The sequence below is a fragment of the Serinus canaria genome, chromosome 4A, assembly GCF_022539315.1.
Source record: "Serinus canaria isolate serCan28SL12 chromosome 4A, serCan2020, whole genome shotgun sequence".
NCBI classification, from domain to species: Eukaryota; Metazoa; Chordata; class Aves; order Passeriformes; family Fringillidae; genus Serinus; species Serinus canaria.
In genome coordinates, this window is record NC_066318.1 from 19304055 (window position 1) to 19426148 (window position 122094).

Sequence of the window (122094 nt, forward strand, 5' to 3'; positions counted from 1 at the left end):
TAGCTGCCCACACCACACTATAGTGTGCCCAGAGGGCCTTTCCCTGGCAAGCACTGTCCCCAATATGGAAAGTGGCTCAAATGGCCCATGCCAGTGGGAGGGTGAGCATCATGCTCACCTCTCAGCTTTGAGCAGGTGCTGGCAGAAAGACCTGGAAACTGGGCAAGGTAGGCAAAGTTGCGGGCATGCTGATGGTGGTGGCAGGATGATGCCTACAGTGGGGTACTGCTAGCTTACCCAGACATACTTAGCACTGCTGGGCTCAGGGTCACTCTGCTCACCCATGTGTCTCAGTGCCAGCTGGATAGAGTGAGGCACTGGGCAGCCTGGCTGTGCTGCAGGGCTGTTGGGGAGCAGAACTCCAGGCTCTGTGCCTGCTTGGGGCAGTGCAGACCAGCATGCAGCAATGGGCACAAAGGTGATGAGCTGCTGATGGAGTGTCAGCACAGAGTGGAGGGAGCTGGAGGGACTCCCATTGCATGAAATCACACTCTCAGGCTCTGTCTGGCCCCACTCCCCTGGGACCCAGGGAGCTCCCGCCTCTTTAAAACCTGATTGAGTCCATGCCTTTAAAATGGGCCTGGGCAAGGACCTCCTACCCTGTAGGAGGAGGCTGAGCCAGGAGCAGGTGGGCTGAGTGAGCAGGTTCTCCTACCCCACTCCACCCCACTCCCCTACCCCAGCACCTTTACAGCTCCCATAGCCAGTCTCTGTTGGGCTAGCTTTGCTCCTGGTCTGGATTTTAGTCCGGAATTTGTATCCCTTTTTGCATACAGATTCCCCCCACCTTTCTGCTCCTGTGTCAAGCTGAAGCAGCTGGTGTGGTTGTCCTGTCTTGATAGGAGCTGGAAGCACCCTGGGATCCTTTTGCTGGTGCCCACAGTCAGCTCTGCCTCTCAAGTGAGGAGAAGCATGACTGCAGGTTCTCCCTAATTCTTCTGCTGGCCAGCCCCCCTTTGTCCCTCTTACCTGCTCCCTCCCGACACTCACCTATCATGGCTATGCCCTACCCTTTCACCAGCCTCCTCCTTCTCCTTGTTGTGCCCCTTTCCCAGGCTTCGAACCAGTCCCCACTGCCCCTTGGCTCCCTGCCTGCTGTCCCCACTCTGCCCCTCCTGCAGGCCCTGCAAACGCGGGCTCCAGGCAGCCCAGGCTGGCAGGCGGGGCTAGCCAGTGGGCAGCCCCTGCGCTACATGTTGAATCTGTACCGCCGCGCTGCTGACCGCGAAGGCCGACCCCGCCGCAGCCGCAGCCTAGGCACCAACACCATCCGCCTGGTGCAGGCCAGTTCTCATGGGGGTCAGCCCTGGGCAGGTAAGGAACCGGTGAGCACCAAGGATGGTATGGGCACTTAGCAGAGCTAGCAGGGTGGGCTTGAACTCTGAAGGCAAGGTCTCATGCCTGCTTCCTTCCCCCTTTCTACGGTGTCCTGGCTGGGGTTGCTCTTGGCCATGGGGTTCCACTTGGCAGGCATCCAAGGCTCACCCCAGGGGTGAGATGGGCAAGTGCATAGCTGGCCCTTGTGTGCCCTTCTCTCATTCCCGCTCTGCCTGATGCTCTGCCAGGCTAATGGTGTTGGTGGAGAGGATGGGAAATGTTGCAGACTCTTTGCCCTTCATGCCACCAGCAAGCCTTGGCTCATGGCTTCTGATTGCTGCAGCTTCTGCCTTGTGCTGGGGCAGATGGCTGTCACAGGCTCTGTTGTGTTGTGTGGGGCTCTGGCAGCACCATGAGAGAAAGGGGTGCTCCACAGTGCCTCCTGCATTATGCTAACAGGGTACTGGTCACTGTTTCCCTGCAGGTCGCTGGTACTTGCAGGCCCTCACCTACCACACGGAGGGCCAGCCAGAGGTCGAGCACCTCCTCAGAGCTACTGTGGTCTACCTGCCCAGTCTGTCACTGGCCCATGGTCGCCTTCTCTGTGCTCTGGAGCTGGTGATGGCTGGTGAGGCACCCAGGGTGCTGCTCAGCCCTACTGCCCGTCCCCGTCATGGCTGGGCCGAAGTTGACGTCACCCCTTACCTGGTGCTGGGGAACAGGAGCGTGGGGAGCCTGGCACTGCGGCATGTCTGTGTGCGTGCTGGCCGAGCAGGAGGTCACGATGCCCCTGTGGCCCCTGGCCACCCTTTCCTCCTTCTCTACCTTAACGATACCCAGGCAGGCTTGGCACCTCTGGCAGCAGAGCCCAACCGACACCGACGTGATACAGGGACATTGGCTCATGACCTGCCCAAGTACCTGCAGGAGCAGGGAGGGGAGAAGAGTGACTGTTCCCTCCGCCCCTTCCCTGTCAGTTTTGCACAGCTGGGCTGGGACCACTGGATCATCGCTCCTCACCGCTACAACCCACGCTACTGCAAGGGCACCTGTCCCCACCTGCTCCGCTATGACTTCCACGCACCCAACCATGCTGTGGTGCAGAGTTTTGTTCATCAGCTTGTGGATGCCAATGTGCCCCGGCCCTCCTGTGTACCCTATCGCTACAGCCCCATCAGTGTCCTCATGATTGAGCGCAATGGAGGCATACTGTACAAGGAGTACGAGAACATGATTGCAGAGTCCTGCACTTGCCGGTAATTTCCACTGCCCCAGCACATCACCTCTGGGCTCTGCCTCTTCCTGCAGATCTGGACTTCAGGGTTTATCTTGCTCTGCCTTGGGCTCACTTGGCTCATCTCCCCTCCCCATGCAGTGCTGCTCAGTGGGGAGGTTTTACAATGACAGTTTTATGTAAATTGTGGGTTTTTAAAGGCAGGAACCTGTGCTGGGGTGGTTACCCCATGGCATCTGTCCTTCCTGCAGCCCCCATGGCTGCTGCCTGGTTTTGGTGGGCAGGGGGGCTTGGCCTGATGTTCTCAGATATGAGCTGTGTCCCTAAACTGGAATACAAAACTCTTAGGAGGTGGCTGGGAGTTTCCTGGGGGAGGGAGGGCAGGGAGGGTAGGAAGTCCAGGTGTCTCTGTGTTTTACATCTAACACATTGGTGGTGTCAGGATCTGATGTGACCCTGCCTGTGGCATCCCTTCCCAACTCACGTGCACCCCATCCCTATCTAGTCTCAGCTGCAGAGGCATCTCACGAGGCTGCAAATTTGGGCTGGAGCGAGGAAGCTTCTCTCCTCCCCTGCAGTTCTGCTCTGGAAGGGCTATGAAAAACTGGGGGGACCTGAGCTGCCATCTCTGCTTCCGGTGTTAGAGACCAAGGCAGCTGCCTGTGCTGGGCTCTGCCTGCTGTTTCCTCTGACACACCTGTTCTTCAGCTCCTTGGCTTGCCCTCTAGCAGGGCTCAGGTCTTGTTCCCAGAGGTCAGATTCCTGTTGCAGATGTCTCTCTACCTTCTTTCACTCTTGCTGTCACACAGGCCTTGGGCTCTGCTGGGCTCCTGGCATGTCCTTGTTCCCAGAAGGGTCAGTCCCACTCTCAGCACCCCTGCTGCCTGACTCTTCTCTATTTATTTCTTGACTGTGAATAAATAAATTGATTGATTTTGCTAAAGACCATCTTGGCCTGTTCTTGCACTGTCCCCAAGGTGCAGCAGGTGCACCCTGGGATAGGTTGCCCTAGGCTGTATCCCTGTGCAACTGCCCTTGTGCTTTCACTGGAGGGGGCAGGTGTAGGGGTAAATCCCAGCTGGTTCAAGCAGGGCCTATGAGAAGTGCCTCCCCTGGAGCACTGACCTGCCCTAGTGCAGAGGGGACCACATGTGGCTGCAGGCACCTGCCTCCATGGGGCTAGGAATGAGAGATGCCCCACATCCCTCTGTATGGGGCAAGTCCTAGGAGACAAGGGAAGAGCAATGAGCCAGGTCTCCTGGGGCTGTCTGTCACCATGGCCAAGGCATTTCTCTGCTGGGGCTATTGTGGGTAGGTATCTGCAAACAAACCTGACTGTGCCCTGTCTGCAGTGCTGGAGCAAAATTTCCATTCTTTGAGCAGCAAAGCATAAGTGGTAGTCATCATCCTTGGCACCAGAGCTGGGGGGCACTGTCACCTGGTGCTGTTTCTCCACAGCTCATGCTTTTGCCAGGGTCTCCTCTTGCTTGGGGTCTAGCCCTATCTGTTATTGCTGGCCCAAGCTCCATGGGGATGTTTCAGCAATTTTATTTTTCCCCTGAGTGTTTCTTGTTGGATGGGGTGCTGTCAACTCCAATCCCTCCTTTTCCTGCCGGTCTCAAAGTTTCTTTCCCATCCTGGAAGAGAAACCACAGAGCCCCAGGTTCTCTCTTGCCCCTTGTCCCCAGCTAGCACATCTTGGTAATGAGTGGGGAACATCTGCTTTTTTGGAAGCTCACAGATCTGAGCCCTATCAATCATTAAGCATGTGCTGTTGATTCATTCAGGCAAGTGATGATAAAAGACATGGAGAGAGGCATGCTCCCAGCCCTGGACACCCCTAGATGCCAGTGCTTTCCCCCCCTCCCCGCACCTGCTGCCAGCTCCCCTTGGACCAACTGGGCACCTGGAGATGGGTGAGCACTGGAGTTTGTCAACCCAGCCCTGTGTCCATTTATGCACTGTGCCAATGGGCTCCTGAGTCTTTTGGGATGGGTCCCTTCCTTGAGTATTCATGGGTGCTTAGGGGCTGCTCAAGCAGCAGGATCACCACTGTGCTGGTTGTGGGAAAGGTGTTACCACAGAGATGGAGGAGCAGTGATTCAGGGAAACAGTCACTCTCCCCAGATGACCCCAGCACTGTGCCTGCATCATTGCTGGGACTGCCAGGTGCAGGGTGCAGTGACCCTAGCCTGTTGTCTGGGTGCACCTTGCAGGGATGATCTTCCTGCAGATCCCACAGCTGTGTGAGCCCCTTGGGCACAGCCTGGCATTCCATTGGGGAGCACCAGGAATCCTGGCTTTGGGAACATGCACCCCAACCCACCCTCAGGAAGGGATCTTGCCTGTGGAGCTGCTGCTGGCCCCATTCTCTCCCCCAGGCCAGCTCGTGCATCCCTGTTCCCTTCTGCCTTGTTCCCAGCTCCTTCCTCTGCCCCAAACCCCCCACTGAGGCTTTGCTTTGTTTCCATAGGGTGCCCATTCACTATCCCTCCTGCTGCCCCTCCTAAGTGGGCATGAACGCCTCACACCCCACATCCTGCAGGCTGGCACTGGGCAGAGAGGGAATGTGTCCCATGTGCCCTTGCAGTGCTGGGGCAAATCTAGGCTGGGCACAGTACAGGGGCACCAGGATGGAGATCACCCAGCTGTGGAGAGCAGGTGTTCCCCAGACACCTTGTCAGGACTGTAGGTGGATGCAAATGGTGATGGCCAGGATCCAGATGCCTTATGGGTGCCCTGCAGAGATGCTGGCAGCCCCCAGCTGGGGCTGTTTCTCTGCCCAGGGCCACTCAAATATTTGTGCAAAGCCATTACCTGAGAGGAGCAGTGCCTAGTGGAGGCACCTGAGTGATGGAGTTTGCTACATGGAAGCCTCAGCACTCAAAATGGCTGACAGGGCCAGTGCAGTCCCCACTACCATCCCCAGGAACCACCATCAGCCTGGCACTACTCTTCTCACTCCTCTTGCTTCTCTACAGCTCCCTCCAGGGGGGGGGTCTTGGCATGAGGGGCAAGTGTCAGGTGACTCAGGAAATTCCTCCCTTCCCCATCTGCCCTTCTGGGTGTTCCAGGAACCCCAGGGTGTGGGGGGCACGTGGACCCCCAGATGGCCCATGCACCACCCTTCTAGAGGATGGAGAGCAGCAGACCCCTGGGTGCCCACTGCTGGCACAGCATTGAGTGTGTCATCAGGGTCTGCAGTAACTGGGGACCCCTGCTCATTCCCTGCATCACCCCCTGCCTAGCCTTGCCTGCATGCCTGGGTCTCTTAATCTCTTGTCATCCCTACAAGCCCTGTGGCCTGCTCCATGTACCCTGATGTCCCCAGCCATGGGGCCTCACAAGTAACCCAACCCCACCAACTTTGGGAGTTCTCAACTCTGGGACCCCCACCCCTACACTATTCCCCACTACCCACATTCCAGGGACCTCCTGTGCCCACCATTGTGGTGTCCTCCAGTACCAGTGTCTCCAGCCTAGGCATCCCCCAAGCAGAGCCCAGCTTTGGCCCCCCCATCCAGCTGCCTCCAGCTCAGGGATGCTCTCCTTCTGGCACAGTGCTTATGGCTGCCCTGCTCCACAGAGCTGGGTATGTGCGCCACCACAGTATGAGTGCTGACAGCCACTAGCATCCCCAGGAATGTCCACTGTGCACTGGGATCCCCAGAGACCAAGGGACAGCGTGCACTCACTGCTGGGACAGGACTCTCCAACAGGCATATGTCCTGTGGGCTGGGCCAGGTGGAGACTGTGCTGCTGAGCTCCCTGGGGCCATGCCGTGTCTGGGCTGCTCCAGATGCTCTGCACAGAAAATAAACCTAACGCACCCTGCCCACATTCAGGTGTATGCAGTGTATGCCTGTATGCATGTGTATGATTATGTATGTGCATGGGAAGTGTGGCTGTGTGCTTATGCGTGTGTGTGCTTATAGGTGAGGGTAACTGTGGGTATCCACAGGTCTCCACACCTGCGAATGTACATAGGTGCACGTGTGCGTGTATTTCTGTGTGCTACGGACACACAGAAAAGCAAAGCATAGCTGTGTACACATGTCTGTGTGTGGAGGTATGTGTGCACATGAGTCTGCCTGTGTATGTGTTCCAGTGCAGGTAGATGTGTGCACATCTGTATGTGTGCATGTGTGTGCATGCCCACGTTTCTATGTGCACGTGCACACCTATGGACGTCTCCATGCCTCTGTCCACATGCGTGTCTTTGTGTCTGTCCATGCACCTAGCGTATGTGTACGTGTCCATACAGACCAACATTGGTATGTATACCTTGTCTGTCTGTGTGTCTGTACAGTCTCATACCCATCCGTGCGTCCCTGCGCCACACCACACACCAGTCCATGTATCTGTTCCACACCGGCACAGGTATCCGTCCGTCCGCGCGTCCGTCCCTGTACCCGAGTATCCGTGTGTGTGGCCGTGTGTCCGTCCTTGCAGCCGAGTATCCATACTCAGCGTTGCTCGGCCTTCGCCCGGCAGGGGGCGCCGAAGGCCCTCGCCCCCCCGCCCTCGGTGCCTCCATGTCCTCCAGGTTCTGCGCACTCGGTACTGAGCGCCCCGTGGACCGAAGCCACCCCCGGCGAGGAGCGCAGGGCAGCGCGGATGGGGCGGCCGCTCAGGGGCTGCAGCGGTGCTCGGGTAGCGCGGTCGGCGGCAGCGAGCAGGCGGTGCCGCGGGGCGGAGCGGGGAGGGGCGGGGCTTTGATAGGACCCGTGCCGTCCCGCCGGTGCCGGTTCTCGTACTGCTGCCGCCGTCATGCGGAGCCGGAGCAACTCGGGTGTGCGTCTGGACGGTTACGGGCGCCTGGTGCAGCAGACCATCCTCCGCCACCAGGTGCGGACCCTGCCCGGGAATGAGGAGCAGACCTGGGGCCCCGGACCGCCCGGCCGGCCGCTGGTCCAGGGAGTTGTGTGTGAACGATGCGTCCCCTCCGCAGGACGCGGTGACGGGGCTGCTCCCCGCCAGCGCCGACCACCAGGACGCCTGGGTCCGGGACAACGTGTACAGCATCTTGGCGGTGTGGGGTCTTGGCCTAGCCTACCGCAAGAATGCCGACCGCGACGAGGACAAGGCCAAGGCCTACGAGCTGGAGCAGGTAGGAGGGAGCAGGAGCCGGGGCCAGGGCTGGTGTCATTCGGGACCGCAGTCACCCCGGTCTGGTCAGCCACAGGTCACAGCTGGGTCAGGGGCAGTGCAGTGGGGACGAGGACGCGGCTGTCCCCCGACACGGGAGGCAATGGGAATGGATGTCAGAGCCTGCTCTTCCCAGACCACACTGGAACCCAACCAGAGGGTCTAGACTGGCTCTGGGGTGATCTGGGACCACAGACCTTTTCTTGAGGGCTGGGGAGCTGTGTCCTGCAGCCATGCCCTCTGTCCTCCTGCACAGCATGGCAACCTGGCCTTGCTGGTGGACCAAGAAATCTTCCTTCTGCTGTCACCCAGGGGCTGTGAAAATGTGAGCAGGGGCTCTGATTACAGACACTGAGCCCCACAAAGGTCAGCGGCCAGCTGGTCCTGAGTCAGGACTTCTCCGGGAGATTAACAAACCTGTTTTCCTTGTTCCCGCAGAGCGTGGTGAAGCTGATGCAGGGGCTGCTCCAGTGCATGATGAGACAGGTAGGGGCTGGGGAGTACCTCTGAGTGTCATGTGGTCTCCTTAAAGCCCAGCTATGCCACAGAGGCTATTGTCCTAACTCTCCCAGCCCTCCCCAGCCTTTCCTGATGAGCAGAGAGAAGGCCCCCTTCCAGCAAGTCTTGAAATAAGTTCTGAGCGAGCATCTGTCATGGGTGTGATTGAAGTTCCTGAGCTGTGGGCTGGCAGCCAGTGGTGCCTTTGCCAGCTGCTCCCTGTCATGAGGCCTGGCAGGATTCTATAGCTTCTCCTCCCTGAGGGCATTTGGGTTAACCCTTTTCTCTCTGCATGGTGCAGTTGTGGCAGTGGGCTGTCCATTGTTGCAGTCCTGTGCTGCAGCAGCATGTGAGCTTGAACTCACTGCCTTGGTGCACAGTGGGGCTCAGCCCAGGGGCTGCAAAATTTCTGCCCTGCCAGGCATGTCTCCATGTGCTCCACTCATTTCATGGGGCAGCCCTTGGCTCAGGAGCTGTCAGATCTCTCTGGAGACAGGCTTCGATGAATGCCGGCATCTCTTTGCCCTTCTCAAGGTGGACAAGGTAGAGGCCTTCAAGTACAGTCAGAGCACCAGGGACTGCCTGCATGCCAAGTACAACACCCACACCTGTGCCACCGTGGTAGGAGACCACGAATGGGGTCACCTACAGATGGATGCTACCTCCCTCTACCTCCTGATGCTTGCACAAATGACGGCCTCAGGTAATGCTGGGGGCTCCCATTGCAGCTTTGAGCATACTACTCTTCAGGTTCTTCAGAGTCTCAGTTTGGGTGCAGCTTCCTGGGTGCCAAGCTGTTGCAATGGCTTCCATGACCCTCACTGTTTCCTTATACTCACAGTACCTGAGGTGGGTTTGGGCCCCTTGATGTTGGACTCTCCAAAAGCCCCTGTTTGTCTGTAGCCCCAGTGCTGCTGTAAGGGGTGGGAGTGGAGATGGAGTCAGCTAGGACATAGCTTCCATTGGGCAGGCATGCAGTGGGGTGGAATCATCCCTGGGTTACTGCAGCCCCATTCTAGGTATGCTTGTGGGCTTGGAGCAGCTAATGTGAATCCTTCCCTCTGCTTTAGGTCTCCACATAATTCACAGCTTGGATGAAGTCAACTTTATCCAGAACCTTGTGTTCTACATCGAAGCTGCCTACAAAACTGCGGTGGGTAGCATGTGCTGGGGAGGAGGGGTGTGCTCCGATGGTGAAGATACTGGACTGGTGTCTAGGAACAGCTGTGGGTTCCACCTGAGCCACAGCAGCACCTTCTGGAAGCACCATGGATGGGTGGGATTCAAAGGCTTTCTGGATGTGTTCTGAAACAGTGCCTGGTTCACAGGACTTTGGCATATGGGAGCGTGGGGACAAGACAAACCAGGGCATCACTGAGTTGAATGCCAGCTCTGTCGGCATGGCCAAGGTGAGCTGGGAAGCAATGCTGGCTGGTGGGATGAGGAGCACCAGTGGCCCTGAGCTGCTTTTTGGCAGGGCAGGCTGGGCTTGTTGAACTGCTGAGGCGCAATGCAATGATAGGTTCCTGAGGAACCTATCTTCTAGTGCGCTGGGATAAAGCTATGCCCTTCTAGCCTGGATTTTGCCTGAGCTGGGCGTGAAAAGTTAATCGGGGGTGTGTGGCAGAAATGTCCCAGGCTCTTTTGATGTCTGGAGTTGCCCCATTTTGACCAGAGATGTTCTGCAGCCACAGCAGGGTTCAAATTCTTTTAAATTTGGGCATTGCTTTACACGCAGGGACTACATGGAATGAGAGCTCTTACAGATGAGCAGCATGGTGAAAGGATGTGTTTCTTTGTGTCTCACCCTTCTTGCAGGCTGCCCTGGAGGCACTGGATGAGCTGGATCTCTTTGGAGCCAAGGGAGGCCCGCAGTCAGTGATATGGGTACTGTCAGATGAAGTGCAGCACTGCCAGGTGAGACCCACTCAGGCATTACACTGTTGCAGGAGAAACTGTGATCTACTGGGTTTGCAAGTGTGAATGATGCCTGGCCTGACAGCCTAACCACCTTTCCTTCCCCTTTGTCCAGTCGATCCTCCACTCTATGCTGCCCAGGGCCTCCACATCCAAGGAGGTGGATGCCAGTGTGCTCTCTGTCATCTCCTACCCAGCATTTGCTGTGGAGGACAGCGAGCTGGTAGAAATCACCAAGCAGGAGATTATCACCAAGCTGCAGGTGAGCATCTCTGCCCTTGTCTCACTGTTCCCAGGAGACAGCTGCAGTCCAGACTGCTGTAGCCCTTTTTTTCCCAAAAACATGTTCCGTGGGGGGGTTGCTGAGGCATGTCCTGTCCCAGTCTCCATGACCTGTGGCAGGGGTGTGCAAAGAAGCAGCCCTGTGTGCTGTGGCCCCCGGCTGTGATTGTGATACCTGAGTGCTGGGTGAGTGAGGGAAGGGATATTTGGCTGAAGGAAACATCCTGCCCCTGCTTCTGCATTGAAAGTGCAAGATATCTCACACTGTGCCTCCAGCTCAGCAAATTTTTCCCTCCCTTCCAGGGCCGCTATGGCTGCTGCCGCTTCCTCCGGGATGGATACAGGACTCCCAAAGAGGTGAGGGTCCTCAGCCCTGCTGACTGGCAGAATTTGACTGCCAAGCAGCAGCCCACCTGGATGCAGCACAAAGGCTGTGTTAGGGAGCACTGGGAAGACAGGAGCCCTGAGTAGCCCCAGGCAGTGTGATGGGTCTGGGCAAGGCTCCCCAAAATGCCAGAGTTCATTGGAGAGGTGGTATGTCCCACACATGCCCATAGCAGATGGCCAGAGACTGGCTCTGCCTGTATCCTGAGACCTAGTGGTGTGTCTTTCTTAGGCTGGTAGAAGGTGGGACTAGTGCCCAGCATGGGAGCCCTGTTGAGGTGGGCTCTTCCAGGGCTGCATCAGCCCTGAGCAAGGGCTGGAGGCCTGGTGAGGTGACTGCAGAGCTGCTACCCAGCATCCTCTTCTATGGTAGCTCTGGAGGTCACAGAGCTACTTCTGTCTCTCTTAAACCAGCAGTCAGCTTGGGTACTGTCAGAATGGCCCTGGGAGCAAGTGGAGAGTTTGCTGCTTTGGGGAGAGAAAACAGGAAAATTTTATAAGCAGCAGTCTCATTTGTTAACCGCTGAACTAGGAAATGATACTCAGAGGCTCTTAAGTCAGCACCAGCTGCTGCGCCTGTAACCTTTGGTCTTGAGTACTTCTAATGCTTCACCTGTGCTACACTTCTGCAGACCTGCCGATAATAGGCATATGTGTAGCTGCCTTTCCTCCTAAGCCAGAGAGAAGCAGCAGCATCTCCAATCCAGTGTTCCCAGTGCTTGTGAACTTTGGCAGCATGCAGATTTGTGGATTACTTACTTCTCGGGAACTGTGAGGCATGGAAAGGGCAGCAGTGTCTGCAGAGGCATGCAGCTAGCTAGAGTCAGATGGGATTTTGGAAGCTTATGTGTGGAGTCCAGGTAGAAGATATCTGCTCCTTCTGTCCTCTCTGCCTGAATAGTCTGCTAAGGCCGACACTCTCCCTTCTCTGCAGCTGACAGAGTTGTTAGCAGGGAGGGTCAAAGAAAGGGCACTACAGCACACAGAACTGTTGTGGGAGGACTCTGTGCTTCATCCTGACAACTTCCCTTGTGTTGGGCTCACAGTGGCACCACATGGCAGGAGGGCCGTGAAGGAACCTCTCTGGCCCTGTGTGACTAGCCCAAGCCCTCTCACCTGGCTGGGCCAGCTTGCTGATGCTGGAGGAGACAGATGTTAAGAGGCTCAGGCAGAGCAGGCAAGGCAAAGGGGACCTAGCATGGCACAGGGGATGTTGTGCTGTTGCTGTACAACAGCACAACATCTGGGGTGTTCTGGGGGCTCTGGGGTGCTCTCCTGGGGACCAGGTAGATCCCAGGAAGGGTAAGTCCATTATCAGTGCAGGGGACTCAGGAGGGGGTAGTTCAATGGAGAAAACAGAGGCTGGAGGTGAAATTGCTTTTCAGCTCTTTCTTGGCCATCTGCAGATGGGCTGGGGGGACATTTGAGGCTAGAGTCTCAGGGGGAGTAGAAGCCCTGTCAGTTTGAGGGGATCCTGTTACGTACCACCTGCCTTGATGTCACTTACAGGACCCCAAACGCCTCTACTACGAACCTGCTGAGCTGAAGCTGTTTGAGAACATTGAGTGTGAGTGGCCTCTCTTCTGGGCATACTTGATGATTGATGGGATTTTCAGTGGAAACATGGAGCAGGTAAGAGAGGTGAGACCTGCTGGGCTAGTGGAAAAAAGTCCCTGGCAGGAGAAGTGTGCGGAGGAAGGATGCAGGTAGCCGTCAGCAGATGTCCTCTCCTCTCTTCTCAGGTGCAGGAGTACCGGGAAGCTCTTGAGGGGGTTCTTATCAAGGGGAAGAATGGGGTACGCCTGCTGCCAGAGCTGTACAGTGTCCCACCAGATAAGGTGAGTGATTGTGAGCTATGGTGGAAAGCACGAGTGTCTTACAGAATCACAGGATATTCTGAGTTGGAAGGGACCCACAAGAATCAAGAAAGTCCAGTGCTGAAACTCCTGGTCTCATTGTCAGATAATTAAGTTTCAAGTGCTTATTAACCCAGATTGTTAGTGAAAGGGGCACATGTAGCGCATGCAAACATCATGTATAAAAAGTATGGCTTGGAGCTGTTATGAAACTGTGATAAAAATTGGGGTTTTTCTACCAAAGCATTTCTTGTTCCCACACACAAGAGTTCTTTGCTGACAGTCTGCTTGCTCAGAGACTGAGTGTTCCAAGAGCTCAGGACAAGTAGACTTGAGCTGAGTAGGTGGTGCTGAGCACCAGTTGAGTGGTGAGGGAATTTGTGTGGGCCTGGGCTAAGAGCAGTGGCCTCCTGATGCTCAGGTCATCCAGGAGAGATGTGCTCCTCACCAGTGTCAGAAAGCATCTCTGGGTGCTCCTGGGGCATGTCAGTTCTAGTGGGATGGCCCAAGCTGAGAAACCAAACATGGTTTGAGCAGCTGCTCTGTTGTCTGACACAGATGCCCAGGGCAGTCATAATAAGAGAGGAAGAATGTAACCTGGCTCTTCTGGACCTTCTGTGACAAATGCTGTTGTCAGGCCTTGTTTTAAGTCTTGAACTGCTGGACTTCAAGATGCAGTGAGGATGCTTCCTTCAGCATCCTGTGTCTATGGATCCCTTCTTGACCTCCTGGCTTGTCTTCCAGGTAGATGAAGAGTGCAGGAATCCGCACACTGTGGACAGGATACCCATGGGCAAGCTGCCACACATGTGGGGACAGTCCCTCTACATTCTGGGTTGTCTGATGGCCGAGGTAGGGTAACCCTGGGTGCTGGGGAGGGCTGTGAGACTAGGCTCTGAGCTGTGAAGGTACAAATGCTGCCACCACCATGGGGAAGTTGTCATCTCCATCCTCCAGGATCTCTTAAAGGTGGATTGTCCGTAGGCATCATCCATTCTACCCTACCCATAAAATGTTAATCTCTTTATACCTTTTTTCCACAGGGGTTTCTAGCTCCTGGTGAAATAGATCCCCTCAACCGCCGTTTCGCCACTGTCCCTAAACCTGATGTGGTGGTCCAAGGTGAGGGAAGGGAACCAGTCCCAAACCCCTGAGCCTGGCAGGTGGGGAGGACTCTGGCTGTGCCGAATTCACAGAGATGCCCCTGGGGTGGCTCTGCTTGATGGGTTGCTGCCAATACAGCCCAGTCTCAGCCCTGGCAAGGTGGGTGGAAGATGGGGTGCAAGTCCTTCCATTTCATCCTGTGTTGACCCACAAAACTATCATCTGCTGCAGCCTTCACTGCAGAGAGTTTGAAAATTGTCTTCCTGCCCCTTGGTGAGGAAGACTTGTGTGTATAGAGTGTTAGGAGGAGCAAAGCAGACTTCTGCAGTGGGAACTGATTCTGAAGGGACCCCAGACAGCTTCTTCTCTGTGGTGTGGTGCCTTGTATGTGTCCCCAAAGGCATGGGGCAGTATTGTCACACCCTTGTGCCTCTGTTGCACTGAGACTGTCTTCCATCCACAGTGTGTATCCTGGCTGAAACAGAGGGGATCAAGGCAATCCTGCAGAAGGAGGGCATTAACGTGGAGACTGTGGCAGATGTCTACCCCATCAGAGTGCAGCCTGCTCGCATCCTCAGCCACATCTATGCCCGGCTGGGTAAGCTGGGCTCCCTGCTCCAGCAGCAAATGGGGTGCAGAAGGGTCTGTCTCACCCCTGGCACTCCTGCTCATAGACACTCATTTCCTGCTCTCTGCTTGGCTGATGAGGATTCTGCTGCCCATTTCTAGGCCTGAAAAGGCCACTGATGCCAAAGGGGAACAAAGTGGCAGACAGTGCTATTCAGTGTGATTCTGACAGGAATATAGCTTTGGCTTGCAGTTGCACAGTCAGCCCGGGAGGAGGCAAGAGACTCTGATAGATGTTGAACCTCATGCGGGCAGGAGTTGTCTTCTGTTCCTGTATTTAGATCTGGATGGGGGAGGCTAACCAGACCCCAGGAAGGATCCTCTGGCAAAGAGAGCCCAGAGCTCAGGCAGTATGGCTGTTGCTGGTGGGTGAGCGGGGCTGAGTGTGAAGGGAGGATGTGCTTACCTCTGCATGCTTGCTCCTTGATGCTGCAAGGCCTTAGACATGGGGTTTGTTTTGCAGGAGCCAGAGATTTAGCCTGGGCCAAAGGAGACACCTGATCTGCTGTGATTTAATTTGGCAGCTAATTTAGGCCACCAAAAGGCCAAGCGTGACATGGGCAGGGGGAGGAGCCTGGCAGCTGCCAAAGCTGACAAGCAAGGGGTAATGCTGTTGCTGCACCATCCTGGGCTTTGGGAGTCATCCAGGAGCAATTGGAATGCTGATAGAGCTGTCAGCTTAGGGAGGCCCGCCCTATGCAGAGGGACACCCCTAGCCCTTCTCCTGCTTCTGACATGCCCAAAGACCAGATGCTGTGACACTGCAGAAGTCAAGACAGGCTGTGTATCACTGTTTCACCATGTCTCTACCCCTTTGGGCAGGTCTGGGGACAGAATTACTGTCCCTTAGAACTGTACCAGCTTGACCCACGGTTCTGGGATATCCCAACTTCAAATGAGCATTTCCCTGCTGGCCGGTAGCAAGATGCTTGGCACTACTTGCTGCTGCAGCCCTTTCATGAGAAGGCTTGTACTAAAAACTCCTCTTCCTACCCTCCCAGGCCGCAACAAGCAGATGTGCCTTACTGGACGGCCCTACCGGCATATGGGTGTCCTTGGGACCTCCAAGCTCTACAAAATCAGGAAGAGCATCTTTACCTTTACCCCACAGGTGAGTGACATTGCAGAGGCTCATTCCTAGCTATTCTGTGATATGAAACTGGGCAAGAAGTTTCTTCAGTGGCTGGGTACTCATTCTAAGATACACACTCTAAGGTGGGACCCATAGTCCAGCTCTGTGGCATGAGGCACCACAATTGGTGGTCCTGGCTGTGTGGATGTTGGAACAGCTTGAGCCTTTTAATGATCAGTATTGGATGAAAATCTCTGGTCACTCTGACGAGGACACTAGGAGAATGCTGATGGCAGGCCAGGGACATATGTTCAGGGGACAAGCAGTAATCCAAACCTAGCACTATGGAGAATGCATATTCACTTGAAACAGGCACAACATGGATTCACTGTCTGGGGCTGGATGCTGCTGCTGAGCTATGGTGTTAGTTACGTCCCCATAGTTGTTAGTGACCAGTAGCTGCCCTGGGGTTTGAGGGTCCCTTGCTAGGCTGTACTAGCACCTGCCAAGTAAGGTGGGATGAGCTGTCAGTGCAAAGGCACATGCCCTCTGGGTGCACAGCACAGCTAGCTTCACTGTGTGCCTGTGGGAAGACATAGGTGCACCATAAGACCTAGTGACTGCATGTAGGGCTGATCATGTCTCTTGCTGTCCTCACAGTTCATAGACCAGCAGCAGTTCTATCTGGCTCTTGACAACAAGATGATTGTGGAGATGCTGAGGACAGACCTCTCCTACCTTTGCAGCCGGTGGAGGATGACTGGGCGACCAACCATCACCTTCCCCATCTCCCACACCATGCTCGGTATAGATGCTCCAGCCTGGCAAGGCATTTGCTCAGAGCAGACCTGGGAAATAGCTCTGCAGGAGGAAGGGGGTGGGCAAGTGTGTGACCATCTCAATAGCAGGGACATGGTGAGGCTGGAGCAGCCAGTAGTGTCCTGTGCAGAGCTTATTGCTCAGAGGAGCCATGTTGAGTGGGCAGCTGGCCTGGCAGCTAACAGGGTCGTCTGTCAGGCACTAGTACCTGCAGCTCAAGGGCTGTTTGCTGGCACAGATGTATTCAGGCTCCAGGCAAATAGGCTTGTGGGAAGGCCTTTTGGGAACAAGACCAAACCTGCAATTTCTCTGTAGAAGTGTGCTTGGTGCTCTTTCTTTGTCTTGACTCTTCCCTAAGACTGAGCAGCTGCTAAAGGCTTTCCTAGTCAACAGAGAAGGGAAAACAGTAAACCTGAAGGAGCAAAGGCACAGAGTAGAACTGGCTTACCTGCAGCAGCTCACAGGTTCCCTATGAGGCTGGTGTAGTAAAGTGACTTTGTTCCACTTTAAGACCTTTCTGTCTCTCCTTGTGTATTTGAAATCCCCTTAATTTCTCAAGTATGCCTTTTGCTCTGGTGTCTCCTGCCCTCATCAGCAGCCCACACCTCTGCTTCCTTATGTGAAAGGCAGAGACAGAGCAGGAGGCTGTTAGGTACTGCTGTCTGGTACTGTCTGCTTCAGCCCAAGCTGAAATCCGAGAAGCCTGGAGTGCATTCTGGCATGGTTTACCTTGAATCCAGCCTGGACAGTCCAGAATTTCCTTTTTTGGGTGGTGCTTTTGGTACCACAGCCTGTCCACATACCCCAGAGTAAGGGTCTGGCCATGGTGCTTTGGGTGTCTGAATGCCCACCTAGTCCTGGGTTACTTTCTGGGGGTGAGTTTGAGCGTGAGGGCCTGACTGCCTGTGCATCTTCCACACAGATGAAACCAGCAGCAGTGTGCATCCCACGGTGCTGGCAATGCTGCAGAAGCTGCAGGATGGGTATTTTGGTGGTGCAAGGTGAGTGCAGCTTCCTGCAGTGCAGGAGGGAGAGGGCTCATGCCTCCAAGAGCCTGGTTATGAGGATACCTGCTGGGCAGAGCGTAGGCCGTGGGGAAGCAAGCTGGGGAAGATACACTGGTGTATGCTAGGCTATCAGTGTGCCCTAGGGGTACCATCCTAACAAAGGAGATGAAAGAGAGGACATGGCTGTTCATGTCATCAAACCCATGGCTGCAGGATTTCTCTTATAGCTTTTGGGCAGCCTTGCATGCCCACCCACAGCTGAAAGAGTTGCAGGCAGCTAAAGTAGATACCAGTGTGTGAATGCTCCTGGTGAACATGTCTCTCCCCATCAAAGGGCAGGAGCCAGGAGGTAAAGCCAAGGGTATCACCTCCCCTTTCCTCTCCATGTGACCTTCCTATCTCTTGCCCAGAATTCAGACTGGTAAATTGTCGGAGTTCCTGACAACATCATGCCGAACGCACCTCAGCTTTATGGACCCTGGGCCAGAGGGTAAGGTCTTTGCCATGAGTTACAGGCTCAGCAGTGACAGCTTTGTGAAGCTAGACACCTAGGAGTGGCTGCATGGCTTGCAGGTAGCAGAGGAGAACTGGCCAGTCACTGCATTGGGGTGGCAAATGCCTAACTCACCCTTACAGCCATAACACCCAACCTCCCTGCCAGCATACACTGCTGTGTTTTTCATGTGCTTGGATTTTCACCATGTTCCCATCTGGCTCTCTGTCGACCTTGTCTGGAATGAGCAGCTCTGACCTTCGTAAGATGTTCTGTGGAGAACCGATAAAGGATTGGCAGCCTGCCTTGGTTTGGGAGATGTGGCTGAGGGTCTTTGATGCATAAATGGCAGTGCAGAAGGTGACAGCACAGTGACCAAGGAGGTGGGGAAGAGCCACCATGTCCCTAATTAATCTCTGTTTTTTCCCAAAGTCTTTGCCCCTCCCCTGGGCTAGAACTAGTCTAGTGAGTGCCAAATTGAAGCCTTTCTGCTGTGTAGAGTGTCCCTGAGAATGCTTTGGCCCATCACAGCATAAGGGGACACCCCCCCTTGTGCTGGGACCATGGCAGGGTGCAAGTTTTGCTGTTCCTCTTGCAAGAAGGCCTGGGGACATCTCCTGTACGACCTAGCACTGGTCATCATCACCTTCCCACTATTTGTTTTACCTCAGCCAGTGAATGCACTGCTGGGATTCTGAATGCTCACTTTTCTTGCCCTTCTCTCACTTAATCTGCAGCCTCCTTACAGGCTGCATCAGGGTTTGTCCAAGGTGTCTGCTTTGCCTCCCAGTTCCAGTGAGAGGATCTGCCTGGCCTTTCAACAGCATCGCAAAGATGCTAAATTTTAAAGTTTACTGTGGTCAGATGCTGCAGCCAGGTGAATGTTCTCAAGGGTGGTGCTTAGAGGATTTTTCCAACCTAGCCTTCAGGCATTGTCATAAGGCATGCTGTTGAAGGGTGGAAAGGGGATGCCATGCTGCTTCAGGTGCAGTCAGCAGCTTGTCTCCTGGGCCCAACACATCTTTGAATTTGCCAGTTGGAGAGCAGCATTGCTTTCTCCTGGCCCACTGTTAGTGCGTTGACATCTATGTTTTATCTGGGGCAGTTCCCCTCCAGGGGCATTCCCTCACTTTTGTCTCCTGACTGAGCAGAGACCCGGCCTCTGAGCACTGTCTTCCATGCTGCTGTTAGGGCATGGTGCCTCTGATGATCCTGATGTGGTGTTGGGAGCTGCTTGAAGCTGGGCAAAGAGCAAGGCAGGAACCATAACTCTTCCTGTAACTCCAGCTTACAAATAACTGTTGGAAAATCTACCTTGCCTTGCTCCCTTGCTGGAGTCCTGCTTGGAAAATGCCCTTGCTGTGCTGGGGTGCTTGTAAGTGGTCTCTGTTTGGACAAGCTACCTCTGGCTGTACCTCCCCACTTCTTCCCTGGAGAGAAGGAGCATGAGGGTTTTCCCGCAGGGTTTGAGCTGGAGTTGGACGTTCCTGTCCTTGCACAGGCTTGGATCAGAGATATGCTGTAGCAACATGCTTCCTTTGTCAACATGGGACATGGAGGGAGCCCCAGTTTAGGGCAGGCAGTGTCCCAGGCAGGAGCGGGAACAGGGGTGCTTTGTGTGCCTGGGTGCTGGCACTGTCCATTATTCTGCCTGGCTGCCAGCACTGGCCCTACATTGTCACTTTCTGCAGCCAGCAAAGCTTTCTCCCTGCTGAGGCACAGGTGAGAGCTCTCTGGGCCTTTGGTGCCACGACTCAAAGTGGCTGAACTCTTGCTCTGCTGCCTTCCCTTCAGAGGACACTGACGATGAGGTTGCTCAGTATCTGGATCACCTGCTGCAGCGCACAACTCCGCAGTCAAACCTGCCTCCGACCACCCAGCGGGGAGGGCTGAGCCGCTTCAGGGCTGCTGTCCACACCACCCGTGACCTCATGTCCCTGGCATCCAAGGCCAAGGACCTGCATGTCCAGAGTAAGTAACTCCAACAACCTCTGCATCTTCCCTTGAGCCCAGGGGTGAGGTTTAAATGCTTTGAGACTTTAACAGCTGTATGATGCTAGGGCTCCTGTGGGTTGCAGAGAAACTAAGCCTTTACCCGGGCAAAGGCACTTTGCCATCGTGTTAGTCCTGGCCATGGAGTGTCTTGGAGCTGGTGCCTGGGCAGCCCCGTGAAAACTCAGTAAAGGATGGCAGCTCCCTGCAGTGTTCCTCTGAATGGGTGGACAGGGGCTGCTTCTCCCATAGCCAGCTTCTCTGCAGGGACTGGTTGGGGAGCAGTGTCAGTGACTGAGGTAGTGGTGACTGGGGCTAGATGTGTCTCTGCCAACCTGTGGGGTTTTTTTTAGATGTTGGGATGTATGTCCCCAGCAGGATCTTCCAGGCATCACAGCAGTCAGTTAAGCTTCTGAGTTCACTCCACCCGCATGACTTGGATGGCAAGGTGAGTTCTGTCTCTCCCAGACTAAGCTATCCTTTCAGCTATAGCCAGAGTGTCTTTGCAGAATTAGCAGGGAAAGTCCTGTTTGATGAGGGAGAATATGCATGGGTCCATTTGGTGCAGGGTGCTGGTGGTGCTAATCATCAGCACAGGTCTCCCTTCCTCCAGAGCCACGCACTCAATGCAGAGATGAACTTGCCACGTGATGAGGATGGAAACGTGGACTGCAAGGCACTCTTGGACCAACTGCGCATCTGCCCCACGCTGCAGGAGCAAGCAGACATCCTTTACATGCTCCACATCCTCAAGTAGGATGATCTCTGTGTCCTAAGGGCTCGCTGTGCATTGAGGGGTTTGGCACAGCCCAGGGGGCTTGCCAGGGAGCTGCAGCAGACAAATTGCTGGACATAATGCAGCAACTCCTTCACCTTCACAGGGGACCCGAGTGGCACACAGGGCTTGATGGTGAGCCTGGCCCCACCATCAAGGAGCTCCTCACTGAGCTGTATGTGCGGGTGGGGGAGACACGCCAGTGGGCCCTGATCCGCTACATCTCTGGTATCCTCAAGAAGAAGGTTGAAGCTCTGGATGAGGTAACAGCTGTACACCCAGTCTCTAACAGGCTGAGTTCTGTCAGGGAGGAGGCAGCAGAGTGAGCAGGCAAACCATGGCTGCATCAGCTCTGTCTCCCTCTGCCTTGTGCTGAGCCCCCAAACCCTCAGCTGTTGACAGTGGCTGTCTTTCTGTCCCCAGGCCTGTACTGACCTCCTGTCTCACCAGAAACACTTGACGGTGGGGCTGCCCCCAGAGCCACGTGAGAAGACAATCTCCACGTGAGTGTGGCACCTCTCTCTCTCCAAGCATGCTGGATTGGGTGTGGATGTGAGCCTGCTGCTCTGGGGTCCCTGGGCAGGAGTGGCCCTGGGTGGCTGTCCCCAGCCTATATCTCTCCTCTTGGGGCTGTACAGACTGGGGGCATGCAGGATTTGCTCTGCTGCCTCTCACGTGCTCTGCTGTTTGTCATACCCCAGCCCAATCCCCTATGAGGAACTTGTTTGCCTTATTGATGAAGCCAGTGAGAAGAACCTCAGTGTGTCTATCCTCACCCAGGTGAGGGGCCAGGGTGTCAGGGGTGCGTACAGCTGGATGTCTGCCCTGGTGAGCAGCAGTGAGGTGATCTGCCTTTGCCCCTCTAGGAGATCATGGTGTACTTAGCCATGTACATACGCACACAGCCTGCACTGTTTGCTGAAATGTTCCGCATCCGCATTGGGCTCATCATCCAGGTGATGGCAACAGAGCTGGCACACTCCCTGCGTTGTTCAGGTACATGTGGCAGAGACAACACCCTTTCTGGGGTAGGTGCTGTGATGCTTGGGGCTCTGTCAGCCAGAAAGGAGTACTGTTAAAAGTGGGCAGCTCAGGCTAGGACAAGACCCTGCATGGAAGTGCCAGTGTCTGCAACTGGACATGTTCTTGAGCAGTACAAACATGTGATTGCACTGCAGTCTCCATCCCAGTACGTGTTGGGCTGGCCATGGGAAGAGTCCATTTTATAGGCAACACCTGGAGCCTAGTGTATGTCCTTGCCAGATGAGGTCCTGTACCAGGGCTCCCTCTGGTCACAGAAGGGCATGCAGGGTGGAAATGTCCTAGGAGACTATGAGGCAGGCTACAAAATCACAGTTCTCTTCTTTCCAGCTGAAGAAGCCACAGAGAACCTGATGAATCTCAGCCCATCAGACATGAAGAGTCTTCTCTACCACATCCTCTCTGGCAAGGAGTTTGGGGTGGAAAGGAGCGGTGAGTCCCACCAGAGAGCATCCTGGGGCAAAGCTGAGTGCACAGCATGGCCAGATCTACATGTTTCTACTTTGAGCGCTGTCCCTGTTCTCCCCCATGTTCAGCACAGGTGCTCTAGTACTGGAGGGGTCTAGCAGGAAGTTCTGCCCTTCATAAGGATAGGGCTGAGTGATTTCTGGGATCAAGCCCGAATCTCATGGCTATTTGAGCTTTGCTCAGTCTGACACTTGACATGGTTGGGTCTGAATTGAAGCAGTTCTGTACTGCGCTCATGGATCTGTGATGCTATCATGTTAGAGGGCAAGGTCATGCAGAGGTCCCAGTGCCTGGGCAGCAATGAGGGATGAGGGATGGCCATGCCTTGAGCAATGTTGCCCACTCTAGACCTCTCTTCTCCCACCAGTGCATTCAGTGGACTCGTCACTCACTACTGCTGTCTCCATCTGTGACATGGGAGCTGTCGGAACCACCAGGCCTGAGCGCACTGGCCTCGTCAGGCTGAAAAGTGAAATCAAACAGGTGAGGGCAGGTGGTGCAGGCCACTCGTGACAGGTCTGGTGTGTGAAAACCAGCTACAAACCAGACAGAAATGTAGGAAGAGTGGGAGACAGGAGCTAATTTTGTCTCCAGTCCTGTCCTGGGGGGAAAGTTGGGGTGAATCTGGTAGTAGGTAGGGGTTGCTCTGGCAATTCAGTGGGAGCACAGGGGTGCTGGAGAAGGTGCAGGGGTGAGGAGGACCATGTGGTGTCCCAGGTGTGGCTAGCATCTTGATGGGCATCTTCCAACAGCAGAACCTTCATTTTGTTCTTCTCTTGCAGCAATTGGATAAACGTAGGCAGTCTCTGCCTGGGAGTAAGGTGAAGCCTCCCTGGTCCTGCAGCCTCAGCTTTTGCCCCTTATGCCATGCACCAGGGCAGCTTCCTTGCATGCACAAGTCAATGAGCTTCCCTCAGCTGCTGCAACAATGAGTTGGCTTCCCCTCTAAGCAACTGCCATTATAGCCAGCTGGGAGCTGTGCTCAAATACATTCCATTATACCCACAAAATCTGCTGAGCAGGATGGCTTGATGCTGCCAGTGCCATGACCAGTTGTGACTCTGCTGGACAGTTCACTGTACCTGCCTGCAGCCTCCCCAGCTATTTCTTCTCTGGGGAAGGAGGCCTGTGGCCTACAAATGCCAAGGACCTCCTCTTGTGCCTATGTACAGGAGGAGTCCTGAGCTCTAGAACATGTCTTGTCATCAAAGAGACAGAGGATAGAGCTTGCTGGGGCCAGGCTGATGCAGCAGAGTTGGGGCCAACTTGCTGCAGTGTGAAACCTGACATCACAGAGGGTTGTCTGTGGGCAATGACCTTCCTACTGGTCCTTCTGTCTGCTCAAGACTAAATCCCTGCCCATACCAGCAAGCCAGCAGAGCAGTAGCAGTCCTATCCCTGTTTGCAGGCCAGTGCAAACCCTCTGCTTCTGCAGCTCTGGCATGTGCAGCCCTCTGCAGCTTTCCTTTCAAAACTCCCTCTGTCTCCAGCCAGTCCTGGCCCCGGGATAACTGCTTGGTGACCTGACCTTGATCTGTGCTGCTGCTGCTCTGTTTGCTGTGACTGCTGCCCTGCTCTGGCATGGTCTCATTTCCATCTCTCCCTTTCTCCTTCAGCCGCTCAGTTTGCAGTCTGGGGACACCGCCCTCAAGTCCTCTGTGGTAACCTATGTTTGCTGGCTGCACACATGGGGTCTGTCTTGTTTGTGGTTGCAGGAAGGAGCTGTGCTCTGGGGGGTGCTGCAGGGAGCTGGGGCTGTAAGGTGGGCTTTGCTGGGGGCAGGTGGTACGGTAGCAGCTCTGTCTTGGGAATGAGGCTGGAGAACCTCAAACAACAAACTCTTGAGCAGCATCAGGCTGCCTTCCTGTGGGATATTTAACTTTGCAGCAGTCTCTGTGGTTCTTGTTTTGTCTGCCCAGTCTGCTGGGCACACAGAGCTGCTGGGCAAGGACTCCTTTTCAAGGATGCTGGAAGACCAGGGCAATACAGACAGCCGGCAGGGCCAGTGGCAGCGGAGGCGCCGGCTGGATGGGGCCCTTAACCGTGTCCCTGTTGGCTTCTACCAGAAGGTCTGGAAGGTCCTGCAGAAGGTGAGTTAGACATCAGCTGGTGCCTCTCCATGCATGTGAGCCTCTGGTCCCAGGCACCAGCCTTGCCAAGGGGACTTAGGCACTCAGGGCTGGTGCCAGATGTTGCATAGATATATGCTTCAGAGACAAGGCCTACAGCTGACCTTGGAAAGCTGTAGAAGATGTGCACTTGCCTTGTAGTCTTGTAGGATGTGCCTCAGCCTGTACCTTGCAGAGGGGAGCTGCTCAGGTGCTTCATGCTTCAAGCAGACAAATGCATGGCTAGAGCCACAGCTGAAGGTGCTCTGGGCACAGCCAATCCTCAGCGTGGTGAGCCAGGGAGCAGAGCCCCATCCAGGGGGCTCTGGCTGACGCTGAACTGATGAGAAAGGAGTGATGCTGTATGGAGTCAGGAGGCAGAGCTGGGGTGTATGGGCAGCATGCACCAGTGCTCAAGTGGGAGCAAGTTTGTGGGCTGGACCTATGTATCTTAGCATGATGCTTCTTCAAGCCATAACCACAATCTCTCCTTCTTGTTCTGCAGTGCCATGGTCTCTCTGTGGAGGGCTTTGTTCTTCCCTCCTCAACAACCAGAGAGGTAGGAAGTTCATGTAAATGGGGAATGGGGCACATGGGTTGTTGTATGCTGGGTGATTGCCCAGCATAGCTCAGGAATTGAACAGGTGATGCACTGCTTTAGGTACACTTCCTTCTACCTCCTCACAGATGACCCCAGGGGAAATGAAGTTTGCTGTGCATGTGGAATCTGTCCTCAACCGTGTGCCCCAGCCAGAGTACAGGCAGCTGCTGGTGGAAGCTATCTTAGTGCTCACCATGCTGGTGGACATGGAGGTGCACACCATTGGTGGCATCATAGCTGTGGAAAAGATCTTGCACATAGCCAATGACCTCTTCTATGAGGAGCAGGTAGGGGCCAGGCCTCACCCAGGGCTGCTGGCCACATTCCCCATACCTTTGCAGGGTTCACCCACTTGGAGAGCCCTGGCTGTTGTCCCTGTTGTGTTCATGGGGCACAGCAAAGCTGTAGTGTCTTCCTCCCACTCCTCGTCATCAATGTGTCACGCTGAGTGCAACAGAGAATACTTGGGATGGAAGCTGATAATGGGATTACCTTTTTTCCTAATGTTGCCTTTCTGCTTCCCTGTCCAAAATCCAGAAAGCCCTGGGCGCTGATGAGCACATGCTGGAGAGGGATCCTTCGACAGGCATCTGCAGCCTGCTGTATGACAGTGCACCGAGTGGCCGGTTTGGCACCATGACCTACCTGTCCAAGTCGGTGGCCTTGTACGTGTACGACTTTCTGCCCGCAGATGGCTGCTCCATGCAGTAGCTCTTGCAGTTCCTCACTGTGTTGCGGGTGCTCTGGGATGGTTGTTTCATACAGCTTGTAAAGATTAACACTAGGTTAGTTTGCAAGGCAGTCTGTGTGGCTGTCTCTTCTCCCAGCCCTGGCCTCTTGGTGGGTGAGTTCCTCTGAGGAACTCCACAGGAGGCATGTGTCCTAAACTGACCTGTGCCTGTGTGGCCTGGGAAGCAAGGCAAAGGCTGAGCTTTGAAGTGTGCTTGTGTTAGAAAGTTCTGTCTGCATGACTCCTACTGATTCATCACCCCTGGAAAGACTTCTGTTTGAGGGAGTTGGAAAGGGTTCCCCTGACCAGACTGGTGTGCATAGCATTACAATGTTCTCTGACCAGCTTGCACTCTCCCTGCCTCCAGCAGGTTTGCAGTTTTTAACCTCTTCTGTGCTGCTTATTATTCCGAATCTGCAGGATTTATGCTAGTGCAGGCTGAGGCTCTTGCTCTTCCTGCTGCTGATGGAAACGTTTTGCTAGAGGAATAGGGGATGGTGCCTGAGCCTTTCTCCCAGCACATCCAAAATCAATATGGTCCAGCCCAGCCACAGCCATGCTGCTTGGAAGCAGGCAGCCCATCCCCTGCTGGGTGTCCTGTGTGCACAGCTGGGGAGGTTATGGTAGCCCGGAGCCCTTTTACCTCCATGCTGCTAGTACAGGGCTTCTGGCTGGCTGGGACATGCCAGTGGCAGCCCCTGTGTGCCATCTACTCCATCCCTGGCAGTGGTCTAGTGGCCAGGTGACAGGTTCCTGAGTTCTCATGCCCTGTGAAGCAGCTCTGAGCTGGCTACTTGGTGTTACCTGTGCAATCAAAACCATGCTTTTAATGCTCATCTCTGGCTACTGCTCCATCCCCACAGCCTGGCACAGAGAAGGATGGGGACATAGCAGATCCCTGCTATAATCTACGATGCAGGTCAGCCCCCACTCAGGATGGTGCAGTTGGACTGATGAGGATCAGGCACACATGCCACAAAGTGGTTTTAGGAAGTGGGATTTCCTTTTGGCTCCCTGGTTCACCTCCCTAAAATTTCAGGTGTGCTCCAGTACACTCAGCACATGGAGCAACAAGCCAAGAACCCTCACTTGCACACCCTGACCTTGCAATGTCCCACACCTTGTCACAGGCCAGTTCGATGTCATCTATGTCCCCCTCCAAGACTGGTTTACAGCTGTCCGTGAGCAAAGCTCTGAGCAAAGATCCTTTTTCCCTTTGGGAAATGTTAATCCCATCTAACAGCAGCATGCCTTGTTAAAAAAAGTATTAAAAAAACTGAAATTGTGGCAGTGACATCAGCCACTAAGCTATATATTCAGCAGACTGAGTCCATCTCTTTCAATGTCACTGACCACAACTGGAAGGACAGAGGAAAGAAACTGTGTACCAGATCCCTTACCAACCATCCCCAGGCCCTGAAGTGTCCTTTGATTGCCCTTGGACTGTGTGTTGCAGTTTCATTGCCACCCACATGGAAGAACAGCGGTGGATAACAGTCTGAAGCTGAACCTGGCTGAGAAGTGTCCTAGTGCTGTGCTTAACCTGGGCCCCAGAGAGGCAGCAGACTTCCCTAAGAGGACTGTCTGTGTGGCATATACGACCCTCAGAAAGGAGTCACCTACAACTGTAACCCATCTTTCCTGCAGAGTTGGACATGGTTTGGGGGTGTCACAGCCATGGCAACACCTGCAACGCCTCTGGTGTAGATGGACTAACATCCACATCATCTATTGCCTGGCCTTCCACATGAGAGCTTCATATCTGCTGTGCAGAGGCATGTAGGGAAGCAAGGTGGGCAAGGAGGAGGGTTTGCCTCCACCCACTCCTTTTAAGTTACTGCCTTCACCTGGCAAGGGAGGATACAGGATCCCCTTGAACCTGTGTATTCTGGGGTGGCTGTTCCTGTCAGGCAGGGCAGAGCCTGGTTCTACAAGTCTTTCTCAGACTCCCTTATGCCCCTAATCTTTCTACATCCTCTCATAGCTGAGCCCCGAGGCTGGGCAGATCTTGGCCGCACCGAACACAGCTGTTCTCACCACTGCCATGGTTCCCAGTGAAAGGCTCTGGCAGTCCCTGCACCCAGAGACCTGGATGGCTGTGTGTTTTCATGGGAGCTCTGTCTGAGGAGTCACATCCACTCTAGGAAGCACAGAAGATGTGGTTTCTGCTAGGTAGATGTCACAGCCTTAACTCCTTCTGGGAGGGTGATGGACAGCAGCTGAACTTGTCTCCTGAGCTAGCAGGGTGACAGTGCCCATGCCATGTACCAACACCACTCTCAGCCCATGTAGCCTGTGGTGCACCCTGGGCTGGCTGTGTGTGAGCACAGGGGTGGCTGCCAGGCAGTCAGCCACTCCACTGTGGATAAGGCTGGCTGCAAAGCCAGATGTTTTCCTCAGTGCCTGCCTGTGTTTTTTTCATGTCCAGGTTGGTTTGGCCTCAAAGCCAGGTGGTCTCTTGGGGCAGCAGCTCTTCTGTACATGTGGTTGTATGAAAAGCCAGTGTCCATAAAGGAGACAGAGGAGTCCTGCAACTTTATTGAAATAAAGGGAGAGAGTCCACTGGAACATCAGCCGTGGGATATTCTCTCTCTAGGTGCTCCTCCTTTTATCCTAAACTCCCGGCCTCTTGTTGCCCTCTTCCTTAGCCCATTTGCTGAGATAATGCGGAGGTACAGCCTTCCCAAACGGTCTACCACATATTCTCCCCTTGAGCCCCAAAGTTCAGAAACTCAGGCTTGTGCGGACCCGTTTGTCTGTTTCAGGAATCAAACTGTCTGGATTTTGTAACAAACCTGTGGCTTGAAGTGGGTAGAAACACACATTAAGAACCATTTCTAAGATGTACCCGTACCCTCACCCTTGGAATTGTTTGTAAAGACATTAGCACATGTCTTTCCTGTCATGGCTAATCCCTCCCTTTGTGATTCCTGCTCACGTCCGGGGAGCCTTAACGGGCCCGAGCCCGGCGCCTCTCTCTGACCCGAGGGACCCGGTGGGATCTGCCGGGGGTTGGGGGGGCCCGGGCACCCCTGAGCTGCGGCTCCTTGAGGAGGACGGCTACCGCGTGGTGGGCTGCGTGCAGGCCACAGGCCTTTTAAAATTACCTTCTTAGAGAATAAACACCACCCGAGCTACGTGGAGGCCCCAGTAAAAATGCTTCTAACACTAGTTGGCTGCCTGTTCCTACGCGGCAGGGGGAAGGATAATGGCTGGGTGGGACTACGGCTCCCGGCACGCCGCGGGGCCGGAAGTGCCCGTCCTGGCGTACCCTGACTGGCGGCGTTGTGGGTGCTGGTCTCGGCTGTGCCGGCTCCGATGGCGGCGGTGCCGCCGCCGGTCTACGTATACAGCCCGGAGTACGTGACCCTCTGCGACTCCCTCTGCAAAGTGCCCAAGCGGGTCAGCGCCGCAGCGGGGGCGAGGGGGCGCGGGGAGCACAGCGGTGAGGCCCGGGCGCGGACGCAGCTGGCGCCCGGCACGGCGGTAGGAAAGGAGAAAGCGGGGGAAACACCTGGCGAGAGGAGTGAGGGGTTAGAGTGGGGATGGCTCGTCTGTGCCTTTACATCGCCCTTGGCACCGCCGCCTCGATCACTGAAGTGACAATTCCCTTTCCCGGGAAGCCGTGCGCGGCTGTGCTTCTGCCCGGGACACCGGAAGGCCCTTTCACACGGTATGGCCCGGGCCGGAGAAGGGACCCGGGCAGGAAAAGTCGCTGCTGGGAGGATTCTGAGCCACGCTTCGTCTGCGAGTCCTTGGGCCCCTGCTTGCTGGCTTGGTGTCTCCTTCTCTCACAGTCTTATTCTTTTCTCTAGGCCAGCATGGTGCATTCACTGATCGAAGCGTATTGCTTGCTTGACCAGATGAAGTAAGTGCTCCCATTTTCTGTGAAGGAATGTTTTAGTCTCCACTAAGGTTTGGAAGGTGCTGAGTAACTTCAGGTTTCACTCTGTCCCTGCTGGCGGTGTGATTGTAGGAGCCTCCATGCTGCACATTTAAAGGATTAAAGGAAAATATTTGTTTTCCTACATGGACACGATTACAGTAATTGTGGCAGGTGTAATTCATGGTTACCCTCCTGGTCTGGTGGAGCACTTCTAGCCTTGTGCCTTCTCTACAGAGTGTGTATCACATCACCCCTCCCCCCCCCCCAATGCTTGAGACTCTTGAGTAGGGTGACAGCCTTGGTGCTGTTCCAGATCAACTGATCAGTCAGTGCTGATGCAGAGAGGGACTACACTGCTTTGGTGAATTGTACTATGTCTGGGAGACTTTTTGTGAGGTCTGCATGCTGTTCAGGAGAGAAGACCGGATGAGATCTGGGGCAGAGAAGTGAGGTACCTCCTGCCTCATTCAGCTCTTGACGCTGGGTCATGTGAAGGGAAAAATAAGAAAGGCGTAGCTCAGTCCCTCTTGTGGAGCTTCTGATAAAATCTTAGAAAAAATGTACTCCAGCACAGCCAGAAGGTTTTTTTGAGACTTCTTTTTTTAAAATATTTTTTTTCTGGCAGAATGTGCTTGGGAAATGACTGCAAGTATTGTTATGGAGCAGACCTGGAGGACTGCCCTCGCATGGGGTGGGATGCGTCAGGGCCAGCCTGGAGCTGGGAGCTTCCTGTGTTCTTCCTTTAGCAACAGAGCTGTGCTGCACTGCCTGTGCATACTCCCACTGTCCAAGTTTTGGGGAGGGTTCAGTGTGTGGCAGGATTTGTCTAGACATACTGCAAAGCACCCAGACTCAGGAAGGTGCTGTGCAAGTTGCTTGTAACAGTGACAGTCCCTACTTTGGTGCAGGTCACACCATGTGAGAGGCATTGCACAGCTCCTGATCTAGGCTGAGGTCCTGCCACAGCACTGTGCTGAGCCTGGGCATTTCCCTCCATTAGTTCCTCTGCGTGTAACCTGAATGTTGGATATACTGGGGAATGCACAAACAGAGACAACATGTAGAACAGGGAAAAAAACTTGAAGCAAACTGGGAAGGTTAATGCTGGCAGCACCTGCAGATGTTCTCCACTGGGATGGGCACCACAGGTAGTGCCAAACCAGGTGCATGGCCTGCTCCAGCTCAGCTGGGTGGCTTTCTGACTTGAGTGACAGTCCAGTGCAAGAGGAGGAGGGAGTTTTGTTTGCTTTTACAACAGTAACACCCAAAAAAGGCTCTTAATGTAAAGGCTAAAGCTGGACATTCCAGCTGAAAACTGGATCCTCTTGCCCTGATGTGCTCCCTTCTTCCTCTCTATGTAGGATAGTCAAGCCAAAAGTGGCCTCCATGGAGGAAATGGCGAGTTTCCACACAGATGCTTACCTGCAGCACCTGCAGAAGGTCAGTGAAGAGGGGGATGATGACCACCCGGAGTCTGTGGAGTATGGACTGGGTAAGGATGCACATCTTCAGCAGGAGATTGAGTGCCAGGGCCAGGATGCTTTTGCTGGAGCTGTAGTCAGAGGGGTGAGTTCAGGGGGATGCTGCGCTTAGTTTTGAAAAGAAACATTCTTTAACGGGGTGTTGCTGAGCCCCAGCAGTCACCTGACAGATTGGCACTTTTCTTGGTGCCTGAGGGTAGAGCTAGCCTCACTTTGCTGCTCTGTTTAGCTTGGCCTGTCTCTTGCTGACTGGGGCTGGTGTCCTTTGCTGCTGTTCTGAGGCTCTGGAATGGGATGGAAGACCCTGACACTGCCCTCAGGCTGGAGCTGGGACTGGCTGCTGCAGGCCTGCTGTGGGGCGGGCATGTGTGAACAGTGACCTGGAGCTGTAGTGACCAGATCAGCTGCAGAGCAATCTGGTGACTTACATGTGGATCAGAGGGCTCTTGCCCTCCTGGACCTAAGATAGCTTGAGAAATGCAGCGGGTAAAGCAGGTGAGATGGCTATGGGCACAGTCTTGGTATCAGGAATGGGAAGAGTGACCCAGAACTGAGACAGAGATGCAGATTCTGTGCCGCTCTCATGAGTGTGCCTTAGACTTTACATTCCTGAAGCTGCTCTGTTTACAGGAAGACAGGCAGCCTTGGTATCATTCTTTGTGGGCAACAGCTGCAGGGAGGCTGCTGTAGGACTAAGTGAAGATCGTATTATAGACATAGACCTACAGTTTATCTAGTCTTGGGTAGTTTGTGGATGTCCATTTTTAGGGAAGAGATATGTCAGTGGCCATGCCAGGGCTTTTTTGGTCAGGTAGAGACTTGAAAGTAGTTTTTTTGTGAGATTGGTGTGAGGAGCCAGTAGGCTCAGCAATCCAGGCACACAACTCAGAACTTGATTCAGGACACATTTTAAAATGAACTGAGTGCAAGAAAACATTTGGATTGTTGCTTTTTGTGGTGGGTTGATTTTTGTGGTGTAGGTGGGATTTTTTTGCTAGGTGCTCACCAAGATACAGTCTCTCTCCCCCTCAGTAGGGTGGTGGAGAAAATCCAGTGGAAAATATCGGGTAGAGATAATAACAGGGAGTCTCCAGTTACTGTCACCAGCAAAAGAGACTCTACATGGGGAAATTAATTCAATTTATTGCCAATTAATAATAGAGTAGGATAGTGAGAATTTAAAATAAAACTGAAATCACCACCCCTCTCATCCACCTTTCTTCCCAGACTCAGCTTCACTCACAGCTCTTCTACTTTCCCCCTCAAGCAGTGTAAGAGGACAAGGAATGGGGGCTGTGGTCAGTTCACACCTCTGTGCTGCTCCTTCCTCTTCACTCTTGCTCCGTGAGTGTTTGGGGTCCCTCCCGCAGGACACTCTCTTCCATGAACTTTTCCAGTGCTAGTCTTTCCTACGGGTAGCAGTTTTTCAAGAACTTCTCCAGTATGGGTCCTCCATGAGGTCCGTTCTTCAGGAGCAGGCTGCTCCAGCCCTGGTCAGTCTTGAAGACTCAAACAAAAGGAATGTGCTTCCCCTGGAGGAAAAGGCCTGTTGTGTCTGAGGTGCAAACTCTTACATGGACTCTTACCTGCAGGTTATGACTGTCCAGCCACGGAAGGGATCTTTGAGTATGCAGCGGCTGTGGGAGGAGCCACCATCACTGCAGCCCAGTGCCTGCTGGATGGCAAGTGCAAAGTAGCAATTAACTGGCCTGGAGGGTGGCATCATGCAAAGAAGTAAGAAAACAATCTCTTCCCTTGTGTTTTCTCATCTGGTGTCTGCTCCCAGCTTCCCTGAGAACCCTCAGGGTGCAGTGATCTAGTTGGAAGAGAAAGCAAGGTATGAGGGAAGGCAGAAGGTAGAGAGGAAGGAAACAGAGGGCAGGGCCAGAGGCCTGAGAGGAGGCAAGTCACTGCCCAGTGCTGGTGCTGTCACTGTCGTGCTGCAAGGCAGGTCTGGGGCAGGTGTACTCACACAACGTCTCAGCCCGTTTCCTGGTGGGCACTTGGCTGAAAATGGCTTTAGCTGCAGCTTGCTGTGAGAAGAGACTTGCACTCAGCAGAGCAGAGCTCTTGCTCTGTGCAGAACTGATGGCTTTTGGGAAATCTGTTATATTCTGTCTGGATTGCATGGCTTAAAAAATGCCTGTAATGAAAAAAGTCTTAGCAGTGTTGCTGCTGCTGAGCTATTAGCACTGTTCTGGGAAGCAAAGTCTGTTTAAAAAATAGGCCTTTAATACTCACCAATCCCAAAGGAGTCTTCCCAGTCACCCCAGTAAGTTGGTGTGTGATGCTTCAGGGTAGATGCCAGCCCAGTGTGAAGGTCCAGCCAGACTGATTCCAAACTGTAGGTGCTTGATTCTAGGACCTGTGTCCTAGTAAAATACATTCCTTTTGTCAAAAAAAGGAATGTATGCTGCTGTCTGGTGGTTTAGTTGCTTTGCAAGGTCCTAAAGGTAGGAATGACCTGGGGCTTTGGAAGCTCTTAGTTCAGATGATGCCTTTGGGGTTGAGAGTAAAATGCTAAGTGCCATTTCTCAAGGCAGCATCACCCTTCTTTCTGGCAGTGATACTCAGAGCTTTGCTAGGTGGGTTTAGGGCACCACAGGGAAATCCCAAGTGCTGGTCCTGAACTGCAGCTCCAACGCTGCTCTGCTTTTGACTGAACTGGTGTCTGCTCTGCTTGACCTTGAGTTTCAGAAATGTGTATTACAGCATGGAGAGAGTGCCCAAGACATGCTTCCTTATGGGCTGTGAGAGAGGGGAGAAGTACATAATAACAGTTGAGTCAGATTTTCAGGATGCCTGTTAACACCTCCATTTTCAGCATTACTGTAAATGAACAGAGTCACTGGAAAACAGCTGTGCTCCGTGGCACTTGCAGAGGGTGAAAGCGAGTGTGGTTCTGCCACTCCTGGCTTGCTCCTCACTGTTCCCAGCTGTTGCTGAGCAGGAAATGGCAGAGAGAATGAGCTGAGTGCTGTGACTGGAAATCAAGAGGAATTTCCCAGAGATGCATCTTGTATCGTGATATAATTTGTGGAAAAGGGATTTGAGTACTCCTGTTGCCAAGTATAAAGCTGCACTTTAAAATAGCTATCCAGGGCTGATTCATTTTTAAGAATGCATGTGGACTGGTGCTAAGTGGTGATGTGGACTTGACTTTGGAGTGAGGCTGGAGTAGGGGTCAAGAAACTTTCTTGTTCCTTTGATGCCAGCAAGTAAGCTGTCCCCAATGAATGTCAGCGATAAATCTTCCCGTGGTACACTTGTCTTCTGTTTAGCTGCTGGGACTCTCTCCTGGCTGAACCCAGGAGCTGTATCGTGAGGGACTGCATGTGAGACATCCCATTTGCAGTTTTCTGGGAAGAGAAGGGAGGGATTTACTTTGGCAAGAGGCTTAACCTTTATAGCCTGAGACTTTAAAACAGCAGGAGATTCCTGTGACTGGCTTGGGCCTGCCTTTCAGTGCCAGGACCTTCCCAGGAGTTGTGACCCGGACAGCGAGAATGGAGTGGCTGCCTATCTATGCCAGTCCAGAACTCACAGGAGAATGGCCATGGGGACTGTCCTTTTGCCTCAGAGTGGGTTTGAGTCAGGTGACTCTGAACTTCTTTAAAATGTCTCAGGTGCAGAAAGCTAACATTTTATTTGTTCAACAGTGCAATAGTCAGAGGTACCCTTCTCAGACCAATGTCTCTCTGCAGCAGAGCTGATTGATGCTTACCCAGCTGCCAGAAAGCCCAGAGTTGAGAAGCAGTTGGCACAGTAGTCCTGTTCTTTGTGCTTCCCAGCCATGCTTTGAACTGTTCCTGACTCGTCTCTTGGTCAGTGCTGGGCTGAGTTTTCGTATTCCTCTGTGCCCCTGTGAGGTGGACACTTGCAAAGTCAAAGTGAGAATGCTGAAATCAGTGGTGATTGCATTGGCAATATTCAATATCACAGACATTGTTTTCACAGGGATGAAGCTTCTGGTTTCTGTTATCTGAATGACGCTGTCTTGGGGATCCTGCGACTGCGCCAGAAATTTGACCGCATCCTTTATATTGATTTGGATTTGCATCATGGGGATGGTAAGGCCCAGCAAAGACTGCAAACAGCACAGCTCCACAGACTCGGGGGAATGGGAGAAGGCAAGGCCTGTATGCAAAGCAGGGGTTTACTTGCTGCAACAACTGTGGTTTTGGCTCCCTTCGGTGCAGTGGAGTTCCTTCAAGCCATTTATGCCTTGTCCTGCTTTACAGACTTGCCCTATGCTGCTCCTCAGACCTCTCTTGTGGGTCTGGGCAGAAGTCTTATACCTAAAGCAACAGATAATGTGTCCCAGTCTCCCATCCTGGCAGAGCAGTTGCTGACAGGGTTTAATTGTTTAAGGGTCCATTGAAAGAGGGAAGCAGCCAGTAGTAATTGGCACTTTTAAAAGAAGCTTGATACTATAAATCTAGAGGCACAGCTGGCCTTGCTGAAACTGCTCCCTCCTTCAGGGACATTGTTTCTACACCATTTAACATTTCCTGCTCTTCTAAATTTTATTATGTGTTTCATTTTGTTCCATTTTCTTCCTGCATTTGGTTTCTGTTCCTATTATTTATTTTTTCCCTCTCCATGCCCACTGTCTTAATAGTGTCTTTAAGGAAAAGGCATGTTGAACCACAGCAGCATTGAGAAAAAGCAAGAGAGCCCAGTAGCACTGGTTCTGATCAGAGCCAAGCTCTGGCCAAGTGAGCCCTGCTCACTTGGATCTCTCTTCCATCTTCGCAGGCCTAGCAGCGCAGGCAAGTGCTACCATGGATAGTGATGTGAGATATTCAGATCCATTCAGTACTGATTAGCATGAGACTTGCCAGATTCATGGCAGTTGTGATCTTTGCTGCAGTTGAACTCCAGTCTCTATGGATTGAGAATGTATTTATTGAGCCACATCTGCATTTCTGCTTTGCTTATGGTGCTTTTTCTCTGCTTGCTGCCTGTGTGTATCAAGCAACTCAGTGTGTTCAGACTCTGTCATTTATATAAATGATGCATGAAATTTTTATTTTAATTTCCTAATAGGAGTTGAGGATGCCTTTAGTTTCACCTCGAAGGTCATGACTGTTTCTCTGCACAAATTTTCACCAGGATTTTTCCCAGGCAAGTTGAACTTGTGAGATTTGTGCTCATTTGGTTCACACGTCACTGGTGAGGCCTCCATAAAGGCAAGACATAAAAGCATGTCTTGCTGTCTCTTCTCATGACCCAGGAGAAGGAAAGAGGGGGAGCTACATGTTTGGCATTTCCCCCTTTGTGGCTGTAGCCGAGCTCTAGGCAAAGTTCCTTTGATGCTGCATGGTAGAATTGGATGAAGGATAGAACAGGTCACTCCACCCCACCTTTCTTGGTGGTGGCAAGTAGACTTCTTCATATGCATGTTGAATGTCCTGGCTCTCATCCTGCCTTTGAGACACCCCATGCATCTCTTGCTGCTGCTCTGCTTTCCCTTCTAATTGGGGTGTTTCTGTTGTGCAGGCACTGGTGATGTGACAGATGTTGGCCTGGGAAAAGGTCGCTATTACAGCGTGAATGTGCCCATTCAAGATGGCATTCAGGATGAAAAATATTACCAGATCTGTGAATCGTAAGCCCTCTTGCTCTGAAACAGCTGACTTGGATGGGATTTTGGAGAATAAGATACTACACAGCTTAGTATTTTTAATTACAGTCTTTTCTTAAGGCTTGTCCCTTCCCCTGTTGCAGCCTTTGATTACAATGAACATAGACTGTAAGTTCTCAGAGGTCTTGTATGAATCCTTAGACAAACTAAATATACAGACACATTGGGGGTGACTGGAGGGGTCTCTGCCGCGGGTCAGCCTATCTCCTGATACATCTCCACAGGTGTCTATGTAAGGAGAGACTAAGAAACAAAAAGTATTTTTTAGCTGTGGACTTAGGGCTAGATGTTTTTTGTTCAAGTAAGTGCTCTGAATTTTGACTGTGGGACATATGCTTGGAGCTTAGCTAAAAGCATTTTCCTAGCACCTTCTGTCTGCGCTGGGAGAAGTAAAGGCTGAAGGCTGAATATCTGACAGTGACAGAGCTGCCTCCTGGCAGTCCCCTGTGTCCCTCAGCTGATGGTGGACCTCACAAACTGTTGCCCATGTCAAAACTGTGCTGCGGGGCTTGTTCTTTTCCAGGGGAGAGGAGTCTCAGTGCAGGACTGCAGGACGTGCTAGCACATCCACCTCTAACACTTGAGGGCTGAAACCACTCTAAACTTGTAGACCAGTAGGGCAGTCATATGGGGGACGTGTCTCCTGCTGGCTTATTGGTGCTTGCCATTGCTGGGGCAGAGCAGCCCTCTCTGTGCTGGAGGACATGCTTTCAAAAGGTAGCTTTAGGGTCAGGAACCCACTCAGGAGGAGCCTGCTGCATGCATTCACAGCTGAAGGACATCATAACCTACCATAGATTTCAAGCTGTGTATCGCTAAAGCTTCTGCAAAGACACTTAGAGATCTCTTTGAGTTCTGTCCTGTCTGGGAGGGAGTCCATGGGCATGACCGTGGCTGTCTCGTCCAGCTGTTGTTTGAGGGTAATTGCTTGTACTTCCCAAAACCACAATGGGCTTGAAGCATGAAGCTCTGTCCAGTGCTAGTTTTTGCAGGCTGACTACATCCTGCACAGAGCTTTTCCTCATAGTGTTGCCTCAAGAGCCATACAGGAGGGAGGAGAGTAAGACCCTAGCCAGTCTTCCTCTGTTTCTCCTGTTCTCTGCTGGCCTGTCCTGGTGAGAGGTCTCTGAGAGTTCAGGATTGTTGTTTTGCCAGACCCTGATTTCCACTATGACTTTCACAGGGCAGAAAAGCCCCTGGATCATCCTGCAGCCAAAAGGCAGACTGTAAATGTGGAGTTTGATGCTACCACCATACTGGTGAGGACTAGATCCCCCTCTGCCATGTTAATCGGTGGTGCTTTTGCATTTGTCAGCCTTTTGATAAGTGCTCTGAGAGCTAAAATTGCTGTGGAGGTAGAAGGCTCAGAGCAGAGCCTGGGAGCAGAGGTAGTGTAACTAGTATGAGTGGGGTGGAAGCAGAGAATGCAGAAACCCTGAGAGGCATTAGTGGAGCTGAGTGACCAGGGCCATGCCACCAGCATTCCTCTGAGCCGTGCTGGCAGTAACTGGACTGCTCCTCTTCTCTCTAGAGTGCTGAAGGAGGTGTATGCTGCCTTCAACCCCGATGCAGTTGTGCTGCAGCTGGGGGCGGACACCATTGCTGGAGACCCCATGTGCTCTTTCAACATGACACCTGAGGGAGTAGGGAAGTGCCTCAAGTATGTCCTGCAGTGGCAGCTAGCAACTCTTGTCCTCGGAGGAGGTGAGTGCATCCTGCTGTTCTCAGAGAAACATGTTTGTCCTCCTGTGACCCTGCCTTGAGTGCCTGCCTGCCCTTTGGCTCAGGACTGGTGAGGGTTTAGCAGGGTGACTGCTGGGCAGTTTCAGGAGGATGCACTGTGGCATAGTAGTCTTTTCTCACACCTGAAATCCTTGATACTGATAGGTGCAAGTCTCAATACTGACTCAGATCTTGAGTTAAAAGCTGCATAGCTCCTCTGGAGAAGAGCAGAGGCCAACAAACTGACCCTGACTTCTCAGTGACAGCTCTGATTCCCATCTCTGCTGATCAGATGGTGCTTCTCTTTAAAAGTGAGCCCTGTCTTCCCAAAGCTACCTTGGGCACTTGGTGATGAATGGTTTCATTAAGATTCAAGCAGGGCCTTGGGATGAGGCCTGGCTGCATGCAAAGTATAGCAGGGCTCTGATACCTAGTGAAAGCTAAGCTGGACTAATTTCTGTTGTGTTGCCTAACCAGCTGCTTGTCCAATGGGGAGAGCACAGGATAGGTGTTATGTTAACAGAGCATTTCAGAACAACAAAAGCCCCTGTGTGCCAGGGAAAGCCCCTGAGCTCCATGACTGGAGGCTGATCAGCTCTAGGTGTTGTCCTTTTTTAGATGGGGGAAATCATGTATAGCATATTAAGGCTAAAATTTGATGTGCCTGATGCCCTTTGTTTTGGAAAGGTTATGAGTGTTCAGTCCTGCTGTGGCTTGTCTGTGAGTGTGCTGGAGATGTCACCTTTCAAACAAAACCCAAAACTTCTGTTAAAAAATGAGGATCACTCATGTGTCACTTGTGAAAATAGCAAAGGAGTGTTCTACCACTGCAGCATGTGGAAGCATTTGAAGTGGAAACTGGGGGAGGAGTGAAAAAAAAGCAGGGGAAAAAAACCCACTGCAAACAGAAGGGAATATTGGAGAAATATGGTCTATCTTATCAAAGTGCTTTTCTCCCTTTACTCTTCTAGTAATCTATTCTGCAAAAAAACCTACCTGAGTCTCTTGCAGGATTGCTTTCAGCTAAGGTATCTTCTTGTGGGCTCATGTTCCTTTACCATGTAGGTAACCATTTCCTGCTCACTGTGAAATCTCATTTCCATGTAAAGCAGTTGCAAGTTGTAGCTATGAGTTTCACATTTGTCCTCTCAAACATGATGGTGCTGAAGAGCTCACCAGCTTAGGGCTGGGCATGTGTATTTTGCTTTATAGGTCAAAGGCTGGTATTAAAAAGCAGGAAGACCCCATTTCTGCTGCAGCCTGCTACTTGAGAATGGCTCTTCTTGTTGCCAGGAGAGAGTTCAGCACATGGGGCTGGGAGCTTATCTTGGGTCTGAGATGGTGGCTTGAGGACTTGCCTCTGCCACACTGGATGTAACTGGGGTACAGTTTGAGTGGTCTGCTCTTGCATACACTGTCATTCAGACTTGGCCTTGTGTAGCCAGCAGGTGCAGAAGGCAGATTTTGGGCAAGGCTTGAGTGGATGAAATAAGTGGAACTCATGTAGCCTGCACACAGTGGTTTCATGATTTGTTCCTTCCACCTAAATCTCTTTTTCTCTTTTCCCTTTCCCCACTCTTCTTCCTCAAATCCCAATTCTTGCTGGAAACAGGAGGTTACAACCTTGCCAACACTGCTCGCTGCTGGACGTACTTGACTGGGGTCATCCTTGGGAGAACACTGTCCTCTGAGATCCCTGATCATGAGGTAATGCTTGAAAAACCCTCCCTTCTCCTTGCATAAGAGGCAGTTGTTCTGCCTAACCCACACAGCATGCTTGCCACACAGTCCTGTTTTGTGAAGACACTTATGTAGCAATGCTGCCCTAACCTAGCAGTATGGTGGGTGCTTGTGCCCAAAAACAGAGGCTGTCTGCAGCTTTCTGTGAGGGGTTTCATGTACCCATAAACTCCAGTCTCAGGTAGTAACAGAGAGGATGAGCAAAAGGATTCTCTGGTTTGTTCAAAGAGCTCTTTATGTAAAGGATGTGCCTTTTGCCTTCTCAAGGCTTTAATTTTTTTTTTCAGCTGAAGTTTGAGTGACCATAGTGCCTGTTGCTCTGCTTTCCTCCTCTTCCCCCTGAGGGTTCTGTCTGGTGACCAGCAGTGTCTGGTAAAGAGTAGCCAGGGCCCAGCACATTCCAATAAGTTGCTCCTCTCTGGAGTTGACACAGAACTCACCTTGCAAATATTCTGTCACTCTGTTAAGGTCCTGTAGTTGTACAGGGATGAACTTCCAAACCACTGGAGCCAAGAATTTCCCCAGAAGCTGGCCCATTTTCTCCCACTTCCTATGCCTCTCGTGACTATCTACTCTTGGGGCAGATCTCTGAATGACCTTCCTAGAAATCTCTTTCCTGACTCTAAACATGGTGTGGACTCCACTGACTCTAAGCATGTTATCAGCTGTACTGAGGAGACACACATAAGAGACATAGCAACCATAGCAACAGGAACATGCTTTCTGTAACATCCAAAGGGAATTAAAAATTCTTGAAAGCTGTTGTAACAGGCCTGAAGGAGGAAGAGGGGGTGACAAGCTGGGGAAAATCATCCTCTCCTGTTTCCCCCTCAGGCTGAGTACTATTATTAATGGACTAACAAAGGTAGCACGTGAGGAAAGGGTAGGAGAGGAACACCAAATACCCATCCCAAATGACCCTCATTGCCATTGTTATCATTTCATAAACTGATATCACAGAGTACAGCAAAAAAACCAATCCTGATCCCACTCCCTGCTCTGAAAAATATCATCACAAGGAACACATCTATGCTCATAGGTACCACACCCACATGAACAGACCAAGCAGCATTGTGACCAGTGGTTCTGTACCTAATATGAACAAATGCTTAGAATCAAATTTGTTTCCAACCCACTCTGGGCAGATCTGTTGTTATCTCAACCCTTTGTGCCCCATACTGGGCGCCAATTAAGGTTGTCTTAGGAATGATATTTTCCAATTTAGTGCTCCTCCTAAGAGCATGAACAATTTACTAAACAATAGTAACTGCAACAATACTAATGACAGAGGGAACAAGAAAACAAAAAACTATTCACATAGAAATGCCCCTGCCCCTGTCAATAGACAAAACTGCATAGCTTCCTCTACCACATTATTTCAGCTGGAAGGAATCCCTTCTCTCTGGAAGAGAGTCCCTTTCCCCTGCCCACAGCAATGATGAGAGGTGGTGTAGAATAACCTTTGTGTCCAGGCCATGCCTTCTCCCAGCTACTCTAAAAACTGACCCTGTCTTGGCCAGAATCATGACACTATGGCTCACAGTAACTTGTGATTCCACGTTAGCACGTCAACCCCATGTGCTGCAGATTTCCTTCACACTATCTGAGCACTCAGCCAGGAGAGACACAGTGTACTTGCAGCACACTGATTTTTCCTTTCCCAGGTGTTACACAGTCATGTCAATGCAGTGTTCAGCAAGATGGGAAGTGAACTGTAGGATATGTGATTACAGCACTTGAAATATAATAATAAAAAAATCCCATTTGCAGGTAACCATGTGTAAAATGAGTGTCAACAGCTTTCCCAAATAAAGCATTGAGATAGACATTTGACTGCTTTTTGGTTGCTTCACTGGGCTTTGCTTCCCATCCCTTGAAATGGGAAGCGGTTGAAAACTCCATGTGGACACAGACACTGCTGAAGTACCACCTTGATGTAGTGAAGCTACATGTGGCCCTTAGGTAGAGAAATGGTTTTTTGCCTTTTTACAAACAAGTACCCGTGGAGAGCCCTCTCTCTAGCCTCAGCCTTCAAAGACCTCTCTGTTGATTTTCCTCTCCTTCTCTGTGCAGTTCTTCACAGAGTATGGTCCTGATTACGTGCTGGAGATCACACCAAGCTGCAGACCAGACCGCAATGAGCCACAGAGAATTCAAGAAATTCTGAACTCTATCAAAGGTGCGTTGTCCAAGCCAACACTCCTGCTTCAGGCTTACAGGTTTTTTTAGAGAGGGCTTCAGAAGAACTCGTTGGAGTCTTTCTCACTGACTGGAAAGATGAACCACATTCACTTGGCTGCTCATTAGTGCACAGTGTCATTTGCCTCCCACATCCCTTGGGATTTTCAGGGTTGGTGGTACAGAGTTATGGGTCCCTGTAGCAAAAGTTGCCATTGCCTTTGCTCTGTCTTGGCAGGGAAGCATGGGCCCTTGTCCTTTTTGGAATCATAGAACAGCTTAGGTTCTAAGGAACTTCAAAAGATCATCTGGTCCAAACTTTTAGTGGGAAAGGGAGCATGGACAAGATTATCTATCAAGTCGCATCCTGAAATCTTCTGACATTGAGGCCTATACCACATCCCTGAGGAGTTTCCTCGTGCTTGATTGCTCTCACTGTAAAAAAAAGTACTTAAGGTGAAACCTCTCCTGGTGCAAGTCACACCTGTTGTCCCTCGTTCTCTCCATGTGCTTCCTTGTGAAGAGAGAGCCTCTGTCCTCTGAAGCCTACAGAGCAGGCTTCAAGTACTAGATTACTGTAATGAGGTCCCTCCTAAGCCTTCTGCAGGGAGAGTCTTTCCTCATTGGGCAGGTTCTCCAGCATTTGATCACCTTAGTGGTCCTCCTTTGGACCCTCTCTGCTCTGCCCATGTCTTTCGTGATTTGTGGGATCATAAGTGGACACAGTACTCATCATTTGTCAAACGGACCTGGAATGAGATGATACAATTTTTCTTAGTAATGCTCCTACACATGCTGCACAGGATACAGTTTGCTTCACTGCTGCAGCAGCAGTACACTGCTGGATCCCATTCAGCTTGCTGCCTATCAGGACCCCCACATCCATTTTCACAAAGCTGATTCCCAGTCACACAAATCCCAGCCTGAACTGGCTACATTCTATCTCATATGCAGGTCCTTGTTTTTGTCTTTGTTAAACTTCAAACTGTTTTTTTAAGCCCAGTCTTCCAGCCTGTCCAGTTCTCTAAGATAACTCTTCCTTCTGACCTGTTCACCTCAGCACCAGTTTGGTGCTGTGGTTGTTTTCAACCAAGGTAATTTACGATGTTGAGCAATATGTATCAGTCCCTGGGGGACCCCACTTGTGACAGGCTGCAAGACCATGTAAAAACTATTGATCACCACCCACTGTGAGCTTCCAGTGAGCCTTGCTCCTTATCCCCTTTGCAGACCACCCCTCCAGTCTGCGTCCTTCCAGTTGGTCCAGGAGGAGGCTGTGGGAAATAGCTCTCTGGAACTGGGGCAGGTCTCCAGCAGGCAGGACTTGAAGCCCAGGACAGGCAGCTGGGTGAGCTCTGCCAGCTCCAGCATTGAAACTCATTCAATGCCCTTACCCTTCTGTCTTGTCCCTCTTTGCAAGAGGGGCTCAGAGCAGCATGATGGGGCTTGGCAGCCCTTTTCTGTCTGTGTGTGTTGCAGTGTGCTGGTGTTAAAAGTAGGGTAGGAAGTCCAATGGCCGTGGATGCCTTCGGGTGTCCATTCCCAAGCATAGGCCAATCCTAGGGAAGGGCATCCCTTCCTTGGGGACATGTCCAAGAGGGTAGGAGAAACAGGATCACTCCAGAGCTGGAAGGGAGGGCGGTGCACTCCTGTCTGTGAATCCAGCCTGAAAGAAGGATGAAGCAGCAGGGAGTGAGCATGCTCGTCTCGAATGCTGGTCTATGAATCCTGAAGCAGCATTCAGCATAGTGAAAGCATTGGCAGGGTCCCCTTGTGGTAATTTCCACAGCCTGGCTCGAATGAGGGCAGCAGCCTCTGCAAAGGGAGCGAGGGGTCAGCAGGAACTGAGATCTGTGCTGAAGCTGGAATTCCCATATCATGGTCTAGTCCATCAGGCATGGGAGTGGCACCCCTTGCCAGGTCACTCCATCAGGCTAAAATATCAATGGAAATACCCTTTTTTGCTTCCTTTTATTTGCAGGGAATCTGAAGCATGTTGTTTAGCAGAAAAGGAAGGCTCGGGCAAGAGCATTTCCTGTGGGGAAGAAAGCATATTTATGTGAACAACTGGTGAAATTTGTGGCTGGAGGGAAACTTTCGAAGAAAGTACTGTTGGTTGGTTGGTTAATTTTTTTTCCTCCTTAAAGAAGAAAAGCTGCTGCATGCCACAAGCACTGTGGCTCTCTCCAGGCAGGAGTGTGGGCCCGTCAGCCACAGCCTTCCAGTGCTGGGAGAGCCTCCCTTGCTTCTTTCCCCTTCCTTTTTTAACACCACAGTTCGTTCTCACCATTGCTTTTAAATGTATTTTAAGAGAGGAGCTGCTCAGAGCTGTGAGCCCTCCCCAGCTGGAACCCAGTGTTTTGTTACCTACCTGGCAGGGCCTACAGCTTCAGAGCTGCCCACTCGGGAAGTAGAGCCTGAGGGCTACCCTGGTTGTGTCTCTTACCCACAGAAAGGCACAGCCACTGTGTTTTTAACTGGGAACTTTTAAAAAATAAAATACTTGAAATACTCTTCCAACCCTTTCCTTTCTTCTTCCACCCACCCTGTCTTGCCAGTGATCTTTTCCACAGCACACCCCTCTACCTACTGCAGAGCTGTTTATGAGCTCCTGAAGTCCTGCACAGAGGGACCAGACCCTGGAGAGCCTCTCAAGAATGTCAAGGGCGATGCAGGGCATTGTGGCAGCTCCTCCTCTGGGAGATCTTGGATGAACTTCCAGATGCTCTGGTGCCCCATGAGAGCTGCCATGAGGTGTCTCAGCAAGGGAACAGGTATACAGGTATCTGGAGCAGATCTCTCCCAGTGCCAGGAGCCTTGGAGACTGGCCTCTGCTGCCCTTGTCCCCTCATTCTCCTAGCCCATGGACTTTTTTTATAAAGATGCCCAGATCTGGATCTGTTTTTTATAAAGATGCCCAGTCACTGTAGGAAAGCATATTTCCTGTGGCTTTAATTAGATTATGCTGGAAGAAACAGCAAGACAAAGGGGGCCCCAGCCTGGCCTTGGTTTTGTTTTTTGCTCTGTTTTTCACTGCTGATTGAAACAACAGGAAATCTGGTATGGAGACAGATCAGCAGGATGTGGCTCCCTTGACTCCTGACCCCTTGCCTGCTTCCATGTACCCCTGGCACCTGCTGTCATGTGCTGTGGTGAAACCAGTCTTGTGTGGTGACCACTGGCCGGACGGCTGGTGCTGCCATTGCCCTATGGGAGATGTCAGGCTTTGGGACTGCCCATCCAGTTAAAAATGTGAGGAATGAGGGAACAGAGAAGCTGGCCAACTGCTGCCTCTGACCCATGTCAGGGCCCCATGTGCTCTGCCCCCACAGCAGGTAGACTTCCCTTGTGGGAGCTGTTTCAGGAACACAGTTGGGAAAATAAACAATAGGAAACCCCACAAGTGTCAAGGGTTGTGGCTTTTAGGTGAGATGCCTCTTGGGTGGAAATCCCCACATCCCCCATCCAGAGTGGGATGCCTGGCCTGCCGCCCATGCAAGGGGGGCGGGAACGCTGTTCCAGTCCCGCTCTATGTGGGTACGTCGCTGGACCCGACCCGCCCGGGGCAGCCCGCGCCCCTCTGAGCGCTGCCGTGACCTCGTAGACGCCGGAGATGAGCTGTTGACAATCCCCTCCCCGGGGCACGAAGGACCTCTCGTGGCGGCGATCCTGCGCTGCCACCCTTTCGGGGCCGAGATGCTGGCGGTAGGGACTCCGCTGCTCTCCGCCCCTGTGGCCCCCCAAGGCGGCTCCCAACCCCTTTCTGGGCCATCGTGTGCCTGCAGAAGTTCCACGTCCAGAACCGCGCCCCGGGGAGACCCTGGAGCCCCACGGAGCCCGGCTCGCTGCTCGCCCTGAGGCTTGGGGATGGAGCCGCCCCCTCCAGGCCCCAGGCCCCGGCCTCATCGACTCGGACCCGGCGGACAAAGTGCTCGGGTCGCTGGTGTTGGAGCTTGGCCTCAACAGGGCGGACGAGCTGCTGGAGCTCTGGCTCGGTCACCCCGAACTCGACTCCCGGTCGGACCTGCCGGCGGGAGCGCGGCTGGGGCGGGGGCCACCGGTGTACAGCGTCCCGGCTGGCCCGGGCACCAGCGCTGCGGGAGCTGGGAACGCTCGGAACCCGGCCGAGTGTAGGAAGGGGCGGGGGGAGCAGCTGCGGCCGCGCTGCCTGCCCCAAAATGCGCAGGCGGTGTGGGCTCGACAGGCGAGGGTCTCAAGCCGCCGTGTAATAAAATATGGAAGGATCGTTGTTCCGACGGCTGTGCCCCTTGTCCATTTCCGCGAAGGACATTGTGTGAAACAGCCCTTGATGGAAGGAGGGTGGGCGCCCCACAGCTCCAGTGTGTCTTCTCGGCTTTTGATGTTCCCATCCTGTTGTTGAAAATTATACAAGTTTCCTAGTAACTTCTCTAGTTAAAATTTCTAATTAATTGTTGTAATCAATCATGAACAGTGTAATTTTCCACCGTAGCCAAGCACTTAGCAAGGTTTGTCATAAACTGCTATTGTGGGAACACAGGTTGGGAAAATTACTAAAACTTTTAAGTTTTGCTAAACCAACCTTGATAAACTTCATTGGACTAAGCATGGGAGAGACATAGTGCTGAAACTGGACCCACAGAATGCAGAATTTATAGTCTGCAAGAACATTTTGCATAACCCAGAGTGAAAGAAACTAATGGAGACAATTCGGCAATTGTCTTATCTGGGAAAAATATAGTAAGTAATGTTATAGATACATATTATAATATTGGCTTTTCACAAATATTAAAATGGATTCGAATGTGTGATAATAAATAACTTTGTTAGAAAGATATTGTTTTTATTTCTGTTGTTAATTAAGCTTAGACATAGTAGTGAAATAGCTATGGTTGTGTTAAAATGCCTGCTTGGATGAGATAACATCCAGTGAACACAGGATGAGGACACCTGCTACAGGTATGCCAACTATCAGCACTCTCCATCTAAAGGCAGTGTGGATCAAGGCCCCAAACCAGAAAATTATTAGAATGGATTAAAACCACAAGCAAGGAATCTGCATGCTCTAAAAAGGCGGATGCAAGGAGGAGCCATGCTAAACAATTCTTGGAAGATGTAAACTAGTTTGGGGAAAAAGTTTACTATTCATAAGAGTCTATGAATATGCAACAGGCTGATGTAATAGAAATGGTATATAAGGGCGTGGTCTTGGCTGAGTGCAAACTAGGAGGCGTGGTCTTGGCTGAGTGCCAAGATGCACCCGGCCATAATATGCTTTGCTCTGTGGTCCTTGTCTCCTCTGGTCCTTTATGAAACTTTTTAAATTTTCACAGATCATAACAAGACTGAAAATGTAGGCTAATAAGCATGAAAAGTAAGAAATCTATAACCAATAGAAGATTACTAATTAATGAAGAGAACTATGATTTTATAGCCAATGATCATTAATTGCTTTGCTAAAGTGTATAAATAATGAAAAGTTTTGGAAGTGTGCATGTATCATAGGTGGAGCTACCCCTATGCACCCAGCACTGTGAATAAAGTAATGCTGCTCTAATCTAAACGTAGAGTTTCATTTATCCCGACGTTTTCGGTGACAGTTACCCTGGGGAATGGGACCTCTGTCCCAGACAGACCCCAGACTGGAGCGATGCTGTTGCACTCACCGGGCTGCCTGGCAGGATGCGGGAGCCTGGGACTGTCCCGGTGGTTCCAGAGCACTGTGGGGACCCGTCTGCCACCCTGGAGAGGGCAGCTGGGACCACTTGACCCCCGACCTGCCTTCAGGAGTGGCTGCTAAGGCCCGGCATCAGGTTTGGGGGCTGCGTGGGGTCTCAGCTCTACCCCGGGAGGGGCCATGGCAGGGGGGAGACACAGGTGTGGGAGGGCAGGTGTGGGCAGGGAGAGGTCCGGGCACAGGTGTTACCCCTGGCTCTGCTCTCCCAAACTGCAGGGCCAGAACGTAGCAGGCTGTCCTATGCCATCAGCGATGACCAAAGTGCCCGGCTAGAAGCAGGGAGTCCCGGAGAGCACTGTCCCGGAGCGCGGTGTCCCCGTCGGGGTCGCCGGGAAGGGACAAGCCCTCCCGATCTGTCACCTCGCGAGCGGCCCTGGACCTCCGAGCCCCCAGGGGGCGACGCATGTTGCTGCCGCCGTGGTTTGTACTTCCGCGACGGGCCGGAAGCACTCGTCCTTTCTCGGCAGAGCGCAGCCATGGTGAGAACGCTGTGGCGCGGCTTCCCGCCGCCATCCGCCGCCATCCCTCGCTCACCGCGGGCTGTGGCTACCCCCCTTGGGCGACAAATGCGGGAGGGAGCCCGGCGCTTGGGTCCGGGGTGCAGGAGTTGGAGGGAGCCTGGGAGGGATGGCTGGGGGGGGGGGGGCAGGGCCTGGCGGCGGCCCGTAACACCCCTTAACACGTCCCGTCCTGTAGGCCCGCGGCCCCAAGAAGCATCTGAAGCGCGTGGCTGCACCCAAGCACTGGATGCTGGACAAACTGACGGGCGTCTTCGTGAGTGCGGTCCTGGTTTGGGGTCAAAGTTGGGTCGGGCATGGGTTTGGGGTTGAGACTGGGGTCGGAGGTGGGGCTAGGGTTCGTGGCAGCCGCAGTCACATCAGGAGAAGTGGTCGGATGCTGCGCGGGGGCGAGCGGTGAACAGGGGCAGTTGGACACCGCAAGAGGTGTTTGTTTAACGTTAGGGTCTTTGCGAACAGCGTTCATGTTACCCCGTTTGCAGAGGATGTGATGGGGTCGTTGGATGTTCTCTTTCAATCTGCCTATTGTGCTTTTTCCACCTCCGGGTTGAGATGGATGGTTGTGCTCTATTGGGGGCTGTGCTCTGTGAGGCTGGCAAGACACCGGGGAAACTACTGTAAATACCAAGAACAGAGGGCTTCAGCCGGTCGCTCTCTGCGTGGCAGCTGCACTTTGTGCTGCTGCCCTTCGGTGTTCTTGCGGGAGCTCTTGGCGCTATGATTTCCTTCTCCAAGGGGGTTTGATGCTGCTTGAGCTTCCAGCAGAAACTTTCTGTCGGCAGGCACCGCGCCCATCAACAGGCCCACACAAACTGAGGGAATGCCTTCCCCTTATCATCTTCCTGCGCAACCGGCTGAAGTATGCTTTGACGGGAGATGAAGTCAAGAAGATCTGCATGCAGAGGTTCATCAAAATAGATGGCAAAGTCCGCACCGACATCACCTACCCTGCAGGCTTCATGGGTGAGTAGGGTTGGGACAATTCCTTAGGCAGCTCTTCTGTACTGGCAGGGGAGTGTTTTGTGGGGCTGGCATTATTTGAGGGGTAAAGTTGCCCTGCTGGAGTTAAAGAAAAGGTACATATAAGCAGTTGTTGCTTAGTTTGGAATTGTGCACTCCAGTGAGTACCATATACTTGTAGCCAGTGAGTAATATACTTGTAGCCTGTAAGTGCCTGTTTGACCTGAGTGCATTGCTGTTCAGATTCCAGCCTTCAGCAGTTTTTGCTAATTTGCAATCTGTTCTGCAAAAGATGTGAGCCTGTGCTCAAGGGTAAATCCCAGCCTCATCAGTCACACCCTAAGTGTTGTTCAGCAGTTTCTGTTACTTTTTAGACGTAAACTTCATCCCAAGTTAGGGTCTTGGGTAATGAGCTGATAACAGCTGCTGTTATATTTCCCTCTCTGCAATCAGATGTCATCAGCATTGAGAAGACAGGTGAGCATTTCCGCCTGGTGTATGATACCAAGGGCCGGTTTGCTGTTCACCGCATCACACCTGAGGAGGCCAAGGTGAGGAGCTTTGATGTCCTGTAAGGGTGGGCAGTGCTTCCTCTTTGGTATCTCCTGAATGAGAGCTGATGTCTCTCTTCTCTGACAGCTGAGGTCATGCTGCACTTGAGATTGGGGCGCTCAGAGTTGTGGTGAAGCCTGTGTCGAGGGGGAGATCTCTTTGTTACATAGGAGTAGTTCACAGATGGCTGTAGGGTCACTGTCTGGTGCTGGAGATGATGCTGTTGGCATCAGAGAGTTTTGGTGTGGAGGGGAGTCTTGGCTTTGCCAGCAAACAGTAACTAGAAACATGGAACTGTCTGTGGCATAAAAGCCTTGAAGTTCTTCCCAGAGCAACAAAACTGCATACTCACCCCGGATGCTGGGGAGCAACTTGCTCATGCATCCCTTAACCCAGGCATGGTGTGCCTCAGTTGCAATGCCGTACTCTGGTTTGTATCTCCTTTAAGGCAGACTGTGCAGGCACGCAGCTGTGTGGATGGCAGAGCTGGCTGTGCTGGAGCCAACTGTGGTGTGGTTCTCCTTGTGATGTACTTCTCTGACGACTACTCTGTGTTGATCTGTGAGGTCCAGAGAGGCTGTGAGGGAGTTGGGGTGATAGGCAGAAGAGAAATCAGTGCCCTGAAAGGGACAGATCTCTGTGAGGTCCTGGAGAAATGCAGCCTTTGTCTCTGTTGTGTGCCACAGGCTTCAAGTAAAAATAAGGGAATTGTCCTGGTACTTTCTTGTGAAAGTGCAGCCAGCGTTTGTGGGGAGGCTGAAGCTCAGGGTGGGCTGCTACTCCCAACAGCAAAGGGGTTTTGGGGTGGGGCTGTAGCAGAGCTGCATGGCAGCTGTTAAAAAGTAGTTACTGAGATAGGGAGCTGGACAGGTCACTCTGTGGGCTCATACTGTAAGCCCTGAGTGTCTGGGTGTTCTGCTGGCTGGTGGCTCTTTGGAGTACAAGAGTTCCCTAGTCCAAGGTACTGCTCGCTGCCTCAGCTGAGAGGTGTTGGATTTTGTTTGCAGTACAAGCTGTGCAAGGTGAGGAAGATCTTTGTGGGCACCAAAGGAATCCCTCACTTGGTCACTCATGATGCCCGCACTATCCGCTATCCAGACCCCCTCATCAAGGTGAATGATACGGTCCAGATTGACTTGGAGACAGGCAAGATCACAGACTTCATTAAGTTTGACACAGGTAGGTCTTGCATCCCATTGAAGCACTGTACCCTTCCCCACCATGGAGAGCAGTCGAAGTTAAATGCTTGGCATATTTGCACTGAAATATATAAAGAAGTAGCGGTGTCAGCCTTGGAAAGGGGTTTGTTTCCCAGGAGCATATCCACCTGGAGCTGGACCAGGGGATTCTTCCTGCAGTGGGAAGCATTTGGCAGGGTCTTGGCAGTTCTGAGGCACCAAGTAGAAGCAGCGAGCTAGTGGAGAGGTGCTTCAGCAGTCACAGAGCTGTGAGCAGTGGTAGCACGGATGGGATGGGAATGTTTGGTATGGGTAGAGAGCCCAGGTGGAAGGACTTCAAAGCACGTGGTGCCAACTCTTGTCACAGCTTTATTCCTTTACTCAGGTAACCTGTGCATGGTGACCGGCGGTGCAAACTTGGGCCGTATTGGGGTGATCACCAACCGGGAGAGGCACCCTGGATCGTTTGATGTGGTTCATGTGAAGGACGCCAATGGCAACAGCTTTGCCACCAGGCTGTCCAACATCTTCGTTATTGGCAAAGTAAGGCAAATGGGGGCATCAAGACGGGGGCTTCTTGTGAGGGGCTCTCTCTTGTGAGGGGCTGCTGGCTGAGGCAAAGAGCCTTGTTGTTTCCTTGGGCAGCTGTCTTTCCACACAGTGGAGCTTCAGTGCTGGCCTCAGTTCTCACTCGGCTCCCTGTATTTTTCCCTGCTCTGGGAAGGGGAAGAGGCATTTGCAACTTCAGCAATGACTGTGTTTTCAAGAAGCAGCCCTGAAACCTGAGAGCTGGGGGCTGAGCAGTGCTCAGACTTGGTGCGATCCGAGCAGCTGCTGTGACTCTGAGTGCCCCCCGGAAAGCCTGTGCTGTTTTGCCTGTCCCTGACAGGCTCTTTTGTCCAGGTTATGGAGTGGTGGTGTTTTGGTTTTGGCTGAAGCGCATTTTTCACGGATGTAACTGAAAGGCAGCTGTAGACCTGTGCATCCTTGGCACCTTCCTTAGAGGCCTCTGCTGCACCAGTGCCATCACCATGTGTACCTGACCCAGCATGAGCAGGCGTGGGCTCGTGCTACTTTCCCCCTTAGAGAGAGAGCTGTGTTGCTGTCTGTGTTTCCTGATGTGAAGTGGTTTCTTCTCTCTTGCTGCAGGGCAACAAGCCATGGATCTCCTTGCCCCGTGGAAAGGGCATCCGCCTGACCATTGCTGAAGAGAGAGACAAGAGATTGGCGGCCAAGCAGAGCAGCGGATAAAGTCCAGCTTAGGCTGGCTCTGGTGCTGTCAGTGTGTTAATTAAACTGTTTACTGGATGGCTCTTGACTGCTGGGGTGTCTTGGGGCTAGGGTGGGGAGCCATGCTGCCAGTGCCAGCCCCTGCTCTGTAGAAGGTCCTGCTTCTCTGGGGAGACTCCTGTCAGTCTGAGCAAGGACCACAGCGTTATTCCAGAAAGGCAAGGAGGAAGGGTGGGAGAGCCTTCAGACTGTCCCTGCGAAGGTGCTGGCACAAACGCTCCTGGATATGCAGGAGGAACAAGGTTATGGGGAGACCTGGCTGGGCTCTCCTGTAGCCAGTAGTGCTGGATCAGTTTGAGGGACTACTGCAGCTTTGTTGGCTTCAAGGGTGTTGGCACAAAGTGTCCAGCGGGGCTTCTCTTCCATGTCTTTTCTGTGGAGGTGGAGGGTGCAAGTTATCACACTAATAGCCTGGACTAAGTGGGAGGGGAATGGGCTGCTGGGGACACTGAGCACCAGCCTGACCTGCAGGAGCCAAGGAACTGGGGGCTGGTTGTGGCTTTGGGAATGGCGCTGGAGGACAAGGTGGGCTGGTGTGGGCAGTGTGCCCAGTCAGGAAGGGCAGCCGCACAACTGGGCTGTGCCAGGAGGCATTGTAGGGAAGGGGAGGCTGTGCCTGGGCATCGTGTACAGACTGGGGCTGCCAGGTCCAGGCAGGTATGGGTACTGGAGCAATGCCAGCAGAGAAGCTAGAGTGATGGAGGCATAGAAGAGGCTGAGGGCACAACCTCTGCTCTGCTCAGCCTGCGGAAGAGGAGTCCTGGGGCCTCTCCTGCTCTGCCTGCCTGTGTCAGCCTTGTGAACACCTGTCTTCCAAGATGGATGGGGCACGGATGTGCACGATTGCTGAATTGGCATTGTCAAGTGTCCATTGTGACATGTAATTGAGACTCATTAAGTGTCTGCAGCCCGCTGTATTCTGATGTTATGCTCTCGGGAAAGCTGAATGCTTGTGACACTGCCCATGTTCCCTCAAGCGTTGCTGTGCTGCTCCCACTGGATGCTGTGTGGGCTCAGAGCAGCAGTATCTCCAGGGTCTTTCTTCAGGGTGCTGGCAGTGGGCTTGGTGCTTGGGCTGTCCTGTGATGCACAGATGTGAGCAGCCAGAAATGTGGGGAAAATCCCCACATTTTCATGCAGAGTCAAAAGCAAAAGCCACTTAGTTTTTATGCTGTGAAAAAACTTTAGAAAATAGCCAAATTGAGTATTTTGGAAAGTAAAACCCAGTTGTTATACTAGCAAAAACTCCAAAATGGCAATGAAACCAACAATTGGAAAAATTCGGGGTGAAATGTGTGCAGTTTGGGGGTGGGCATTGCAATAGATTGTCCAGTGTGGGTCAGTTAGCCAGATTAGGTGGCTTCGTGTGGGTTATCCCAAATGAACTGCCTGCTGAGCATTATCGCGGGTGGATCTGGTGTATGTTATCTCACGTGCATCTCCCCGCCTCTCTCCGTGTCCTTTCCCCGCTCCTCGGTTGTGGCCTCCCGCTCTCTGTCCCTGGCCCGGGCGACCCCGCGGGGCTCCCCGGGCCAGGGAGAGGCGCCACAGTCCGGTCAGTAGCTGCTCCTGCAGCCAAGAAACCCGCGAATGCGCGTTGACCGAAAAAGGGTGCCTCTCCCAGCTGCCACCCCCTGGCCAAGCTGCTGCACTGCAAGTAAACAGCGAAATCCGCGTGTACGGGACCGGGATGGGAGCAGCCTCCCGATAAGGACGCTCCGCTGCCGTCCCACAGGCGAGATGTCGGCGGCGCTCGGAGTGCAAAGCGCGGAACTGCGGCGCCGGTACTATCGGAACGCTGCTGCCGCCCAACGTTTGAGTGCCCCGCGCGGGTATTTGGGCGCGGCGTGGCAGAGCACTGGGCGTGGGGCCGGGCGGTGGTAGCGGCAGATGAGGGATGAGGTAGCGGCAGCGGTGAGATGACAGAAAGCCTCAGCGAGTGAGGAAGAGCCGCCTCGGCGCCGCCCGGGATGACGGCGAAGAAGCTGCAGCCCACCGCCGCGGCTGCTGGCCCGGGCGGAGGCGGCCACATGCCGAGGCCAGAGCTCCGCTGAGCCTCTCAACCGACCCTGTTCGCCTTGTGCCGCTGCCCCTGCTCCAGCATCGCCCCTGAAGCCTGCCCTGTGTCCACTGGCCGCCCCAAGCGGTAGGTTGGCCGTCGAGGTGTCCCCCAGAAGCCCCTGCAGAAGGAGGGATTCGTGCAAGGTATCTACGGTAATAAGAGTCACTGCTGCTTATTTCCCTCTGCCAGAGGCCACAGCTGTGCGTCTGTCTTGGTTTAGGGCAAATTTGGGAGAGAATCCACAAAAGTGGACCCCTCCCCTCAACCGGTTTGGGAAGAATTCCTCAGAGAGAAGTGGAAAGAGCCTGTTTATTTAACAGGCAAAGCACCCCCCCAGCACACAAAATGAACAATACTGGATAACACCACTCTTTCACTGCTCTGAAAAAGATGACAAATTCAGACGGTCTCTCCTGGGGTGGTTGCTCTGTTATCAGTCCCTCCAGTGCTAGGGCAGCTGCTGCAGCCACAAGGTGCAAACTCTCGGTGTTTCCAAAATCCCAGTCCGGAGCAGGTTCGAGTAGGTCCAAACAGGAAAGGGGAAATAGTCCAGGAAGAAATTTGGACTGTTTAGCTAAACTAATGAGAAGAAGCAAAAAGCAAGAGCAAGCAGAAGCAAGAGCAAAGTGAAAAGCAGGGCAAAAAGCAAAAGCAGCACTATGTACTGTACTCTCTGTATGTCCCGCCAGCTGTGGGGGAACGACTGATAAGAAGCCAAAACAAAACTTTCTCTCTTCAGAGCCAGTCTTGAAGGCACAGAACATAATATCCAGCATAAACAGCACACACGAATGGGGATACAAGCATCCTAACATCACCCTAGGACAGTGTCTAAGTGTCCATGCTTCCCCGAAGCATCCCTAGGCGATGATGCCAGTGACTGCACCTGCCTGGGGCTTGTGTGGGTCATTAGAGTTATAGATACATATTATAATATTGGCTTTTCACAAATATTAAAATGGATTCGAATGTGTGATAATAAAGTAACTTTGTTAGAAAGATATTGTTTTTATTTCTGTTGTTAATTAAGCTTAGACATAGTAGTGAAATAGCTATGGTTGTGTTAAAATGCCTGCTTGGATGAGATAACATCCAGTGAACACAGGATGAGGACACCTGCTACAGATGTGCCAACTATCAGCACTCTCCATCTAAAGGCAGTGTGGATCAAGGCCCCAAACCAGAAAATTATTAGAATGGATTAAAACCACAAGCAAGGAATCTGCATGCTCTAAAAAGGCGGATGCAAGGAGGAGCCATGCTAAACAATTCTTGGAAGATGTAAACTAGGTTGGGGAAAACTATTCATAAGAGTCTATGAAGTTTACTATTCATAAGAGTTTATGAATATGCAACAGGCTGATGTAATAGAAATGGTATATAAGGGCGTGGTCTTGGCTGAGTGCCAAGATGCACCCGGCCATAATATGCTTTGCTCTGTGGTCCTTGTCTCCTCTGGTCCTTTATGAAACTTTTAAAATTTTCACAGGAGAGTGAGCCATTTTTCATATTAGTGTCACTGAAACTACAGGAAAAACAGCAACTCTTCAAAGTTTTTAGTGTTAGAGAATCAAGGCATTACTTTATTCTGGCCAGGATGTTGTTCTGGCCAGGATGTGCAACAGAAATAATTTCATCCACACGTTGCCCGGATTGTGCAGAGAAAATAATTCCATGATTCAGTTCTTTACTCGATTTTTCATGTATTTTATACAGTCAAAACCCATAGAAATTAATTGGTTCAATCTTCATTATTCCCAAGTTGCACAGTTCTTAATGTTTGATTTCCTATTGGATATGGATTTCTTCCTTTGATGCTAATTACGTTTTCCTTCTTATCTCTTGTTTCCCAGACCAGGTGTCTCTGACCATGCCAGGGTTGATGTCTGAAGTGAACAGTGTTAATGGTCGTTAATGGTTATTCCCTTTTGTGTATCTTCTGAGCTACTCCCAGTCCCTTAAGCTCATCAGACCTCACCTGGTGAACCTGAAAAGAAACCTCAATTCTCTTCTCCACGGGCAAAGGCAAGCTAAACTGACTAAAGTTACATTAAAACTAAAAAATTTTACATAAAAATTTGAAACTGTACCTTAATCCCTCCAGGGCATAGGTTGAAGAGGGAGAGGATGAGCACTTACTGGCTCAGAGACAAGTTGCTGTGGCAGAGACTGGAGAGGCCATAAAAAAAGCAACTGCATGGGGCAGTTGGGAATGGAAAACTTGGTGCTTAGGGGGTGCGGAAAGGCAACACCTGACCTCCAATCAAGTTACTTCAGTAGCAGTGTAACTGGTTCCGTGCAAAGTTCATGACTTTGGGAATGCTGGTAAAGTTAAAAGGTTCGAACTCTTCCCTGTGGTGCAAGTTCATAGAAATGAACATCCTCACTTCTCTGTCAGGTTAATGTTTTGGTTATTTTAAGTATCAATAATTGCATTAATCTCCAACACACATACCCAGGTATTGAGTTGATGCTGTGCATTTCATGTGCTCAATTCACATTTATTCCCTGAGGCTACTGATGAGTCAAGCCTTTTTTACTTTGATCCACAGAGGTGAAATATTCTGTCTGACAAGCTCTTGGGCTCTGGTAGCACTCGGCAATGCAGCTCGTTACACAAATCATTGCTCTAATTTTTCACCCTGGCACAACTCAAGCCCAGTCTGCCAGAAACAGCTCCTGTTGAGTTGCTATTCTGCTTCCTGTGTCCCTTTGTGCCTGAGACTTCCTTCTGGCTCGGTGGTCAGAGCAGTTCTCAGCCCAGCCTGGGCCTGTCAATTAGGGAGATGCAGAGGCGCAAGTGGGCCTCTTCTGGCTCAGCTGATGCCCTTTGGCAGTGTTTACAGGTTAATGGGAGCTAGAAGACACCTGCCATCCTGTCCTAGAAGACACCTGCTGCTTCATGCCCAATTGTCTGGGAGGGGCTCAGTGGGCCATCATTACAGAGAACCAAAGATGCCCAGGAACACTAGCTGATGTTCACAACAGCATACGACTGGTAGTGTTAGCAATTGAACTGGTGTTTCTACAAGAAAAAAGTGTGACAAACACATTCACTCTCCTGTGAAAATTTAAAGAGTTTTATAAAAGACAATAGGAGACAAAGACAGTAAAGCAAAGATTACAGCTGGATTACTCAGCCAAAAGCACACTGTCACCTTCAGGGATACCCCTTAAATACCTTTTCCATTACATCAACCTTGTGAAATATGCCAATCACTTGTTTTGAAATTTTAGAAGTTTAATAGTAATAAAATGGATATAAAAATAGTAATACAAATTAGAGCAATACAAATTTGGACAATCAGAGTTAGGACAATAAAAGCAAAGAATATGAACATTCAGATGCTTTACTAAAAAAGCATGGCTCGCTAACAAAGGATTAACTCTTAAAAGGAATAGCCTGTTGCCTATTCATACATCTCATACATGATTCAAAAACTCTTTTCAAACAAAGGGTGTTTGCTGGTTATGGTTCAACTTCCTCCCCTTCATCTTGTAAATCATGTCAGACTCCATGAAGTCCGCAAGGAGGCTAGTTCTTCACGATAAGGAGACAATAATTCTGTCTCTTTTGGATTGTAGTGTCTTGTTGATGTTATCTCTGTGCAAAGAATTTCTAGATTACCTCATCTCTTTCTTGAGCTAGTTAAAAAGTATCTTACATAGCATAATTTCTATTTTAACATTATATAATAACCTAAAACTGTATTTATCACACTACTTAAGAAAATTAATACGGCATACCTTTCTAACATAACACATATAATATTCATTTTAATATTTGCAAAAAGCCAATCATAAAACACGCATTTTTCACAACCTGTTGCATTTTCATAGACCCTCATGCATACTCATAAACTAGTTTACATATTCCAGGAACCATTTTACATGGCCCCTCCTCAGGTCTGCCTTTTTAGCACATGTGCGTGTCTTGGCTTTGGTTTTGGCTCCTCCTTGTCACTTCCAGTTTGGGCTTTTGTCCTTACTTTCTTCAACGCTGATAGTTGGCATATCAATAGCAGGGTCCTCATTACATGTTCACTGGATGTTTTCCCGACCAAACAGACAGTTCACTCATAGCTATCAGCTATCACTACTAGTATGTCTATGTTTCTGTTAATAGCAGAAATAAAAGCAAAGTTATTTTAACATTATGCATATAACATTCATCCTAGTATTTGTGAAAAGCCAACAATATAATATGTATTTATAACAAAAGCTTGGATCAGGAATTCTCACTGTGCCGTGAGCTCTGCTCCCCTGCCCAGGGGCTGCTCCTGCAGCTTTGGGTACACTCTTTTCCCCAGCTTTCTGCTGCCTTTGGAAGCTCATCAGGAGCAAAAGTTTCTGTTCATTTGCCCAGCTGTGACTGGACAACTCTAGCAGTTTATTGCAGATGTTAGGTCAGTCCGTTGTTCCTATGCTCCATGGTTTAAAATAACTTCTGCTGTTCAAGCCAATGTTATAAATAAAGTGGACTTTTGTAGCCAGGGTTATGAATTGTTAATGATGTAATTTTATTCTGAATTGTTAATTAATTTAATAGATTGTGATACCTAATTTATGTAGCAGATTATGAAGTAATAATTTACGGAGTTAAATGTACTGTAGTATAAATGTGTGCCCACTAGAGGGGGGTGGTGGAATGAGTGGGGGAATTCTCTAGAAAGCTACCTCATGAGATGATGACATTAACATGAACTATGATTGGAAGACTAGCCAGCCAATGAAGCCTCAGAACTCTAGAATAATTGGCCAGGAATGCACCATCTTATGTACCAACCAGCAACCAGGAAAAGGACCGATCCACAAGTGGATTGAAAGCGCAGCACCTGGTGTCGTTCTGGGAAACCGGTGTGGAAGGAAACACCCTGTGTTGCACACAGTTTGTTATTTGTATCTCTGACTTGCCGCAGGCTTACCCCGAGGTCTCATCTTCAGTTATCTTGATTTTTAATAAACAGGCCCAAGCCTTTTAAAAGATCTTGGCCTCATTTTGCCTGTTTATATCATCCAACATTGTAACACAGTGCAGAAATAGGTTTTCTGTATGGCTGGCATGGACTTCTATCTGATAAAACCCTCTCTCTTTGCTCCTGAGGTGAGCACTTGCTCTGTTTGCAGCCTCTTCTACAGTAAGGGCTCATTGTAACGGTAACAGCAGGAGTGGATGGTGTGAACACACTTATGAATACTAATCTGGGAAGGTGGATTGTTTTTCAGGGTTGGTCAGTTAGTTTTGCACCAGTCAGACCTGACACAACTTAAGATTCAGTGGCAAAAATAGAAGAGAAAACCTTCATGTTTGTATTTACCATCATTACTACTCACCGAATGATTAAGTACGGTGTCACAGGTGTTGGGGGTGTTGTCACAAACAGACGCGACACCTGCCCTCCCGCGTTCCAGTGTTGCTAGGAGCCGGGCCCGGCCCCTCACACCGAGTGCAGCTTCCCCGCGGCTGGGGCGCTCTTCTTGCATTCCCGCAGGACTCCCACAGGCTCTATGTCATCGCTGGGGCGGGCCGAGGCGGCGGAGCAGACTCTGCTCGTAGGAAACTTGGAGAGTCGGGTCAGGGAGGAGATCCTCTACGAGCTCTTCCTGCAGGTAGCAGACGGGTAAACTTATATATCGAAATGCTGTTCTAATGCTCGAGAAGAAAAATTCGACCAATGGGATGTTCAGTTAGGAAAGCTGGACCACATGCTCTCCAGAGGTCCCTTCAAACCCCGACCTTTCAGTGACAGTGTATGAACACAAAGTAGTCGGACCTGTTTGAAGTCCGAGCTTAATTCCTGCCAGTTTTCAAGATTAAACAGTAGTCTGCTGTATAACTGTAAACTGTAAACGTGAGCTGAAGAAGTATATCTTCTTATGGGACATAAGTAATACAAGACAAAATGTAAAAGTGATAAAGATGATCTTAGAAATCAGCTTTGCATTATTCTTCTGCATAATCTGGAGCAGCCATCCAACTGCCAGCTTTTATCTGGGTCGTTAGGTCATCCCAGTAACTTGTCTTTTTCCCTTCTTTTATCTTGTTTTCATTCCCTTTTGCTGCAACAGCCTATGCTTCTCATTGTAGTCTTGCCCTGTCACTGAAAATATCCAGTTTAAAATTCCTGCTATGGCATAGTCCTGAACATGCATCCTTGACCTCTAGCTCTTCCCCTCCATCAAATGATGAGCAAGTATCTACTGCTACTTCTAAACGATTAATATTTCTATTTATGAACTGCAGGGTAACTTTTGCTCTGGAGTCAGCAAATTATTATTCTTCCCCTTTGGGAAACTAATAATTATGGCATGTTATTCTAAAAATAATAAAAATTCTGGCTATGAAAGATATAATAAAAATTCTGGTTATGAATTGATGTTTGGTTCCCTTTTAACATTTCTGGAGCTGATTTTTGTTTGTAGAAGGCTCAGAATTTGAGCTTTGGGAATGTGGAGAGACATTTTCAAAGTAAGAAACTTACAGTTTCTGACTATGGCTGAAGAGAAATGGTTAAATATTCAAAACACAATGAAGTGTCAGTTTCTCCTAAATAATAGAAATTTCTTTCAGGCTGGACCATTAACCAAAGTGATGATTTGTGAGGACAAAGAAGGAAAAACTAAGTCTTTTGGATATGTCTGCTTTAAACACAAAGTATCAGTGCCTTATGCAAAAGCTCTGCTGGATGGAATCCGTTTGTATGGAAGACCAATTACTGTGCAGTATTGGAGGGGTATGTTTTGTAGTCCCAATGGTTTATATTTTTTAAGAACAGTTTGGAATCCTAAAGCCCTTTACAAAGATAACAATTTGTAGTTGGAAAATTAATTTTTTTGTTGAGAAACAAAGACTTCCTGTGGCTTTTGCATAGGGAAGGATTCAGTCTTTGTAGTTTTTTGTTTACTAAGAGAATACAATAGATTATTCAGAACATCATAACTTGCAAGCTGTGTCAGACACTGCTGTATGGAAAAAAGCAATCCAGGTTTTCACGCCAGATTACATTTAGGAATTGGGATGTAACTTTACCTTGAATTCTGACAGAAAAAAATTGATTCAGTATGGCCAGCTGCTATTGAGCTCCAGGATAATTTTTAGACTAAAGCCACGGAATTATCAGTGCTTTTGTTTTAAAGGGAAGAGATTGTAGTTCATATTATATTCTTAATTTTATGTAAATGGAACTAAACCTTCAAGCAAGCCAACAATCAGGCATCATTTGCAACCCAGACATTAAGGACTCTTGTTCCTTCTGTGCCACTGCTTCCTTCAAAGGCTCTGCAGAGCAGTTGCTGAGTTTAAGCAACTGTGGTTCTTAAAATCAAAAGCATTTCCTGTGTCTGTAATTGGGTGACAATATTGTTCTTGATTACTTCAACAACCCTGATTTGTGCTTCCGTAAGTGAATAAATGAGATATGAACATTTTCAAGCTGTAAGATGATGCTATTGATTATCTGTCATAAAATGGCACCATACCTTTGTATACTACCTTAGATCTACTAGCAGATTACAGATGACACAAAACATTTTCTGTGGTTTTTTCCTGGTTAATTGAATTGTCATAACTGAATAGTCATTATGCTCTTGTCTTATTTCCAGGGAGTTCTCCCTCACCAGAACTAGACAGTTGTACAGACGGTTTTGAACACCACATTGACTTAGAGTCTCCTGCAGACAGGTAACAAAGATCACCTGTGAATGAACCTTATGATCATAATTTAAAAAAAATTGTTTAAAGTGAGTTGATGTCATAGAGCAATTTTGAGGTTTTTCATCAAAACAGCATCTTGCCATTGCATCCTTACCGAGGGCTTGCAACGTACTGCAGTTAATTTTAATGTTTGGTTGTTAAGCTTACCAGATGATTAGTTAGATTCAATTTTCCGTACTTTATTTGTTTCTGCAATATTCAGGACCACGAGAACATACTGAATCCTAGGTTTTGTACTAACAATGTCTCCAGTCGTTGGATAACAAAATCTGACAGGTCTGACAGGTCTTTTTTTAACCCCACCAAGTTTACACCTGCATTTTCTGTGTGTATAAGCACAAGCAGCTGTCATATACGTATGATTACACAGTTATAAACCTGTTATAATGAAAGTCTGAACTCCCACAGTGAAATCTAGTACCCTTTTGTGCATGCATATAAGAGGATTGCTCATTAATTAAGCCTTTGGGTATACTTCATTTGTTTTATCGTTATTTTTCATGTAAGTCCTGTTGCTAATATCTCAATTTTCCTCTTGGATATTACCATTACAGCCCTAGAGTTAAGTCTCAGTACTCTGATCAGAAGTATATGGTGGACATTCAGCCTTTGTACATTGGCTTTGTTTTTCTTTAGGCATCAAGAGCTTTCTGGAAATTCTCCATTTCCTGTTACTCCTTTGCCAGTGAACAACAGTTTACCTCATGATCACCCTGGCTTTCAAGAGGTGGTGAGTTAGTGTTAGAAGTTAAATAATTTGGGAGCGTTTTTATGAAGCTGAATGCATTTTGCATTTCTGCAAAAACCAGTGCTTGCTTTAGGTCTCAAAATGTGCTATAAGTACAATATTAGGACATTTCAGAATCCTCTAATAACAGGAATCTACCAAACCAAGCTATTTTCTTCCTGCAAGAATATCTTAAACATATATAGGTTAAGAAAGCTAAAAACAGTGACATCTACTAAACTCTCTCCTGCACTGTGTTTCAAATGGTGGGACAAGTTGACCTCATTGGACTACAACCATGCAAGCCACAGCTTCTTCACATATGGCTAACAGGGAAACCTCTTAGTTCTTTTTTTCAGTCCAGAAATGCCCAGTAGAAGTTTAAAATGTGTTAAAACCTAATCTAAAACTCAGTAAATCACCATTGCCCAAGTTCAGGAAAAAACAGTTTGAGGGTTTCTGGCCTAAACCTTCACATGCCTCTGTAGGTGTCTCCTTCATGATTTACTTTCACAGCAGTAGATGACAAGAGCCTACACTTCACTTCCCCTCCACAAGACTCTGGTGCATCAGACCATTATCACCCTAAATCTCTTGTCTGAGATATTCCACAAAGCAAGGAAACTGGTCTCTTCAGATGGAAATCTGTTCATCAAAACTACTCCCCAAACACATCATGAAGCTTCTAAATCTGATTAGTCTATGGACTGATACGACTGAAGAAACCCAGTCTTTAATGTGAGGTACCGGCTGGGGACAGTTCTGCTCACTGAGTCTGACTGGGGACTGGCCAGCCCTTGGAACTAGAGAAGGGGGGCAGTCTGGATCAGTTACCCTTGTTGGCTGCAATCTGAGCACAAAAATGGAGAGCACCTATTCTCCATCTATGGGGTGGGGGCCTGCCCTCCTATCTTCCCATGCTGTGCCCTGAGAAGAGCTGGTACTTGTATGAACTTGCCCATCTCCTCCACTCCCTTTTGAAGGGCTCAAGTGCACCATCTTACCCTCTGTGCTTGCTGATGAACCTACACCTCAGTAACAAGGCAGTAGACCAGCACACACGAGCAACTTCATCCCATTTTCTGCTTGCCAGAGAGAGGATGGTATTGAAGTGTGTTTCACATGATAGTTTGTGAAAGCTTCAGCAGAAAGTGTCTCATCACTTGTATGCCTTAAATCTATCTCACCTTACCTTGGCAAGTTGCCAGGCAGGTTGCTCACTTGGGAATCTTTCAACGTCCTTGTTGGAATGCTTTGTTCCACATTGACTTTAAAATTCATTAAACCACGTTTGAAGAACTTGCAGATGTGCATGCCTTTACAGTACCAACAGGCACTGCAGTTACAAATATTTATCAAATAGAGACAAAAAAATGCAAGGAATACCATGTTTGTTTACCCTTTGTGAGGACTACCTGGCAATTTAGCCTTAAATCAGGTTGTCTCTTTTCTAATCTTGCCATGAAAAAATTTGTCTACTTTTCTGAACTATACTAGTTGTCATAAACCAGCTTTACTCTCAAGCATTCTGTGTTATTTTATAGTTTGTCAGTATTTTAATTGATGAAGTCATGATGCATGCAAAATGAAGTTCTTTAAAATTTCCTCTTCACAATGTAAACAACTCAAGTTTCTATTTCTCTAAATGTACCATGTTCTGGCATAGCAGTATACAGTACAGAGTCCAATGGGTTAACAATTTCTTTATTAGCAGTACCTTCAGACTTATCCTTTTCTCCCTATCAGAATCAAAGTGCACAATTCAAGACTGCACGGAGTTATCCTGAATTTGCCACATCCAAGTGACTGTGAAGTGCACCAAGCAGGATGAAAGAAAGAGAAAATGGCAAAGTTGTGACAATGACTAGTACTGCAGAGAATAAAAGGTGACAAAGACAGCGTGGCCAAAACTGGGGGAAAAAAAACCCAAACCCCAAGAAAAAGACATACTAATACTGTATATTTTTTATTATTATATTTGCTTTCATCTTTGAACTTTATTAAAGAAGGAATGTTCAAGATCCATAGTATTTTTGAAATGCATTATGCATACAAACTTAGAATATCCTGAGTCAGCAAGGGTCATGGAATCCAGCTGGACATGCATCCTCCATGCTGTCCCCCTTCTCATCCCCTCCCAGCACACCAGCCCCCTGGGGAACAGGTTCTCCCCAAAACCCTATCAGAGTCCACTGAAACTGCAAGGTCTGGCTTTTGTGCCCCTTCTAAACTGTCTGCCACAACTGAAAGGAGTCTGGCTGGCTCCACTGTACTTGCAATGGCCCTTTAAGTAGCTGCAAATTTCATGAGCCCAGCTACATCAACCTCTTACCTTTACTTATCTTCAATAAAAGGCATTGATTTGAAATAAATTCACAGAATAGTTAGCTGGTGGTTGGAAAGACGCTTTGGAGATCATCTGGTCCAATCACGCCACCAATGTAGGGTCACCTGGAGGTGACGCAGGAATGTGTCCAGGTAGATTTTTGTCTTGAATGTCTCTAGAGAAGGAGACTCCACAACCTCTCTGGGAAGCTGTTCCAGTGCTCTGCCACCTTCAATGTAAAGAAGTTTTTTCTCATGTTAAGGTGAAGTTTGGTTGTTCATTACCACTGAAGTCAAAGGCTGTAAGCTTGTGTAGCTATTTATACATATAAGTAAGTAATCAGAATAACCACTGGTCTATAACAAGCCAAAGCGAGTTTACTTTATTGATTTTTTTTTTTTTTGGTAGCAGTAGAAGGACCACATTTTCGCAACATTTTTTCAAGAATGGTTCAGTTCTGGTAACTTTAATATATACGGAAATAATTCTGCATTTAACAAGAATGACAGTTCCACAAAAATGTGAAACAAATAATTGCTAATTGTGTGGAAGACCTGTCTTGCACTGTTGCAGCTGTCCTTACTCTTAAAATAATGTAAGCCTAATATAAAAACCTCTGAACCCAGGAATAAACCATAACAAATTGTTTACCACTCAAATCTACAGAAATGTTACCTGAGCAAACCACTCTGATAACAATAACAACTTTTTTTTGTCAACTGCTTCACAAAACTGGATCAAAATATGATGGTATATTGCAAAGCATGAAAATCAACACTAAAAATGCTTTGTTATTTTTATTTCTGTGCAAAATATTAAATGGCTGAAACAAATGATAAACATGCCATCCCTAGAATTAAAAAAATTCCCAACAAATTAAATTATCCGATGGTGCATTAAGTGCAAAAGCTGCTCCATGTGCTTAGATCTAGCTTTGGCTTCAATTTGGATTGAAGTAATGTGTAGAAATGCATCTCCTTTTTTCACTATGAGAACAGTCAGGCATTGGAACAGGTTGTGCAGAGAGCAGTTAAGCAGTGCTTGTCCTTGGAAGTTTTCAGACCAGGCTGGATACAGCCCTGAGCAACATAGCCTAACATAATTCCTAATCCTGCAGTGACTGGACTAAAAACTACCTGAGGTCACTTCAAACAGGAATGATTGTATTCTGACATAGTATTGTGACAGAACTACTCCTAGTAACAATCTACAAGCATTTCTGTTTGAAGGTTCACCATCACTTATTTCCTTAGACAAAATACCCCCAACTGGTATCTGAAAATTTACAAGCAAGCATGCATTTGAAACCAAACTTCGCTGGAACTAAGTTAGACTCTTACACTATCAAGTGTCGAGAGCCTGAAGTATGATTCAGCAAGAACCTTAAAAAAAAGAAAACAGATTCAAAAGTGTACGAAACCTTATACCTGGGCACCAAGCATCTTTTTAATATACATTTTACATTAAGTATACTGTGAGAATGATAAAGATCTAATTTTTGATGAACCATCAAGTGTATCTTTACACTGGGAGCAAGAACGTCAATAGGCAAATGTTCCTTTTCTGCCTACTAAGCATTTTTGCATTCCTCATGGACTGAACGCAGTGCATTGAGGGCTTCCACTGTCACTGTGAGCTTTCCAATTAGTGCACTGGCATCTTGTGAATCGAAAACTAGAAAAGAAACATCAGAAAACAGCATTAGCTATTTAACTTAAGATTTCACATTTGTTTTGATAGTTTTCTTTAGTGTTTGGACAGATTAAAATGCAACTAGCATTTGCTAAAAAAAAAAAAAAAAAAGGTAGACATAAATAAATAATCTTGCAGTTCAGGTCCTCAGGCTACTGGAAATTAACCACTCCTGGAAGTAGAATATATATCAATAAATGTATTTGTGTTGAAGTTAATTTAGAAAGTAAACTATCAATATAATAATTGTCTATATAAAATAATTATTTTTCACAATATGTAAATAAAGATTTTCCAAATTCTATTAAACATATATCTACATACATAGGAATAGTTTTAAGTAAAAATGCAGCAATTAATGCTTTTTCTATACTGTGTATGATGGATGGATCAAAATCAGCCTCGACAAATCACTCAGTGAACTGTCAACTTCAAGAGCAGACTTCAGGGGACTGTATCCTTTTTACTTAAAAGAAGAGCAGATAACTTTAGTTAATTATATCAGAAGATAACACTAATTCTATTTTCTCAGTTTTTATACTGTCCTATTATCTCTGAGACATAGCGTTAGATGTTTTGACTACAATATTTTTCATCCATCTTCTTGCTTGCCATTCACTTAATTGCTTCAAATTTAATATAAACCGCTTTGACACAATCAGCAATGAAAAGAACAAAATATGAGCAAGATATATGGTTGCAATTCTCAAAAAGAATAAAGGCAGTTTGGTACCTAACTAAGAATGACTTTATCTTCATGCAGTAGTATCCTATGAATTTCCCTGTATCTATGTTTATTATTTTTCCTTAAACCAATATCAAACTCAGAGAACACTACTTAGCAATTCTGTTTATTGTGCCCTTACATATAATCGACATCTGTGTTCAGATCTGAATAATTAATCCTTTTACAATTACTTCATCTAAGAAAATAAACAGAAATATTATTTTGCCATGATATGACATATTTTAACATAAAATTAATTTAAATTCCCTGAAACATCTTAATTTTCAGAAAATGTAAAAGTTTATGTGTTATGGATGCAATAAAAATCCCCAAAAAACTGTACAGCATATGCAAGAAAGGGGAGAAATGCAGAAGGGAAAAAGAAAAAAAGTATTTCTAGATATTATTATAATTTTCATATACATAATTAACATAAAGTAAAAATTAATTTAAATTAGTCTGATGACTAGGGGAAGAAATGCTCCTCACAATATTGCAGTAGTTGTCACTATGTGGTAATGATTAGCTTACAGTAACTAATATTAAAACTCAGTCCTTCTGGTCCTAATAACTCTCTCAGATGATAATTAAGAATTTTAAGAGTTTTGTGAAAAGTGACTTTCAAGAATTATGTTTACCTACCTAATCAATCTTTTCAAATTGGAATTATGACAGTGGGAGGTATGGTCATATATTCCAGAACAAAAATCAATCTTCCAGTGAGAGATTACAAAATACATTTTTGGAGGAGCTTTTGTACTTGGAGAAAAGCTTAAGTTCCACAGCAGGAAATTCATCAAATCTGTATATTATTCTTCCAGAGTATGGAAATTTGATGATTCTTAGAATTTTCCTTATCACGTTCCTGTAAATTTGAGTATTTTTGCAACAGCGTGGATACAAATCATGCATGATAATGGGAATGGATAAGAAAGCCTATTTTTTTCCCTCATTACTCAGCTCCCCATTGCTCAAGTACAGGAATTAGACATAACCGTAGAAGTAGTAAAGTTACATTTGCCTGGCATTCTGCTGGGGCTCACTAGAACTCTTGCTATTCCAAAAGGAACCTTGTGAACATGGGTGCTCTGCAACCAATCATTGAACTAGTTCAGTTACTGGGAAAGGAGAGTGACTTCAGCTAGAGGTGCTTTCAGCTTCTTCACTCAGCTTCACCCCAAGAGGGAAAGAGTATTGAGAGGAAAAATTAAAGAGAATAGTGCACCATTGGTAACCGTGTCTCTGCTGCCATGGGGAACAGGAAACTGAGCAAGGAGAATATTATCCTCACAGATGACAAAAGGACCAAAAAGCCTTCTTGAGTCTTCTTATCAATATTATATAAATGCATCCTATGAGCTTAGGAAAAGGAAGATTCCACACTTCCTAATCACATCACCTTGCTCTAATGAGTCACAATGAGTTTGGTCAGTTTGTTACAGAAGGGTGCTCACTCAAACTGATTCCTAATCAAAACCACCAGTATTTCACATTGTCTCATATATGTTTCATATGGAGGAAACAAACTCGAGGTACTTGGGGCTAAAACGTAATTTCAAATAAAATACAGACATTAATAATACCAAATTGCTGATGAAAATTTTAATACAAAACAAATTTTTATACAAAATACATATTTATTGCCATACCACAATAAAGTATGTTGTAGAAAAGACAGAATTATAGCAGTGGACATAGCTTGAAAGTTCTTAGGTTTTATAAACTAATTCTCTGACGTGAGAATACTGTTTGGTTTGGGTTTTTTTAAAAACTTTAGGGAATAATACTAATAGATAGTTTTTGCAGACTTTTGCAAACAAATGTGGATGTTATTAGTTAGTATTAAAGAATTTGTTATTGAAACAATTACTTGCACAGTAACACCTCCAAAGCAAAGTAGAAATTAAATTAATTTTAGGCTGCAGAAATTTACAAGAAAGTAATCTTTAAAACTTACCATCAATATCTTGCTCAATGATATCTCTTTGCTTCTGGAATATCTCTTTCAAACTGACATAAGCAAACCCAATGTCCTCACATTCAAGATCCTGCTCATCTTCTGGAGGATCACTGACCACTGTAAATTTTAAGCTAAACACACATGCACAAAAAAAAAAAGGTATTTTGCTTTCAAAAAGGGTCAAAAATCAAATTAAAAATAATGAATAAAGAAAATCCACACTATTTTACAAGTTTAAAATGCAGAAACACCCCTGGTGTTGTGGGCAAAGTATTTCCATAAACTTTGTTTCTTGGTGGTCCTCTTGCTACCAAAAAATGGGAAACTGGACTACTGATGAACTTCCCGCCTTCTTATTTATTCACTACAAAACTGAAATTTCAGCACAAGCCAAATCAGACATTCTGATAACTGCAGGAAACAACCTACTTAGTAACACAGGGGACAGTAGTGACATGATGGCACATGTAAGAGATGAATGCTTCTGTTCTGAGAAAAAGCTCACTGATGTTATTTTACCTTATTTTTGCCTCAGGTTTGTAAAATATTTAGTATCATTATCTTAGTATTTATAGGGGAAATTGCAGCACACAGACCAGCTATTGTTTCACTGTTTTGAGGAATCCAGTGCAGATGGCTCAGGAGCAGCTGCAGGTTGAACATTGGAGGAGCCCAGCCCAAGGCAAGAGGCTGTGAAGTTACTATCCCTTAGCACAACAAAGAGCCCAGAGACCCATGGCCCAGTCAGGGGAGGGACACTTCAGGACATGGCAGGAGCCTATGACCCCCAGACTGTCCTGTGAGGGTATGAAAGCCCAGGGGTTCCTTTTTTCAGGGTCCTTACTCTGAGGCTCCAACTTCAACTGTTAAATTATTGCACCAAAAAGATATTTTAAGGATTGGGACCTCTAATACTCAGTGACTGGACACCTGTGCTGGAGTTGGTGAAGGCAACTGGTCTGACTGGGACAGGTGTGGGGGGTGTAGCTGCCAAGGGACCTCAGTTCCAGATCAGGTGGTGAAATGTAACTGCCATAGTGGTCCTGGATGGCTGGACAGGGAAATTTCTTTAGCAACTAAATTATCTGTCAGGGAAATAAAAAGGACTATTTTATCCTCATTATTGTTAAATCTTAGTAAAACATGCTTTAGTAGAATATGTTTAGTAACGTTCTTGATTTGGATGCCAAATAAGGGATATGGAATGAAGAGAAATCACTCTCCCTTTTCTTGGAGTGAATCAGTGATTTGTGAGTAAGATTTACAAATGACTCTGATGCTTCAAATGCAATCAGCAGGTATCCTAGTCTTCTGTAAACTGAATTGATCTTTAAATTAATAGTAGTTCCATTTTAATGAATATTGACATTCAAGAAGAAACAGAATCAAAGTATGTCATTCATTCTCTCCAAGTAATGCACATGGCTACCTCAATGAAAAAAATGACTAAGAACAAATTTATTACTATAAAATTGAACAAGTCTAATTTCTAGTCTTTCTCGTATGTATTAATATAATAGATGTTTGCTACATCCATATATACACACATATACCCTTTTCTTCCTTTAAATTCTGGGGTCAAGGAACACTTCCTGCAGTTCTTAAGACTCCTTTTAGTATTCTGAATTCAGAAAGCAACTAATGTACTACTCTACCATTGCACTGATATGTGCTTTTCAAATTCATTACTGATAGACCACTGATGACAGAATCTAGAAACTCTAGATTGTAAAACAAAACAAAGTTGTTTAAAAAAAAAAAAACACCAACAAAAGAAACAACCTCCCCAGAATTAAACCACAGAACTAAACAAACATTAGAGAAGTTTATAATATTCCGTTCCATATGCACCTACTCTGAGAAGAAATAAGAGCAGCAGCAGCCAGATCACAATGTGGGCATCATTCCTGGCTGAAACAATTATTTTTTCTTGTTAGTTATGTATTAACTACTTAGGGTTACCTTGTCAGTAAAGACAAATAGACAAACCACTAGCAGTTTTTACAAAGACCTATAATAGAGACTTTTAGTATTAATCTGTACCTGTCAGCAGGTAGATCTGGCTTTAGAAGAATTGACTTGAGATACTCTCTTTCTGCATGATTATCTTCCTTATCCACATTTATCACTGCAAAGCAAATAAATTAATATAAATGGTTATCAATTGTTTTTCACCTATTAGAAGAAAGAACATGAAGAAAAGAACAAAGTAAAATAAACGTTTATTTCATTTTCTTTTCTAAGGTAAAACAACAATGTTAGAATCAAATGTTAGAATCATGATCTAATGGTGTGTCACTGGCAGATTTATATGAACACTGTCAAAAAAGATACAAAAGCAGCATCTAAGCATTTCACAGAGCTGCCACTTTCTATTAATGGCAATAGCAGCCATAGTTTTAAAAGTCATGATTTTAAAAGGGTCTTTACTGCTTTGTATTTGAAGTGATTTACTGTATTCCCTTCCATTAAAGAAGCTAGAGATATTGAGAATGTATGGCAAAGTGCCTATCCTTTTTGAAGCCTAAGGAATTCAATCCTCCTTTCCTGCCACAGTATTTCAATAGAAGAAATCTTCAGACTAACGGACTGGAGAAAAACTGTCATCTATATTCCCTCTCAAGTAGGCAATGCCAACATAGCAGTGGTTGATGTGACATTTCTGATTCATTTCAGTCTTCAGCTACATACGGAACAATCCAATAGTCTACAAGTAAGAGGAAGATCTAATTGAGTGAATTATTAGGGAAGTAGCATTCTAAAATCAGGTTAGTAGATGGTAGCAATTTTAAAGATCTAAGACACCATTTCTGCAAAGCCACTTTTACGTAATTATTTTTAAAAGAATGCTGAATTTGAATGTCTGTACTAAGGGTTTGCCACAAATAGCAATAACCCCAACCCTACCCCTGATTCACCCACTCCAGAGTACTCTCAGCTAAAAGTCCAAGACTGAAGCACTCAGGCTTAAATTAATGAAAATTCTACTAGGAAGAAGTTAATTGAAATATGATGACATAGCTGGGGAAATAATTAACAAGAAAATTTTAAATTATTACAATAGTTCTATGTATGCTAGTAGTGTAACTATAAAGTATTAATTGGCAATGTATTAGTATGAAACAAGGACGAATTAGTTCCCCTATTAAAAAGTTGTATTAAAAGAACACTAAGTATTTGCAAGTAGTGATGAAGTCCAATTACATATTCTCTCTCTTCAACTAAGTTTTAGATGTACAGGTTAGAATGTTTTTCTTTTGCTAAGTTGTATCATCATGCATTGATAGAAAAATTAGATCATCATGCTCTTCTAAAAAGAATATATAGATTTTAGTTATGTATTGTCTAATTTTGACATTTATGCACTACCAGCATATTTAAATATGTTGTGATGTTACCATTTTATATACCAGCCTCCTTCGGCATTTCATTGTATACTAGATAATTGCATACTTACCTCATTTCTTAAAAATCACTTTTAATATTTCCCAAAATATCTGGAAAATAGGCAAAGAGAGTTGGCACATAGAGAAATGTAACTATAATATATAGAAAGTGGGCTTTATTGCAGGTATTTTCATAAGACAGAATTTAACAGAAGAACCAAGCCTGCTCAAAAATACATCAGACTTACCAGTGCTATAGTTATAGTGAATCCTCTGACCACTAGGTAGTTTTGGAAGTGACAGTGGGGTCTCCTCTGCAAGGAAATTGTTTAATCTGCATTCTACAAACAGCTGCTGTATTGTTTCATCTGCTGTAATTCGTGACTCAGTAAGACTAAGTGATGTAATTTTAATCTGGATTTTTTCAACTTCCTATTTAGAAACAAAATATAAGCATAATACAAATGATTTTTGGTTTTTTTTAAGTGTTAACACAAAACAAACAAACAAACAAACAAACAAACATACATATATATATATATATGTGAATCATCAGCTAAAATTGAGAATCTAAAGCTCCAGGGTTTGTAGCTAAGACTGTTGTTGCAAGAGATACTGATTTCCATTCAATGTTTAAACGTTTTAGTAGTAGTCATAGTCTGCTGGTTATCTTTAGGTAAAAATGCTATCTGAATCACAAATTTCAGCTGTCATCATTTTTACCTGCACAGCAAAGTGATCCTGTAACTGCTTAAAATACAGTCAGTAATACAAGGTACTGAAGTTTTCCAAATAAAAGAGAACTGTTAGTACCTATTGCAGACTATACTATAAACAGTTCAATTAAAATCCATCAAATCACAAAATTGTTAGGTATGTAAGGTAATACTGTATTTTTAAAGAATTCAACTTCATATAGTGAACCTTCCGAGTTAAAAGTTAATTTTAACATGTGATAATAAAAGTAGTATCCCAGTTTTTCTTCACTGTAGCCTTTTCTTACTATCTTTAACTCAAATTACATTCTTCTTTTCCTTATATGAAATGATTTCATATTGTTCTGCAAAGTCTGGAATATTTAAGTACAGATAAATTTTAGTAAGTTTTATTGAGGTGGGCATGTCAGACTCAAGAGAAAGAGTCACAAATATTTCCAGAAGTTACTCTGGGAAGAAAGAAAAGCCACAATGGTTTCAAAACTGGAATATGTAGGTGAGCATTCAATGATGATATTCTTCAAAGAGCAAAGAGAACACACTGGATACAGAAATGCTGTATTTTTTAAAAACTTATTTCTTTTCAATATATTACTTTCTTTTTATAACTTTATTAAAATATTTCTTCTATATGGAAATATTTTAACAATTTTAATTTCTAAACTTAAATCACTTGAAGTACTAAATCACATTCAAAGTATTAGCTTTCTGTATTCAGTCAGAATTCCAAGTTAATATTTTTATTTAATATGGAGATAGCTTATATTTTGCTGAGAAAATTATAAAATTATTAAAAATTAAAAGCAATGTATCCTATTGTAAAAATATCCACCATACAAATTAATTTCCATTGCTATCAAGTCCTTTCAGTATTTGATTATGTAATTTTACCCCCTCCTTTCAAAAGAGTTTTCTTTTTATTATGTATCCTCTGACATTTTAACAAAAAGTCCAAATCTGGATCAATAAGGTTCTTCCACTATTCAGCAGGTTCATGGAAATTCTACCAGGGTGACAGAAAAAAATCCACACCATTCTATCTCTACTAATAAAAGTTCATGGCTTAAGAAATTTTTTTTTCCTAAAATCTAGGAAGTTAAATGGCTACTGAATGTCATTAAAGTAATGGTCTTTGACTTGAATATGCTTTTCATATTCAAATTTATAAATGAAATTAAAATCAAGTATTTTATACTCAATCATACATCATAGACAAGAAGAAAAAATAAAGAAGCAACTGGTATAACTTGATACTGGAAAATCTGTTAGATATGCCTTATGATCAATATATCTAAGAAATAACTATGAACTAATCTATGAACTAATGAACTAACTATGAACTAATAACTATGAACTAACTATCTAATTTGCAACATACAAATAACCCTGGTATGATCTTAAATTACTTATATAGTGCAGCATACAATTCATATTTATAGGATAATTAGCACAAAGATCTCCAAAAATCACAAAACGTATTTACAGTATTTGAGTATGAGCAGGATAATTATCTCGAAAGATAAAAGGCAGTGATTTCTGATCTTAACCAAACAAAAAAGAATTCAACAGTAATTTTGACATGCTGTTATATATAATCAACCCAAGAATTCAAGCAAAGTAATGTGTATTTTTAAAATCCAACTTTTATCACACATTGCCTTAATAGTGTACAGCTTTTACTGGTTTTATCTACTATTCACAAACATGCACATTGATACCAAAAAACAGATCAATGGAGGAACCTGAAATTGATCAATGAATCAACCTGAAATTAAACTACATACAGAATATCTCAGAATTATTCTTAAATAATTTTGAGAAAATAAAATAGAGAATGACTAGAAAGGTATAGAGCAACTGTATTATAGTTTGACTTAATAGTGATTACTAGTATTAATTTTAGTTCTCAAAACTACAGCTGAAATTTTTTTACATTTTATTTATAAATAATGCAATCTTCAAAAGTACCTTCTGTAATTGTCTGAAGAACATATGTGTTCTTCAGAAGTGAGAGCATTTCTACAAATCTACTGTAGTTGAAGACATGTAGCTTCTTAAAGATGTACTTTCTACAGCTTAAAAAAAAGGAGCAGTATTTCTTATACATGTTTCTTGTTACTAGTTACTTTATAAGATATCACATAACCTTAAAAAAAACACTTCAAAAAACCCCCCTACCTCTAGGATATCACATTGCAGAACATTTACACCTGTTAATTTTAAGTACTAGTTTTATGGCTAAGATTGTTCAGCCAATGTTAGATCTAAAAGTGTGAATTTTTTTTTTTTTGAGAACTATCCTATTGAAATACTGTTCTAAGTAAGTTTTCCAAATTTATATCATGCTGTGCTATTTTGCATATATGACTTCTAGTCCTGAATTGCTGGTTTTAAGAATAAATCAAGAGATCTGATACTGTACATGTACAGCTTCACTGAAAACTGATGTTAGATATAGCAAAGCTACTCTTACAGGACATTAGGCTTAAAATATTTTTCTTAGTCTTACCAAATAATTGCCATGTATACTCTGACTCAGCTGTTTAATATTTGTGGATACTGGACTTGAAATAATACAGTCATCACTATCAGTTTTTATTGATTCAACAGCATCATCCTCTTGAGGATCTTCTTGATCTTAAAAAAAAAAAAAATCAATGCAGGTAACACCCGCTATATTTTAGACCACCTAAGACTTAATATGAAATCTGATAGCAATAAATTTCCTTTTCTAATATAAAAAGAGTAAGTGCCAGGTAAATCTTCTCTTCCTTGAAGAAGACTGACATTGTGAATCAATGACATTTAGAGTAATCTAATCTGTATTTTTTCTGGTTTGTTAAAAAAAAAATAATGTTTTCCAGATGCAAACTGCTAATAGAGTAAGTCCTGAAATGAACTAAGTATGCACAACTGTTAGCTTTATTTAGGAATATGGTCTGAATTTCCTCTGACTTCCTTTAACACCGTGCATATATAAAAGAATGCACCTTTTTTCTTTAGTAAAAACGTAGTTCTGTATGCAGGTGCATTACTTTCTGGAACACTGCATAGCATTTTTTTTCCATGAAGGAAATTATAAAGACAACTGGTATCCAAAATCAACATTCAAAAAGTTTTTCCAATCTTTTTAATGAATTCTTATGCAAAAGCTGCCAACAACTAAACATAAAATTTTAGCATTCTGCTTCTGCTCTTATTTTAAACTTGGTATCATGGATTTGGTTATTGCTATAATAAACAGTTTAAGCTTGGAGCTGGAACAGGTTGACCTGGCTTTTATAATGTTTAAATAAATCTAATAACTTTGTGTCACACATGTGATATAGCATCCTAGCCCTCTCACTCTGTGAAAGGATTCCAGTATCAGCATTGGCTGTTATCTGCAGACTAAAAGAGCATATTCATTAAAATAGTCTTTGGAACAGCATAGATCTAAGGGAGAATATGAAGACATTTAAAGTAGAAGCCAGGTTTCCTTTAGTATTTTACGAATCTAAGTCATATATCAGATTTCTGCAATCAATTACAATATGGTTTCCATTTGGGAAGAAAACACATCCACCACCCAGCTTCACCTGTAGCCTACGCTAGAATATAATTTATGTCATGAAGTTTCTCATAATGAGGCAGCTTCCACTACTAGTAAGAAATGCTTATGAAAATGGAAAGAGAAAGGTTTTTTCAGAAAATACAGCTACTTATCAATAACAACGAATTCTACCTTCTGGTTCCAATTCTTCAATTATTTCTGTCTCATCTCTAGAAGTAATCAATGTTTGGTCAGCCAACTGCTCCTCTGATAGATGAGAGAGCTCTCCTTTTTCCTGCTGAATTTCTTCAGCCATCTCCTTCACTTTGTCACCCGACAGCTGTTTAGCATCCTGTACCACATGCTACAGAAAAAGATAAACTTACAGTCTTTATAAAACTCCTTGAAAAGCCGAAGTTACTTAAGTTCAAAACTTGAAGAGTTATGGCCCACATTGATTATCCAGAGCCTTTTAACAACTGTACTGCTTACGCAGTGCAGGAAAGAATGAGAAAGTGTCAACTGCTATAATATATAATTCACATACAGCAGAAAGACATTTATCTAACTGCATTTGTGAAAACATAACTATTATAATGATTTTGTACCTATCAATATATATACAGCCTGTTTGATTTCCAGTTTCATTTATATTTCATCTTTTTCTACAAGTTCTGCAAGACTCAGTCAAAAAACCACAAACCACACACTGTACCCAAAAACTTTTGATAGCTAAATTTACATACATAGGCCTGCACATAATTTTACCTGTGTGCATGTGAATTGATTTTGGTATGATTGTTACTATCTCAAATCTGTAGTTAGGCCATTATTATAACTGTAGTGAACCCTATGGAATTGAATTTTAAATGTCAAAGTACTTCCACATTATTTTCAATTACAGATCCCAAAGTAAGGAATAAAACAAGGGGAAGCCTTTAATATACAGTAGACAATTATTATACAAAAATAGGTATAGATTTTCTGGTGGAGATGCATTTGGACAGAAAATGCCTTCTTTGCTTCCCTGCATTACCATTGCTGGTTCTTGTCCTCTGCTAGAACTTTTACGTATGAGTCTGGACAATTCTCTCAAGCAGTTTGGGTGAGTCAAACCATTCATCCCACCTTATAGTGAATCTCCTTTTTTATTTGTTTTGGCATGTATCACATTGACAAGAAATTTTATTAAGAACTAGATTCTCTGCTATTGAGAAAATGAACTAGAAAATGAAATAGACTTCCCATTTTAATTTGTTGAACTCCTGATTTTCTTGCATGGACACTTTCTTGCCATTTCATCACAAGACTTAGACATCAGAAAGGCCCAGATGTTTCATTATTTATGCCCAATAGTACTTTTGTCTTTAACCAGACAATGAGGCTTAGATTTTAAAAACAGCTATAGGAGCTGCCGCCCAACAACAAAGACTTCTGATGGAGACCAAGTAGCTGTCTCACTTAGAAAATCCTAGTTCAGGAAAAACTGTCACACTTTGAGAAGCTACTGTTTGGACAGCTGAAGATATTTGGCATGTGCAACTATCTGGCTAACGTTTCAGTTTTTCATATCTAAGCTCTCAAAAGATTATATTCACCAACATCTGACTTTTTATTTTTTACGGTTGATAAATGCAACAGATTGACTTAATTCTTATTTCCAGTCTATATAGCTCTCAACAAAGTTCTAGTCATAGTAAACCAAACAGTAACAGAATCTGTTAATTAAAAATTGATATTAACCTTCCAAAGAATAAATCCAATTAAGTAATTTATGAAAGGAAAAAAACCCACAACTATTTTTTAATTAATGAAATATTATAATTACTATAATTATATGTAATAGATAAATATAACCTTTTATAATTGCCTGTTGAAGAACCTACCTTTACTTACTGGATTTACTTAAAAGACTATACACAACCTATTTTTAGTACTCCGAATCCAAATTATTTCAGAAGAAAATTTACAAAATGCAGCAAATACATCTGAGTTAGTTCCATGCAGACTCTCTTAGACTCTGGAAGGATGTACAGATGACAGTGTATGGCAAGTTAAGAACTATCATTATTTTCAGAATGTGTGCAATCTCAGCTGATAAACTTATTTTTAGAGGTGACTCTGAACTGTGTCAAATTGTGTATCCCATTAGCCCAAAAGTGAGGATCTGTTTGGATTAAGCTGGTTTCTATAGAGGCATTTTATATGCAGTGCAAGTAGTACACTGTAGAAAGACACTTGAATAATGCAGAGAGTTGAGAAACACAGTGTAGAGTGAGCTGATTGGTCCTGTTAGAATCTGCCCTAAGCCAGTGGAAATTGAAGCTTGTAAACTGTGGAGGATATCAAGAAGTTCAGAGGGAGCCACACAAATATCACTGCATTGTGTCCCCCACTTCCATGCAGTACTATGCTAGCATTCATTGCCTGGGACAGTGCAGTACTGTGCTGCTAAAATAATCCAGTATTCTTAATTATTAGTTCTACAAATTGCCCATATGGAGCTACAAGAAGCCTTTCATGCTTCATCGTGCATGACAAAAATACTCAGAACTTACTGCCATCTGTACTGCACTAAGATCCAGAAAAGAGACTTTCTTGTGTGCTTGAGCTGCACGCTGCTTCATTTTGAGTGGAGTCTGTAATAAACAAATATATTGAAGAACATTTATTGCCTTGTTATTTTATAGTAAATTATGAGGAACTCTGATTTTTTTCAAAGCCAAATCTAATGGCACTAAATTCAATTCTAATCAGATACAATTTAACAGAATTCATATGCAACATATTTCTCAGATTACATCATGGAACCCATGGAGATTTTATATATAATATAAATTTACATTATGGAATAATATAAAACATTAAAGTTACTCCTAACAGAGAATATTTTGAACAGCTTAGGTTAAAAAAAAGCCCATTAAAAACTCTAGTATTTTAATTTATACATTTCAACCTGTTTGCTTTTATTTCTTAAATGACTATTAAAGATGTTTGAAAGTCCCTTCTTTTTCTGGGGCCTTAATTTAAAAGTGATTGTAAAGTGAATTTTATTTTCAAAATGCTCTTCAATATCAAGCTAAAAAACTCAGTAAAAAACCCATTGTGAGTGAATTTCAACTCTAATACTCCAATGTTAAGGACTTCAAAACCTTTTTGAACAACTGCTTCACCCACTCTACATATCTGACACCTAGTTGGTTTAAAATCCATGAGTATGATACTAAAACATCTGCCACTTACAGCTCAAGGAAATGAAATGTTCTTGATCTCTTTATATGAAAAACTGCTAACGTATTTTCCACTTCAAGAATCTTTATTACACTTTGAACACATCAAGACTTGTCCTAAGCTATTTGAACTTAAAAAGAAAGAATTGAACAGTTTATTTTATCAAAACTATTGCAGAGTCACAGAATGGCTTGGATTGGACGGGAACTTAAAATTTAGTCACGAACTTCCTGCCATGGGCAGGAACACCTTCCACTAAACCAGGTGCTCCAAGCCCCATCCAACCTGGACTCGGACACTTCCAGGGATGGGGAAGCCCCAGCTTCTCTGGGCAACCTGTCCCAGTTGAAGGAACGGCTGGAGTAGTGTCAGGAGAGAGACAAGCTGGACATCAGGAACAGGTTCTCTGCACAGAGGGTGGCTGGGCACTGAACAAGCTCCCCAGGGAATGGTCTTGGTCCCAAGGCTCCCAGAACTCCGGGAGTATTTGGACAATTGGGATTGTCCCAATTTACAATTGGAGCATTTGGGATTGTTGAGGTGTCTGTGCAGGGCCAGGAGGTTGACTCATTCATTCTGACGAGTGCCTTCTAACTCAGCCTATTCTATGATTTTATGAAGAATTTCTGCCTTCTAATCTAAATCAACTTTCCTTGAATTTGAAGTCATTACCCCTTGTCCTATGCTCTCATAAAAAGCCTCTCTCCAGCCTTCTTGTAGGCTTCCTTAGGTACTGGAAGGCTGCAATTAGGTCACCCTGAAGTTTCTCTTCTCCATTAAGTAATTCTCTCTATCAAGTACAGACCCAAACATACCTTGGATGGTTGTTCATGTTCCTTAAAACTGGGCATTATATATCCCAGATCCTTTGACCTCTGTTTGTAGGGAATAATAGATTGGTCCATAGGAACTTGTAACCTGATCCAGTATTCTACGGTACCATAATTTTGAATGTGTCCTGTTTTTCCTAAGGAATAAATAGGAGATTGCATTAATTTTCTTAGCAACATTGAGGTATGTTACTCAAAAGCTAGGAAAAACCACAAATTCAAGATTTATAGAACAGCCACAAATTAAAGATTGTGCCTATGCATTACACTAGTGCTTGTGATGTGAATGTTAGAAACAGAAACAATTCCTCAGGCTCCCATTGTATGATCCAAAATCAAAACATAGCCATTTTTCCCTACTTATTTATTTACTACAGGGCCAAATCAAAGTTCAATATTTTTATCTCCTTAAGGCAAATAAAGGTTAGGACACTTTCGTTTGTTAACAGTTAGAAGTATCCCAAAAGTGGTATGCAATTTAAATTACTGGCAAAGGTACAACTTTACAATGCCTTATTAAACCAGATTCTCTACAACGTTAGGCAGTTAAGAGGTCACTGAATATGCTGGTCTGACAAATGTTTCTAGAAGAAAAAGTAAGCTGCAAAGAACATTCAATACTTCTCAGAAGTGTCTTGTCCAGGATATCTTAAAATTATTTTAACATAATGACTATGAATGTGTCTAAAATAATCCACAAAATGTAAACAAACACCCTCCTAGATTATGCTACTGTATATATATTATTAGTCATAATCACCATAATTTGTACCTTTTTCACTATTATATGGCAAACTTTGTCTTACCAGTTTAGATTACACCATTTCTTCCTTTCTTTATGGATAAGGAAAGAGAGGATATACTTATAACATTCAGCCCAGTTACAAAGGATTGATGTTTGATATGGGTGAAGCGGGGGTGCCTCCTTTTTTGGGATTTTTCCCCTCTTGCCCTGTGGTTATATGCCATTATGGGCAAAATTGCACCTATCCCAGCTTTCTACAAATGTTGGCAGAACCACAAGAACATGCTGCACCATCCAACAGAAAAGAACATTCTTGTAAACACTTTTTTTTTTCTTTTTGAAATAGTAATGCACAAATTCATTTTTGGTCAAATATACATTATTTATCACTTGCAATACAGTGACACATAATCAAACAGAATACTTTGTGATATCTTAACTACCAACTAAATCTGCTGTGTTGTAGATCTTGCCATCCTTTTCCAAGATTTCATGGAACGTAAGCTGACAAGAAGCAATTGTTTCATAATCTATGCCATATGCACGATGAACTTCCAGTGTGATGCTGTTTTCGTGTATATAGTGAAAGAAGCTATCATCAGACTGCACAAGAAACTGAGAAGTGAAGTCATATAACGGGGTCTTCCCATGAACTACTGGGGTTATCTGAAGTTCAAAGTCATAGAATGCGTAAGTACAAAAGGTTGCAGGTTCCCAGTCACCAAAAGTGTGCATAGCTTCAGAAGAGAAGATCACTTTGCTGATATGAATTTCAAAAAGGTTCTCTCCTCTTTCTAAATGAACAGTTTCAATAAATCCTCCCACTGGATCACTCGACAATACTTCTTGTCTGGGCTTAAGTGGTTTTGTATCATATACAATGTCTCTTAGTTGGGCTGCAACAGATAGAATAGAGTTATGATTGTCTTTTTAAAAACTCAAATACAATTAATGACCGAAAGGAAAAGATGAAAGTATAATTCAATTATATTAATAATGTTACTTTCATAAAGACATTATCAAAAATAATTCATAGACTGAATGCCCACTGAGAACACTGGAAACAATCAAGAGTATTTCCTCAATGGACCCACCTCAGTATGCATGGACACAGGCATCTAACAGTTACTATCAGGTTATAAGGGAGTGAAAAAGGTAAAATTCAGAAGTCTTATGCAATATTCAAAGAAAGTATCACTATGCAAATGTAGCAGAGATTTAAGATGCTCATTTTTGTAGGGTTGATCTAAATTTGCCAGAGAAAGAAATAATACATCTGACTTTTAACATATGTTACATCTTGAGTGGATAGAGCTATCAGCAAAGACCTTCACATGTTTCCTAGCCGCAGGTGATAAGTGGTTAATAAGTAGTTAATGCAGGTTGGATGGGGCTCTGAGTAGTCTAGGAGTGGAAGGTGTCCTGCCCCTGGCAGGGGTTTGGAATGAGATGGATTCCAGCCCAAGCCATTCTGGAATTGTATGATTCTAAGAAACCAAAATAAATGCTTACAGAATTAGGACATAAACCACGATGCAATAGATGCAACTTGGAGACAAAATATGAAAATTGTTTTAACATCAGAGTTTGTAAAATATCATATTTGAGGCTTCCTATGCACTTTTTACACACTGAAGCCACAAAAAATACTTGAAATTCATTCCGTTTAAATACTATGTCAGTATATTATAACAAGACTTGGGGGATTTTAGTAAGACAAAGTGATTCTGTAATAATAGTACTGCAAAGTAAAAGGTTGACGATAAAAGTATGATTTACTAAAAAAGACAAGTTTGGTAATTTTATTCTTGTTCAGCAATAGCTGCAGTATAAAACCCACTTTGTTGGATTTGGTTTAATTAATAACTGTCGTTTAAGTCAATGAAAATTAACTGGAATAGATACCTTTCCATGAAAGAACTGACTTTTCTAGTAGTTTTAGGAATAGAAAAGTGTTTCACCAGGAGAACAAATTTAAAACAGTAATTTGAAAGAGATAAAATATTAAAAAAAAAATTAGTGAAGAATATAATTTAAAGATACCTTCTAGTTTTCTGATACGTGCAGCTCTAATGTCGAGAAGATTGGTATACTGTTCCAATTTTAACTCATAGTCTTTTTGTAGACTTTCCATCTTTCTTGTCATTGTTTCTACTTCAGTCTGAAAAACAATTGCATGTAAAAAGAACTTCTGAGGATTGTCTGTACTGATGTTGCAAATGCTTTTGGCTACAAGTTAAAATACAGTTAGATTTGAGGAAAGAACATTTAGAGTATGCAAAAATAGCAGCAGTTTTTCACTTATCAATACAGCAAATCAGTTCTAATGTCAGCAAAATCTAAAAACATCAATAGGAAAAACAGAGTAGCTTTTGTTTTAGGACAATATACCTAACAGTTTCTTTAATGATTTTGTTATTTTAAATGCTAATTAATTGAATGAAAAGTCAAAATATGATCTGCCCAACTCCAACAGTGGAAGTAGAAAGAAGACGGTGAAAGCAGAGTGGTATGGAAAAGGAAGCTTATTTGATAAGCACATTTACTTGTGAAGACCTGGTAGGAGCTCAGAGATAACACTCAAAGAGAAGGCACAGTCTGAAGGTTAAGGGCAGGATGAGCTAAAAGACTACAATTTAGTCACTTGGATCTCATGTTTTTTAAACAATATCTTAAGCAACAGCAGATTTTATGTTTGGTTCCCTATGCAGAGACTGGCTTTGTTGCTGAATTTACAAGTTTTAATTATTACAAATGGCAGAACTACAAAGGTTAAAATGTTATTATCAGGTTATTTCCCACTGTGAGTAGAGTTTAGTACCTGGTAATTTTTGCTAATTTTATGCTGCACAAGTAACAAATTCCTTGTCTTTTCAAGTTCTTGCACAGTTTCCACATGTGTTAACTGCAGCTCCTGCATGGAGAATTCTAAATCTTTATGGATATCATCTTCCACTTTTTCTAAGAACAGAAGGTCCACATTCTTTTGTTGCTTTCGATCCTGGAGCACATTAGAAAAATTACAAGAAAATATTTTTGCAAAAATTTGCATGTATTTGTGCATGGTTTAATGCAACACTGGCATATACTTTTGGTATAACAGTAAGGCAGTAAGCAGAACTTTATAAACTTCAAGCACATGGTAACACGTTCCTAAAAAGAGGAATGAGGTATAGTAGAATGTGTCAGGATTGTTTTCAGCAATGTAATCTCATGATTATCAGGAACCAATTAAAATGTATCAGATATTAAGAAGCAATCACTCCTGTCAATCCAATGAAAATACAAACAGATATATTTGCCTTTTTCATAATTAATAATCCTGCCTCCATAAATACACAAACCCCGAATTATTATTCTCAAGTCTACATTCCTTCTGTTATTAATACTGGGGAGTTGGTTTTCATTAAGGTTTTCTGTATTTTTGGGGTTTTTTTAATCATCATTATATAGTCATCATTACAGTAAACACTTCCTCAAGAAAATAAAACATAAATTACCCAAACAGTAGAAACATTGCAAAATTATTTGTTCACTGATTTCTTCCTCTGACTCCATTTTTAATTTGTGCAAGAGAAAAAAGAATAGAGTATTTCCTGAGTATTTTTGGTTTTCTGTTTTAATAAACAAAGATAAGTTCCTAAGATAAGTTCCTGTGGTATTGCTATACCACATACTGGAATTTCCATTCTGATGGTATACTTGCATCAATTACAGAATTAATAAACAAAATTGGTTTTAGTAAACATTATAGGGATAACAAGATGCTTAGATAAGTCATTTAACTGAGAGAAACTAAGTTTTTTTAAATGGCTGTGAATCTGATTTAATTCACCTTTGTTGTTATAATGAATTATTTACATAAATTAAGATTTAATTCTGGCAATCTTTTCATCTTTCCTTCTGATTAACTGTAACTAAAAAATGTCAAGAACAGCCTCATTTGAGCTTGAGGAATTAACTACTGGAAGATGCCCAAATAATTCAGCCCTTGAAAATTCCAGGTGTGTAGAAAGCATACAATGGTCAGCCAAGGGTTTACCAAAAGAAGAAAAAACCCAACAAAACCAACAAACCAACAAAAACACCTTGCTCAAATGAGAAAATAAGAGAACGCAAAATATGGAATTCTAGAATGGTTTGGGTTGAGAGGGATCCTAAATATTATCTAGCTCCAACCCTGCATTCTTTGTAAGATACGTTTATAACTAAGAGGGTTTCATTGAATTCTGCCACACCAACATCACTTTCCTGGAATTTAATGGAAAGCTGTTACCAGATGTGAATTGAAGAAATACATTCAGAATAACAAGATACACTCTCACTAGACATGATGTTTTGCTTGATTGCATGAATAAACACTTATATTTTTATATTCTTTGACTATAAAGAAGTAACTGCACTGTGCATAAAACAGAGGGGTTTTTTTTCCTCATATTTGAAACAAAAATATAGTTCACCTTGGTTAAAAACTTCACTTGATTTTTCAGATCATCTAGTTGTTGCTTTTGTTCCAGGTAGCGTAACTGCAGGTCTTTGTTGTCTTGCATCAGCTTTTCCTTTTGATCTTGATATAGAAGAACAAAATATTACACTTAATTAAACATAGTTAAGAAAATTACAAACTTGATTTTTTCATATTCATATATGCATGAAAATTTCATTGCAAAATGCAGAAAACTAATGTATTTTGTATGGGGAAACCTTTGTGTGCTTGTTCTGGTTAGGACAGCGTTAATTTTTGCAAGATGTCAACTTTTACTGACACAATCAATACTTCTCTAGTAAGACAATCATAAAAAAAATTGTACTTATTAAATAGCATACTCTGTAGAACAGTACTATAAAGAAGAACAACAAATGCAGCAATTAATGAGATTTTATTACTGTAAAATAAAAAGTACTTAGATATAACTAAGTAAATAGATACACTGTATGAATTTATGAGATGAGTGACAACAATCCTTACTATAGGAATTGTTTCAACTTAGATTTTGTATTAGCTTATCTCAGTCTTTTACAACCTGCATGAAACACTACTGTTAGTAAGCTTCAATGAACATGAACCAAACAGCTATTGTAATTTCTGGCTGAGAATCTAGGAAATACTGGTAAGACAAGAAACACAAGTACAAATGTCTAAAGGAAATGAGGCTGGTGGAAGGGTGATATAACTTCTGAAAGTACTATATTAAAAAAACCCCAGAAAGCATAGTTAGAGTGTTACTCTATTTTCTAGCTAAATACATTTCTTTCAAGTATTACAAAGCACGTTATGATGTTAGGGCCAGAAAAATACTACTAAAACAATCAGATCAAATAACAGAATCATTGTAAAAGGGAAATACAGAAGGAGGACATAGAAAATGTCAAGATGATGTTGGTCTCCTGTAGCATTAAGAATTTTCAAGGCTTCACTTATTTTACCATCTTTCTTAGACATGGAAAAGAAGCTTAGGAAAAAGACTCATATGCCAAACTACAAAGGGTAGACATGACATTATTTCTACACTAGTTCTAGGCAGTACTTTAAGACAAGCATTAATTTCAATTCTCATATTGAACTTCAAAGAGGAATGTGCAGCAAAGGCAGATACTCTGAAACGTGACTGAAGAAAGTTATACTGCCTATGCTTTGTGAAAGACAGAGCCGTAACCAAATCCTATATACAGAGGCCTAGAAGGGTATTAGAACACCTACTCCAGCTGCAGCAAGTCAATTCAATAGAAATCAGAAGTGTAGTACTCCGGTGTTTCAGTTTAGGAGTACAATAAGCTACCTGGGGAAGGGATGGTAAACACCTGACAGTTAAACATAATGGCCACAGGAAGGAAGGAAGATGGAATGCCAGTTTTTTTCATAATCATGCTACAAGTAACAACTGTTAGTATGTCATAACTTCATAATAACATAGCTTAAGGCATCTTAAATTATTTGAGTATCAATTAAGGCTAATTTTTCAAACACTTGCTGTGGTCAAATAAAATATTTAAATATTCAATCTGGTATGTGAGGTCAGCAGAGCTACTGAGAATCCTAATGGTACGCATGTGCTGAACTCAACCCATTATCATAAGAATTATTCACAACAAGTTGGCCCACTTCATTCCATGAAATTGTTCACAGAAATACATCTCTTAAAAATACACATTTGAAGAATCAAATCTAAACTAAATATCTTCACTTTCTGTCTGTGCTTGTCTTTTGTAAACTTCATATTGCTACAGTAAACAGTGCTGAGATTAAAATAAAGATTGCAAGGTCAGTATGAAGAAAACACATATGAAATAATATGTTCATTATATTAAAAGAAAACTGTTATTTTAAATGTACAATGCTGTAAATAAAAATTAGTATATACTGAAAATATAAAAAAAATCTGAATTAAGGAAATTGAAAGACAAACATTGCCAAGGGCCTATATGAGCTTCACATAGCTTCTGCACAGTGAACAGAATAGTGGTTTATAATTTGAGAGAGACTGTCAGAGGGGTCTCTTTTTCCATAAGAACTTTCAGTGTAGAGAAGAGAAGAAATACTGAATAAAGAGTAAACATGAACCCAAGAGATGAAGAATAAATGCAGCTGAAATTATATGAGCCTCATTCAGCCCATATTCTGTACGGGGTCATATTTTGCACTTAATAGATAGTCATAACTTAGGTGTATTTAAAAAATGTATAATTAAAATACAGCTTTGAAAACACCTGCAACAGAGATTCCACTTTTCTGGGCAGTATATCTCAACTCCAACTCCAGAGGGGTATAATCTCACATTTTGAGAAAATACTAGTCTTCTCAGACATATACCTCTTTCTACTTTGATCTTGTCAAGGATTTCATTTTTGTCTGCTAGATCATTTTTGATAGCTGCCTCTAGTTTAGCAATTTGCAGTTTCAGTTGCTGTTCCTTTGATTTCCACTGCTGTTCATGGGGCAGACTGAAGACACTGCAATAAAACATGTTATATGAAAAACTTTTAGAAATCAGCATCAGCAGAAAATAATCAAGGAAAAAAACTTTTAGCAGCACAGAGACCACTGTCATTGTGGCTGAGTAATTATGTAAACATATGTTGGTTGGCTGCTATTGAAACCCAGGTGGCTCTCTCAGGATGCAATTAAAAACCATAAAAGATTTGTGGAACAAGCAAAGGAACTGACCTTAATTTAGAGCTCCAAAATTAAAAAAAGTTGGTAGCATGTAACATTTGTGGGACTAGGAAAGCAACTGAGATGAATATCTCAGAATAATCCACAACTGCAAAATTCAACAGGTGACAACTACAAAACCAGGGTGTTTTTGTGTACAAACCCTCTTAATGTAGAGAATTGGGATCATCCACCTGATTTCTTTTAAATTTGTGAGACATGCAGAACCTCAAGTCAGTTGCCTGGTCAAAGAAATGTCGACCACAAAGTGACAACAGTTTTCTCATACTCTAAAACAACAATTCTGCTACTGCTTAAGAAGCGCATATAAAGTAATCTTTCTCCTACTTGAACAAATATAAAAAAAAAAAAAAAAGGGAAAATAAAGTAGAATAAGTATTTTGCATTTAACATTATTTGCTTGTAAACTGCCAATCTATTTGCAGGGGTACAAAATCAGAATTGCTGAAACCACAACAAAATGTGTAACTCAGACTGAAATAAAAGTAATAGTATTATATAATTTACAGTATAATTCCTTGCAGGTAAAAAGAAGAAGCAATGTAATGTGCTTTCTTAGACAGTGAGTACTATGCTCTTCATATTACTGTTGTTCAATTCTTGCATTCTTATTGACTGGGAAAATGTCCATCTTAACAAAACATAAACCAGTTTATTCATTTACATATTCTGTGAGAAATCATAAACTATGGGGTTTTCTTTAAACAAAGGTGTCAGTTCCTCAACTCTTTCCTTTGAAGAAGCTCACCAGTTAACAAATATTGTATTTTATATATATAAATGTATAAAAAAATCTTCTGGAATCTATTTTGCAGCCAATCTCTCCCAGACATCTATGTAACTGTCATGGTTTGAGAGGAAATGAAGTTTTTTGTGATGGTGTGGTCAAGCCAATCGGTGTTCAGATTTTAATATTGGCACCTGGTTTGTCCACTGAGGGCATGGATACGCCTCTGAGAACAGAGAGGGTTAAAAGCTGTGAACGCCCAGGGGAATCTCTCTTTTTGGGTTCCGGTTTTGAACTGACCAGATCCTCCGTGCCCAGCTCTTAGCTGGGCGGGTGGGGGAGGGGAGCCATGCGGCCGGAGGGAGGTAGGCCAGGCCGGGGCCAAAGGGTGGAGGAGAACATTGTAAGGGCTTCGGGCAGCCATCCCCCATTTCCCCCCCCTGGAGAGAGGGAGAGAGAGAGACAGAGCCGGTGCCTGTGATAGCGTGGCCGGCGTGAAGGAGAAGGGGGGGTGCCCAGGAGTTCATGAAGCAAACCGGCAGAGCCTGGGACTTTTAACCCTTCTGGGGAGGATGGAAACCTTGCAAATGCTGATTCCTCCTGAAGTTGATGAGATTGAGAGGATGTTGAGAAGAATCCTAGGTGGGAGGAGATGATGGAGTGGCCTTTGGCTGGACTTTGCTTGTATAGCCACAGCAGAACCCCTTGTGTTCCTGTGACACAGAGACTGCATTCTAGGGGGAGGCGATGGCTCAGAGCCAGGAGAGTGCGGTGATGTGGAGGTTTGTGAACAGAGACGACCGGGTGAGGAGGGTGGTGGTGGTGCCCTCCGTCTTCAAAGAAGAGGAAGAGGAAGATGATCTCTGTTCAAGAGACCCCTTGGCCCCAGGGGGTGAAATTTGGGGGGGGACAGGTGTCCCAAAGGAGAGGGACTGTGCTCTTTTTGGAACTGGACAAAGTATCCTTAAAGGGAAAAACCCTAGAAGCAGCTCTGATCCATGTGCAGTGGTGAGAGCACTGGACATGGAAGGAAGAGGTCACAATGGCAAAATGTTCTCCGGGCGGTGCCACACGTGACACGGAAACACGAGAAGTTTCGACTGTTTCCTGGGGAAGTCTGTAGTGCAAGAGGGACTCCTCTCTTCTCAAGGAACTGAGAATTGATTATCTAAAGGGTGGTAATGGAATTGGAAATTTGGTGGGGGGAGGAGGAGGAAATTTGGAAGGTTTTCATCTTGTGTTCTATGTGTTCTGTGTGTTTTTCTTTGTAGTTTTAGGTTAATAAAGTTTTTTTTCCCTTTCAACCTTAAGTTGGAGCCTGCTTTGCTCTGTCTCTGATCACATCTCACAGTGGATGCCAGGGAAAGAGGTATTCTCGTGGGGGCACTGGCATTGCACCAGGCTCAAACGAAAAAAAAAAAAAAAAAAAAAAAAAAAAAAAAAAAAAAAAAAAGAGAAGAAAGAAGTATTGCAGAAGGGATAGCCCACAGAGCATTATAGACTGTACCTGCAGACTCAAAGAGAATGCCTGCTCTGAAATACTTGAATAATGACCTTAAGGTTAAAGAAAAAAAACTATTATGGCATGAACTGTAGACTCTGAAGTATATGGCAAGGGTTTATATTCTGGATTAGTGCTCTTCTTAAAAACTGGTTTATTTCCCTGTATTTTGTCATTTCCTCACAGTATACCTAACCTGTTTAATACATTTCTCCAGGCACAGAACATCTTACACTTTGGCAGATTGTCTTTTACAGCATGCATGAACTTAAAGAATGCTTCTAAGTTGTGCAGTAAAATAGGATTTATTTTACTCTCCTATAATTTTGAAGATAATATGCAGGGAATATAATGCACTGCACCCACTATCATTCCGTAGTACTGCCTAGGTATAGAAAAGATACAGTGTGTTCTCTAACTGCTTAAAGTCTCAATGGTCCCATAAGGAAAGAATAAAGCATATCAAAAAAGGTATCAAATACCCTTAGTTTTCACACTTCTGAAAGTGTTTTCGCATTTCAATGACAACTATATGTGGCATTTGCTAGCTTTAGGTACAATAATTTCACATAAAGATGTAGCTACATCTAATTCAGTTTTTTGGAAGACTATACTGTCAGAGAAACCATTAAGAGTTACTATGATGGCAGTTCAAGATCTCAGTATTTAAATGAAGAACATTTCAGAAGACGGCTTTCCTCCAAGCCTATGTAATGTTAATGTTTATGTTTAATGATTATGCTTAATGTAACATTTTAGTTTGAATTGAGTCCACTTGTGTTGTTTCTTCATTTGAATTTAAGATCCACGTGGAAAATCTGTCACATCTATGGTATTTCATCAGAGTTAAAGCCATGTGGATAAATTATAATGGTCAACCACATTGGGCACTTTTCCTTTTGAAAGAATTTAAGCATTGTCACGTTTGCATTACAAGGTCATATGAAAACCACTCCTCCAAATCCTTTATCAGAATGTATTGTTTTCTTGGACAAAGAGTAAATACTAAGAGTCAACAGACCAATTCATACTAGTTCTTTGCAAACTTTTCAGGGGCAGTTCTGCAGTCTTGTCTTTGGCAAAATTGCTATTAACTTCCCAAAAATAACATCAGCAAAGAATGGATTTGTGCCTCTTTTCCTCGATTAAAAAGATTTATTAATTATTTAGCACCTGTGGGCACTTCCTACCCACCACTAGCAATAAGTAAGCTGCAGTAGAGTTCCATTGTGAAAATAGGAAACTGGAAAAGCTAGCCATTAAACAGTGGTAATAATGAAATTATCCATTTCTCTAATTTCTTGTTACTCAATGTGCTGGTTTTGGCTGAGGCAGAGGTACTTTTTGTTCGTAGTGGTTGGTATGGGGCTGTGTTTTGGATTTGTGCTGAACACAGTGATGATAATACAGAGAGGCTACTGAGCAGGGCTTAGAGATAACCAAGGCCTTTTCTGGTTTTCATAATGCTGTCCTGGGGAAAGGATGGGGGAGTGTGGGAAACTGGGAGGTGACTGGGAGAGCAGATCAAAGGAATATTTTCTAGGAGATAAAGTGAGAAGAAGGAGGAGAAAAGGAGAACATTTGGAGTGATGGTGTTTGCCCTCCCAAGTCAACATAACGTGTAATGGGGCCCTGAAGGTGTGGAACACCTGCCTGCCCCTGGAAAGCCAGGAATGAATTCCTTGTTTTGCTTTCCTTGTGTGCACAGCTTCTGCTTTCCCTTCCTTGTTTTGCTGTCCTTGTGTGCACAGCTTCTGCTTTCCACATTAAATTGCCTTTATCTCACTGCACAGTTTTTCTAGCTTTTACTCTTTAAATTCTCTCCCCAGTCCACTGGTGGGGAAGTGAGCAAGGACTGTGAGGAGCTTGGTGGCTGGCTGGAGTAAAACCACAATATGGAATGATGAAACATGAATCAACGTTTAAATGGGACTATATGAAAAGACAGATCATTTTAGATAAAAGAACAGCTGTCTTGTAGGTTACTACATAGTAACAGAAGCATATTTAAATTTATTTAAACATAAATTCTCTATGATTTAAGTAGAACAGAAATATCATAAATTGATTTTTTACTAAGTGTTACTTTTCTGCATAATGATAAAAGAGAGAAAGAAATCATAATCAGAAATATTTATAACATGATCAAATTTTGTAGAAATCTACAACAATGAACTTAAGTGACAGACAACTGATCAACTGTCCCTATACAAAACTCTGAGTATCGTGATAATACAGCTGTTACATAAGTAAAAAACTGCTTTAAGTTATTTGTACTCACCATTTTTCACTTCTATAATTTTTAATTTCACCACAAACAGTACAGGAAGTATAAGAAATATTGTAAGAAATTTATAAACAAAAATTGATATCACTTATATTGTGTTTAGTCATTGGTATTTTTTTGACAGACATCACACTGACAAGCCAAACACTTTAAGAGGAGAAATAATTTCAATACAAGAAAATATGTTAAGCTTTTTACGTACTTTCCCAGGCAATTATTAACTCTAAGACACGTGTCTTATTATCTAACCCTCTTTAGAGCAATAAAATCAGTGTTTCAAAATAAAAGAAAAGCTCATTTGAAGGTAATTTTTTTCTTTCACATGCTTGAGGCAATTAGCTACAATTACATATTTCTGTATCGGTAGAAGTAAAATGATAGCTATTACAAAAGAAACAAACCACACCTCAAAAATAATTAGTGGAAAAGCTGTCAAATATCAGACTTTATATAAGTTCACTGTGAAGTGCTGGAAGAACTTTTATCCCATTGACAAAAATTCAAACACCTCTTTGTTAAAAAAAAAAACCCTAAGAAACAATCCCTAAACAAATCCAAATTAATATATATCTACCTAGAAGTATCCTTCTTTCAACAATAACTCTGAAGAAAATAATGTGAAATTCAACTAAAAATTCTTTCATTTACGTTCAAAATAAAGTGACTCCTACATATTTTGAATTATATTTTTAAAAGTAGTGTCTTATTGTTTTAAGAGTATTAGAACAAGTTGGTCCATTTAAACAGGGCAGATGAAATACAGGCAGAGTACCATGAATGTTTCCATATACACTTACTGATATGATAAACTGGAACACAAACATATTTACATGTGTGCACAAACACTCAATAGGCACATTCCAGCACTTAGTGCTGTATGAAGACCTATTCAACAGGACAGAAACCTAATTTTTTATATACAGAATCTATAATTTACCTGTTATGCAGCTTATCATAGTTTTCCTTCAAGAGTTCATTCTCTTTTTCTAGATCATTTATTCTTTCCTGTAACTAAAATGAAGAAGGAAGTTTTATTTGATGTACAGCACAAAAGCAAATTACAGTGAATGTGCGAAGACAGATAGTTAATTACTTGTAGGCATTGTCAAGCTATTATTTGTTCTTTTTATACAAAATCAGCATCATAGAATATTCTGTGTTGGAAGGCATGCAAGGATCATCAAGTCCAACTTTAAAGTGAATGACCCATTTGGGGATGAAAACCACAACCTTGGCAGTATTAGCACCCTGCTCCAACCAAAAGAGCCAATCTCAGGGTATACAGGCAAAATAATATAAAAATCTAAAAGTCTTAAGTGTATTACTGACATGATAAACAACACATTCTTGTTTTCAAAACGTTCACTAAAGCAAGACATAACTTTAAAGCTATGAGATAATAAGAAGATAACTTCATGCATTACAATAGTTTTAAAGGTTTGGAGGAAGTATCTCTGAGTTACTTCTTGGTAAACTTGGTTCATGCAAAATACATTTAAAATAGGTAAACCAGCTGGTAAAACTAAATTTACTACAAAACGTAACAGAAAAACATGTAAGACTGCAGACTCTTACTCCTCATGCATTGAAGAGAATGAGAAATAAACTACTTGATTTTTAGCCCTAAGTGTGGATGACACCAGTCTGAGAGCCTCTAGACAAAGAAACAGAAGTAAATGATTTGAACTGCTAAATCAGATATAACACTATAGTGTACTGGAATTAAATCAGGTTGAAAGAATACTAAAAAACTATTATCAATAAATTAAGTATAATTTTCTTTCAGTTAACAAACCACTTGTTCAGTATCAGAATTGACATGGAATCCTATGCTTTAACCTCAAATATAAACACTGGTGCAGTGACTATGCGGCACAGGGATCAAGTATGGTTGATATTCTATCAAATACAAGCAGCAGCCACTGTCTTTTTCTTTTTAATGGGATAAAAGTATATATATCACTAGTATATATATATATCACCATGTCAGTCTTGTAAATGTGTTTGAAACATCTATTCACATTTTCACAATTAAAAGGTATCCCATCATTAACTCTTCCCTTATCTATACGTACTTCAAGCAGATTCAAGATCTCTTGAACACAATCTCACCTCTTCTGTTCTTCTGTTTGAAATAGTTACTGTCTGCAATTCTTTCTGAAGGTGAAAGCACTTTAACCGCTCCTCTTTAAGCTGAACATTCATTTCATCACCTTTTGCTAATAATGCATCATGGTTTGTCTTTAAGTTCTTTAGGTTCTGTGGAAAGGAAAGAAGGAATATCAAAATCAGACCTTGTAGAATGTTCCCATACTGTGTATTTCAACACAGGGCTCTCAAGGTGCTATTGAGTAGATGTTCTCAATGTGATCAGCAGGACACATTCTTGAACTAAGTAACTAAAAGTAACTTTCACTTCCCATGGCCATCAGAAGGCGACCTGGTTGCCCTCATGAATATCAAACCCTCAGTTTGATATTATGAAAATGACAAAGAAATAAATCTGTAAAGCAATTAGAAGATTTTGCAGTGGTTACAGTGGTTGGACATGCTAACCAAAAACCACTACAGCAGCAAGCAGAAATCAATGTCATCCACACCTATGTTAATCATAGAGCTTGCCACAGCTCTCTTAACCCTTATATTTATATATACATATATACACACACACACATATAAGTCTTTATACTTATAGATACACATATACACACAATTGTAGCTATATGATTCTTTTGCAACCCTCATGCATTCAGCTCTATTTCCCAAATAGAAGAACTTTAATAAGGGACTTCTAATTTCCATCATATTTTCATTTACTTTGGTGGGACATTTAACCAATTTTAAAATTAAATTAAGGATGCCGACAGAATATTAGGCAGTATAATATTAACTAATATTCTGGAATATTAGTTATTAATATTAGTTATTCTGGAATGATTAGTTAATATTAGAATATTCCAGAATATTAGTTAATATTATACTGCCTACAATCTGGTAATTAGGCCTCATTCATTAAAAATTCACATGTAAATCACATTCAAATTACGTTTTGAGACAAAATAGTTGAAAACCCAATCTCCCGTTTCATAAAATGACTGGATGATTATTTATGCCAAATACATATGTGAATATAGTTAATGTTTAATGCTTTTAGACAGAAAGAAGTTAGCTTCATTTTTTTCCATACAGCATTCCTAAAAAGTAGTTAAATGGAGACGCTAAATGTTAATCCTGTAAAAATCATTTACGTTCACATTCAGTCTGAACAGACTGGAAATGAACAAAAAAACCAATGAAAAATCAGTCACCAACTTATCTTCAGCTTTTCATATTCATTTCTCAGGAAGAAAAAAATCACAGAGAATACACAATATTAGCAGTCAGTCTAACAAAAAACAGATAGAGTTATTTTTATAGCTATTTTTATAACTTTATTTTTATAGTTATTTTTATAGCTATTTTTATAACTATGAAAGTTATTCATAGTTATAAATAGAGAGAATTTAACTCTAAATTCTAGAATGAAACTCTCTCTAGTTTAGATTTCTTAAAGAGAAAGAAGACAAAAAGCCATGTTAAACTTTTTCTCAGTTTGCCAGAAAAGATACAGGAGTTACACTGAAGAGAGGGAAGGAAGCAAAGCAAAACGAAATGCAGAAACAGAAAAACATGGGCAAAAAAAGGAATCAAAGAAAAATCTAATGGCACAACTGTTATTTAGCATGCTACCAGTAACACACAGGTGTTTTTAAGGATACTCAGTGCTTCCACTTTTTAAGGCTGGATACATAATAAAGCTCTATTGCAGTTAGGATTCCTCCTTACAGGAAGTCTCCCATTTCCAAGGTATTATGATACCACCTTTGTATGCACATGCAGTTTTCCATATACATACAGGAAAAAGCAGAAAAGAAAGTGGTATAATTAAAACCTTTAGATAATCTACCATGGAATTGCATGTTCTGGAGATATTTTCATAAAATTGCTCTTTTTATAAGGAAAATTATTACTTAGAGTAGCCCTTTAAAATAATTTCCATGAACATATAAGCAGATGTTAAATCCTAACATCAGAATAGAAGAGACAAACCGCCCAAACTTCAGCAAAGAGTAATAAATTGGAAGGGGCTTGGTACTCTTTTCTGGTAAATCAGTACATCTAAGTCAAAGTCCTCTCTTCAAATGATCAGGGATCTCTTTCCATAGCCAGACAACTCAGTTCATTCTTCATAATCTGCTTGTTATGACTTTGCAGATGAAATCACTAAGACCTGCTAGACTCTGCTGAAAAAAAAGAAAGATTAAGACTAAAAATCCCGACTCCATCTGGAGTAGTTTGAGTGTAATGTAAGATGTGGTTCATTTAATGTACTCAGAATTGACTTTGAATTAAGAACTGTCTATATTTTGTCTTCTGTTTGGCATGCTTATGTGATAAGGGTATAGGAATGTTACTGATCAAATTGAAATTACCTCTTCAAGCTGGAGAAGTTTTCCTTCCATTGCTGAAAGAGCATTGCTTTTCTCAGCCAGCTGTTTACGGACCTTGATCATTTCCACATTGTCCTGAATGTTTAGCCTTCAAAATTAAAAACAAATGCATCATAAACACATACTTCAAAGACAATGTAGGGTATAACACCAACTTAATTTGTTCTTCTATAATTCACACTAGAGAGTTTAGGTAAATAAACATTTTACTGTTCGATGACAAAGCAACTTCAATCAATACATACACATCTTTCTTTATGGTATAAAACTGTATATGGCAGAAAAAGAAAACAATCCTATGCCTAAAGAGATTGCTTTCTCTCTCTCCCACCATCCAAAATATTCAATGCCAGTAGAACAACATTTTGTGAAGTTTCCACCTATCAAATACTGCAAAGAAAAGGAGAGATAGCAATTTAGACTCCAACATCTTAACTCTGGTATTCAAACAAGCTGCCAGTGTGTCTTAATTACATGAAAATAATTTACTATCTATGCAGATATTCTTACAATTCTAAGATTAATTTGAACCTGTACTGTTTATTACAAAGGATGTTCAAAATAATTCAAAATTTAAAAGATAATTACTTAAGTGTTTTTCCTTACTTCAAACGGTGGAACTAATGTAAACCCTATTATTCCTACAAGTATGAGAGGAGAAACCAGTTGGGATTTTTATTAATATAAATTACGAAAAAATCAGAATAGATTTTCAATATCTGAAAAGGCAATTTCTCTTCCAATATTTGTTTATTTTAGACATGCAGGACACATTGTCACAATGCCATGCTGGAGCAAGTGAAGGGGCTACAAAGCTTAGACATCTGGAAAACAGTTGAGTATGTGAATAAAGAAATGTTGCTCTCTAATACTAAAACAGTGTTAGAGACTTTCATTTATCTCAACATTTTCAGCAACAGCAGAGCCAGTATTTTTCTACTATTTGTAGACTCCAAATTATTGAGTACTAGTGAACATTAAATTGTCCACTATGAACCTACACCTAAAATTTGATAAGAATTAAAGTGAAGGAAAAATAGGTGATTAAAATTTTATGACTTGAACTTCAGCTGAGCCTGTATCAGCTGAAAAAGAATTCTCTAAAATGGTAATTATGAACTTTTTTGTTTATTTATGAAAAAACATCGTAACTTATTATTGTAACTTTCCTTGCTTAGAATTATCTATTGCTATTTGGCAAAACATTTTATGGCTTGGTTTCACCAATTGGACAAAAATTAATAAGGCTCATATTTCTTTACTGAAGTAGTAATTTCCACAGCTACTTACAAACATTATGATGTAACTCTTCTAACGTTTCCACCAGAGAGATTTTAATTTTTCACAATACCTTTGGCTTGCTGTACCCTGCTCTTTCAGCTGTAGGGTGGATTCTTCAATTTCCTTTTCTTTCCTTCTTAGCTGACTCCCAAGGATCTCTCTGGCACGGTCTAGTTCCTCAATTTGGTTCTTTTGGGACTCAATGACAGTCTCCCTGCAAGTACAAGCATCCTACATTCCAAAACCAGCCATATATTTTTTCAAAGAAAAAAAAAAGAGTACTCAAGTAAGACAAACTTTTGAGTGTTCAGCAAAACCTGTATTTCTTATTAACATACCTCCCAAGAGAGGCTTATGAGTTTAAATTGCTATGAAAGTGCAACACAAACTCTCAAATGTTTCTGTGGACTAAATAATGCTTAGCAGAACCTCACTAAAACGCTGTTCACGGTTTCTTATACTCTATATTAGAAGTATCCTCCTTCTCATCCCTTAGCACCAATGGTTTCTCAAAAGCAAAACACCATTACTAACTATCACAAAATTAGATCTTCAATGAATGGAACACTGAACATAATTTTTAAGCTTTTATTCTGAAATGGAAAAATCTAAACGCCCCAAAAATAAAAAAAAAGAAAATAAAATCAAAAAATGTGTTTTAAACAGTGGAATGTATCCAATAAATGCATTAAAAAGTAATTTATAGGAATATTTCTGTACAATTGTTTTTTATGATTCCAGTTAAGCGTTGCATTTATAAAATTTCAAGCACAAAATAAATGAATGCACATTAATCCATGTATTTATAAACTTAGCTTGCCCATTAATTGGAAATTTAGCATTTACAGAGAAGATACTCCATAATTTGTTTTAAGTAAATCACTGTGAAAATAAAACAACAGCTTTTAAAAAACCCAGGTTCTAAACAAAATTCAGAGAAGAAAAATATTCTAATCAGACCTCAATATCTTTAAATTAGATACTAATTACCTTTTCTATATAACACCTCACTATTTCTCATGCTATCTCTACATCAAGTATGTTGTAAGGGTTTCCTAAGCTTTAATTTCAACTGAAATGTGCAGATGAATTACAAACCACACTTCAAAATGCAGAAGTGAATCAGAATCATTTTACGTAAATATCCCAATACTGTGCTTTTTGTACTTATCCATAAAATCTGTCTGCCTCTAGAAATGAAATTTAAATGCATCAGTGAAACACATTCACATAGTTACCACTTGCATGGTGGTGCACATTTTAGGACTTATGTTGGTAAAAATTTTGGAGCTAAGGTTCTTTCTTCTTTTGTCAGCTTTGACCCATAACAAACAAGGCAGGCATTGCATCCTAGCAAAAAAGCCTCACCACTGGAGACCAGTTTTAATTTGTAGCCAAATTCTTATGTACCTACATTTTGCATTCTGAATACCTGATTTCCTGTTTTCCTTAACATTCTGCATTGTTACCAGTGTTATTATTGTCAGAACCAACCATTTTATTTTCTGAGCTGAAAACTTCTTAAAATATATACTTTTTTCTTCAAGAAAACCATAAGTTCTAACTATAATAACAAAAAAAGAAGTAATATGAAAATCATACAAATTTCTGATTTCAGCCCTTGAATCCTCGAGCAGACTCTGTCCATATTTGGGGAGCACAAGGTCAGACGATCTCACTTCTAAACTTTGAAATCTCATTCCTGAATACAAAAACAAAGATAAATTTTTGACTTATTGAATGAGAAAGCTTTTAACAGCCAACTATCTTAATACAGCACAAATAATTGCAACTTCTATATAGATGTCATAAGAAGTATTTTTATATCAAAATCACATAGAAATCACAGTATGCACAACATAAGCTGCTCTAAAATCTGAAGGATGGGCGATGCCAAACAGTGTTAAAGCAAACTGTTAAAATAAATGTCGTGAAAGATTTATAGATTTTCATTTCAAACAGAACAGAGATCGTGTCTTCAAAGAAAAGAAATATCAGTATTATTAGACAGAAACATGGACTTGTAATCACTTTTTCTCAGCATTTTCTTTGCAAAATCCCAAGTGTCATTCACCCAGATATGCAATTGTTAGGACTGTATTTTAGTAGCAGTGCAGATAATTTCCTTGTGTTGTTTAGAAGCATCCTAAGCCCACAGTGAAGAAAAGAAGTGAGAAATTAATTAAGGAAGAATTATTACTTTAAGAGCAAATGCAATGGTTTCTCCATATTTTTCTCATACTCTTAGCAAGAAGAAATTAACCAAGTTTTGAGGTGGGACCAAATACATTTCATTTCAAAGACCGCATTAAGGCAGCCATCCCTCAGTCCTCAGAACTGTATCACTTAGGTTTAAGGTACAATGATACCAAGATTCCCAAAATGCATGAAAAACTTACCTACTTTGCTGCATTAACTTGACCTATTTAGAATTTGGATCTTTATATGTTATTTTAAGGTACTGGTAATTGCAATACAGATATAGATTAGATATAGACAGATACAGATATAGATATGCGCGCACGTGTGTATATGCCTAGATTTTTTTTGTTTACTTTTGTTCAACTCAAGGTACTTCTTACATGATTGCACTCAAAGAAAGCAAGTACCTACATCCATACGTGATTAGCTTTCCATGGTATTTTTAAATCAGCCAAATAAAAAGCAGATACAGGAAGCTCTAATTGTTATTTGTAGAATTTTCTCGTCTCTTAATACCTTACAGACAGCTAAACTATCCTTATTTTTTTCCAGGCATTTTATTTTTCAATAACTGCTCTGCATCTTTTCTGATGTGCACTAAAAATGTTTTGAAATTCAGAATCATGCTTTCAAGTGCAAAGAGTCTGCTGTTTTAATAAATGTGAATTATACCCTTCTTGGTGTGCTCTGGCATGCCAGCAATCTCACTCTCTTTTTTGAGACCAGTGTTCACACGAGATTGAATGGAGCTGTACAGACAAGGCCTATGGCCTTGAATCTGGAGCTGCTGTTTAGTTGAAATGAGTTTGTTGCGGAGGCTCTCATTTTGTTTCTCAAGTTCACGAACTTTTTCTCGCAAATGCTCAATCATTTCTTCCAGCTCCAGAGCCTGACCCAGCCGCTTGGGTCCACAGCCAGCCTGGTCACATTTTCCTTTATCATTAACGAGCCGTATTAACTTGGTGGTCATTCTGGGGAAAACAATTGGAAAAAAAAAAAAAAAAAAAAAAAGTGAAAAATCAGCATAAGAAGTATTCTGTTGAAAGGAACATAACCACTGTGGAGACGTCAGCACAGAACCTTGATAATAAATTTCAAGTTTTCATATAACTATTGTTGCCATCTTCAAGGACAAACTCCTTGAAGATAACTGCTACCACTGAGAAGCAATCTGCTTTATAGCACTGACGAATAACAGTTTCCTAAGGCTAATCATTTAAGACTAGTAAAGGAAGGACACCTTTACATTGTATTTTTACCTAAGTGGATGATGAGTACACCCACCTGGTGTAAGTGGATAATGAGTGATATTTCCTGTGCATAGAAACATAGGAACTGCCATTTGAAATAACAAAACAATTCATTTCATCTACAATTTTGTATTTGACAACAACCTGACAGAAAAGAAGGAAATTGCGTAACGCTGGTCAACTGGACAGTGGCTCACTGAATACCGAGTCAAAAGAAAATAATGTTTTGGACTTTAAAGTATGAAATAGGCACTATTTTCAACTACCGTTTGATGAATTCATTAGCTCCTTGTGAGAATCCATAATATCAGAGGGTTTTGGGAAAACTGCAAAAAGCAGGCATCAGAAACAGCAGAACTATGATTAGAGCTAAGCAGTAGCCATAAGATTGATCAACAGAAAAATTATGTAAGTGGAAAAGTAAGGACAAATAGAACAATGGTCTGTGTATTAATGCTTGTCTAGAATAACTCCCTAAGCTACAGCAAAGTATATCTAGTGAGATATTAGGAAGTTCTAAGCTTAATAATGGAGCTCTGTGCATTGTGTTTGAAAGCTTACAAATGTATTCCATTTTAAATAAGCAGCATTGTTTTAACTGAGGGTAAGTGTGCTTATAGCGGTTGGATGGAACCACTGTCAATATGCTTCTGCTTTGTGTGATTGGTCAAAAAAGTTTTAAAGTAAGTTGTAACATTAACTTCTTGGTCTGCTGCCTGGGATGTGAGCTAATGGCATCTTCCCATTGTCATAACCATGTAATGAGACTGATGCTGGAAAATAAAACAGCTCAAGATGCTTTCCTAGCAGTCCTGTCCTGTTCATGATTTGTACATAGCCCCCGGCCAGCGATAGCTCCTCACCAGAAACTGGCTTAGACGCAGAAAGACTTTGTTAACAATTAGCACAATGCAAACACAGAGTCACTGCGTTCAGCCTTTCTGCAATATCGTAATACTACAAACAGTTCTTTGCAGTCCAGATCAGTTTGCCGCCACACTAAATCCTGGCAAAGATTAGCACACAAATCCCAGCATACTGAGTTTAATGATCAGCCAAAAGTTGCTTGTATATTTATGGGTAAACTGGGTACTGTGCTCCCCATGCTGTTTGGGACTTCTTCACTGAAGTTATCTATTACGTTTAATATCCACATGTTTCATGGTGTCAGTGGTTAGAAACAGGGACAACACACACCCTGATGTCCATGTGGCAAAAGAGTGCGTTTATTCCTCGAGCCCCTCTTTATAAAGGGGTTTGAAAAACCCAGTCTGGATAGCTCATTGGTCTGATCTTTGACACCACCCAAGCTCCCAGACCAGTGAGATGTCTGCAGCTTAGGATGGAACGTAATTGGCTGAGGTTCCTGTCAGTCAACCCAGGGGCCAGGTTTATGGAGCCACCAGGGTTTCTTATCTATATCCAAATTAACTGCCCAGTACAAGCCAGTACTGTGACATAATGTGACAGCTATCTACTGAATAAAGGAGTGATGATTATAAAGACATTTTAGTGCTAACTTAGCAATAAAAAGCTAGATGCTACTCAACTTCTTGAAAGACAGACTGGGACAGAAAAGGGGCAGAATCTCTCTGGATAGACCATTCTGATTCTAGAATGAAAAGCCTGAAGAACCATTAGGCTTCTACAGCCTGCTCTCCAATTCCCAGAACATTCCACCAGCACAGCTGGGAATCCAAGGTATCATCTCTGATGTAGGAGACAGCAGTGTACCTCTGTACAGGGAGATCGAATAGGGATCCCTGCAAAAACCATCTCACAAACTTACAGACAATAGATTGTAGAAATCAATACAAAAATCATGTCCAGTGGGTCATTTTTGCTACTGTATTAAAAAATGCTCTCAGAGAAATCAGCTTGATTTTTAATTTGTTGATGATGCTTTAAAGGGACAAAAAGATACTGTGAGTTAAAATAAAAATATTAAACCCCATACCTTTTAATTTTCTCCTCTTGCTTATTGGCATACTGTTTGAGTAGGATGTGGTCATCACGCAGACGAAGAAATCTGTCTTCCAGTTCCTCTCGACTGATTCTTGATATGACTTGTCGAGCTTTCACATTCTGTGTAGATGAGGATTCTACCCAAACCAAGGCAACTTTAAATTACCTTCAATACATTCAACAACATATAATTCAAAGTCTATCTCACTTTGAAATTCTAATTAAAAAATTAATGAAAATTTTCAAGTAATATAATATTTTACACTTGTTTCAGTCTATTGATTAATTTCCTCAGACTTACTGGCAGGTTAATCACTTCCTTTTTTCTTTCTCTAAGAGATTAAAAAAAAACAGTAGTTCAAATGATGCAGCAAACCGATTACCTACCAGGCAATGCAAAGAGAACAATTTAGCAAGCAACTAGGAATGGTCAAACATAATTAAAAGATAGGTTGAACATTACCACTGAGATGTTTTCTAATGTTTCAAAGTGAACATACTCTCTTGAAGCTTGAAAGAATTAACTCACAGTTGTGAAACCAAATTCAAATACAAGACTAAGCCCAGCAGTTCCATTCTAAAAGCAGCTGAGAAACATAAAAGAATTGCATAGTACTTTTGGCTCCCATTTTCTTAAATGGATCTGACCTTGTCCTCAGTTCAGCAAAAAAGAATTCTCTTTTCTTCTGGAAGGATGAACATTATAGTTTCAGGAGTTTTCCAGTTTTTAGCATCTCACAGCAACTTCTCTTTTACAACAACTTACTTGAACATAGAATGAGTCACTGTACCTTTCAAAATTTAACCCAGACTTTGATCTTCATTTTGTGAAACATTTTTAGAAAGAAGCTAAGGAAGCCACTGAGCAAAGTCTGCAATTGCAATAATTAGCATCTGATACAAACCTTGTAATCCTTCAATTCCAGCTGGAGTAAGGACTGTATCTCTCACAGCCACGTTCCCCACAGTTTCATCAGCTGAAACAGGCATGGCTTAACTAGGAATAACAAAATTCAAATGCTTCTCCATCTGCAATTTAAACTGTGACACTAGAATGAACTACAAAACATCATATAAAATGATGGCAAAAGTAATGACAGATTCACTGGAATGACTGATTTGTGCATTGCTGTAAATGTTCCTATCTCAACTGAATTACTCAGAGGACAATCAAAACCTTCAAGTTTAACATTATGCCATTTTTAATCCATGCACAAAATATGGCTTATTTGGATATGCAGTAGCTAGCTCCAATTGTATTTAATGCATGCAAAATGTATGAGCTTTTAAAGTTCTAGTTCTAGATTTTCTTCAGCAATCTTTGGGCTAAGGCCATATTTCCAAGCAGATGTGGGAGGAGAATCTGATGGGGTTTCTTCTCTGTCTTTTGTTTTTGGGTTTTTTTTGGGGTGTTTTATGTGGTTGAGTTTTTTGGGGGTGTTTTTGTTTTGGGGTTTTGTTTGTGTTTTGTGGGTTTTTGGTTTTTTAAAATTGTTTGTTCATTTTAAGTCATGTCAAAGCTTAAGGCATCAACTGGTAGGTGAATGACATCCTTCACATTCTGAACGGGACTCTAAAATGAGGTGCTGGGGGTTATGAAGTCATTTCAGTATTACCTGCCAGTCTCTTAGTCTTCTTTCAATCACTGTCCTAAGAGAAATTACTTTTTAAAATAGAGACATTCCTATGAATGATATTCATAAATCCAAACACATTTCGTTTTCAAGACAACAGAGAGCTTAGCTACATGACAAAGTGAGATTAGGAAAGTATTAATTAGAGTATTAATCACTGTAATATATGAAGATACTGGTGTTTCTTTCTTGTCTTCCAGAAAATTAAATGTTGGCCAGAGAATTAAGGAATGCTGAACATGAAAAGGAGGCACATGAAGTTCTTAGGATGGCCTTTCCCCCCCACATTCTTACACCCTTCAGATGATATAAATCCTTAGTGAATCCAAAAATATCTAGGAATCTATTGGCATATTAACAGTGATGTTAAAAAGACTTGCATTGTGGGAATCCACAAAATCAGAGGGTTTTGGGAAAGCTGCAAAAGGCAGGCCTCAGGGACAGCAGAACTGTGATTAGAGCCAAGCAGTAGCCATGAGATAGGTCAGCAGAAAAATTATTTAAAAAGTAGAAAAGCAAGGACGAGTAGAACAATAGTCTGTGTATTAACGCTTGTCTAGGCTAACTTCCTAAGCTGCAGAAAAGTTTATCTAGCAAGATATTAGGAAGTTTGAAGCTTAATAATGGAGCTCTGTGCATTGTGTTTGAAAGCTTACAAGCAGGCATTGTATTCGAAATAAGCAAGCATTGTTTTAACTGAGGGTAAGTGTGCTTCTAGCGGTTGGATGGAACCACTGTCAATATGCTTCTGCTTTGTGTGATTGGTCAAAAAAGTTATAAAGTAAGTTGTAACATTAAGTTCTTTGTCTGCTGCTTGGGATGTGAGCTGCTCGCATCTTCCCACTGTCATAACCATGTAATGAGACTGATGCTGAAAAATAAAACAGCTCAAGGCATGTTCCCACAGCAGTCCCATCCAGTTCGTGGTTTGTACATAGCCCCCGGCCAGCGAAGACAGAGGTGATATACAATAATCAACAGACATTCCATAAAATGTCTCTTAATTTTTTCATCAAAACTACTGCCTAAGTGATGCCTTTCTTCTGCCAGCAAAGCCGTCTATCATAAACTAGTCTCCATATGGCTTTGTCCTAAAGGGAAAAAAAAGATTAATGGAAGTTCCTTTTCCAACAAGTCAGTCTTGCTTCCAATCTTTTTCATCACTAAAATTTAGAATCAAATAACAATACCTGGACAGATTCAGATGTTATGCTGAACCTTAAAAATTTTAATCAGATTTTATTTCTAAGAAAAGTCACCATATAGTCACTTAAGCACTTTTGTTAATCAAAAATAAGTGAAAAGAACTTTGCATACAAAGAGAGGAAAATTTTCCATATCTCTAGAATTAGCCTATAAGAACTTCCAGTTAGATATAAAGAAGAATGTTATTGTTATTGGAGTTCAAGAAACTTTAACTTTCTTATATACTGCAGTACTTAATGTTTCCATCACCATCTGACAAATTAAAAAACACTGCATATGACTTTGCTGGGTTATGCGAGACCAGCCTGTAACAAGATGAATGCTTAAAACTAGAGAATCAAACCTCATGCTTTAGGTCCAAATTTTTATATAGGTCACAGAAGCAAACTGTTGCACCAGCATCGTTCCAAAGTAGCAAAACTAAAGATGGATTGCCTAAATTTTTAAAAGCACTTAGCCAGTGGTGGTGGGAAGCACTTCTAGGGAAGGGGGTTCTAGGGAAATCTTTAAAATTACGACATCTAATCGTTTCAATGTGGATTTAGAATTTCATAAGTCTTTTACATGGCCAAAATGATGCTTTTCTTGCTATTTTCCCATACTCGGGCAGGGTAACACACTTCCCGCTTGAACACAGCGACCAACTCTCGCTTTTTAGGTACCAAATAGACACTGCAACCGAAAAGGCCTCTCAGGCTGTTCTGAATAAAGCGGTGAGGCATTGCCTTTCCCACGGGCATCGAGATGCGCGCGAGTGGCCCCACGGGCCTGACATCGCTCCACGAGCTCCGCCGCAGGCTGGCTCCCCGGCTGGGGACAGCCCGCTGCAGGGAGCGGTGCCACATCCCCCTGAGCAGCTGCGGCCGCGCCGCGCTCCTGTACCCTGCGGAAGATCAGCCGCTAACACTCACCGCCCCGCCGGTCCGGCGCGATCCCCAGCCCAACGCCGTAACTGCCGCGGGAGAAAAGGCTCCGTCCACTTCCGGGGTCGCGCGCCCTGCTGCCTGCTGGGAGTTGGAGTTCGAGGCGAGGCCGAGCGTCGCCGCCCCACGCTCGGGACCCCGTCTCGGCCTCTGCCCGCGCAGTGCTCGGGAGCAGAGGAGGGGAGCGGAAGCGAGAACTGACGTTGCAGCATTTAAGAAAACGTGTGCAGCATGCAAACGTTTTCTTAAATGCTGCTTTTGATTGCTGTTGTACCTCTGCTGGGTTTGTTTACAAAATAGCACTCCAGAAAAGCAGTAAGTGATTAATTTGAAAGTAATTGTAATGATATTAATGAAAGGAAGGCTAATTCCATAAAAAGAGTAGAAAAAGCTTTCTAAGATTGCAATTCTAAGATACACCTGTACAGGGTATACTGGGTTTGGTATTGCTGTTAAATTTGCTATTTGCTATTGCTATTAAAAGTGTTTCACTATGGGACAGGTGTTGGGAGGAAAAGGTTAAAAACAGATTGGTGATGACAAAGTTGTTTCAAGAATTGTTTTCCCACAAAGAGCAACCTTGTCCCTGAGAGATCCTAAAATTACTCAGTGTGGAAATTTTAGGTATCTGTGTTTGCTTTAGGTTGTTTACTATCAGCTGAGAGAAAAGGAATTCACTCAAAGAAGATAACAGGATATTAACGACTTAAGTGCATTTTCCCCATACGCTTAAGCCTACTTGTGGTGGGGGGGAGGTGGGGGAAGAGGGATTAAAGAAGCTTAGAGGTTGTAAAATCACAGCCCTGTAAAGCAATGTGCCTGTGCCAGGCCTCATGTTGCGTTAAAGCAGTGCACAGGCCTGTGGCACGCGCTTTTTGCCCTTGCTAAAATAGATTAAGCTTAGCAGTGTCTGTGTTTGCTGTTTTGCCAGCGTGGTGATGGAATAAATCTATTCTATATACTTTAAAATGAATAGGGCAGGAGATCCTTTTCCTTTTTAAAGCCTTTTTTAAAAATCAGCTCAGGTGGGAGGAATTGACAGGTCACACTCACGCCGCCACTGCTTCCAGAGTGTGGCACAGAGGAGGAGCAAAAGCGCAGGGGGGTCCACCAGTTGGCAGGCAGAGGGGGGGATTCTGTCTTCACAAGAGCACCAGGAGATTGTCCACTTTTATGGCTCGACATTCAGGGTCCTCACCCCAGCCTACATGCTCTCAGGTTAGGATGAGAGGCAAAAAGGGTCCGAGCAGACTCCATGTGAAAAACACCAATCACTTGTTTTTTAAATTTTTAAATATTTAATAATAATAAAATAGTTATAAAAATAGTAATACAATTAGAGTAATAATAATTTAGACAATTTGAATTAAGACAATATGAGACAATAAAAACAAAGAGTTATGGACGTCCGGGTACCTTTTTCTCAGCAGCACAAGCCCGAAAAAGGACACCCGTTAACAAAGGATTAACCCTTAAAAACAACAGCCTGTTGCATATTCATACACTTCATGCATGATGCATAAATTCCATTCAAACACAGGATTCGGCCTGGTCATCGTCAGCTTCTTCCTCCTAATCCTAACAGTGCCTTCGAGGTGGGAAGAAGTTAATTTTTTCTGATAAGGGAGCAATAAATTCTTTTTTCTCTGAAAGATTTAGGTGTCCTGTGGCTGCTATCTCGCTGCAAGTCCTTTCTTTTTAAAAAAAAAGTATCCTACATAGCATAGTTTCTATTTTAACAATTTTTATAACCTAAAACTATATTTCACACACTACTGAAGAGAATTAATACAGCGTTACTTTCTAACACAACACATATAATATTCATTTTAATATTTGCGAAAAGCCAGTCATAAAATACGCATTTTTCACACTCCAGATTCCATTCCTCACATCAGACATCACCCCAATCTCTCAATTCTGTGTTGGCTCATTGTTTTGAGGGTCTTTTTCCTGGGTTGGCTGGGGGGGGGAGGGGGAGGGTGGGGGTTGCCTCTCTTGGGTCATTCTGGGTCTGAGGTTATTTGCATGTCAACTCCAATGTCCCCTCCTTTCACAATCTTGGGGGACGCCATCCTCCTGGCAGCAGGCCTGGTCGTACTGACAAAAAGGGGAATTCTCAACAATAGGGAGTTAACGACCGACTCTTACAAAGAACTCTCCTCTGCCAGAAGGGGCTCAACTGGTAAATCTTCAACCTTTAAAAAAATGGGTAACCTTTTTTTACTCATAACATACTTCATATGTGGATTTTGGCCATCTTGGTTACCTGCATATATTTTGGCTCCCACAGCAGGGGAAAGATCTGATCTAAGTCTGCAACTAAGGATTTTAATAGAAAAATAACTTTAGAGCCTGTTGGCAGTAGTAAGATTCTTAACTCTTTAAGGACAACCTGGTTATTTTGTAATTGGTCTTGTTTTGGTATAGTTGTATGCAGTTAAATGCTATCTATCAAAATTCCAGAAATGGGCTTTTGATTTGTAATTATGCAGTATGTTTCTTATATGTGATAAGCTGGTCTCACTCTCTCAAATTTTCATGTGTATAGCGGGTTTTCATTTATGCTGTTATAGAAGAACAATTCTGTTCCAAGTACACATATTAGAAGTTCTTTAGAGTTCAGGGCTATCTGGTGGTTTAATTTTAAATTTGGTAGAAATATTAATTTTGTGTAGTGGTTTTGGTTTGTTAGTTTGAGATTTTGTTAATTTTGAGATTTTTTAGGTAAGATACTGATGTAGATACATATTATAATATTGGTTCTTTGCAAATGTTAACATGAATATGTGTTATATTTTTGAAAGTTATGCTGTATTAATCTCCTTTAAGTAGTGCTCTATTAATCTCTTTCAAGTAGTGTGGTAAACATAGTTTTAAGGCTATAGCATAATATTAAAATAGAAACTATGTGATGTAAGATACTTTTTGTAACTAGCTCAAGGAAATCAAGAAATTCTTCACATTATCCTATCTGGATAGAGATAACAGCAAGCAGACGCCAAGATCCCAAGAAAAAATTATTGCTTCCTTATCGGGAAAGCTCAGACTTAGAGGAACCAAGAAGACTGGTTTTCAAGAGGGGGTGGGGAAGCTAAAAAGCAGAAACACCCTAGTGTGAAAGGAATGTTTGAATCATGTATGAGATATATGAATATACAATAGGCTGTTGCTTTAAGGGGTAATCCTTTGTTAGCAAGGTGTGCTTTGTGGCAGAGTGCCAGGCACCTGGAAGTCTGTAATTCTTTGCTTTTTATTGTTTCTTATTATCCTAATTTTTATTACTATTTTCATTACTATTAAACTTCTAAAATTTTAACAAAAGTGAATGGCATGTTTCCCATGTATTAAAGAGTGTGGTCGGTTTGGTGTTGGTTAATTACTAGTGTATTCATTTTTTGTTGTGAAATAGGCTTAAGAGAAAGGTAAAGTAGGTTTAAAATTTTAAAAGGTGTCATGGTTTGAGCCTGGCGCAGTGCCACTGCCCCCATGAAAATGCTTGCTCCCTGGTGTCTGCTGTGACATGTGATCAGAAATAGAGCAAAGCAGGCTCCAGCTTAGGAATAAGAGGGGAAAACTTTATTACCCTACAACTATAAAAGAAACACACAGAACTCAACTTTTCGCAAGCCGGGAAACCCGATGTTGGAAAAAGAATCGGGACTTGAGACGAAAGTCCCGGGAAAGCGACAGAAGGTAAGGAAAATAGTAACCTTCCTTGAGAAAATGAGGTTGGGAAAGGGCAAGGAACAAAAGAAAACCCAGGAGAAAATCCCTCAGGTCCCTGGGAGAGTGTTACCAGAAATACCCTGAGATAGTCCTCTGGGGTGGATGCTGGAACACTGGGATGGGAATCTGCGGAGGTGGGGAAAACCCAAGGAAAAGATGATCCATTTAGGTATGGAGAAATGGGGAGGGAGGGAGATCGGACAGTACATGGTCTGGCCGATATTCGTCATGTTTAAAAATTGGACCTGTGAGTGTTTGACCATGTGAACGGTTGCAGTCCATGGGATCTTGAGGAAATTGAGTATGCAGACATGTGGAGGCATGCTCGCCCGAGTCTGTACCCAGTGAGAGCCTGCCAGCGTGCGGCGAAAGCAGGGAGGGAGTGGGAACCTTTGGAAAATCTTCCACCACCTTACCTTGTGGCTCCACAGCAGCCAGATCCTGCGCTGGCATAAGCGGTGCTGGGGATGCCTCCCGAGGTGGGGGTGCCGCAACTTCAGGTGACTGCACCATTGCTGCTACCAGAACAAGTGGCGGCATCTGCTCCCCCACATGGCCACACGGCTGCAGAGCAGCCACAAGTATCCCCGAAAGTCAAAGAGAAGGGGGTGGGTGTCACCAGGGACACCGGTGGGTGTCTCTCCCCCGGCACGCTGAACTAGGAGGAGAATGAGGAGGTCAACCATGGGGGAAAGTGGGGTTGAGGAGGAAAAACTTGGTATCTATCCCTTACGGGAGGTACCGATGGCTCCAGGGGTGATTGGATATGTCCACACCCTGATTGACATGATGTAAGGGCGTAAGGGCGTTCAAAAAGGAGATGGGAAAGCTGATGGATGACCCACTAGGAGTAGCGGAGAGGATGAGTTTTTGGGAACAAGCATATACACTTATGAGGATCTCCAAGCGATCCTCAGGTCGTTATTTAATAATGAGGGAAGAGACATGATCCGATCAGCTGTGATCAAGGATTGGGAAAGGTGAAACCCGAACGGGGGGGTCCGGGGATGAACGGTGGCCAAACCAAAAGCCGTCTTGGGAAGCCCAGACGGAAGAGGGGAGGCGGAAGATGATAAATCTGAGAAATATGGTGATTCAAGGTATCAGGGAGGCGGTACCAGAAGGGCAGAACATGAGCAAAGTGCTCAGAGAATGTCAAGGGAACGATGAAACACCTACGGAGTGGTTGGAGAGACTCCGAAAGGGTTTGAGGATGTATTCAGGGACGGACCCCGATTCCCCAGTGGGGATGGTGTTGTTGAAAACTCAGTTTGTGGCAAAAATCTTGGGAAGATATTTGAAAGAAATTGGAGAAAATAGATGGCTGGCAGGAACAAGGACTGCAGGAACTGTTGCGGGAGGCTCAGAAAGTCTACATGCGCCAGGACGAGGAAAAACAGAAAATACAAGCTAAAGTCCTGGTGGCAGTGGTGAGAGAGGCTCAGAAACAGGAACGGGGAAAGGATACGGCGAAAAAGGCACCGACAAAGAAAACAGGTCTGTCTCAGGCTCAGGACAAGGGTTCGGGTGAGCAAAAGCGGGAGTTTGAGTGCTATTACTGCAAACAAAAGGGGCACATTAAACGAAATTGCCCCAACAGAGCCAAGGCTCAGGAAATGTTTCAGGAAGATTAGGGGTGTCAGGGGCTTTTCAGTTTGGGTACCAGAACATCTAGGGTGCCTTTGATAAAATTAAAAGTGGGACCCTCAAAGAAGAACTACAGTTTATGGTGGATTCAGGAGCAGAGTGGACGACGGTGTTACAAATACCAAAGGGATGCTCTTTGAGCAATGATTCCATGGTGGTAACAGGGGCAAAAGGGGATCCCATACGTAAAGAACGTTGAAATAAGCACAGGAAACAGAAGGCACTTTGGTAATATTTTATTAGCAAAGGACGCAGACTTTAACTTGCTGGGGCAGGACATGGTGGTTGCTTTGGGAGTTGGGCTATCGGTGGAGAGAGCTCAGCTCAAAGTGAAGCTTTATAGCCTCACTGCCCCTGATGAGGAGAAAATAGACCCGAGGGTGTGATATGTCCCGGGAGAAGCTGGGAGGTTGGACATAGAAGCGATTTGGGTGGATATTGAGAGACCCAAAGACCCTATAAGGGTCAAACAATACCCCCTCTCCATGGAAGGGAGGAGGGGCTTGAAACCAGTGATTGACGAATTAATAAAGAAAGGAACACTGCATGTCACGACATAATACCCCGATTCTGGCAGTGAGAAAACTGGACGGCAACTTTAGGCTGGTGCAAGATTTACGGGCTGTGAATCAGAGAACTAAGACTCTGTTTCCCACTGTTTCGAATCCTTACACTTTGTTAAACAATCTCTCACCTGAAGATGCGTGGTACAGCGTGATTGATTTAAAGGGTGCTTTCTGGACGTGTCCTCTGGATGAAGGCAGTCACGATTATTTCGCATTTCAATGGGAAGGTCCGGAGACAAATAGGAAGCAGCAGCTCAGGTGGACTTCGTTGCCTCAGGGCTTTGTGGATTCTCCAAACTTATTTGGGCAGGCACTTGAGCAGGTTTGAGTGAGTTTGTACCCACAGAAGGAACAAAGCTTCTACAATACGTAGATGACTTGTTGGTTGCAGGGAAAGGGGAGGAGGAGCTAAGGATGAGCACAATTGGGCTTTTGAATTTTTTGGGAGAAAGGGGATTGAAGTTTCAAAAACGAAATTGCAGTTCACAGAACCGGAGGTCACATATCTGGGACATTGGTTAACAAAGGGGAAAAAGAAATTGGATCCAGAGAGGGTGGCAGGGATTATTGCTTTACCACCCCTGCAGACGAAAAGACAGGTCCGGCAGCTTTTGGGATTGTTGGGGTATTGTCGGCAGTGGATTGAAAGTTATAGTGAAAAGGTGAAATTTCTCTATGAGAAACTCACCACAGATAGGATGAAATGGACACAAAAGGATGAGGAAGAGTTTAAGGGAGTCCAGGAGGCACTCACGGCAGCGCCAGTGTTGAGCCTCCCTGATGTCAGGAAACCTTTTCAGTTGTTTTTGGATGCTAGCAACCACACAGCATACGGGGTGCTGACGCAAGACTGGGTGAGAATCAGGAAGCCTGTAGAGTGCTTGTCCCAGCTTTTGGACCCAGTCAGCCGAGACTGGCCCACGTGTTTGCAGGCTATTGTAACTGTGGCTTTGCTAGTGGAAGAAGCGAAAAAAGTGACTTTTGGAGCGCCCCTGGTAGTATTTGTGCTGCACAACGTGCGGGGCATACTACAACAGAAAGCGGACAAGTGGCTCACGGATGCAAGGTTGCTGAAGTATGAGGCCATTTTGATTCATTCACAGGACTTGGAATTGAGAACAACAGCTGTGCAGAACCCTGCACAGTTTCTGTTTGGGGAGGTGGCAGAGAAATTAGTTCATGACTGCGTGGAAACAGTCGAACTGCAAACCAAGATTAGGGAGGATTTAGAAGAAGAATTAGATGAAGGGGAAAAGTGGAAGGGGAAAAGTGGTTTGTAGATGGGTCAAGCAGAATGGTTGAAGGGAAAAGACAATCAGGATATGCGGTCGTGGACGGCATGACAGAGGAAGTGATAGAACCAGGTCCCCTGAATGCAAGCTGGTCTGCACAAGCATTCAAATTGTATGTAGTTTTGAGGACATTGAAAAGAATGAAAGTGAAAAAGGGAACAATTTTCACTGATTCAAGGTATGCCTTCTGGGTGGTTCATACATTTGGAAAAATTTGGGAAGAAAGGGGACTGATCAATACAAGGGGAAAAGAACTGATGCATGCGGATTTGATTTCACAAATTCTGGAAGGATTGAGAGGGACGGATGAATTTGTGGTGGTCCATGTGAAGGGGCATTCAGACAGGAATTCAGTTCCGAACCAGAGGGAACAATTTCAGGATCAGGAGGCCAAAACTGCGGCACTTATGGTGGTAAAGTACCCCAGAGATTGAAAGGGAAGAAACCCCTGGCAATTCCCCTCAGCTCTCCCCAAAGGAAATTGAATGCTATGAAAAGATCGGTGGTGAATTGAAAGAAGGTAAGTGGAGGTTATCTCATGGGAGGGAATTAGTTTCCAGAGGATTTACTAGGAGAATTATGCGAAGGTTGCACCAGAAAACACACTGGGGGGCACAGGCCCTGGCAGAGCAATTTCTAAAATTTTTTCGGGTGCAAGGGAATTTATGAATTGGCAAGACAGGAGAAACAAGGGTGTTTGATTTGTCAAAAGGTAAACAAATCAAGAGCCAGGAAGGCTGCCCTGGGGAGTTGCCCCATTGCGTACCGACCATTTGAAAGAATTCAAGTTGATTAAACTGAATTGCCAAAAGTGGGAAGGTTCAAATTTGTATTGATAATTGTGGATAAATTGACTCATTGGGTAGAAGCCTTCCCCAGCTCTCGAGCAACGGCCCAGACAGTGGCCAGAAAAATGTTGGAGGAAATTATGCCCTGATATAGTGTAGTGAATTACATTGATTCGAATCAGGGAACACATTTTCCATCAAAGGTTATTAAGTAAATGTCTGATGCTTTGGGCATTCGATAGGAGTACCACACTCTGTGGCACCCCCAGAATTCAGGACAAGTGGAAAGAATGAATCAAACTTTGAAGGCACAGTTATCAAAATTGATTTTGTATGGGGTTCGGCTGTTTGTCTCTGCTTCCAAACACGCTTAGGATGGTTCTTGCACGCTGGGCCTCAAAAGATGAGTCTGAACTCTAGGTTTTTTCGGTCTTCAGAATTGTTTATTGTTTCTTATCTACAAAGTCCCTTCTCTGCTTGACTTGGATCTGACTAGCACAGCAGCCAAAGGCACTCTGCCCACCCCCAAGGCGGTCACGTCTTTTATAACAAAAACTACGTATATCATATTTACTTTTTATCTCCAATACCTATCACCCTTGTCACCAAGTACACCCTCACCCCAGACCAATCCCCAAGTGCCAACACCACAGCAGAAGATGGATGACAAGAAGAAGAAAGAAGAGTCTTGTGACATGCCTTGATTCCTCCATCTTGTCTCCACAACCCCCCTGCACTAAAACCCCAAAATCTGTGATTTACCCTATAATTATGTTTTCCCTTCACCATTCACACCTGAGTGATTCCCACAGGTTCCATCTCCTCATACATCGGTGGCACATCCCTAGATGGATCAAAATCAAGCCACCAAGTGCTTTTGGCAACATTCCAAGGCTCCTGAGCCCCCCAAGGGCTCCCCCAGCAGCTCTGGACATCAGGAGTGATGTGCTGAGTTCCCACAATTTTGGAGACAAAGATGTCCTGGTTGAAGTGTCTGCCCTTGGCTTTGCTTAATATCCAAACCATGCCTCATTCAGAAAGATGGGGCTCTCACAGTTCGAAATGCTATATGGAATGCCATACAAGCATGGGATGCCAATGGGACACCCCAGATCTGAGGATGGTCAGATTCAACCATACTTGGTTGCGTTCAACAGAAACTTACAGGAACTTCGAAAGCAGGGAATAGTGACATAGAATTCTCCTCTGGAGTTCGCTATTCACAAAATTCAGCCTGGGGACAAGGTGTTTGTAAAAGTGTGGAAAGAGCCACCACTCTCTCCTCACTGGGAGGGTCCTTTTCTTGTGCTCCTGACAACAGACAGGGCCATTTGGACAGCGGAGAAGGGCTGGATGCACGCGTCTAGGGTGAAAAAAGTCAAACAGCAGGAGGAGGCACCCGATTGGAGGGTCATTTCTTCCCCCGGCGACTTGAAGGTCCGACTCCAACGTCCTCGTAAATGACCAGCAACGAGCAGATAAATTGTATACAGTCAGATTGTGTATGCTATCCATTTGTGTGATTTTTGTGATTTAAGTGTGAATATTGTCAAGGGGTTTTTGTAGTTCATTGCAGAAGGGGACAGAGGCCAAAGGGACTCTGCACCCAGTGTTTGGAGAAAGAACTTGATTTGACTGACCATATCCTGAGCTTAGCCACAAGTTTGGGGATCATTGAATTAGATTCTCAGGAGTGGTTTCACATTTTTCAAAACAGGGTGCGTGGGAAGCTTAGGTCCCAAGCAGAAATCCTGGATGTGGAGTGCCGGAAATCCATCAAGGAAGGTCTCATGCAGTTCCGATGCAATCAGGGTGTCTCGGTGGGGTGCCTTTAAGAGGAGGTATGCGGCTAGGTCCGAGGGCGTCTTCCCTGAAGAATACTTCTGCTGCCGTGAAGATGGTCTTTCTCGCCGCTGGTAGCACCCCAGGGGGCGGAGGCAAAGGCAGAGGAGTACGCCTAGTGGGAATCCTGATTGGCCTGAGCCTAGTCATGTGCGGGACGCAGAGTCTGAGCACTGAGATCCCCAGGAAATATGGAAGTGAAAGCTCCATGGATGAGTGTGGAAAATGCACTCAGGTGGTCCCAGTTGCAGGGGACGGGGTACTCTCGACATACCAAGCCCCAGAGGAATGTCTGAACGGAACTAGCAGGTACTGTTGGAAAAATGGCACTCGGGTGAAATTGTGTGAATTGGAAATTGGGACTTGGTGCATCAATCCCGAGGCAGGGTTAAGGAATGGGCAGTCAAACGATCATGGGTTCCAGAGGAAAAAACGTGTTATGGAACAGATGTCAATCCCCATTTGTGACCAGTGTAATCGAACTATGTGGGTCGGGGGAAAGACAGAATCAATCTTTATTGCATATCACCAGGTGAACCCTTTGTGCTATGATAGCACAAGGTTGGGGATATGCACAATTAATGGGAAAATGTATTGGGTGACAAAGAATACGAAATTTGACAATAAAATTACCCGGAACAAGGACCCATTCATATTGGATCTGGCACAGGCAAATGATGGCAGTGTGTGCCTGCAATATGATAGGGTGGTTTGTGGTGTGAACAACAAAGATGATGAGAATCCTGAAGGAAAAATTAAAGAAATAATTCAAGAAATGAAAAGAAGGGAGTCAGAATTGAGGAAACGGAGGATTGACCAGGAAAGGTTGAAAACACTGAGTGAACAGTATGAGGCCTTGGAAAAACAATATGCTGATGGGGAATTACCTTCCCCAGATAGGAACTTATTCATTGATCTGATTCAAGAAATTGCAACAGAGTTGGGTTTATCAAACTGTTGGATTTGTGGGGGGCTGAAATCTGCGGAGAAATGGCCCTGGAAAGGGGAAGGTTTGGCACCAGAGCACCTTCAGAAATGGGATTGCCTGAGGGTCTCAAAATTGGTACGGAGGCCTGAGGGGTGGGTTTTGGACCAAAGAGTGATTAGCTCAATTTGTGTCAGTCAAAAAGGGAGAGAATACACTGAAATGGTGGGATACACTCCCTGTGTGTCTACTTTGATGGTGAATTCTGATTCAAAAAGCAAGGTATGGCTCCCTGCCCCTCCTTTGGGTATTGGAGCCTGAAAAATGATACAAATTGTGAGTGGGATGAAAGAATAGGGTTGTGCTGGGTCCAAAGTCCAGGAGCCAACCCTTTCCAATCCTTGGAAAGTGTAAGAGAATTCTGTGGAGAACCAGGGAAAATAGACATTAAATGGAAAGCCCCGGATGGGATTTATTTGATCTGTGGCATACAGTGAATTACTCCCAACGTGGAAAGGGTCTTGCACTTTACGTGTGATCAGGCCAGTTTTCTTCACTCTCCCGAGAATGAAAAGCAATCTGTTAGGGGCTCTGTTATACGAGACCTTGAAAAGGGAGAGGAGGAGTCTGAAGAAGATAAGACCGGTGATAAGCGTGAAGCAAGCTTGGGGGGAAGAGGAGTGGCCAGCGGCAAGAATAATTGATTATTATGGGCTGGCCACGTGGGCACAGGATGGAAGCAATGGATATAGGACCCAGATTTACTTACTGAACAGGCTGATCAGATTGCAAGCAGATATGGAAATTGTATTGAATCACACCTCCGAAGCACTGGATTTACTAAGTTGGCAGCACACACAGGTGAAAGCCTTTGTGTACCAGAATCGAATAGCATTAGACTATTTGTTGGCCGAAGAAGGGGAAGTGTGTGGGAAATTCAATGAATCAGAAGGTTGCATTGAGATTGATGATTATGGGGAAGCCATAAGAGGTTTGGCGGCCGAAATTAAAAAGGTGGCCCATGTCCCCGTCCAAAAATGGAATTTGATTTTGCAGTCCTCATGGTGGGACAAGTTATTAGATGGAGCATAGTGGAACAAGGTAATATTTGTACTCTGATCAGCAGCCGTGATCCTATTCCTACCCTGTTGATTCCGTGTTTTATCAGATTGATCCACTCTGTAGTCAGGGGAATACAGATTGCAATAGTCCCCATAGACTTGGAGGGAGCTTCTGGAGGTGATGCATCTAAGATTATGTGACTAGGGGAGAGAAAGTATGACAGCAATGCTGCAGAAGCATTGGCAAGACTTGAAAGGCAAAACACTGAAGAAAGAAGTAGTGTAGTGTATCTGGGCATCCCACAAGGGGAATACCAAATAGTATAAGAGGTACTCCGTTTGTGAGGAACCCTCTGTGGTGATGGGTAGGAATAGAAAATTAATAAATTAGAAGCATGAATTATATGGGTAAAAGAAATGGGGAGGGATTGTAGTATATGATAGAGATAATTCATGCTTTGTAAACTGTATGAAAATTATAAAGATCCAACCGTGCCTCTGACCCCCATGGCCAGAAGTAGGGCCTTCCTTTCTATTCAAAAGATTTCCCAGACTCACTCAGATAAAATCATGATTAATAATGAATGAATGAGTCCTTCCCAGGCAATCATTGGCCATTTCTCAGGAATGTCCAGAACATTCACAGAACGGCACCTGGAAGAGATTACACTGAGGAACGGGCTACATCTGAAAAGAAGACCATTTTGAGGAGCTCAGACAACCAACCAAACCTATGGACTAACTTTTGTATGCGACTGAATCTGTATAGTCCCTGTTATACATATGTAGGGACTTACAGAAATCTTAGGTCATTTCTGCTGCAGGTGGAATAAACTGTATATAAGCTGGCGACCTGGAGCAGTTGAAACTCTGGGGAGACGCTGACACTATGTCAGTTTGAACCAGGTTCACCCAGCGTCAAAGTCCGGGGTTGACGCTGTCTTGGCTGTGGCGGTTTTATAATATTCTATTTTTGGTTGTCGATCTAATGAATTTATAAAATATTTTTATAAATTTGGCAGCCGATTTGATCATTTACAACAAGTGATAAGAATTAGAGTAAAATTTTTAGAATACTTTTCTCTTTTTTGTAACTTTTTTTCTGATAATGTAGAGAAATAAAATGAAAAATTTTAGTTAATTATTTTTGGAATAGTTTTTTTAGTTTACTTAGGGAGAGAAGACTCTTTTGTTAATATTATGGAGACCTCTATAAGAAAAAAATAGGGGTTTTATGAGGTTTTTTTTAAATACAAGCCACCTGAGAAAATTTGTAATTGTAAAGTTTTTTTTTATTTTTATAAGTTTTTTTAATAGTTGTGTTTATGGGTTATGTTAACTTATAGGATATTCTTTTAAAAATGAGTTGTTTAAAGGTAAAAGTTTGTATTATTTATTTTAAAAATTAATTTTATTTTTGGGAATAGAGTTTTTTTTCTTGAGTGTAAAGGATTTTTTATTTGTTTAATTTTTGTAGGATTACAGTTATTTTAATATTTCTTTATTTTTGTATGGAGGCTTTTGTATGATATTAAATTGAATTTTTTTAAATGTTTTTTATGTGGTATAGAAAATAAGAGGTTTTTTTATAGTTGTTAAAAAACGTTTCAAAATT

At 44.3% G+C, this 122094-nt stretch overlaps 7 protein-coding genes across 18 annotated transcripts; 6 read left to right on the forward strand and 1 right to left on the reverse strand.

Moving 5' to 3' along the window:
• Nucleotides 1-995: 995 nt before the first annotated feature.
• BMP15 (bone morphogenetic protein 15) lies at nt 996-2577 on the forward strand. The gene is made up of 2 exons (XM_018914146.1): nt 996-1314; nt 1802-2577. Exons 1-2 carry the CDS (start codon nt 996-998, stop codon nt 2575-2577), a joined length of 1095 nt encoding a protein of 364 aa, XP_018769691.1.
• A 4660-nt stretch (nt 2578-7237) lies between these two features.
• PHKA1 (phosphorylase kinase regulatory subunit alpha 1) lies at nt 7238-26988 on the forward strand. Of its 3 annotated transcripts, XM_018914139.3 has the most exons (33): nt 7238-7399; nt 7503-7661; nt 8138-8185; nt 8732-8900; nt 9268-9350; nt 9526-9606; nt 10016-10114; nt 10230-10376; nt 10700-10753; nt 12290-12412; nt 12523-12618; nt 13381-13488; nt 13680-13758; nt 14204-14338; nt 15369-15478; nt 16100-16244; nt 17181-17259; nt 17676-17755; nt 19553-19729; nt 20104-20198; nt 20364-20503; nt 20632-20788; nt 20949-21028; nt 21227-21305; nt 21392-21521; nt 21897-21998; nt 22402-22517; nt 22817-22855; nt 23651-23695; nt 23954-24124; nt 24648-24701; nt 24830-25030; nt 25281-26988. In XM_018914139.3, the coding sequence occupies exons 1-33, from the start codon at nt 7322-7324 to the stop codon at nt 25452-25454; spliced, it is 3633 nt and encodes a 1210-aa protein (XP_018769684.2). In that variant the 5' UTR covers nt 7238-7321; the 3' UTR covers nt 25455-26988. The 3 variants fall into 3 exon arrangements, with proteins under 3 accessions (XP_018769684.2, XP_050830584.1, XP_018769685.2); XM_018914140.3 differs by lacking the exon at nt 23651-23695 and having other exon boundaries at nt 7239-7399; XM_050974627.1 differs by lacking the exons at nt 23651-23695; nt 25281-26988 and having other exon boundaries at nt 23925-24124; nt 24830-24969.
• Nucleotides 26989-28691: 1703 nt separating this feature from the next.
• HDAC8 (histone deacetylase 8) lies at nt 28692-46788 on the forward strand. 4 transcript variants are annotated; one of them, XM_018914145.3, is made up of 11 exons: nt 28692-28832; nt 29289-29341; nt 30721-30851; nt 32433-32574; nt 34798-34910; nt 35890-35967; nt 36343-36451; nt 38019-38191; nt 39822-39916; nt 42023-42128; nt 44686-46788. In XM_018914145.3, the coding sequence occupies exons 2-11, from the start codon at nt 29295-29297 to the stop codon at nt 44985-44987; spliced, it is 1296 nt and encodes a 431-aa protein (XP_018769690.1). In that variant the 5' UTR covers nt 28692-28832; nt 29289-29294; the 3' UTR covers nt 44988-46788. The 4 variants fall into 4 exon arrangements, with proteins under 4 accessions (XP_018769690.1, XP_018769688.1, XP_009088488.1 ...); XM_018914143.3 differs by having other exon boundaries at nt 28704-28875; XM_009090240.4 differs by lacking the exon at nt 44686-46788 and adding an exon at nt 44109-44647 and having other exon boundaries at nt 28707-28875.
• A 1277-nt stretch (nt 46789-48065) lies between these two features.
• Nucleotides 48066-52359, forward strand: RPS4X (ribosomal protein S4 X-linked). The gene is made up of 7 exons (XM_009090238.4): nt 48066-48322; nt 48540-48617; nt 49144-49324; nt 49775-49872; nt 50881-51052; nt 51437-51594; nt 52201-52359. The coding sequence occupies exons 1-7, from the start codon at nt 48320-48322 to the stop codon at nt 52300-52302; spliced, it is 792 nt and encodes a 263-aa protein (XP_009088486.1). The 5' UTR covers nt 48066-48319; the 3' UTR covers nt 52303-52359.
• A 3675-nt stretch (nt 52360-56034) lies between these two features.
• On the forward strand, nt 56035-64673 carry RBM11 (RNA binding motif protein 11). Its single transcript, XM_030229031.2, has 5 exons — nt 56035-60013; nt 60975-61137; nt 62006-62084; nt 62754-62851; nt 64559-64673. The coding sequence occupies exons 1-5, from the start codon at nt 59912-59914 to the stop codon at nt 64648-64650; spliced, it is 534 nt and encodes a 177-aa protein (XP_030084891.1). The 5' UTR covers nt 56035-59911; the 3' UTR covers nt 64651-64673.
• A 131-nt stretch (nt 64674-64804) lies between these two features.
• Nucleotides 64805-109910, reverse strand: RPGRIP1L (RPGRIP1 like). Of its 7 annotated transcripts, none has more exons than XM_018914122.3 (22): nt 108618-109372; nt 105772-105863; nt 104859-105003; nt 102324-102622; nt 101052-101151; nt 99520-99663; nt 98151-98256; nt 95791-95937; nt 94616-94689; nt 88801-88940; nt 86450-86556; nt 84811-84990; nt 84033-84150; nt 82433-82885; nt 81230-81381; nt 79742-79822; nt 77376-77547; nt 76161-76288; nt 73184-73367; nt 71593-71677; nt 69547-69680; nt 64805-66844 (listed from the first exon to the last, which is right to left on the reverse strand). In XM_018914122.3, exons 2-22 carry the CDS (start codon nt 105854-105856, stop codon nt 66741-66743), a joined length of 3138 nt encoding a protein of 1045 aa, XP_018769667.1. In that variant the 5' UTR covers nt 105857-105863; nt 108618-109372; the 3' UTR covers nt 64805-66740. The 7 variants fall into 7 exon arrangements, 6 of the variants coding, with proteins under 6 accessions (XP_018769667.1, XP_018769668.1, XP_050830357.1 ...); XM_018914123.3 differs by having other exon boundaries at nt 105772-105907; nt 108618-108709; XM_050974400.1 differs by having other exon boundaries at nt 104859-105032; nt 108618-108644.
• Nucleotides 109911-110624: 714 nt separating this feature from the next.
• Nucleotides 110625-121609, forward strand: LOC108962034 (uncharacterized). The gene is made up of 2 exons (XM_030228785.2): nt 110625-112325; nt 118369-121609. The coding sequence occupies exon 2, from the start codon at nt 118453-118455 to the stop codon at nt 119737-119739; it is 1287 nt and encodes a 428-aa protein (XP_030084645.1). The 5' UTR covers nt 110625-112325; nt 118369-118452; the 3' UTR covers nt 119740-121609.
• The last annotated feature ends 485 nt before the right edge of the window (nt 121610-122094 follow it).

Coding starts and splice junctions, on each gene's coding strand:
- BMP15 (XM_018914146.1), top strand. CDS start 996: ATGGCTATGCCCTACCCTTTCACCAGCCTCCTCCTTCTCCTTGTTGTG. Junction 1,315..1,801: donor TGGGGGTCAGCCCTGGGCAG/GTAAGGAACCGG, acceptor GTTTCCCTGCAG/GTCGCTGGTACTTGCAGGCC.
- PHKA1 (XM_018914139.3), top strand. CDS start 7,322: ATGCGGAGCCGGAGCAACTCGGGTGTGCGTCTGGACGGTTACGGGCGC. Junction 9,351..9,525: donor AAGCTGCCTACAAAACTGCG/GTGGGTAGCATG, acceptor CCTGGTTCACAG/GACTTTGGCATATGGGAGCG. Junction 17,260..17,675: donor GGGTATTTTGGTGGTGCAAG/GTGAGTGCAGCT, acceptor TCTCTTGCCCAG/AATTCAGACTGGTAAATTGT.
- HDAC8 (XM_018914143.3), top strand. CDS start 28,792: ATGGCGGCGGTGCCGCCGCCGGTCTACGTATACAGCCCGGAGTACGTG. Junction 32,575..34,797: donor GGGTGGCATCATGCAAAGAA/GTAAGAAAACAA, acceptor TTGTTTTCACAG/GGATGAAGCTTCTGGTTTCT. Junction 34,911..35,889: donor GGATTTGCATCATGGGGATG/GTAAGGCCCAGC, acceptor ATTTCCTAATAG/GAGTTGAGGATGCCTTTAGT.
- RPS4X (XM_009090238.4), top strand. Junction 49,873..50,880: donor TCACACCTGAGGAGGCCAAG/GTGAGGAGCTTT, acceptor TTTTGTTTGCAG/TACAAGCTGTGCAAGGTGAG. Junction 51,595..52,200: donor ACATCTTCGTTATTGGCAAA/GTAAGGCAAATG, acceptor CTCTTGCTGCAG/GGCAACAAGCCATGGATCTC.
- RBM11 (XM_030229031.2), top strand. CDS start 59,912: ATGTCATCGCTGGGGCGGGCCGAGGCGGCGGAGCAGACTCTGCTCGTA. Junction 60,014..60,974: donor TCTACGAGCTCTTCCTGCAG/GTAGCAGACGGG, acceptor AATTTCTTTCAG/GCTGGACCATTAACCAAAGT. Junction 62,852..64,558: donor TGGCTTTCAAGAGGTGGTGA/GTTAGTGTTAGA, acceptor CTTTATTAGCAG/TACCTTCAGACTTATCCTTT.
- RPGRIP1L (XM_018914122.3), bottom strand. CDS start 105,856: ATGCCTGTTTCAGCTGATGAAACTGTGGGGAACGTGGCTGTGAGAGAT. Junction 82,886..84,032: donor ACGTATCAGAAAACTAGAAG/GTATCTTTAAAT, acceptor TATCTGTTGCAG/CCCAACTAAGAGACATTGTA. Junction 81,382..82,432: donor CAACACAGCAGATTTAGTTG/GTAGTTAAGATA, acceptor TTTATTCCTTAG/GAAAAACAGGACACATTCAA.
- LOC108962034 (XM_030228785.2), top strand. CDS start 118,453: ATGCAATCAGGGTGTCTCGGTGGGGTGCCTTTAAGAGGAGGTATGCGG.